At 46.3% G+C, this 144,179-nt stretch overlaps 3 protein-coding genes across 3 annotated transcripts in view; 2 read left to right on the top strand and 1 right to left on the bottom strand.

The window, feature by feature from the left end:
• Positions 1-24,822: 24,822 nt before the first annotated feature.
• Positions 24,823-118,515, top strand: LOC119436279 (E3 ubiquitin-protein ligase UHRF1). Its single transcript, XM_037703079.2, has 15 exons — positions 24,823-25,165; positions 25,854-25,991; positions 28,078-28,134; positions 30,635-30,897; positions 35,491-35,703; positions 36,258-36,379; positions 40,277-40,463; positions 49,055-49,286; positions 70,781-70,885; positions 85,241-85,347; positions 88,304-88,466; positions 91,490-91,627; positions 93,585-93,684; positions 107,256-107,524; positions 116,402-118,515. The coding sequence occupies exons 1-15, from the start codon at positions 25,013-25,015 to the stop codon at positions 116,546-116,548; spliced, it is 2,394 nt and encodes a 797-aa protein (XP_037559007.1). The 5' UTR covers positions 24,823-25,012; the 3' UTR covers positions 116,549-118,515.
• LOC125940470 (uncharacterized) lies at positions 77,520-80,432 on the top strand. Its single transcript, XM_049656701.1, has 2 exons — positions 77,520-78,282; positions 78,361-80,432. Exons 1-2 carry the CDS (start codon positions 77,982-77,984, stop codon positions 80,292-80,294), a joined length of 2,235 nt encoding a protein of 744 aa, XP_049512658.1. The 5' UTR covers positions 77,520-77,981; the 3' UTR covers positions 80,295-80,432.
• Positions 118,516-139,907: 21,392 nt separating the features above from the next.
• Positions 139,908-144,179, bottom strand: part of LOC119436278 (lysosomal aspartic protease) — a 24,249-nt gene continuing 19,977 nt past the window's right edge. The window contains exon 7 of the mRNA XM_037703078.2: positions 139,908-140,328. Within this exon, the coding sequence (XP_037559006.1) occupies positions 140,167-140,328 (162 nt within the window). The 3' untranslated portion in view covers positions 139,908-140,166. The remainder of the gene's footprint in view (positions 140,329-144,179) is intronic.

Genomic DNA, 144,179 nt, shown 5'->3' with positions numbered 1-144,179 from the left:
GATTAGAGCATCAGGCGGCTGTGATGAGGCAACCGGGTTCGAAACCAGTCATCGGGCCAACTTGGGTATGTGACATGCGGTATGTGCGACTCATGACTGTTTCACATCAACTTGTGTTACTGGGTGTGTGCCACTGCTTATCTGCCGCTCTTTGATGAACTTCTTGCAACCCAACCTGAATCACTGGGTATCGGATACTAGGTATGTCTCGCACTTCAATGAACCTCTTTGATGTCAATTTTTGGTCACATATGGGTACGTGCTACTGGGTATGTGCAGCTCTTCAATGAACCTCTTTAACACCACCTTGAGTCACTGCCACAAGGTATGTGCAGCTCTTCAAGAATCCTGTTTCACGTCAACTTGGGTCAGTGGGTATGCGTCACTGGGTATGTGCCTCTCTTCAATGACAATATATATATATATATTTCTTTGATGCTGGGCGGAGTCGAAGCCGAGTCATATATATTCCGACAATCTTGTCTGAATATACCATGTGTCGCAGCTAACGTTAGCCAAGCTGTTCACCGAAAAAGCTAACAAAAAACGTTAAAAGAAGACGGCGCAAGATACGATCTTAAGTGATCTTAAGACCTACAGTGCTCGTTCGTCAGAGGTGTGGCGACCGAACACGACAGGGCTTATCATCGTATCTTGCCCAGTGCATTTTAAATCTTTTTTTTTTTCGTTGAACAGTTTGGATACCGTTAGCTGAGACACCCTATACATTCACACACTCGCCACGCGGGGACTTCGTGTCCATAGGAAATACGGCGCAGCATGTCCGGCGCAGCGTGTCCATAGGAAATAGGGCGCCTCGATGTCAGCGCCGCCTCCCGCCGAAGCGTGGCATCGAGGAACCCTAATAGGGAAGCGCGAGAAATCAGCCCAGTGGCATAGACGCGTCGTACATGACGCGGTTCAATGGTTTGAGTACGGTGTGTCGATGCATTCTCTCAATGGTAATTGCATTAACGTCTACATTCATCGCGAGATGCGTTCTGCCGGATTTTCCGGCGTTCTAAAACCACCCTATTTTCGGTTCACGGGGACCGACATCTTGGGTCGTTTTACGAACAATTTACCAATTTTGTTCGCAGTGACGTCAACTGGCTCTGAAACACCGAACGCGGATGTATACACAATCATTTTTCGTACATACGAGTCGACCGTAGTGCCATGCAGTGGTTGTTATAAAACGCACGTGTTGATAGACCATGGTGGAGGCAGTTTATGTATAACAGTCTATATACATGGAGCACATGTGCAAAGCGACAAGGAGAAGATAAAAAAGTCGCAGTTTCGCCCGATAGGCGAAGCATCCATTGCGATAACAAATTATTAGACAGCTATGGGAAGTAAGGATAGTAGTTTTATTGGCCGTATAAACATGTAAACATTCCCTTACTATTTACTAAATTACCAAGCATGGCGTCACTCGCGCACAGGCAAACATACGCACACCTCATTCGATGAGCGCGGACACTCGCTGCAAAAACTAGGGCGTGAAGAAGCGCGGCAGCAGCAGCGACCTTCGTGCTGCCTCTCGGTTCAACGCAACTAAAAGCCGGTGCGTTGCGCGCGATGGAAGACTGCGCGCTTCCTTCCCTCCTTCCTCTCTTGCACGCCGAGATCGGGCCACCATGGTCGGCTCACCCTCGCACGCTTTCACTCGCACGCACAGCGTACGCGGCGCGCGGCTACGATGTTACCGCACTTGGACTTCATACGGAAGATCACGGCGACGGCGGAAATGCGCCTGGAGTGTCCATATAATTGCTATCGCAATAAAGACGCTCAATACGTGCAATAAAAAACGATCTGCCAGGAATCAATCCATTGCTGCGGAGTACTATATTGACAGTTTACTTATTCGAAAATCACCAGCTATTTGTCAATGAAACATTTCTAACCAAGCTGTCATGCAACTGTGTCACGCCTTCCTCTTAATTATCGCAAATAGCGAAGGCTCGCACGTGCAAGGCTTGTAATGATTCGACAGTTGCAAGCCTGTTTCATTCGTCTGGCAGGTGTAAAGACTGCGGCAGGTGGCGGGGCTTCATAAACGGCCCTCACAGCCCGCTCTACAAGATATCCCCTTCAGTCACGAAGTATGATGGGCTGACAATAAATGTGTCAAAGTTACATAACTTTATAACAGGACGCTGCAGACTGCACTGAACGAAACTCAAGGCTGTAAGAGATGCCCCCCTCACTCTCTTTAGGAGAGTAAAAAAGAAAATTAAAAAGAGAGAAAGAAAGACAGAAAGAACCGAAACATCCCATCTATGAAGCATGCTTCTTTAACTTGTGTGTCACTCTGAGAATGCGACATGCGCTCGTACAGATGCGTCTTTTTCTGGTCACATTGTCTTTCACTGTTAAGAGAATGACTTTTTCAAGACCTAGCGACAGAGAGCAACAAAAAATTAATGAGCCATTCCACTCTGTGAAGGTGGACGGCCAGCGAAGCTGTTTAGCGCACGACACAAAGGTGACACAAAATTTTGGAACAAAGGTACGAACATATTTATTGTCCTGATCAGTGGTCATCGTGACGATATGTACGCACACACATTCGCGTATCACCCCTGTTATTAAATATGCCAATCACGTAAGAGAATGAATGGCTCATACCCCCTTAAGCAATGGCTCATATATACCCCCGTAAGCGCGGCCTGTCCATTACGACGACAGAAGTGAAATTATACGCTGGAATGATGAGCGGTAACGGAGCGGGAGCAAGCTGTGGAAAAAGACGACGAACGCGTGAACAGTCGCACGAGCGCTTTCGCGCGGTTGCGCCGAGGGGCGCCAACGAGCCAGCTGTGGACGACGACGCTCGAGCCATTCCTGATAGTTTTTATTGCGATAGCAATTATATGGACACTCCAAAGCAGATTTCTGCAGTCGGCGTCGCCATCGCCGTCGCCGTCGCCGTGAGGTTCCGTATGACGTCAATGGAGATGAAATCGTCGCCGATGATAAGTGGTTCTTGAGGGAAAGGGAAAGGTTGGCGCTATCTTCTGCAGCCCTTGAGGGAGCACGGCTCAGCGCCAGTTTCGATAGGATAAGTGGTTCTTGAGGGAAAGGGAAAGGTTGGCGCTATCTTCTGCAGCCCTTGAGGGAGCACGGCTCAGCGCCAACGGGGAGGGGTAAGTGGGAGCGAAAGAAGGGATAGAGTGGAGTCGCCATGGCTGGGCGAAGCAAAACCGGCAGGCATAGGCGGCACGTATCAGGCCGAGATGAAAGGCCTTGGTGTGCTGCAGAGTCTGCAGGGGTGTTGTGCCAGGCTGGTCAGGCCCGGGGTGGGTGGGAGGCCGTGAGGCCTTCCCGCTTGTAGAAATGTCCTTAGAGGCGTGCGGAGAGCCCTGACGAGTCAAGGAACTCCATGACGCCTCGAAGTGCACAAAGGTGGTGTCGGCCGGGGAAGAGGAGATCTTCCTCCTTGCCAGAGGGGAGGCCCAGGCGGCGGAACTCCTGCAGGAGTGGGCCCCGCTGCTGGAGGTACGCCGGGCAGGCCAGCAGGAGATGTTCGATCGTCTCCGGCTCCCCGCAGGAGCTGCAGGCCGGGGACGTCGCTCGTCCCAATCGGTAGCTGCGTGCTGCCGTCCAGCTGCAGCCGATGCGGAGCCGGAGAAGGAGCGAGGTCTCCCTGCGAGCCAGGCCTCGCTGGGGGAGTGGTCGTGGGGGGCATCCCAGTGCCACCCGTTTGTCTGGGTGGTGGGTCGCCAGGTGTCGCCGCAGCCCCAGTCCAGTGAAGTCGCCCTCCGTCACGGCCCGACTGAGGGGCACAGTGGTGTGGTGGGCGTCCTTCGCCAGGGTGTCGGCTGCCTCGTTGCCCGGGATCCCTACGTGGGCGGGGATCCAGTGCAGGGACACCGGGTGGCCTGCGTCCTGCAGCGCTGTCAGCCGGGTAGACAGCAGTGCGACTCCAAGGCTGGCGCTTTCTGGCCTCTGCAGGCCGAGGAGGGCTGCCTTGGAGTCGCAGAGGATGGCCGCTGGTACCCCAGGAAGCTCCTCGGAGAGTAGGTCGACGGCCAGGTGGAGGCCTGCCACCTCCGCTGCAGTCGAGCTGGCGTGTCTGGGCAGTCGACACTGCCTGCTCTTCTGCAGGGCTGGTGCCGTGCAGGCCGCCGTGGCAGAGCCGGTGTCCGGTATCACCGAACCGTCGACGTACACCAGGAGGTGGTCTCCGAGGGTCTCGTCCAGGAGGCAGGCGGCCGTCTGCTGCAGGGCGCAAGCGGGCGAGCGCCTCTTCGAAATCCCGGGCAGCTCCGTGGCGATGGGGACAGGAGGCCTCTGCGGTGGGGGCAGCTGTACCGCATTCGGCGGTGGGTTGCCAACCACCTCCTCGTAGAGGCGGCACAGCTGACCCATCCTTGAGGAAGGCCGGGACTGGAGGCGACGCAGCAGGCCTCTGCCATCAGGAGCATGGTGGAGGCGGTCGACGTGCCTCAGCCCCTGCTGCAGGAAGAGGAGCGACAGGGGCCATGCTCCAGCCTCCGCAAGGGTAGCGGCAATCTGGGAGCTCCGGGGGACGCCCAGGCAGAGTCGGATGGCCGCCCGGTGCTGCAGCTACGCTGTATGTGCGAGTGAAAGGGGGCGAGGGACGCGCCCTTTCACGGGGAGTGAACGCACGGCGGAGAACAAACGCGCGTTCTGCGCCGTGCTCCCGTAAGGGCTGCAGAAGTCGGCGTCTCTTTCCTCCTCTACAATCACCATATATTTAGAACAAACGTGCCTTCTTCCGACGCTCGAAAGGCCGTTGGGGGGGGGGGGGGGGGGGGGGAAGGGAGGCGACGTTTAGCTGCGGCACCCAGTTCCTATTTATATCAGAGGCTCCGGCAACAGTCACCAACGCCGCACGCATTTTGTGCGAACGCGGGCAAAACGCCGACGGCGTCGACAATAGTTCTGCGTGTTGCCGGTGCTGCTGCATGTCCAAGTTTATACAGCTGATAAAGCTACTATCATTACTCCGTATAGCCCTCTACAAATTTGCTATCGCAATTGATGCTTCACCTTTAAGGTGAAACGCGACAACTTTTTTTTCCGCGCGGACGTCATGGCCTAGCCATAGACAGCTTCGCTGTAAAAGGGAAAGGCAGCTGGCGGGAAATCTGTGAAAACTTTATTGGACGGCATGGCAACAGAATTTTAGAACCGACTGCTTCCTTGTGAAGGCAATCACTCGTTTTACCGTCTTAGGTATACGGAGACGGTATATTCAGCGAACGAGGGCGTCAAGAACAGCCATTGAGGTTGCCCAGAAAGGTGACAAAACTCTGTGCTATTTCGCTGCTATTCGTTTATGACCGTGCCACCTGTAATGAAATTTCCATAGCTGCTTCTCCGCCTCATTACATCACGTGACAGCAAACATTGGTTTCCGCTATGCGGCGCCTTTACCCTGTCCAGAACACGCTACTCTCTCCCACTTCTCCTCCTTGACTGATATTCGTTTACGATCATTCCACCTGCAATGGAATTTCCATAGCTGCCTCCCCGCCTCGTTACATCACGGGATAAGTGAGCCCCCTGACAGCCAACACTGCTCTCAGCGCCATTACCTTCTCCAGATCACGTTGCTCTCTCCCGCCTCGCCTCCCTCGCTGTTATTCCGTTAAACCACTATGAAACTCTATGCAAGAGACAAATAAAGCTGTCACTTTAAACATTTACGTAGGAGGCGGCGGTCGCGATGGCCTTGACAAAAGAGGAGGTGGTATACGCCCTCGCAACGCAACCTTGATCATTTTTGCCCTCGGCTGCTTTGATATGGGAGGAGGCATGATTGTTGCTTGCGGGCAATGGGGATGCCCTCGATGCAGGGTGGTTAGCTCGCCTACTCACACCACATGCTTTACATTTATTTGCTTCGATTCCCACTGTTCCTTAACCAATTCTAAAGGTTGCTGCGGTACAGTTAACGCTTTCCTGAACAACCTTTACAACTCTTCGAGTAAACAAAATTTTCCGGCGGGAACCGAACACAACAGAACACCTATTATGTTACCGCTGCAAATGACGCAATCAAGGGTCATATTTTCTAACGATCCATTTCTTTTCGCGCTCCGTCATTGGCTGAGACGCCCCCGTTATCGCCGGGATTGGCCCCCCGAGCTGTGCTATTCTGGACATTGCCAATTTGGCATAATGGCGGCATTTTAAGCCAATCAGAGAGGCCTAGAGGGCTCCAACTGCCTATTTGATTGGCTCAAAATGCCCATACAAAACGTCTCAAACACACGGCTCACGTCGCGGTATTTGACAATGTCCAGAATAGCACCCCCCCCCCCCCCCCCCCGGAGCGACGGTAAGGATAGTAGTTTTATTGGCCGTATAAAGTTGTAAATATTCGCTTACTAACTACAAAATATTAGCGTAGCTTGCACTAGTGGCGCAAGGCTAAAGAAGCAGCGGAGCTGATCGGCACCTAGCTGGTCCTGGCCACACGCACAGTACTCATACAGGGCAGGTGCCTCTCACAAATAACTTCACTACCAACGTCCAGGTGCAGGAAATGATTAATAGCATAGCCCGAACGCTTAGGCAAGAGATGCGAACATTAGTAAACGAAATGGCAATCACTCTTCGACAGGAATTACACCAGTTAAAACCCAAGTTTCAACAAGATAGAGAGAGAGAGAAATTTATTTACAAGATAAAGAGCGCCTGAGCAACGAAATGCAACGGGACAAACAGGAACTCAAGGAGAATTTCACGCAAGATAGGCAGGAAATAAAGGAAGAAATCAAAACCACCCTGCAACAGATGTTCATTGAGCTAACCCAAGAGTTTAGACACCAAGTTCGCGACGAAGTTACTCATACGGTCGTTCACAACGCCACCCCAGATCAGATCACGTTCGCGGTGCCCAGGGTACCTTGTGCAGCGCCAGAACGTGGGCATTGCTTAGAAATCTCATCGACCCCAATCAAACTAAAGCAACGTACTGCAAAACCCTTCAAGAAATCTTGAGACAGACACCTGGGAATGATGCGGCCATAATACAACAGCTAAAATACGCCTATACATAGGTATAGGCCCCACACCAACTTGCATAGATTATCCGCATGCGGAGCCTTCGGAATTAGACAAAGGCATCACACAACATGAAGTTAGAGCGGCAATGCATCGAATAGTACGCAACATCGCCCCTGGAGCAGACGGAATACAGTACCGGCTTATTAAAAACCTCGACGACAAATCAATAAAGTTAGATTATTTTCAGTACGAAGTCAGTACGAAGTAAGAAGTTAGATTATTTTTAGTACCACTGGCTAGATGCCACGCTGCCGCAAGAATGGCGGCATGCCGATATTACAATGATGCCAAAACCAGGCAAGCAGCCCTCTCTAAACCAACTGAGACCCATCTCGCTCACATCGTGCATATGAAAGTTATTTGAAAACGTCGTCCTGGCTAAGCTTCAGCCGTACCTAGAAGAGCAAGCCTTATTGCCGCACACAATGTTCGGTTTTCGGCCGGGGCTATCCACTCAAGACGTACTACTGCAAAATAAGGAAGATATAATTGACCATATCAGCACCCAACCTTGCGTTATCAGCAGCCATCCTTGCGTTAGACCTGAAAGGCGCGTTTGATAACGTAGCTCATGACCTCATACTCACCAATCTAGCGGTAACCAATTGTGGCCGACGACTATACAATTATACGTCCGGGCGTTTCTTAAAAATCGCACTGTGACTATAGATATAGGAAATATACGTTCGGACTCCATCCCTCTTGCGGGAAAAGTCACGCCACAAGGGTCAGTGCTTTCCCCCGTGCTATTTAACATAGCTATGAGCAGACTACCGGGAATTAGACATGCGCTTTATGCTGATGATATCACCGTCTGGGCCACCAGTGGCTCAGATGGTGAAATACAGGACGCACTACAAGCAGCAGCGGATGTCACCCAGAAATATGCATGAGCAAGGGGACTTATGTGCGCAGCTCAAAAGTCAGAACTGCTTATAGTAAAAAAAAAAAAAAAAAAAAAAAAAAAAAAAAAAAAAAAAACTCCACAGGAAACATCACCTACCGCCTGACATCACGGTGACTATCGAGGGTGAACCTGTAAATAAGGTTAACAAATTACGCTTACTAGGACTCCACGTTCAAGCCAATGCGAAAGCGACATACCCTGACGCTACTGAATAAACAGATTAAGCAGGTAGTGCACATGATCCTACGGGCCACGGACCGCCGCCACGGCCTAAAAGAATCCGACGTCATGTGCATCATACACGCTTTAATCGTAAGCCGCATTACCTATCACGCAGCTTACCACCAACTCACCCAAAAACAAACAAACCAGCTAGAAACCCTCATACGAACAGCGGTGAAAACGGCGACAGGCCTTCCTATCTACACCTCAACAGCCAGACTATTACAGCTTGGTTTGCATGACACCATGGCCGAATTATTCGAAGCCCAGAAAGTCAGTCAGATCGAACGACTGAAACGTACATCGACAGGAAGGCACGTACTCAGACAATTACGTTACCCAACATCAGAGTTTGCCCCACGAGAGCCCCTGTCAATCGCACCAAACATTAAAGAAAACATTACAGTGGCCCCCATACCTCTGAATATGCACCCCGAACACCATAAAGGCAGGCGCGCTGCACGTGCGTTGGCACTGCACCGAGCATACGGCAACGACCTCGACACCTTCTATACAGACGCCGCGTGCTACCCCGACATTACAGCCAAAGTGGTAGCGGTGGCCGACTGGAGGGGCGAACCAGTAGTATCAGCCACAATACGCACTGACAACTGCACGGAAGCGGAAGAATGTGCTATATCCCTCGCCATCAGCGCTCAACTCCCAGATAAGATCATATATATTCTTACAGATTCCCAGCAAGCATGTCTAAACTATGCACAAGGACGGATTTCACCAATCGCTCATAAAATGCTACACAAGAAGCAAAATATTGCACTAGTTCACCTAGTCTGGACACCTGGGCATGCGTCTCTCCCTAGCAATGAGCGCGTTCATGAGACAGTCCGAGGCCTAACCCTCCAGGCACCGGTGGAATGCCAGTCCAACCCAGACAAGGTGGAAACGATACCGCTTACATACACGCATATACTACACCACAGACTATCCCGTAGAACATTACCTCCACCACACGTGAAGCTAAACCGTGCAGATGCAGCCGCCTGGCGCCAGCTCTAAACTAATACGTTCCCCAGCCTTGCTCTCCGCCATACTTTTTACCCTAGCCAGTACCCCGACAAATGTCCTTTCTGTGGTGGACATCCAGACCTCTACCATTCTACTTGGGAATTCTCCAAACCACCCGGCCTACCTAGAATACCCAACGCCTCCCCATCCCAGTGGGAAGCTGCTCTTTCCAGCACAGCCTTCGACGACCAGCGATACCTGATCGACCGGGCCAGCCGGATAGCAGCAGCAAATGGGGCCCTGGGGGGGGGGGGGGGGGGTAGTCTGTAAGAGTCTACCTAGTGGACTGTCCATTTCGGTGACCGCTGTGATTCGCTGCTGTTTGACGTGCAGGAAGGAGTTGTCTGGGAGTTGTCTGAGTATGCGTAAGCATTGTGCCACTTGCTCGTCTCCGCGCAGACCGGTGTCATTATGAATGTTATGAAACTTGATCCGACCATGTAGTGAAACGACAGCGCTGCGGCGACACGAACTGCTGCGGACGGCGGCGCAAGGTGAATTCATGAGGCAAGTAAACTATACTGCAGGTGGCGGCGCCAGGTGCGCTGATGACGTTCCGATCATTATAAGCCGGTATCGCTCTTTAGCGCCTTATCCATCCACGTCGAACCATTATCAACAGTGACAAGCCGTTCTCCGACGGTGGCACATGGCAAGGGCAAAAGGTCCCTGCCATGTCCCGGAGTTGTCTGGGATACGGATCACGCCCAGTAGCAGCTGTACAGCGCACATAAAAAATGCACATTTGCTACAAGCAATTTTAATAACTAAACATAGAATTGTACTTGGTGTTCAAGTCTACAGCATAAATGTACCGCTAGTTTAGGTAATATAGCAGGGTCCTTCAATACTTTTCTCCAAAAAGTATTGAAGGACCCTGGTAATAGTATTGTCGAGGTTATACTCAACGCAGTGCAATCACTATAAATTACTTGCAATATCCACAAGAAAAAAAGACAACAAATGGGGGTGACCCTGGAGAATTACAACCCCACTTCCAGCGAAGCTCTGTCTCTTGAACAGTTGCAATAAAACTTTCAGTTTCTTGTAATTATATAGCGTGTATTAAAATGTTACCCCTATACGTCTGTTCCGTTTGAAACCTGGCCCGCATGAAATGCTTTGGAGCACATCTTGTTGGGAACTTTTAAAAAGCCAGTAATTCGTCAACACGCATATTACTTCGCCATAGCATTTACCATGGTGTGCTCCCTCCCTCTCTCCCTGACGCCGCCCCCCCCCCCTCCCTGCCCACTCAATTTCCGCTAGATTTGATATCTTTTGAGTTCACAGTTTTCCCAGGCCAACGAGATAAATACTCTTTGTTCGCAAAACACATTCATAAAGTTCCGGATCAATTGCATCCGTAATTTCCTGCAAATGTCATAATTATAGTACACTGTCTTTGCAGTTTACCTACATATTGCCCATAACGCGTCCTTTGTTTTCGCCAAATAGAAACCAAATGGCTTGTTTAGTTCACCAAAGACATCGCTGAAACCAAGTCGGAACGTGTTATGACGCCTGAAGATAGCGAAGGAAAAACGACGGCTCAGTAATTATTTGCAACGCTTCTAATTGGACCAGGAACGCCAAAATTTTGTCGCACATTGCAGTTACCATGTCCGGGCCCCCTCCCCTTTCCACACGATATAAACCTGTTGTACCTACAGATATGTCGGGACACTGGGAGGCATAGCTGATAGCTGCCATATCACACGCTCTAACACTTGAATCAAAATATTTTTACAAAGGCTATGTTTGCAATCCAACCGCATTTAACTTTGCACAGAGAGTTTCCATAGCGTACCACCAATTTTCACTAAATTTTGTCTTGGTGGCTTTTATAGTTCTGCCAGGGCAGCGCGCTCAATTCTTCCCCGCTCTTTAGACACGCCTAGTCTAAACCAACAGTCTAGTCTAACATAACACGAAAGCCCCTATTGCCCATCTACTTTGAACTTCACCTACACACTGTATCGCCATGTGATAAGACATGCGCGGAAGTCTTCTGTATTTTAGTTACTCCGCGCAAGATACGCCCTTTCTCTTTTCTTGGCCACACGTGTTGGCCTGCCTATATAAACGATCCTCAAATAAAGGTGGCGTCTCTTTTCGCTCATCAGATGACGGCCTGTTTCTACACCACATGCAGCGCAACGATACATGGTGTCAGAAGTGCCAGGCGTGCCCGACGACGCCCTGATGTGAGTCAGGTTTTGGGAGCTACGGCACTGCAATGGATCTTCTGAAGCCTCCAGACCCTCTTCGTATCACAGGTGACGTCTCCAAAAACTGGCAGCTATTTAAACAAAAGCTAGAGCTCTACATTACCGTAGCGAAACCCCAAGACAAACCTCTGAGCGATGCTGCAAAGACGGCACTATACTGCTGACATTGGCCGGTGATGAAATTCTCGAAATCTTTAACAATTTCGTTTTTAAGGAAGATGAAAGTGGAGAAGATTACAAGACCGTCGTAGAGAAGTTTGACAACTACTGGAGCGCACAGACAAATGAAGTGTACGAGCGGTATGTGTTCCGGAAGAGAATGCAGGCAGCAGGGGAGACGTTCGAACACTTTGTACGCGACGTGAGGAAGCAGGCCCGGCAATGCAATTTCGAAGGGTTGGCCGACTCCATGATCCGGGATCAAATAGTAATTGGAATCTATAATGAGACTTTACGCACGAAGCTTCTCCAAGACAACCAGCTAACAATGGCTAAAGCGGAACAAATATGCAAGGCATTCGAAGCAGCAGCTCTCCAGAACGAAGCATGGGCTCAAAAAGAACAAATAGATCCGATGCAGATGACGCAAGAAAAAAGATGGCCTCAAGGAAAACCTAGGTGTTCCAAGTGCGGCAGGGTGCACAAGCCACGAAACTGTCCGGCCTATGGAAAAACGTGCAGAGTATGCCAGTCAAAGAACCACTTCGCAGCGTGCTGTCGAAAGGCAGCGCAAGTCAGTGAATTGAGGGACGATGAGGACGACTTCAGCATCTTGGATGTCTGTGTGGACTGCGTAGGAACCAAGCGTGACTAGATGGTCAAGGCGAACGTTGATGGTGAGCAAGTTTTTCTTAAAATTGACACGGGTTCACAAGCAAATCTACTGCCATTCTCTACAAGAACATCAAACCAAGATCGCTCCTCCGACAGAGCACTTCGACGCTAAGATCGTATAGCGGATCCACAATCAAGCATGTGAGCGTCATCAGTGAACAAGTGGTCATCGGGGGCCAAAGCTGCAAGCTGAATTTTTTCGTTGTCAAGAAGGGACATCAGGCGCTGCTTGGGCTGAACGCGACGGAACAGCTCGGATTGATTACCAGAAACGTGGATACTGTAACAAGCAGTTCTGAAAAACTTCTGCAGGAATACAGCGAGTTTTTTCAAGGTACAGGCTGCGTCCAACGCCAATACAAGATGGTGCTCAAGAAAGGCTCAGTTCCAGTTGTACAAGCAGCCCGGCGTGTACCCTTGACCCTGCGGGAACCACTGCGCAAGGAACTGAGGCGAATGGAAGAAGCCGGAATCATTGTCAAGGTCAACGAGCCGACTGACTGGGTGAGCCCTTTAGTAATCGTTAAGAAGACGGAAAACTAAGACTCTGCATGTATCCTAGAAGGATCAACGAATGCATAAAGAGAGAGCATTACGAGATGCCACGGCGCGAGGATATACACGCAGAATTGGCAGGCGCAAAAGTATTCAGCCGTCTCGATGCGAAAGCAGGGTTTCATCAAGTTCCGCTTGATGACAGCACATCAAGAATCTGTACATTTGCAACACCGTTCGGCAGATATCGATTTTTAAGGCTGCCGTTCGGTATCTCCTCTGCGTCCGAAGTTTTTCAAAAAACGTTGAACGAAATCTTCGAGTCCTTGCCGGGCATTCGTGTATACGTGGATGACATTTTGGTGTGGGGAACGTCAAGAGAGCAGCATGACAGGTGTTTAAAAAGCGCGCTTGAAGCCGCGAAACGAGCGGGATTAGCACTGAATGCAGAGAAGTGCAAACTGGGCGTCGAAGAAATTGAATTTTTAGGTGATGTGATCTCTGAAAAGGGAATAACGCCGAACCGCCAGCTTGTCAACTGCATAGCGGGCATACCGGCGCCAACCGACAAGCGTGGAGTGCAGCGATTGCTCGGCGTGGCCAACTATTTTTCCAAGTATATTCCTTCGTTAGCAGAAAAGACTCATGGTTTGCGCAGTTTAATCAAACATGACGCAATCTTTGAGTGGTCTCCCAGCCACGCAAAAGAATGGGCAGAAATATGCGAATGTCTAAGCAGGGGGCCAGTTCTGGCAATTTTCGACCCTCTAAAAGAAACAAAGGTGACGTCAGACGCGTCACTGGCTGGGCTGGGCTCGACCCTTCTAAAACTTCATGGCGATAGCTGGCATCATGTTGCGTACGCATCCAGAACGCTCTCTTCAGTAAAACAACGCTACTCTCAGATTGAAAAAGAAGCTTTGGCGGTGACGTTCGGATGTCAGAAATTTCATCTACGGCCACAAGATAACGTTGGAGACCGACTACCGTCCACTGATAGCCATCGCTAAAAAAAAAAAAAGCAATCGGAGAAATGCCGCCCAGACTTCAAAGGTTCTTCCTGCGGTTATTAAAATATGATTTCACAATGCAATACATTCCAGGAAAGCAGCTCATCCTGGCGGACATGCTTTCAAGAGCTTCAGTTCCCGACCCAGAAGGTGACGCCGCAAGTGAGGAAGACATCGAAATACACGCCGTGAGTATGCTAGCAGATTTTGTAACCGATGTCACGCTAAAGCGGCTCGAAAACGCAACGGATAAAGACCCATACCTGTGTGGAGTAAAGGAGTATATATGCCGGCGAAAGCATACAGGGAGAGTTGAAACCGTTTGCCAGCGAACTTTCTGTCAAAGGAGTTCTTCTAAAAGGCAGCAAAGTAATAATCCCTTCGCGCATGCGAAAGGAAATGCTAGAGCGCATTCATCAAGGCCACATGGGCCAGAACAAATGCAAAGCAAGAGCGAGAAGATGCGTGTTTTGGCCAGGCATTAATGGCGAAATAGCTGCTATGACTCAAAAGTGCGAGGTCTGCAGACGCCACGCATACAGCCAACCGGCAGAACCACTAATCATGAGATCACCACCCGAATACCCGTGGTATCGCGTTGGTATCGATCTATTCCACTATGGGGGGGGGGGGGGGGGGGGGGGCATCATATCTATCCGTGTATGACGCTCTGTCGAACTTTCCAGAAATTGCAGACGCTGGAGGACACGTCATTGGCAACGGTCATCTACACGCTGGAAGCCATATTTTCCAGATATGGAATCCCGGTAGAAGTGTGGAGCGACAATGGACCCCAGTTTGCAAGTCGAGAATTCCGCCTATTCGCGGACATGTACGACTTTAGACATGTGATACCGAGTCCGGAGTTCCCTCGTTCCAACGGCTTGGTGGAGAAGGGAGTTCAGGTGGTGAAACGAATTCTGAAGAAAACGAACGAAGCAGGCGAAGATTTCTGGCTGGGTCTCCTGAGTTGCATGTCGACGCCCCTGGAAGGTGGACGGTCACCGGGAGAATTGTTGCAAGGACGACAACTAAGGTCAACCTTGCCAGATTTCGCAAGGACGACAACTAAGGTCAACCTTGCCAGATTTCAGCGTCCAAGAGAAGGTGAAAGTGCAAAGCACATCCAGTTTGATTGGTCAAAAGGGCCGCTTCCACCCCTTGAAGAAGGTCAAGTCGTGAGGATCAAGAGGAAAGCTTGGTCGCAGAAAGCCCAACTTATTGGTCAGACGCACCCGAGATCGTACAACGTTTTAACCCAGGGGAACAAGCTTATTCGGCGGAACCGGCAGCATCTGTTACCCACAAAGGAAACTTTCAACCCCGATGTTCTTGGTGACCTCAGCGACGATTACGTTCGTCACTCCACGCCGGCTACACCAGTGAATCCCGGCGAGAACCCCACGCAGGACGTGCAAGTGACAGCGCAACCAATTGCAGGTGATAACCCAGCTCAGGTGACACCGCAAGCGTCCGCTCTTCTGCCTAGAAGATCGAGCAGGCAGAGACGCCCCCCCCCCCCCCCCCCCCCACGCGCCTACAGTACGACCAGAACATTAACCAAGTGCCTTGAATGTTGTTCGTATTATGCTTTCTTTTTTCTTTTTGTTCTGTTTTTTTTTTTTTTTTTTGTTCAGGAGAAGGTTGTATCGCCATGTGGTAAGACATGCGCGGAAGTCTTCTGTATTTTAGTTACTCCGCGCATTCTCTTTTCTTGGCTACACGTGTTGGCCTGCCTATATAAACGAGCCTCAAATAAAGGTGGCGTCCCTTTTCGCTCATCAGTTGACGGCCTGTTTACACACACCACCTGTTCTTACAGTCGCCAAACATAACGAAGCCACCTCCTTTAGTTCATTGAGGACACCAGGCAAACCTAATGTATCACGCATGAAATAGTAAAAAGAAGAAAGATGAGGGCTCAATAATTATTCGTAACGCTTCTAAATAAGCCAGAAACCTTAAAACTGCACGACACATTACACTTAAATGCTACTTATACTTATTTTATACTTATCAAATATCTGAAACCCAGAGTTGTCTTGGGACATTGGGAAGCCTAGCTAATAGCAGCAGCGTGATACCTTCGAACATTTGCTTACAATTCTTTTCAAAGCTGCATTTGAGAAACACGCATTTACCATCGCACATAAACTTTGCGTATTCTTCCCTCTATGTTCGCAAAATTTGAGTTCAGACGTAGTTGTAATTATGCCAGCACAGCCGTCTAAGTTTTACACCGATCGCAAAACAGACAAATAACGCTATGGACCACTTGTATACGTATTGTGTTGGAAAACCGACCCATTTGGAACATTGCCTACACAATACCCCTACCATGCCCCTAATTTTCAGCAGATATATAAACATGATGCCTTGTTTACCTCAGCGAGAACACCCAGAAACAAACTACGAATCTCGTATGATGCGCGGAAACAAGTGGAAAAACGACAGATTAGTATATTATCTGCAACACTTGCATTTAAAGCAGGAAAGTGAAAGTTTCTCAACGCATTGCCCTTAAACTTCAATTTTCAGGGAATTTCGACCATATCTCGTGCTGTTGCGTTAGGAGTCTGGGAAACATTTCGATTAGCGGCAGTATGACATCCTGGAACGCTTCAATTAGTAATTTTCTACAAAGGCACCAATGAACCAAGACACAAACATTTTTCACGCGTCACTCAGAACATTGCTTCGTACTTCGAATCAATAAAAACACCGTTCCCCGCATAGTTTACCGAGGGTACCGGGAGAAAACAACTAAATGATGTGTAAGACGTTTAAAATTGGGACAAAGCGGCTATTCAGTAATTTTTTTCCCAGAGCACACAAGCAACCTACACAGTGCAAACTTTCAGTACAGGTCACCAAAAAGTGGCCCTCACTTTTTCAAGATATGAAATATCTGCTGTACTTGCTCCTGCTGGGAACGCTCGACCAACGTCATTTTCACGAAAATATCTACGATAAGTCGTGATTGCAACAATGAAATTTGACAGGTATACCTGTGAAAGGTGTTATTTGATGTTTGGTGGAGATAAGATACTCGGACTGCAACGCTATATAGACTATCTCTGGGCAGAGATTAAGTCCCGTGTCGCAGAAAATCCGGCGTCGGCGTCGGTGTAAGCATCGGCATCTGGCGGAAATAATCATGCCGAACCACATCATTCCGAACCAGCCCGACCGGGGCGGCAACACTCCATTTGCTAGTAGATACAGCGTTTTACCGCTGGCGCCACGCTGCGCCGCTCGCGCGTATTGCGTTTCTAGGTGGTTCCGTTCACCGAGGGCGCTCGAACGCAATCATATGGTTCAATACGCGACCGGGCGGGCCCTTCGCGTGGCGCAAGGCGTTAGGGAACAAAAATTGAATTGCTCAAAGTAAAATCCGTCAGAAAAATTGTAAAGTACGACTTAACCACAACCTAGAGACTTGATAGCGTCGGATTGTAATTTGAATATACGAGAAAAAAGCCTGATAAGCAGCCAGGGACCTTTGAATGCTATCGCGTTCCACTCTTAAAGGCGAAGCTTAAGCGTCCTCCAATTCTGATGGTGTTTCGCTGTACTTTGGTTCTAGGCAACATTGAGGGGAATGTTGAAAACCAAGCCTTTGTAACTTTTGATCGAGCCCCATGTCGCAGAAAATACGGTGTCGGTGTCAACGGCGTCCAATAACGCTGTCGCGTTCCACTCTTAAAGGCGAAGCTTAAGCGTACTCCCAAGTTTTTATCCGGACCGCCCCCTCGCCCGCAGGTAAATATAGCAAGCTGATTGAGTTTTCAAATGCGGATATAGTGGTCCCTAAAAACTGGGCATGATGCAAGTAGCGCAAACTGACATTTGTTAGGGTCGACCTGCCCAGCGCCAAACCATCTCCGCAACGCGAGCGTGTGTTTTTCCGCCTTTTTCATTTTCCTGTGCTGCCCTCTGCCGCACGCCACCGGAAACGTTTTGGTAGGGTGCCGGGGCTTTCGCCGGTTGATTTGTGAACCTGCGCCCTTGTTGAGTGCGCATCGGTTGTGCATTTCGTGAATCGCGAATAATTATTAATGGCTTCTGCGGGGCAGCATGTCGTTCCTGGAAGCCATGTAGCCCTCACCAACTATATATATATATATATATATATATATATATATATATATATATATATATATATATAGGGTGAGCAGGCGTGATAGCGCTGTTTTGTTTATAGTGTGGCCTATAAAGGTACGCTGAGTACCCTCTGCCGTCGCGGCTGCTTTGGAGTTTGTTGTCGCTGATTCTTAGGCTTGCACCACGCTTTTCTTTAAATTCTGTTTGCTCATTCTTTAGACATTTTGCATAAATAAGAAGTTTTCGAGCCCGCAGCCTTCCGCGTCGGATTTAGCAGAGCGGTGCGCTTGTTTACATCGACATCTACAGCCACAGATCGTCGTTAGCGTGAAAAATTGGGAAAAGGTGCATCGCTGATATGAAAAAAAAAAAATGTCAAAACGTAGAATAAAACACACATACCTGCTCATATGAGCCGCGTTATTCCACCGTGAGACGAGTCAGTATGAGCGCCTGAGCTACTCAACGGCGACTGTAATCCAGTTACAAATATCTGGCTGTTAATTTATTACTGATTCTCGCTTTTCTTTAACTTCATCCTACTTAGTTTGCGCGTGTCATAAAGCATTATTAGAGAAAAATGTGCTCACATAAGCGCTCATTTAAAGACCGTGTTGTTCTCCCGCAAAAACTCGGATGCCATCGCTGACACCGTTGGTATATATAACTGAGCGAGGCGGCTGTTTATGCTGCTGTACCGAATGTACCGTCTCTTGTTTCGCGTTTGACGCAGAGATAAACAGTACATCTCAGCAATTAAGAAATGCGTGAGCATACCAACACGTACAAACCGACCCATCTACGTTGCGAATACGAGCGGCAGCCTACGGGAACGGTGACCTACAGATGTTGGCACAGCCGTTGGGCACAGCCGTTGGGCACAGCGCTGTGTCGCCGCTTGCAGATTATTGTGTACGCGGCCATCGACGCGCAGAGTAGTTTATTTCACATCACTAAAGCTAGAACTGGACTATAAAAGCAGTTTCCTTCATCCTAACTTGCTTACATTTCAGTACAGGTCCGCCGGTAGCGGGTGCGCGAACTCGACGGCGCCAGGCCTAACCTCCGCTGAACAGAATCAACATTGGCTCAAACTTATGTGCACGGATTAAGAGGGTCGAATCTTGTGCATTTCAACCTTTCAACTTCGTAGGCATGTTTTGACTCACTTTGAGCGCGATTATTTATATATACCAACGAAGGTGTTGCGGCTATCGCGTTATCGGTTCGACGGCCTATCGCGCGGATTTCGGTCGAACGATGGTATAGGCACGATGGTTTTATCGGTGTCGTCGACAAGAAAGCCCGTCGCACTACCAAAGCCAGTCTTACGCTATACGCACACTTTCAGTACTGCACTGACGTCGAGCTACCAGTGGAGTTTCAACGCGGTACACGGCACGAGTTGTCAGTAGCACGCGTCCGAGCGCTTTTTTTTTTTTTTACGTTTCCCTGAGATGGGGCCGCACGGCCGCGCGCGCGACCCTTCCAAAACGTTTCGCGACTAATCCGCCAGGGCAGGGCGCATGCGCCGTCGGGCCGTGAGAAAGGCGGATTCCACGCGTCGTCCGCTACAGCGCGTTCCCGCGAAGGTACAAAAGAATTCTCGCTGCAGAAGCACGGCATACGTAGTAACGAAAAGCATTACTCACGTGGCCACTCTATTAAGAAAGAAAATTTAGCTTCAGCTATATAGTTTTGTTGGACATTCCAGCGTGCAGCCGAAAGTGCCCGGCTTCCAATGTGTGTGTGTGTGTGTGTGTGTGTGTGTGTGTGTGTGTGTGTGTGTGTGTGTGTGTGTGTGTGTGTGTGTGTGTGTGTGTGTGTGTGTGTGTGTGTGTGTGTGTGTGTGTGTGTGTGTGTGTGTGTGTGTGTGTGTGTGTGTGTGTGTGTGTGTGTGTGTGTGTGTGTGTGTGTGTGTGTGTGTGTGTGTGTGTGTGTGTGTGTGTGTGTGTGTGTGTGTGTGTGTGTGTGTGTGTGTGTGTGTGTGTGTGTGTGTGTGTGTGTGTGTGTGTGTGTGTGTGTGTGTGTGTGTGTGTGTGTGTGTGTGTGTGTGTGTGTGTGTGTGTGTGTGTGTGTGTGTGTGTGTGTGTGTGTGTGTGTGTGTGTGTGTGTGTGTGTGTGTGTGTGTGTGTGTGTGTGTGTGTGTGTGTGTGTGTGTGTGTGTGTGTGTGTGTGTGTGTGGTGTGTGTGTGTGTGTGTGTGTGTGTGTGTGTGTGTGTGTGTGTGTGTGTGTGTGTGTGTGTGTGTGTGGTGTGTGTGTGTGTGTGTGTGTGTGTGTGTGTGTGTGTGTGTGTGTGTGTGTGTGTGTGTGTGTGTGTGTGTGTGTGTGTGTGTGTGTGTGTGTGTGTGTGTGGTGTGTGTGTGTGTGTGTGTGTGTGTGTGTGTGTGTGTGTGTGTGTGTGTGTGTGTGTGTGTGTGTGTGTGTGTGTGTGTGTGTGTGTGTGTGTGTGTGTGTGTGTGTGTGTGTGTGTGTGTGTGTGTGTGTGTGTGTGTGTGTGTGTGTGTGTGTGTGTGTGTGTGTGTGTGTGTGTGTGTGTGTGTGTGTGTGTGTGTGTGTGTGTGTGTGTGTGTGTGTGTGGGAGGGGATGGGGGAGGCACTTGCCCCTCCTGCCCCGCGGTAGGTATGCCTATGCGCCGGACATATCATTAGCGAAGGCGGTCGGCCAATGGCAGGAAGCACTTACGAAAGAAAAGCTTTGTGAATTCGGCCCCTCGTTCCGATCCTTTGTCGCGCCCTGCCATTGTTCGCCTTACGATCGACCCCGGCAAACGTCGCGGTCGTCACCAGCTTGCTACCAAGTGAATCCTCTGGAGCAATAAACATTGTACTTGTTATTCTACCGTGTGTTGTGGTGTTTTATGCTTGCCCTGATACTACCGAAGCCCAGCCGTACAAGGCGAGCAAAATGGAGTTGGCCGTCAAGCCTAAGCCTTACCCACAAAGGCGGCTTGAGAGAACCTGAGTCCACTAAGTTCAGATACGCGAGATCATTCCCCTCAAACAAATCCGTAAATACTATTAGAATTAAATTTGACGGCATATTTCTTTCCAATGCTAAACTCCTGCCAACTATATATCTTAGCGGATTATTACAAGATCATTTAGCGCAATTGAAGATCAATAATGTAATAACAACGGATGCATCCGTGTGTGAAGAGAAAGCGGGTGTAGGCATTTTTTCTGCGGCGCCATCCTGGTCGTATTCAAAGCGACTTCCTGATTTTACACCTATATTTCAAGCAGAATTATAAGCAATTACTTCAGCTCTTCGAAAATGTCCTGTAAATTCTTCGACAGCTGTAATAGTGACCGATTCGTTGTCAGTGTGCACAGCACTCACCTCATCCTCGGACAGTACAGTTTTGAATTAACTGGAAACATTCATCCCTTCGACCTTACATCTGGTGCGCTCGATATGGCCGGGTACCAGGTCACCGTGGTTTATTTTTAAATGAAATGACCGACACACTTTGCACGCATGTATATCCCTACATGGACCATGTCATGCATGTTCTGATCCTGACGTGAAGTGAAGGCGCGAAAACGACGACGGACGAAGAGAGAATACACGCACACAGGTATGTGTTCTCTCTTCGTCCGTTGTCGTTTTCGCGCCTTCACTTGAGATCATGCTTAACCAACACGCCCAACTATCCATCCTAACTTCTGCTTATATCACCGCGGCTAGATTTAGAAAACTACCTCTTTTAAAATACCCTAGCTGTAAAACAGACATTCCAAATAACAGACTTAAACCATTTGCTTGACCCTTTGGATAATGAGTGGTGTCCCACCCGTAAATTGGAAATTTCCCTCACAAAATTAGGATGCCGTATTCCACCCCTAAATTTTTATCTACACAGGTCTGGTCTGTCCCCTCTATGTCATTTCTACGAACCTGAAACCATTGATCATTTTTTATTAACCTGCCGCCGATTAGCCATCCAGAGAAAGAAATACTTCGAAATTCCATTCTGAAAATTAGGCATTGATAAACACTAAAAATTATAGTGTACTAGAATAGGGGTAGTGGGCTCAAATGATGGCTCCGCTTGAAGCCCTTGATGTCTCCTCCGAGAGATGGCGCTAAAGGCAAGTAACAGTAAAGCAAAATAGACTTTAAGCGGGTAGAAATAACCAAACAGAGGTTATCTGATTGGTGGATAAAATCAAGGCAGGGGTGAAATTTCACCCACCGCAAAGTACAAAATATGTTAATAGTCATGGCTAGGTGGCGTATGCCACCGCCCGGTTTAAATTGTTCAGCCTCATCCGATAGGCCTCATCCATCCATCCATCCAGCCAGCTACAAACATTCTCACCTGAAACGTTTTGCAGTCTTGCGCCTACGCTATGCGGGTCATTTCACTTCATAGCGTAAATCTAAATAAGTTCTTGCGATCTGTATTACCGGAAAGGCGTCAATTCGCATTTGTGCTATATATATATATATATATATATATATATATATATATATATATATATATATATATATATATATATATAAACTTTGCCATTGTGACTGCGACGGCTCGGGCGGCGTTATCGATGACCTCGCGAGTGCATGAATTTGGGCACTGGTTCGCCACCGCAGTGGGCAGCTTGCAGTAGTTTGTAGCAGTTACTGCGACGATAATGTGAGCGCGATGATTCGTTTTATATACACCTAGTACCAGTTATCACCGTGTAATCGTCCACTGCGGTCCACTAAGGCCAGCGTCGAGCTTGCGCCGCTCTCATTAGCAGTGGACCGTTGCCCAAGCTGACCGTACTTGGTCAAGTTGCGTACAGTTTCCTTGCGTCATAAATGCATATACACGACGTGTGGGTACACATCGCCGGAAAGAAAAATATGGCGCACATATTAATGAAAAATTACTTTCCTTAAAATATCGATCAAGCTTATTTATAATTGTATACAACAATTCCAGCAATGACTTCAGCGAGCAGGCGGCATTGTTCTTTGAACGCATAAAATTGATTTTATTTTCGAATGCACTTTCAAGTTCGACCATTTTATTAGGAACATCATTGAAACAAAAGCGATGTGCTATCATCGTCAAATGAAACGCGAACAGCGGAGCGCGTGGCCGAAGCATAACTGAAGGTATAGTGCGCACCGTCCAGTCATCACCATTGACAGGCGCGTGCATCCGGTTTGACCGCACTGCGAGGTTATGCTCCCCCTTTTCGTTTCTGTTCTGGTTATCTTTTAGTTCAAAGCAAGAAAAATATACTGGCGCAGTTATGATGATGGCGCGAACCATACCAAGCGCACCACTGTTCATGTTTCACTTGAAACCGATAGCACTTAGGTTTCGCCGCACTGTGCGATAATACTCACCCTATGCTGCGATATTTTAGTATCTGTATTCTTCGATTTCTATTTTCTCGCTTTGAACTAAAAGAGAACCAGACCAGGGGGAAACGAAAAGAGGCATCACCTCGTAGTGCGGTCAAACCGGATGTGCGCGCTTGTCAATGGTGAGGACAGGACGGCGCGCACTATGTCTTCAGTTATGCTTCGGCCACGCGCTCCTTTGTTCGCGTTTCATTTGACGCCGATAGTACAATATTGTTGCAGCAGTGAAAAATAAGCAAAATCAGCGCAACCGAAGAATACTCAAAGAACTGCACAGATTCCAAAAATATTACAAATCTCACTGTTAGTGCATGCAGGAAATATTTCTTTTTACAACAATAACAATGTTTACAAAATAAAACAAACCATTTTTTTTCTGACAGAGCACACACTAGATACAAAGCATTTTAAGAGCATGCCTAAGAATATGGAGTACGGCGAAATGAAAAAAAAAAAAAAAAAAAAAAGCATTTTTGCCGACGTGAACGAAGATTATGTAATGCGGCTCAAAGTGCAATTCGCACACGGCACACATGTTTGGTCAAGCTTCTTGTCTTCACGGTGTAAGTTCCTTCCCCACTATTGTATCCTTTCTTCGTCTAGTGGGACGCTGAAAAGAGACGCCTTCGGCGAGTCTTTCACTCGACCATAGCCTGTCCAGGCGACTAGGCATAGTACCTTAGCGCACCGTAGAACGAGCACAAAGGATGTCCGAGGACGTTGCAGAGACAAGTCGACGAACGTTGCACTTCACAAAAACAATCAAAACCAAGTCGATTCGCGTTCGTGGAATGGAATACCGTGCACCATCATCACACTCGTCGCCGTAGACATCAAAAAGGCACATGACAGCATACCGCCCTTACGGAAAGCTCGACAGGTGCAGTCACATTCGAGGTTAACCTGTGACAGGCATCTGCACATTATATTGAAAGAAGCTTAAGTACGGTAGGCATAGTAAGCTGAGTGAAACAGATGGAGCAGGTGGGTTAGGTTCTCGCACGCGGATATCTAAAGTCCAAAAAGCAGGCGTCTCCGGCGCCATGAGAAGGTCTCGACGCCATTCAAAATCAAGTGATGACAGAAAGCTATTGAACTTTGTCAATTAATTCTTACGTGTTGTGACATAGGCGCCACCAGAATCCACTGAATGAAGAGGGCCGGGCGGCTCTGCCGTATTTTTGTTTCACCATGACATGTATGCAGAGCAGAGAACACCCATGGAAATCGCAAGGCTGTGGACCACCAACACTTAGAAAACATCGGATGCAGCGGTCCAGGAACTTAAATTGCCCGAAGCATGTCCCTCTCGTCTACATTGGCATCCACCACGACGTTTAGTCGGTTTCGTTTCACCGTGATACGGTGACTATCCATCACATTCACGCCATCAACCACGCGCTGTCAGTTAAGTCAACGTTGGTTAAGTCGGCAGAAAACCTAGGGACTTTAGCCACTTTAGCTGCCAGCTGCCATAGAAAAAGCGAACCCTGAATTGATAAGCTCCAGCAGCCGTCTTGTATCCATCCGAAGCCAGCGCGCCAGCGCGCAGCTTTTCCCGCCAAATTGTTGAAACCTTCAAACGCAGCAGTCACTTTAGAAGCGATCGTGTGTTGTCAGCAGGTCAGCACGCGCTAGCTCAGCTCGTAGAAGATTGAGTTTTCCTCTTTCTTCGTCAAGCCACTCAAGACCACTGCCACTCAAGTAACTCAACGTGTAAATTGCCTGCTTACGAGACCTGAGCTCTCAGGAGCAGTATTTGCGACGATGTGGATCCAAGTGCGAACCATGGACGGCGCGAAGTCGGTGCGCATTGATGGCCTTTCGAAGATCACTAAGGTGGAAGATCTGCGGCTTCGTGTTCGCGATGAATTCGACGTCGAAACAGCGTTGCAGAGACTCTTCTATCGAGGCAAACAAGTAAGTATCCGCTGCAATTTGAACTGGGATCTGTGCGGCTTGCCCAATTGCTGTAGGCTTTGTCTTAAGAGGAGCCCCGCATAATTTGCACTTAGCATTTCGCTGCGTACGGACACTGCGTTGCCTGGAATTAGGGTGTGCCAATTAGCATTGCATCTGTATATTTTCGCTGGTATGCAAGGTGCTTTACAGCATTTTCTTCCCTAATAACAGACTAGATTGAGCAGGATGATTTTAGGCATAGTTGGAAAAAGTTCACGAACAAGTTTTTGTTTTTGTGGTGAAGGCTATTGATTTCTGAACATTTTGCTATGCGTGGCCACTTGTTCTGTTGTTATTGAAGTTTTTATATACGGGAAAGGTATTTCAGTGCAGCAGTTGCTGTGTATTGCATTTGAATGCACTGCATCTTAGACAGTAGTCAATAGTGCTTGGGGAAAGGTTACATTCAGATATTGTTTGGACGAAGCACAATTTTGTTCATCCCACAACTTTGCTCGCCTCTTCAATTGATGGGCCATTTTACAAAATAACATGGGACTTTAGTGTGTTAAAGAGATTTTTGTAGGTGGAGTACAGCATGTGTTTGCTTGTACGTTTAATCTTAATTATGTGCACAATTGTTGGTAGTAAGGTGACGTGTCATAAAGTTATGCTGCATTGCCATGATTGTTTACCTTTGTTTCAGCTGGAAGATGGCTATACTTTATTTGATTATGATGTTGGATTGAATGATATTATTCAGCTGCTAGTTAGGGTTGTTCCGCCAGATTCCACAAGCACATCTTCTGCAAGCTCTTCGACTTCACTCAAAGAGAATTCGAAGGTGAGTTGTGGTGTGATACCCAAACATTCCTAAGGCATCACATTATTAACTGAAAGCTTCCCTGTATTGTCTGCTTACGTCTAAAGACAATACAGGAAAGCTTTGGAAATATGCTTTCCTGTGACTTGTAAGTTACCAGTATAGATAAGAGTTGATGAAACTGAAAATCGCGGTCTCCTTGTGCAAGGCTGCCTTGTGTTCTGAAAGTCAGACATTATAGCAAAAGTCAGAAGTGGGGGCAACCAATGTCCTATGTTAGGATAGTTCCTGTGCCTGGAACAGTAATACTCTCCTTCATTTATGCACTATTTTAAATGTTCTGTTGGGCAACATGCCTCTCAGTTAATTGATTTCAACAGCATATGTTGTTCAATAAGGGACAGTGACTCATATTCTAAGGGGGAATTGTCTACTAATGTCAGAGTTACTGGCGGGGGGGGGGGGGGGGGGGGAAAGTTTTTTATATTTGTGATTGCATGGACTGGGTTTTATAACTTAGGACATAACATTTGGCTGATTGAAGAGATATTCTACCACCTATGATCAGTGCATGTTTGTGTTGTGTCCCTCTGCAGTGCTTTATTTTGTGGCTTGAAGCAAAATAGCTGTTCATTAGTTTCTGTGACGACTCTGGACGCTCACATTGGTTGTGCTAGAAAAGTTGGAAATGCTGCTGTAACGTGCTATTTGTTTTTATTATGCTAAAAGTAAAAGTGGCGAGCAAAAATTTTAATGTGCCCTGTGCAGCAGTGGCCGATGTGCTTATAATGACGGCAGCGTAGTTCGAAACTCTTAAGAATACAGTACTACTGGAGCAGTACTGTATTCTTCAAACTGGAAATGGTGGTCACGAGATATCACAAACCACTGATGTGAGCACCAGTAAGCCCAGTGCAGCGGACAAAGGCCACATCGTAGTTGTGTTGTAAGTAGTGCACAGGCTGTGAAAATGGCCCTTTCATCCTCCATACTTCTTTCTCTGCATGTCGGCTTTCAATGGCATAGCTATGATGTGTCCTTAGTGTCCGCTACTCTGGGATGACTGGTTTATGGTACCATGTGACCACCACCTTTAATTTATGTGCTGTAACCTGCCGTGGTGACTTAGCGCCTATGGCGTTGAGCTGCTCAGCATGGATCACGGGATCGAATCCCGGCCGCCGCGGCCACGTTTGGTGGGGGCGAAATGCAAAAATGCCCATGTACCATTCACTGGGTGCACATTAAAGAACCTCAAGCGGTCAAAATTAAACCAGAGTCTGCCCCACTACGACGTGCCTGATAATCAGATCAAGGTTTTGGCATGTAAAACCCCAGAATATAATTTTAATTTTATGTCATGTAATTTCATGCCTCAACCTGCAATACTCTAGGTGTGTATTGAACTGTTCACATGAAAATATCATGTACTGAGATTATTTTAGAGCTCTTGAGGCCTTGAAGCTTCATACTGTAATTACTAGGCCAACCACTATCGATTATAGGATGAGAAATGACAAATTTTATGTAGGGCCCAAATTTTTGTTTATTACTGTGATAAGGTAAACTGGAACATTATTTTGGCAGAATAGTGTGGATATATTCAGTGTGGTGGTGCCGTAGTTAACTGAACAGGCCAGCCTGGCAATGGTTCTGTGGCAGGGTGATTTGCGTGTTCTCTCCTGTGCTTCTTTTGCATGGCACTCATCTTTGACAGCCTCACTGCAGGCAATTGTCAAGCTGCCACAGCACAACCACTCTCAGTGATGAGATTTGTTTTCACTTTTGCTGGAGCCACTGCTTAGTCATGGTGCCTTGAGAAATCTGACTTAGTGATTGGGATCTAAGTGCATAGGGGCATATACAAAAGTGGAATATTATGCAAGAAGTGGGAAGAAGTGATGGGGATTTTGAGAAAGGAAAAGAGTTTGCACTCTGTATGCTCCCTGCTGTGAGTACAGGAGTAATATTTGGCTCTGATGTTCATGACAGTAAAGTCTAATGACTGAGCAGGTTTATTTACCATGTTCAGTTGTTTCTGGGTTCCTTATAGGCTTATTGGACTTTTGCTGCAATGATAAATGAATAACTCTGTGATGTTCTTTAGGAACCAAGCAAACCACCTGTTGGATCTCCATGCTCTGTGCAAAGCCTGTACTACAAGGTCAGTATATTTGTTCTTCAAGGAGCGAGGAAAGACCGCCAAGAATGAACAGTGTGAGCTTGTTCAACGTGTGGAATGTTGAAAAAAAAATTGTTTTTATTCTTTGCTATGTTTGTTAATGCAGTAACGTTGAAGGTTATGGCACGTGTGCGTCTAAGCACAAGACATGTTACCTGTTCTTGCTTTTAAGAAATGGCTCTTGCCACGTTCAAGATGTGTAATGATTAGAAGTATGGTAAACTGAGTGAGATCGTGTTCATGTTTAACGTTTCAGTGCAAAATTGCTTGGGGCGGTAGAGAGACCACACAACACGAGTGCTGAAAGGAGAGAGGACCATATGACACTGCACTGGTGTGGTCTTCCTTCCGTCCCTGTGTAATTTTGCACTGAAAAGTGCACATGCAGTGAGAAATAATGATTCTAATCTATATAATTATTTTCTGCTTGAGAGGTAATTTGTTATTTGCCTTGAGCCTTTACATAGTCGCATATAGGGGTGTAGGAAAGAGGGTGCAAGCTGTATCATTGTGCTGTTACCAAGTGTTGCATGTACACGGACAAGAAATTATAATGTAGAACACCCTTTTCAAGTAACAGCTTGAGGGCATGATCTTGCACCCCTACTTATCTGGTAGTGTAGTGAAAGGTGGCATAGAAATCACGCTAAGCATACAAGCAAAATCATGCTGATATTACACGTATTGGCGAAAGCAAGAGCAAAATAATGCATCTTGTTGAGCCTAAGATGTTTGTATTTCATTGTCCATGACTGTACACATGAGGAGTTATGTATGAATCATTGAAATTTTCTAAAGGCACTCCATGTTATTCAGTTTTGGAGTCAACTCTCAAGTGTCATTTATTTATTATTTTTTTTTTGTTTCACTAGTATTCAACAAGTGTACTTTGACCTCATAATTGAATTCTATATCTGTTCATTCAATAGAGCTGCAACGTAATTCTAATTCCATGCCATAAACATTTCTCTTGTTATTAAGCCTAGTGTGGCACCATTGCCTTATTTTATTCTGGTCTTCAATGGTCCCTAAGTTTAGCATTGCAAGCAGATGATCATCGTGAATATGGCAGCTTGTGTCTACAAAGTTTTACATTTATGTACACCACAAAAACAGCTGAACACACATTTGGTTTCACTTCTTTTAAATATTTTTCTTTATTAGCAGCATGCTCATTGAAAGGTGGAAGTAATTTTGTTTTTGATGTTTGTTTCACTGGCAATCACACTGGCTTGCCTGAATTCACAGAATGATGTAAAATTGATGCTCCAGTGCTGTTAATGGGGAAAATGTTTCCTGTAGATCATCATGGCAGATGTACTTCTGCTTCAGTACATTTTTTTTTTTTTGCCTTTGTGTAAAAGAAGAAAAAAAAAAAAAAAACACTGGCATGCACGTCTGCATATGAAAGTCATTGTGAGGAAGATAAACGTCTATGTAGTTCCATCAGAACAAAGTATAAGGGCCTTGATTTAGCTGTAAAGAGGAAGACTTGAAGGAAACACAGTTGATCCACAGTAAGACTGCACTGGGAATGTTATGACAATGTTCAGAAAGTATACAATAAATTTAGCCTGTAAACACAAAAGGCTGAGATTCTTCAAACACTGTAACTGGAGAGGCATAAGAAATGCTTCTGCGCTTATTACTGCTAAGCCTGCAGTAGTGGATGTTATAAGTCCCTAACCTAGTATGTTTGTGTGATTGACGATAAAGGTTCATGAAAGTGCATGAAAGCTGTCATCTTACATGAAAAAGGGGGACCAGAAAGCTAGTCTTACCGTTGTCCAATCCTACTCTGGTCTTCATGAGATGATCATAGCGTTGTCTCTGCTGCACGAATACTGGATTAAAGAATCTATTTTCTGGATAGAAGAAAAATTGCATTGAAATGTGTAAAATTTGCGGCATAATAGGTACCTGCCCTTGCTAAAAGCTTGCTACAGAAAGCAAGGCAGTTGCTTTATTGTGAAGGAGGTACACTAAAGGTACCTGCCGTGGTTGCTCAGTGGCTATGGTGTTGGGCTGCTGAGCAGGAGGTCGCGGGATCGAATCCCAGCCACGGCGGCCGCATTTCGATGGGGGCGAAATGCGAAAACACCCGTGTACTTAGATTTAGGTGCACGTTAAAGAACCCAGGTGGTCCAAATTTCCGAAGTCCCCCACTACGGCGTGCCTCATAATCAGATCGTGGTTTTGGCACGTAAAACCCCATAAAACGTTAACGGTACACTAGAGGGTGCAATGTTGAAATATCCATGGATAATTGACTGACACATTGTGTCATTGTGACTTATGAAAGAAAGGAAAGTGCATCTTGCAGTGTTTTTAACCAGAACACTAGAGTACGAACCTAAAAACTAATTATTTGTGGTTACTTTTTAAAAGTAGCTCATTGCTGCTGTGAAATGTTTTATTGCTATGCACCATGCACTTTCGTGATAGAAACACATCAACAATTTGCAATAATGTTAACATGCAGGTGGGTGATCTGGTGGATGCTCGGGATTTGACAAATGGAGCATGGTTTGAAGCCAAAGTTGTCAAGATTACCCAAGAAGGGTGCACATCTACATCCCCAGACTCGGGGGAACAAACTAATGTGGGGAATGGCTGTGAGAGAGAAAGCGTATCGGAGGCGTCAAAACCAAAAACAGCTGGGTTGCAGCCTTTGCCTGCTCCTTCCGCAGCTGATGAACCATCTATTGCAGATGATGGCTTACTTTACTACGTTCAGTATGATGAGTAAGTTTCTGTGTTTTTTGTGTTGCATGGTGGCTTTGGTGTGCAGGTTGCAGGCTTTATACGAGAAGACATTCTTTTCTTTATTGATGTGAAATTAATAGGAAAATTTACATCTTCCAATCAAGATGTGTAAAAGTTTGTCTGTGCTGTAAGATACAGTAATTAAAAGGCAACTAGGTGGTCACAGCTTTTGACAGAGTTAACATATTTCAGCCTTTTAAGATCATAGCCATATTCATTTAAAGTTCGCGAGGGAAAACATTCTCTTCTGATCGTGTGTGCAAGCATTTGAATTGTTATAGATGTATGGCATGTTACTTAGTAGATCAAGTTCTTGTATTGATGCACTGATGGCCACCAACTATGGTGCCATTCAAAAAATGTTTGTGTCTAGGTGGTATGGAACCCTGGGCTGTTTCATTACGAGAAGGGCACTGAACAAATTTGAGTCATAGTGACATAGGACACAGTGCGCACCAAAAGGAATTAGTGTATTGTGCAAAGTTTCTCCATGCTTTCTGCAGTGATGCCAGCAACCAGTGGTGTTGTGCTGCAGTAGGTGTAGTGGTAGTGGAACTTGCCATTGAGTGGGCATTGTCATTTACTGCAAAGAGCCACTGAAGCATGCTTTTTGCATGCCAGTGAGTGAATTTTAAGTAGAGCTGCACCGAGCCTAGCTGTCTTGACATTCTGGGCTGGTATTTTGTAACAATGCATTATGCGTTATTCTATACTAGTCTTATCATCCACCGCTCACTGATCCCATTGATAATGTGAGCGGACCGTCGCTCTGACCACTGACCAAGTGCGAAAAGCACGAAAAGGCATTAGCTTCGGAAAGGCATCGCTACAAAATACCGGCCCTGGGCTAGTGTGACATGGAATGGAAAATTTAAAAAAAATTCATCGACAATTATGATACTCCCTAATGCAAAATTTGAGCGCAGCTCTATAGTGTTTTCATTTTGCCACATATTGGCTGGCGCAGACGATCTGTCTCGTGCACCATATTGCAAATGGAGCAAGTGGCGCGACTGCCTCGTTAATCGGGAGGTCGCGAGAGGCAGCGCGTGGGTGCAATTCTCAGCAGCAACCACAGACAGACTTCTGCTCATGTAGCGCTTTGTTTCCCTATATGGTATCGGTGGATGCGCTTGCCACATGCCATTTGTAATCAGACGACGGTGCGCTACTCTGGCGCCATCTCGTAGCGGTCGTTGCTGCAGGGCCCGTGTTGCGGGGCACTTAGCTTTTCTTTTCACGTTTTTTCCATACCCTCCTCCTCTGCGCTTTCCTCTTCGTGCCGTCTTCGCTATTGCTGTCTTTCATCCCCCGCTATGCTCAGTGTTCGCTCGCTCATCCTTCGCTGTGCTCATTCGCTTGGTTACGACGAGGGACAATGCGAAACGCAGGAATGGTCGCCTAAGAGGTGTGCTATAAAAGCTTTCGCATAGGGGTGAGAATGGCAGAAACAGAAAAGCTGGTGGCTGCTGAACAGCGGGACCACAACCAACAAGACACACCTTACAAAGAGCAGTTAATGATGAGTAAATAGATTGCATAGAGTTCATTCCAGACTGAAAAAATATGGAAAACGGTACTTGTACGAAGATGCCCATACTTTTTATTACTGCGTGCTGCCCATCAGTCTTTTTCTAATGCGTTAGCTTTTGGCATTTCAAAGTGGAAAAAAGTGTGTGCGTGTGGGGGGGGGGGGAGTGTGGGAAGCCGGTCACGTGGTAGAGGTTGGTGTATATATATTTACATACCTATATATATATATATATATATATATATATATATAGTGCAACTGACGGTTGTCTGCTCCGGACCCCCATCAGTTGCACTTTGCTCCTCGAAATAGCAGGACGTGTGTCAAGTGAGCTCCGGAACAACTATTTGCAATCTAGTGAATGTGGTTTAAATCATGGATCTGGGACCTCAAAGAGGTGGGACCTAATGACTCATGCATTTCTCTCACCTTTACCACTAAATCGCCATTGATTCTTTTCTTTTTTTTTTTTCTTTTGGTGTTTGTCCTGTGATTTAAATATTTTTTAGTTGAGGCCAGGCTTCTCTCTTTAACATAGTCTGTTTTCAAACACAGTCTGTTTCATAATTTGGCTGCTAACACTAGTTAAATAGGAAATGAAAGCTAGCCAAATGAAAAGTTCCTAGAGCTTTTCTTGGCTTTATTAGTTTCTGAAAATTTTGTTGAAATTGTCAGAGCATGTGCTGAATGGGTGAATTTGTGCATTGCCATTGTCCACCTGAGGGCCAGGAAAGAAACTTTCACAATCTGCCAGAACTATGATTATGCAGCAGTGCACGAGTAGCAGAGGTATTGCCCTTTTAGACGTCTATTGCATAATATATTTACAGCACTTACAATTGTCATTTATAAGTTGGCTTTGTTATGTGGAGCTACTATATCCTCAAAAAGCATAGAGTCATGGTACATCTGCTGGACGCTGGGGCTAATCCTAAACTGCTTGAGCTGATTTGCACGATTGTTTGTCAACATAAAGGAGGGGATATACCCATAAATTTTGTGAGAAATCTGTGCTGAAACACTTTGGCTATGTTGGACCGTGTGCCATGCTGACACAGCATTGTGCACTATAGGAAAAAAAGAAATTTTATTGTGCTTTTACACCAAAGTTTATGTCTTTATTCTAAATGTCTAGCAGAATTTCACAAACTTTAAAAGGAATGATAGATTTTGATAAAGCTGGGCAGAACGATATATTTTAACATAGTGCATACTAGCCAGCTTGTATATCCTTTCAAAGGTAGTTGATAACTTCCTGCAAGATCAGCCTTTCAAAAAGTGCTTTTAGTGTCCTGAAGTGTGACATCTTCAATTATTGATTTCACAAAAGGCAAAAACATTCACCATTTCGTACATTTTTTTTTTCTCTGTTAGGCTACTTGAAGCATGTGACACCTTCAATTATTGATTTCACAAAAGGCAAAAACATTCACCGTTTTGTACAACAATTCTTTTTTCTCTGTTAGGCTACTTGAAGCATGTAAAGCTCTGTTAGGCTACTTGAAGCATGTAAAGCTTTCCAAACATTCATGGTGAGGACATGCCCATGCCATGCTTGCCATAATAAACAGCACACCTTTTATTCTGCTGTGTTCACTGTTAAAAAATTGCATCCTTGTGTTTGTTCTGTCTTTTTCCTTTAATCTTGATTTCACCCTGTTTCAGTTACATTACGATATATGTGACCAGTAGAAATTTCTTTGTGTTTAGCTTTTTATTAGACTTCAGTAAAACTTTATTTACTACAGTTGAGTTCCGTTAATTTGACCCTGATGGGACCGACGAAATTGATCTAATTATCCGGTGGGTTGAATTAACCAAGATGCAGAAAAAATTTCACAACACATTGCAGATTCATTTGGGAATATTTGCCAGAATCTAGCAAGCCCCTGAATCGAACGCCATCTCCACTTTCCATTTGTCCAAAGTAGAGAACTAATGTAAAGATAACATTAAAGCTCATAAACAAAGTAGAAATCTGATGTGCACCTGATTTTTACCAAGAAATATGGGCAAGTGTCTAATATGTGTTGCACAGTGGCAACTGGTTTCCCAAGTCAGTTTTGCTGCATGATATTTAAAGTAAGCTTTGCTGCAATACAGTTGTAGTATGCAGCAAAGCATACGTTGCTGCGAAGTTCCGGCCCAGTTTTCTTGGGAAAAAAAAGGCGCTCGTTAGAATCGGGTAAATAATGCAATGAGACATTGTGAGCAACTCTAATTGCTTGAAAAACTTCCTACCCGCCGTGGTGGCGCAGTGGCTTTTGGCGTTGGGCTGCTAAGCCCGAGGGCGCGGCCTCGAACCCCGGCGGCATTTCAGTGGAGTGAAGTACAAAAACACCTGTGTACCATGCATTTGGTGCACGTGAAACAACCCCAGGTGGTCAAAAATAATCTGGAGTCCTCCACTACGGCATGCCTCATAATCATATCCTGGTTTTGGCACGTAATACACAAGAGTTTAATTTAAAAAACTTCCTAGGGCAGGCTATAAATAGGTGTTTTCGACTGGAGATATTTTGACCTGTTTCAATGCATTCACTGTCCCCTAAGCTCTGCTGAGACAGAGGCTGCCAGTAAAGAGGTCGCTATTGGGTTCACCATAGGGGTCAGGCACATGCATGCTGAATGGACAAGTTCAAATTATTCATCAAAGGCTAATTTTAGGATCGAAATAATGAGAGTTTGGGTCCATAGAAGTGCATCGCTACTGGCCAGGACCTTCAGTCAGGATTGAATTAACCAGTCGAATTAACGGAAATCTACTGTATTAGGTTTCTTATCATTTAAAATAAACTTCCAGTGCTACATGTGCAGCCTCTAATAACTTTCTGAGAAACCAGTATTAGCGCATCAACTCTGCGACCTTTGTGAAGTTCAGCATTTGTGCGCAGTAGTGCACTAGCACAAGTCACTATAGAATGTGTCATATATTTAGGTACAAGTAGTGTTTGTGTTTTTACGTCAGTCATAGGTATAGCTATGAAGTATTGCAGCAGATATACACTAATGACTGTTATAAAATTTTTTTTTTTACACAGCTACGAAGATGAAGTGGTTGCACTAAATCTGAAATGTGTCCGCCCACGAGCCAGGAAGATTATCCCCTTTGAAGATGTGAGCATTGGTGATCGGCTCATGGTCAATTACAACGTCGAAGAGCCATCTGAATTGGGTTTTTGGTATGACTGCCTGGTGACTTCCAAGAAGTCGACTCGCACCCAGAAACAACTGTGGGCCACCATATTTATTGGGCGAGTGATGTCCTGTTTTTTAATTTTCCTTTTGTTGTCTTCTTATAAGTGCAAGTAGCCACAACAGGCTATCCATACATTTATTTAGCTGCTGGCAGTTACTTTTTACATAGGAGCATGATGTTTATAATCTTCCTTGCAGTGATTTGACACTGACTGAAGTGATCTGAACTGACATAAGTAGGAGGCACAAACAAGTTTTCATTTGTACTCTTTTGCTTGTGTTGTTCAAACCTTTTGTTCTTCATAATGTGTGTCAGTCACTATAGCACCTGCAGAAGGAGCAGATATTGAACAGATGTAGAACTGTGCTAGCCAGCAGTCTGTTTGCCATTTGTGTGTTTCAGTCGTGGCATGTTTTGTGTGGTCTGCTAAGTGAGGTTGAAGGGAGAGTGAAGAGCTTACCCAAGTGTGCTAAATTACACCAACACCATGACAGTAGCCACTAATACAACATGCAAGGTCATGTCTACAATTTGTTTCATGCTGGTGTATTTCTACCTATAGAAAACCTACAGGCTGCTTGTGTTGCTTATCTGCTCTCTGTTTTGCAGGGCATCAAAGACGCCTTTGGAAAATTGCCATCTCATGTTCTGTGATGAACTTTTTGCCATTGAGCGGCATCCAGCTGTCAATGCTGCAGACCGTCAAAATTTTGAGCAGTCCCATGCTAAACGTGAGTACCAAAATAGGGGGAAAAAAATAGAATTTCATTTTGGCCAAGACAAATGATGAGCACGTTAAACAGCTCATTAGTTTAGGCATGTTGCAGCATAATCCTGTCTATTCACTCTATTCCATACTGGGTTTACACAAGCATTTCATGACTAATTACTCAGCTCAGCATGGTCCTAATGGAAAAAGCAATTGTGTTGGTATTAGTACCAGAGTCCTTTGATACTTTTTTACTACAGGGAAATCTCATTGATACAATTCTGCATAATACGTTTTTCTGGATAATAAGTTTTTTTCTCTTTTCCTGATAATATGATTTGGTTGGATAATACGTCGGATAATACGATTTTTGGATGATACGCTTTATTTTCCGGTTCCCATGAAGATTGTATCAACGAGATTCCACTGTAGTCACAAAACTTCTCCGTCACGCTATGGGAGAGCTTCATACACTGCCAACAGTGACCGCATGATGGCGCCATTGCTTCAGAGGGGGCACGTGCAGCAGCTGGCCGGACTGTTTCTGTGATTTTTGTTGCGGCGTTACGCTCTCTTTCTGCCTTTTAGCATGTGCAGAGAAGCTCAAATGGTCCTGAGGAGCTTGAAGAAGAATGCCAAACACCTGTTGTGTGCAGCAGTATTGTTACAGCTACAGAAGGGCCAACGAAACGAGCTGCCAACCTATGTGAAATCAACTGTGGAGAGAAAACATCGCACAGACAATGCCATTACCACAGCACCTGTCCTTGTACATATACAGGGTGTCCCAGCTAAAAGTAGCCAACGTTTTAAAAACGACAGTGTGTGCTAGGAGGCTCAAAACAACTCAGTGTTGTTGAGGATGGCGTGTCCTAGTGTGCGGTATTTTTTTCGTTTTGCTAAGTCAATTAATTAGTATAAGCTAATTGCCTAACTTTTTCAATATTGGCTTCACCAAGAAAGTGCCAATACGAAAGTGGTAGATCGCATTTAAAAATGGCCGACTGAAGTGTTTGCAACTAAGTACCTTTGATGGAGCTTCTTGTAGTTGGCTTTAAAGAAAGCCCGCAAAATACAAAAACAAGCGCGTGATAGCGCCACTATTTCAGCAGACACCCTGTACATATATATATATATATATATACTGAGTGTCCCAGCTAACGTTAGCCAAGACAAAGTTAATTAAGGCAGAGTTAATCAAAGCATTCGAACCCACGACCTTTAATGGAATTTAACCCTCAAATTTACGAAGTAACAACTAACAATGCATTTTAATGAGAATGTCAAGTAATTTCTTGAGCATGCAGGCTTTCGCCTTCATCCTCTTTAGCTAGGCTTGTGCGAATAGTGCTTTTTTGGTTCAAAGAGAATAGTAATTCTTCTCGAATAATTTAGAAGCGAATACTTTCTGAATAGTAGCAAGTAAAGAAAAAAAAAAAAACGGTGGAGGGCTAAGGTCTGGGATTTATTCAAGGAAAGTAAACAACTTGATTATTTACGAAAATCTACAAATTTTCGTGCAAAAACACTAGCTGTTTCACATGCTGGGGTTTGAGGTGCTCTCTTCTGCAGCTTACAATGGCTCCTGCAGTGGAAAAAAGCCTTTCACTTCTTGTCTGGGGGGCTGGTATCGAACGATACCTACGGGCAGCTGCAACCAGGGTTGGGTAAAGGTGGCTGCCCTTGCTTTTCCACCACACATGGGAGTCTTCGGAACGGGAAAGAAGGGACCATGTTGATGAACTATCACAGTCTCTTCTGCTGCCGTTGTGAGTAGAGTGAACACCCATTGCTTTGCGGGTCGTTCAGCATAACAGACATCTTCAAGTACGCGGCAGCCTCATCCGAGATTGTACGGCTTGATTGATCATGTGCACGCGAACTGAAGTGTGTAAAAGCACTCCACACAGAGTCCCCTGATGGGTCTGCAGAGCAGGTGCTGTTCTCACTTGTTGCTGAACCATGTTGATGAACTGGCACAGTCTCTCCTGCTGCCGTTGTGAGTAGAGTGAACGCCCATTGCTTTGCGGGTCGTTCAGCATAACAGACATCTTTGTATCTAGGATCGACCAAAATTGCCAATGCAGGAAAGCGTGACATCAAGATATCAGGGAACCTCGTTTTGATGCTGTGCAAAAGGCTTGAGGCAAGCAATGCTGCCTCACCACCTTCGGAAACAAGTACAAGTTCAACTAGAACCACCTCGGTACACTGCAACAGGGGAATGACTTGTGACAGCGTGGGATATCTGTCCCCAGACAGTTCAGTTATGGCATGGTCAGGTGGCTTCAAGACTTGCACTGCTGCATTCATAAGCTTCCACTCACTTGCGTTCAAGTTTGGAACTGCATCAGATTCTGAAAGTTCTACAGTGATGACCGTACGGAACTTCACGAGCCTGGCCATCATGGCATGCTCACTGTTCCATCGCCTCGGAATGTCTTGTGTAACCTCGAGAGGGTCCAGCTGCATGTTTCTCTGAATTTCCTGAAGCCGTCCTCGGGCCTTGGCACTCCGTTTGTATGTAGCCACAATCGCTCTGGCTTTAGCACAGAGCTGCAAAAACCCTGACACTTCTCTTTTGGCATCACTGACACACAACTGAAGGGTGTGTCCGAAACACTGCACACTATTCCAGGACGACCCCGCTACTGCAGAAGTAAAGTTCCTTCCATTATCTGTAACGACGAAGATTGGCACAGTATCGTGGGCTGGAATTTCCCACTCCTCGATGACACCTGTGATAAATAGCTCCAGGTTTGCTGCAGTGTGAGAGTCTGTCATCTCCGTGCAAGCCAATGCATGCACGTGTTGCATGAAGTCACTGTCCATGATGTGACAAGTTACACAAACGTAGCTGTCATTTTCCCACGATGTCCAACCACCAGATGTGATTGAAAGCGACTCCACTCCGCTTGAAAAAATGTCCCCGAGCTTCTTTTTCACCTTCTCTTTGCTTGATGCGTAGAGGTCTGGAATAATGGCTCTCGAGAACGTCCGAGACGGCACGGCATAATCCGGCATAGCGAACTTCATCATGTCGAGGAAACCCGGTTCTTCGACAATGTTGTAGGGGTGCATACCACGAGCTACGAAGCGAGCTATCATTTTTGTCATGTTGGGCTTTTGGGGCCGACGCTTTCATTTTCGACTTCAAACTGTCGGCTATGGATGGCTGTTGACCACTTGCCTTGCTTGCCCCTTTGAGCTTGGATGGCCTTTCGCGTGCGTCCCACTTCTCTTGGTAGTCCTTGTGCAAGTCCGGGTGTCTCCTTAAATGCGTTGCTAGGGTTGTTGTCGTACTTGTCGGGGTCTTCAGGACTGCCTTGCATTTAAGACATGAAGCTTCGGTTCCCGGTGGAATCTTTACTAAAATGTTCTAAATCGGATTGCTGGCTGCATGCAAGTCCCCCATGGTGCTCTCTGGAGTGGTCCAAGGCTGCTGGGATTGATCAAATGCCGCCGCAGCAGAGACAGAGCCGCCCACTAAACGCAATTGACCACACCACCACGCCTACGAGATGGGTTTTTGTACGCCTTTGTTCTGAGTATAGTTCTGTTTTCCTGGCTTGGTTTGGATTGGATTGGGAAAAGTATTACTGAATCCAAAACCGAAACTTCCGAAAACGCCTTCTCCCTGGTGCGTGTGGTTATTCGTTCGAGCCGAATACTTCGAAATTGCCGAAGAACAAATTTCGAAGCGACTATCGAATAGCGCATTATTCGTTCAACTATTCGAAAATATCGAATATTCGCACAAGCCTATCTTTAGCATATGTTGAAGTGATTGTGAACTTTTTTTATGATTGTGATGCAAAGCTGGCAAGCCAGCAACAACAAGCACTGCCCAACTGATAAACATTTAATCTATAATTTAGTTCCAATAGTAGAATGCAGTTTATTGTGTTATGTGGTCCAGGTCGACGACAGCCTGAATGTACACACTGTGGGGATCTACCAGAGCGTCGCTGCCGCCACTGTGCTTGCTGTCGTTGTGGAAGTAAAAAGGAGCCTGAGCGGCAGTTGCTTTGTGATGAATGCGACCGGGCTTTTCACTTGGGCTGCCTGGAGCCGCCTTTAGAAAAACTGCCTGAGGAAGAGCACTGGTATGTAACCAGATCTACAGTTTGCTTCCACCACCTTTAGTCTAGGATTTTTATTTTTTTTTTCTGACTAATGTAAACCACATAAAGGTGTCAGTACAGTTGAGCCCAGTTGTAAAGACATCACTGTGTGATTATACTGTGGGATTGCTTCAAGAGAAAGCGAAGGATGAACGTTTATGTTGAAAAGGTATTGATATCAGAAATTTCATTATTCAGTGCGGACTGATAATTGCAGTTATTAGGCCATTCAGAGAAGGCAAATAATAATAATAATAATACTTTATTGCAAATAAAAATAAAGTATCAGTTATAAAATACTGGCAGCATAAGCCACATAGGGCTTGAAGGGCAGCGCTTGGCAGGCACCCAATATGTAAATGTTAACTGGAGCATTCTAAGAGAAAGGAAAACATGCATACACATATTATAAAAAATTCGAATATCCATCATTTACAGGCATTTTTATGGCATTTCGACACGTACCATCCAATAAAAAGCATACAGCTTGCACCTATGAAAGGTGAATTTGGAGTACAAAAACAATACTCTAAGATTTCAATAAACCCAGGTTTAGTCGACAACTTGGCAATTTGTTAGCAGTAACACAGCATAAGCACAATGTAGGCAACATATCACTGATGTTGAGAAGTACTCATCACTGAGACTTCTGGTGAAGATCCGTTGCCTCAAAGATGAAACGCGAGTGTTTGCAGTTGAAGGCACTCATAGTCAGTGGCAGTGACTCCCCATTTTCGACATCAGGCAGTTAAATGTAGTCAAGATAAGTCCTAGAAGTCATGTTCACCAATGCCCAACAGCCATAAAGTAGCCAGCAAATGTTTGAAGATAATAAAAGTGAACTGAAGCTTCAAACTGCTATTCTGTGGCTGGGCAGGTTATGTTAGTTTCATTATCACTTTTGTGCTGAAGCTTGTGCCTTAGTGGGCCATGCTTGCGAAGTAAGCAAAGAATGTAGCGTAAAAACAGCCGCGCGGCTTCATCTTGGGCACGTGAGTTGTGCTTGTGAGTGTTACAACAGCGTTCCGAGTCTACATATTGCCTGCTGTGCCATTGCCTGCTGTGCATAGTGTCATTGCCTGCTGGCAAACTCTGATGGTCACGGTGTGCTCTTCGTAATATAAGAGGTCTTTATAACTGGGATTGCTATTAGCTAGCTTAACCATATACGGCAAGCCTGCAGAAAGCTTTGCAGTGCCAATATCAGCCTGTTCAAGAAGTGTGTGAAAGCACATCTGGTGTCTTGTTGACTGTGCTTTTAATTCTCAAGAGTTTCCTACAAAAATTGCTAAAGGGAACTTTGGCACTAGTGTTGGTGGGAGCTGCGAGCATGGCGGTTCAGCCAGTATGAAAATGGTGGCTAGTGTGCATGGATTTGTCTAAACTTCATCGTCCTGGCTTCAAACGGCCTTGTGACTTTGCAAATTGATCATTTTGAACAAAATATTTCATTACAAATGCAGCAATTTGCAATGATTGTGCACTTATTGTCTGCTGTGTTTAGAAAAACGGATTCCTTCGAAATATAGGCCCATAAAGGCATATAAAGCGTAATCAATAAAACCACAATAATGTCTGAAGCCACTAGCACGATCAGACAAATCCATGTACAGTTTACTTCCGTAAATTCGACCCTGACAGGACTGATGAAACTGATCGAATTATCCGGTCAGTCGAATTAAACAAGATGCAGTAAAAACGTCAACTACACCGCTGATTGATTCATTTGGCAATATTTGCCTGATTTTAACACACCCTCGAATCAAACGCACGCCTGCTTTCTATGTGTCCCAAGTAGGAAACTAACGTAGAGTTAACTATAAAGCTCCTGAATAAAGTAGAAATCGGATGTGCACCCGAGTTCTTAGCAAGAAAAATGGGCAGGGGTCTAATTTGTGTTGCACAGTGGCGGCCGGTTTCTTAAAATCAGCTTAACCGCAATGCACTGTTATGCGGCAAAGCATGCGAACACGGTTTTTGGCTCATTTTCAGTGACAAAAAAAAAAAAAAAAAAAAAAAACGCTAGTTAGGATCGGGTGAATACTACGAAGTGTTAAGTAAGGTAAAGTGCAGTGACCATAGGTTAGTGAGGTCTAGGATTTCTCTCAATTTGGAGAGAGAAAGAGTGAAATTAGTCAAGAGGAAACAGGCCAACCTAGACGCAGTAAGGGTGAAAGCAGACCAATTTGGGCTGGTGCTCGCAAACAAATATGCAGCTTTAGAACAGGAAGATGAAGATAACATAGAGGTAATGAATGAGACCGTAACTAGGCTGATCTCAGAAGCAGCAATTGAAGGGTAAGGCACCAAGGCAACCAGTAGGGAAGCTCTCCCAAGAAACAAAGGACCTAATAAAGAAACGTCAAAACATGAAAGTGTCCAACTCAAAAGATCAGATAGAATTCGCTGAACTGTCGAAACTGATCAACAAGAAGAAAGTAAGGGATATTCGAAATTATAACGTCGGAAAGATTGAGGAAGCCGTAAAATATGGACGCAGCATGAAATCAGTAAGAAGAAAGCTTGGCATAGGACAAGGCAAGATGTATGCACTGAAAGATAAGCATGGTAATATCATCAGCAATTTAGATGACATAGTAAAAGCAGCGGAAGAATTCTATACTGACCTGTACAGTTCCCAAAACAGCCAAGCTACTTCCATTCGAAATAGGGATGAACCGGATACAGAAGCTCCTTCTATAACTAGCGATGAAGTTAGAAGGGCCTTGAAAGACATGACCAGGGGAAAAGTGGCTGGAGAAGATGGAATAACAGTAGATTTAATCAAAGATGGAGGAGATATCATGCTTGAAAAGCTTGCGGCCCTTTATACGCAATGCCTCACAACTTCAAGTGTACCAGAGAGCTGGAAGAATGCCAACATTATACTTATCCATAAGAAGGGAGACGTTAAAGAATTGAAGAATTACAGACCCATTAGCTTGCTTTCAGTATTATATAAAATATTCACCAAGATAATTTCCAATAGAATCAGGGCAACACTTGACTTCAGCCAACCAAGAGAACAGGCTGGTTTCAGGAAGGGATATTCTACGATGGATCATATCCATGTCATCAATCAGGTAATCGAGAAATCTGCGGAGTACAATCAACCTCTCTATATGGCTTTCATAGATTATGAAAAAGCATTTGATTCAGTAGAGATACCAGCAGTCATAGAGGTATTGCGTAATCAAGGAGTACAGGAGGCATACGTGAATATCTTAGCAAATATCTACAAGGATTCCACAGCTACCTTGGTTCTCCACAAGAAAAGTAGAAAGTTATCTATCAAGAAAGGGGTCAGGCAAGAAGACACAATCTCTCCAATGCTATTCACTGCATGCTTAGAAGAAGTAGGTATTCAAGCTCTTAGACTGGGAAGCCTTAGGAGTGAGGATCGACGGCGAATATCTCAGCAACCTTCGGTTTGCAGATGACATTGTCCTATTCAGCAACAGTGGAGATGAATTACATCAAATGATTGAGAATCTTAATCGAGAAAGTGTAAGAATTGGGTTGAAGATAAATATGCAGAAGACAAAGATAATGTTCAATAGCCTGGCAAGGGAACAAGAATTCATGATCGCCAGTCAGCCTCTAGAGTCTGTAAAGGAGTACGTTTATCTAGGTTAATTACTCACAGGGGACCCTGATCATGAGAAAGAAATTTACAGAAGAATAAAATTGGGTTGGAGTGCATACGGCAGGCATTGCCAAATCCTGACTGGAAGCTTACCACTGTCGTTGAAAAGAATAGTGTACAATCATTGCATTCTACCGGTGCTAACATATGGAGCAGAAACTTGGAGGTTAACAAAGAAGCTCGAGAACACGTTAAGGACCGCACAAAGAGTGATGGAACGAAAAATCTTAGGAGTAACGTTAAGAGACAGGAAGAGAGCGGTGTGGATCAGAGAACAAACGGGGATAGACAATATTCTAGTTGACATTAAGCGGAAGAAATGGAGCTGGACAGGCCATGTAATGCGTAGGATGGAAATCCGGTGGACCATTAGGGTTACAAAATGGATACCAAGAGAGGGGAAGCGCAGTCGAGGATGGCAGAAATCTAGGTGGGGTGATGAAGTTAGGAAATTCGCATGCGCAAGTTGGAATATGCTAGCGCAAGACAGGGGTAATTGGAGATCGCAGGGAGAGGCCTTCGTCCTGCAGTGGACGTAAATATAGGATGATGATGATGATGATGAAATACTGTAATTAGATAATGTGAGCTACCATTACTGCTTGAACATCATCCTAGGGCAGGCCGAAAATAGGCGTTTTCGATGAGAGGTTGATGTGTGTTCAGTGCAGTCACTGTCCCCTAAGCTATGCCAAGACGGACGCTGCCAGTAAAGGGGTCGCTATTTGGGCAACCATAGGGGTCAGGTGTGTGTGTGTGCTGACTGTTGAAGTTTGAATTATCCGGCGAAGGCCAACTTAAAAATTGAAATAAGTTCAAATAACGAAAGTTTGGCCTCGCAGAAATGTATAGGCACCAGTAGAGACTTTCGGTCGAGATCGAGTTAACCGAAAAATCTAATTAACAGAAGTCTTCTGTACTAATCATCATTCCCATGGGAACTGAATGATCGCAGTACCAGGGTTCTCTATAGTATTTTGGTAGGCAACGCTATGAATCCTTATAGTACTCTGTTTCATTCTTCGCAGGCAACGCTATGGTAGCTTTGCAAGTAGTGCGGTGGTGGAACTATCACTCCACGTGTTTTGCAGTGCAGTTTTTGATCTGCCACACTTTCTATGGACTATGCTTATTACAGTAGAACCCCGCTGTTATGTTCCGGGGTGCTGCGTTTTCCCGGCTGTTACATCGTTTTCGGCCGGTCCCGGCACAGCTCCCATAGAACCCAATGCATTGGTAACCCCGCTGTTACGTCGCAACTGTGGGACTGTTCCCGCATCATACGTTGCGAACTGCCACACCGCGCCGGCCCGAGCAGCCATTTTGACTTTTCATGTCGCTTGGCTTGGTTGCTTGACGATGGCATTGGCCGCCCAAAGTGCTGGGGGCGACATTTATTACGTATTTTCGGTTTCCGCCACCAAAAGTATGGCCTTTGATATCCGCTTTTGCTATCTAAAGATGATGTCTATGACGCGTTGCGGCCCTAAAATTGGTTTTGGCTCATAGATGTTCCGTATAAAGTCCAAGGGCGATAACGCCGTCGCCGCGCGCCGTATGCTTTCTTTCGCGCGCGAGACGCAGTCGTCGGCTCCCCTCGCAAGCTTTCACTCGCACATACAGCATACGTCGCCGCGCGGCCGTATGCTGAATGTGCGAGTGAAAGCGTGCGAGGGGAGCCGACGACCGCGTCTCGCGCGCGAAAGAAAAGCAGAGAGGAGGCGCGCCTCCTTCCACTGCGCTCGAGGCACCAGCGAGGGAGCGAGGGGGGGGGGGTAGCGGGCAGCGTTGTGCTCTGGCATCATACTTTGCGGCGACGCACGCGCGGTCCCGCGGGCCCTATCTTGAAAGCGATCTGCGTGGGGGTAGATTCTACGCAGTGTAGGTGCGTCGGCGGCTCGTGGCTTTGTGCGTGCTGCGTGTTCTCGGCACTCAGTTAGGGTTGAAGCGATAGACAACAGCACGAAGGTCACTTCGCTCGCTTCTGCAGCGGCGCTTAACTGCGCGTGTCCGCGCTCATCGAGTGTGATGTGTTCATGTTTGCCTGTGGGCGCTGACACCATGTTTGTTAATTAGTTAATAACCGAATGTTTACAAGTTTATACAGACGATAAACCTACTATTCTTACTTTGTATAGCTCATCGCAATCGATACTTCAGCTGTCGGGCGAAACTACTTTTTGTCGCACGTAAGAATTAAAATAATATTGTGTGCAGTTCAACACTACTCCCATTTCTCAATTTTTCCTGTTTCCTGGCTCTTGCGTTTCCCGGCTCTTCCGTTTTTTTTTTTTTTTTTTTTTTACGGTCCCGTGAAAAACGTAACAGCGGGGTTCTACTGTACAACTTGTTTATGTTAAGTTATGTGAACTTATGTATTATTTCTGTAACTTTGTGCTCCCAGTATACCGTGTATGATGTTTTGGTCGTAAGCGCAATTTCTGTGCTGTGGCCGCTGTTCGCAGAAACGTGTCATTGCGCTCGTTTAGCAGTGAGTATGTTCAGATCTGTGATGCCTTCTATGTAATAATTAGGTACATCATATTTTGTGACATAAAGATATGAGTCCTAATGTTACATCAAATTACATGGCGTGCACCTATATTTTTCTTTAATATACGATGAACTTTTTGGTTGCGAATGCAAGCAGTAAGAGAAGTCTCTCTAGCCCTTGTAGTGTTGCCCGCGATGCATGAAACAGAGTACAGTGGAATCTCGATGATACGAATCTCACGGGGTTACAAAAAATATTCGTATTAGCCGAAATTCGTATCATCGAAACACAATTAAAACTAGCTAAATTACGGGGGGATGAGAGCATAAGATCGCAAAAATCGCGAGAAAAATTTATTTTTGAAAACCACGCGTTTCGGTATCTTAAGACTTAAAGATTGACTCCAACCAAATAAGGAAATTTACTAGCCCGACTGTTTCGGAACCAATTCGGCTCCTTCTTCAGGGGGTATTCTTCGGAGGTGGCGGTGTGCCGCTTTTAAAAGGTCCGTCGTAACAAAGGAGAGGAAGGGGGAGAGAGCGTAAGGTGCGGAGACACTTGGCAGGGCACGCTCTCTCCCCCTTCCTCTCCTTTGTTACGACGGACCTTTTAAAAGCGGCACACCGCCACCTCCGAAGAATACCCCCTGAAGAAGGAGCCGAATTGGTTCCGAAACGTCGGGCTAGTAAATTTCCTTATTTGGTTGGAGTCAATCTCTAAGTCTTAATCAATTTTCCCAACCAGACAGGTAATTCTGTCGAAATGTTTAGCTTCAAGTTTCGGTATCTGCAACGCCTAATCTACGCTGTATCAAAATGGTTTGGCTGAAAACGCGCTAAAAGTGGCTGAAAAAGATTTATTCGTCAGTGGCGCTGGGCGAGAAAACAGCTTTAAATCGCGCAAAATTGCCGCAATTCATGGAGACATATCTCGTGCTTCCCGCCACCGAGCGCCGCCATCTTGGTATCGTTCGAAAGCTCAAAGTTTCGCCGTTCCGCTTCTCAATTCGTCGGTCGTCGCCATCTTGTAACAAACGCGCAAACTCAAAAGAAGCGCGGGTATGCGATAGGTAGTCACACGGACCCTCCGATGAAAGCGGCCTCCGATTGGCTGCCGTGCTGAAAGGCGTCTCTCCATTGGTTGCTCCTGTGGCAGGGGCAAGATGGCAACCGCAGTTGTCTGCTTCGTAAACCACACCGGCGTCTTCACTTGACACGCACAATTCGGATTACTGAGAGCTCCCAGGTTAGTAATGGATCGTCGCTCGTTGGAGAAAAAATTTCGGACTAAGCACGCCTTCGGAATACGGAAGCGCAAGCCTCCTACGGCAAGAAAAATACGGCGATTAGCGGGAAAAGCGAAGGAGCACCCGACTGAACGTGCCATGCTATCTTGCACCGTGCGACTCCGGCGGCGAAACCGACAATCGCCCTGTGCCATCGGCACCGATAACGCAGTCGACGGAAGACGCGCCAACGGAGGCTCCCGCGCCTCGGCGTACGGCCGCGCGAATCAGTCGAGATCGTATCTCGGTAGACATAGCTCGCTGCGACTAGGCAAAATGGCGCAAACACAAAGAACGCAGCCCGAAGCACAGCAGCCACTCCGTCCGATGGGCGGCCGCCTAAAAGGAGGAAAAGCACGAAAGCAAGAAAAGCGCCACCGCTTCAAATTCTTCGCGCCCAGTCGCGGCCTCCGCGCTGTCCGGCGCCGCGTCCGCGCCTCCGCACCAAAAGAGAAAGGGAGAAAGGGCGTGACTGTGCGCTGTTCTCTTTCCGGCCGTCGGTGGGGCGGCGTTTATTCGTATCAACCGACATGGGTAGAAAATCGATTCGTAACAACCGGACTCTAGCACGTTGCAAAGTAATGGGGCTTGGCCGGGACCACAGAAAAATTCGTATCATCCGGTCATTCGTATTAGCCGCGATCGTATCACCGAGATTCCACTGTATAGTCACCGTCTTTTGACCACGAAAGTTGACTGAACAGTCACTGCTAATACAGCTTTTCTTGATTGACTGCTCATGTTTGACCCTCCCTGGCCCTTGTGCCAAAAAAACCTGATGTATCATCATCATCCTGTTTATGTGTTCCTGAGTGTCCGTGAAGACATGAATGGATTGCGTTCAGTGCAAAGGCTGTTAAGTTCCTGGCAGTCATACAGCTTTACAGTGCAATTCACTCACCGCTTGTGTGTGTATCCTCTCTCGAGTCCAAGCATGTCTGATGTGTAGAGGCTTCATTATATAACAACAGTGGTTCAACATTGCTTTGCTGAATCAAGAAAAATAATGCATACTCTTTAGTGAAAACATTCTGTAAAATGGGAAAAAAATTTATGAAATTTTCTTGAGTTGAAGCTTGTTAAGTTGATATTTAACTGTTGTTATCTGTTGGCATTGCATGATGACTGGAGTTGTGCATGTTTCCCAGGTTCTGCCCAGACTGCAAGCATGATCCGACAGAGGTTGTTCAGCCTGGGGAAGCTTTGAAGGAGTCTCGGCGCAAGTCCCGGCTGCCCTCAATTGTTGGTGAAGGCAAACGTGACTGGGGCCGTGGCATGGCGTGCGTGGGACGTACGCGTGAGTGCACTTTGGTGCCAGCCAACCACTTTGGGGCCCTTCCCAACGTGCCTGTTGGTTCTTTGTGGAAATTCCGGCTTCAGGTGAGTTGTGTAACTGGCTTCCGATTAGTGCAGCTCAGAGCTACTTTGGTCACTTTTTTTTTTAAAGAAACACATTTTCTCATTTTCAAAATAAGTCAAACATCAAGCACAATTTCTTCCTTCATTTATGTTATTTTATGCTGGGAGTTTCATGTGACTTTTTTGAAGCTTTTATAGCATGGGCAGACGAGATTGCATATTGTTGTCAGTTGTATTAAGCAAGTAAACGTTTTCTTCTGCCAGCTATACCCCATTTTTATATGCGGCTGCTGTTTTCATTTGTTCCTCTTCATCCTACCACTTCTCACCCCATCCTCAGGTTCTTGTCGCAATCTTCCTCAGCTTTATCATGATAAAGGAGGAGGGTTAGCTTAATTCTAATGCAGTTTTTTGGACCTAGTTATCTTCTTCTAGATTGTGAAATAATCTGTGAAATCTGAAATAAATATCATAGACTTGTATACCTGGATCGTTGCATTTTGAAGCATATTTTCAATTAATGAAAGTTGTGTATTGACTCCAAGGAGGAAAAATGGTGTAGCGAGAAGCAGATTGCTTAATATTTCTCCACCTTATCATATTTACATAGTATTTGCATTTGACAGCAGTCGAAAGTGGATATCTGCTCACCGTGCTGCAAAATTGGGCAGAATGCCGGGTAGCAAGTACGATTGATCTGGGACTAATTTATCCCACGTAAAAAAAAGAGGCTTCCATTTTGTAGTACAGTCGAGTCCCGCTACAACGAAATTCACGGGACGCGCGAAAAATTTTGTTGTGGCGGAACTTCGTTGACGTGAAATTAATGTTAGGTATATACGTACGCCAAACGGCAAAGCAGCGAACGAAACCGAAACCATCGTCTGGGAAATCTTAGCGATGGCATGGGGGTATAGGTTGAGACGTACCGAAGGTGGTCAATAAAGTGTCAACTTCAACAGCGGCCGCACTTTGCGCCGCTGTTACAGCATTTTTCGTACATTGCAGCCGACGCCTAACCCAACGAGCGTGCCCGGCCGATCGCAAAACAATCATTTTGCGGTACATGCACCGCCGCAATGAAGCGGTTTGAATTATCACAATTTCACTGCATATTTATGACAGTCGGCAAGCTTGCGCTTACTGGAAGTTTTATTTCCAGAAGTCGGTCGGCCTGGATTTCTTACGCTTCACGGCAAGCAAAGGCATTACGCGAGTCAGTTAAGAGCCATCGCAGTGTCATTGTCGTGAGCTCAGGTAACTTTTCTGATGATGTTTAAAGGATCCATTACTTTCAAAGCAGACGCCGGAGTCAGTGTGTCTAGCGGATTGTCATTTTTCCCAGACGACGAGACGTTGGTATCATGTTGACAACAGCGGCCGCACGGGCACTGTATCTTGAAATCGATCTGCTATGTGCACAAAGTGCGCGCCCGCTCGGGCCTCATCTTCAAAGCGATCTGCGATGTGGGCAAAGTGCAACTAGTGCCGGTAGAGTCGTGTGCACTGTGCTTTCAACATTTAGTTCGTGTTGGAGCGAGAGACGGCACGGAGTTCGCTCGCTGCTATTGCCACGCCTCCTCACTCTAGTGTGTTGACACCGAGTTTCCGCGATCATTGAGCGAGATGTGTTCATAGTTACCTGTGCGCACGTGATACCGTGCTTAGTAAGCGAATGTTTACAAGTTTATACAGCCGATAAAACTACTATCCTTAGTTCCTATAGCTGTGTACTAATTTGCTATCGCAATCGATCCTTCGCCTTTCGAGCAAAACTGAGGCATTTTTTTATTGGCTCATCAAGGCTCCATTTTTTTAATGCGCAATAAATGCACTGCGTAGACTAACATAAATTATAGTGCGACATTATAATAGGAACCACAATACACTAGGTAGTGCGTCGGGGCTTCTATAGTTACTTGTCACTCGTACGTTCATTCGTACGTCATTCATTCATATTCGTCTTGAATTTGGTAAAAACTGTAAATCCAATCGGACTCAATTGGTTTCACTTTGACTCAATTGTAACCAGTTGGAACTAGGGATTTTCCAATCGGTTCCAATTGGGTCCAGTTCATTTGGCAACTCCAATAGGTTTATCCTGTGACCCAATCATAACCGGTTGGAAGTAAGGATTTTCCAATTGGTTCCTATTGGTCTCAGTCGATTCCTATTGGAAAAGCTAATTAGAGTCAATTGTTTTGACTGGGATGGGCTTCGGACCCACTGCGCATGTGCTACTTTCCATGTGGCGCCACTACCACCGCTAAAGATTGCGCTCCGCGCGAGCCACGTGTTTCCATCTTCACGCTTTCTTTGTGAATAATGAGTGACGCAATCGGTGGAAATGCTTCATCTGCCGCTGCTGCTAAATGAGCTGCTCGAGCAGAGGCTCAGCCCTGCCGCCGAGAGCATCCTGTCGTACAGAATCAAAATCTTTGCCATAGTATATCGCGAATTCAAAACACCTAAACAGCTGCGCTCAAAATTTGCATTAGGGAGTATCGTAATCATCAGGGAAATTTTCTTTTTTTCTTTTCAAGTATTTCACATTCCATTACCTTTTGGCACGGACACCCAATAGCCTGACTTCCTCATTATAACCGATAATGCTGCATGGGGGCAATGTAATAAGCGGGTTATTTCACCATAGGTGCAGCAGCTTCTCATTGTTATAATTGATATATTGTTAAAACTGGTATCGTTATAAGTGGTTTTGACTGTATATGGTAAATGACGGTGCCGCGAAGTGTCCGAATTATTATGCATGTCCGAAAAATCGCGTGTCTGAAAAATTGGTCGTTGACTGTATATCTAAAACTTGTTGCAGGAGCAGTGCACTCGGCGAAGACACTTTTGTAAGCTTTCACTGGGAATTTGTCCCCTTCTTCAGCCAGTTGAGGATAGCGTCTTCCGACTTTAGGGTCATGGACATTTCAAGGTCTGTGGTATCGTAAAACTAGTGTCGAAATCCTTTTTTCACCGATCGAGATTACTTTCAAGATACTACTACAGTGAAACCTCTTTACTACGAACACCACATTAACAAACTTTTCAGAAATCACCTGCTGACTTCTTATAGTTTCAATGTAAAGATATTTCAGTATTACGAACTTCAGAATACCGATCGTTATTCAGTTTCCATGTCATGTCAACAACGCCTCAATGCTACAAACTAATACAGTAAAAGCTCGATGATACGAATCTCACGGGGTCACGAAAGATATTCGTATTAGCCGAAATTCGTATCATCGAAACACAATTAAAACTACTGTCGAATCTCGATAATTCGAACTCGAAGGGGCCCGAAAATTTGTTCGAATTAAAAGGACGTATTTTTGAAGTATTCGTGCACCATAGCACGATGCACGAACGGTGCGAGTCGTGAAATATCGCGGCGCGCAAGCGCGGGCCACGAAACTGCCCACGCCGGCTAACGGTCGCTTCCCGATAACGACAGAAAACGAAGCTTCAGGGAGCGAGCGGGCGGCGCCGGCACACGGGTGCGCGCGGAGACCGTCGAAGGTGAGGGAGGAGGGCGGCAGGGAAGCGGATTTGGCCGCGTCAACTCCGCCGCTTCGGTGGCTCCCCTTGCCCTCCCTCTCAACTCCCTCGTAGCTCTCTCACCTTCGACTCCGTGCGCACATCTCCGTGCGCGCCCGCCGCCGTGCTGGCGCCAGCTTATTTTAGCCGCCCCCTGAAGTTTCGTTTTCTGCCGTTATCGGGAAGCGAGCGTTTGCGGGCGCGGCAGTTTCGTTGGCCCGACTGTGCCTCCGCCGCTGCTTCCCTCTGCGCTGCTGCCGCAGCGTGCAAGGTGACTAGAAAATAGAGGAGAAGGGTTCACTGCCATTTTATCCGCGTGGCTGAGACACGTCGGCACTAGTGTGTGCTAGAGTACGGTTGTCTAGAACACTCTAGTCGGCACGTACACGCTTGCTCCGATGCAATGCAGAAACGGCGACCTTGTAATTTGAGAGAGAAGGAAATTTCCGCCGCGGGTTCCTTCCCCCCCCCCCCTCCGCTCCTTCGCGCGCGGCATTGAGGGGTCTCTCCTGAGCTTTTGCTCTATGGCGGTGTCGGAGCAATGCCGGTCGGAGGCGCCGCCGCGTGATTTGGCGCGCTGCTAAGAGCATTGTCGGTGCGCGGTGTGCTCGAAATAAGCGTGTTCGAATTCGCATGCTTCGCGCTGACGTTGAACGAAAGCACGTTTTTCATGATAGTCTCGCTGTGCAACAATTGTGCTCAGTGTTGACGTTGCGAGGCCTAGCTCCTTAGCCAACTCCGTCCGCTTCCTCTTGGGATCCTCATCGACCTTTCGAAGAATGTCTAATTTCTCTTTAAAGGAGAGTGCTTTCCGCTTGTGAGACATAGCTCGCTGCGACTAGGCAAAATGGCGCAAACACGAAGAACGCGGCCCGAAGCGCAGCAGCCACTCCATCTGACGGCTCGCAGAAAAGGAGGAAAAGTACAAAAGCAGCAAAAGCGCCACCGCTTCAAACTCTTCGCGCCCAGTCGCGGAGTCCGCGCTGTCCGGCGCCGCGCCTCCGTACCAAAAGAGAAGGAGAGAAAGTGCGTGATAGCGCGCTGTTCTCTTTCGCGGCCATCGGTGGGGTGGCGTTTATTCGTATCAACCGACGCAGGCTGAAAATCGATTCGTAACAACCGTTCTCTAGCACGTTGCAAAGTAATGGGGCTCGGCCGGGACCACAGAAAAATTCGTATCATCCAGAAATTCGTATTAGCCGTGATCGTATCATCGAGCTTTTACTTATTCAGAAATCTGGGGATTCCTGGATTTTCATGTATCCTTCATGGCAGCCGAAACAGTAGGCTTGCAGACGACGAGGCGCAGAAAGTGGATGCCGCGGCGCATGGGTTCGGGAAACCTGAGATGGCACACAATAAAAAAAGAAATGTAGGAGATAATTTTGTTTTTTTTTTCTTATTTCTATTGCGAAGGAGACGACACATCAGGTTTTGCGAGCGCATGCTCCACCCAGAATAGTGTCACCTAGCAACAAAGGCGCGTCTCTTCCTTCTTTCGCCAGTCTTTCTGCGCACGTGCCTCCTTTGTGCTTCTTTCAGCGGCCGTACTAGCATGTGCGTGGAGAAATGTAACCTCCTTACTCGCGGGGATGCCACACGGTCGCTTTTGCACTTTCTGGACGTTGTCGTTTACGCGTGATTGCGCTTTGGAATAGTTTAGGTGTCCACCTCAATTGACACAATTGCGGTGTGCACGGCAAGGAATGTGAAAAATAAATCGACAACAAGAAACACAACTGACGTTTTCATGGATAGCTCAAATGGTGACAACTTATGAACTGATGGGTTGATGGACGGAATGGTTAATTTTGGGGCTTTCACTATAATAACAACCTTTCAGAATAACGAATAATTTACGGCTGTCTCCTGAAGTTTGTTATATCGAGATTTCATTGTATAGCTTTGCTCTCAAGTGAGAGGGTACTACCACCTATACCACTACTCATGCTTGTTACTTGCCACACAATGCAGGGAGCATGCATTGTCTACAACAAAAACACCAAATTGGCCGCTGATGCAAGGCACGCGTGGAATGGATAAATAAATACCTACAGTCGCCGACTGATAATTCGGAAACCAAGAATTCAGACATGCTTCATTATTCAGACAGCTCGGCGGTACCGCCACAAGCCTTGTAGACTTAATGTATACGGACAATGGAAATTTTGGACGCCTTATACAGTAGAACCCCGCTGTTACGTTTTTCACGGGACCGTAAAAAAAAAAAAAACAAAAAAAAAACGGAAGAGCCGGGAAACGCAAGAGCCAGGAAACAGGAAAAATTGGGAAATGGGAGTAGTGTTGAACTGCACACAATATTATTTTAATTCTTACGTGCGACAAAAAGGAGTTTCGCCCGACAGCTGAAGTATCGATTGCGATGAGCTATACAAAGTAAGAATAGTAGGTTTATCGTCTGTATAAACTTGTAAACATTCGGTTATTAACTAATTAACAAACATGGTGTCAGCGCCCACAGGCAAACATGAACACATCACACTCGATGAGCGCGGACACGCGCAGTTAAGCGCCGCTGCAGAAGCGAGCGAAGTGACCTTCGTGCTGTTGTCTATCGCTTCAACCCAAACTGAGCGCCGAGAACACGCAGCACGCACAAAGCCACGAGCCGCCGACGCACCTACACTGCGTAGAATCTACCCCCACGCAGATCGCTTTCAAGATACGGCCCGTGGGACCGCGCGCCGCCGCGCAGTATGATGCCAGAGCACAACGCTGCCCGCTATCCCTCCCCCCCCCCCCCTCGCTCGCTCCCTCCCTCGCTGGTGCCTCGAGCGCAACGGAAGGAGGCGCGCTTCCTTCCTGCTTTCCTTTCGCGCGCGAGACGCGGTCGTCGGCTCCCCTCGCACGCTTTCACTCGCACATTCAGCATACGGCCGCGCGGCTTCCCTCACACGCTTTCACTCGCACATACAGCAAACGGCGCGCGGCGACGTATGCTGTATGTGCGAGTGAAAGCGTGCGAGGGGAGCCGACGACTGCGTCTCGCGCGCGAAAGAAAGCATACGGCGCGCGGCGACGGCGTTATCGCCCTTGGACTTTATACGGAACATCTATGAGCCAAAACCAATTTTAGGGCCTCAACGCGTCATAGAAATCATCTTTAGATAGCAAAAGCGGATATCAAAGGCCATACTTTTACTGGCGGAAACCGAAAATACGTAATGAATGTCGCCCCCAGCACTTTGGGCGGCCAATGCCATCGTCAAGCAACCAAGCCAAGCGACATGAAAAGTCAAAATGGCCACTCGGGCCGGCGCGGGGTGGCACTTCGCAACGTATGATGCGGGAAGGGTCCCACAGTTGCGACGTAACAGCGGGGTTACCAATGCATTGGGTTCTATGGGAACTGTGCCGGGACCGGCCGAAAACGACGTAACAGCCGGGAAAACGCAGCACCCGGGAACGTAACAGCGGGGTTCTACTGTAGCATGTCGCGTGATAATTCGAACTCCGACAGCACAGCCGTGTGCTAATTTGGCCACCGAGTCGAGCATAACTAGCAATATTTTCGTTTCGATAAGTCGTCGGCCACTATTCAGGCTAAAGGCACACGTATGTGCATGTTGACAAACTTGGGCCATATATTAGGGAGATTTAGTATAGCGGAAAACAGCAAACGCAAAGATTTAGCGTTAGCATTGTGTGCTGCAAACTGCGCATGCGCAGAATGTAAACATAGCCAGAACTCTTGCGTACGTACGCTATTTCCGGAATATAGTGTTCAACGGTAACGCACGCAGGGGATTCCGTACATAGGGCAAGATGGCGGCGCCTGTTGAAGCGAGAGCCGTCCACTTCGGATCTATCGAGTCGTCGGCCTGCACTGTTTGGCTCATTCGTTTCCCACTAATGCTCGTGTTTGCTTTAGATTTGTGTGATGATGCTTCGACAGCGGCGTACAGGTGACGAATGGACGTTTTCGATATACGTTCTCGATTAGCGACGGAGTAGGCTTAATGGGAGGGTTTGCTCATGTTTGCTGTATCCGCCTCGAGATGGCGCCCAAGTGTATTTGCGTTAGCGTTAGCGTTTTGCTCCGTTCCGCTATTCTAAAACACTACCTTGTACCGCGCAGTGCAGCCTTTCTTTGTGTTAGCGTTGCGTCGCACACTAATGCTAATGTAAGCGTTTTCCGCTATACTAAAACTCCCTATTCTGGGACAATCACTTTCAAAGTTAATTTTGCGATATTTCGGGTTGTTAGCCACGGGCAGCAGCATTTCCACACTGTGATAAGACAGCATGCTTGGCAATGTGCCAAGATTGTCATCTCTTGCAGACTGGATCGAATGCGTCTTGCGCTAGTCACGCGAAGTGAAGGTATCCCTGAAAGAAACGATCTGAGAAAACGGCACACCTTTCTTGGCCACTTGTGAAATAAATGTACAGTCGAATCTCGATAATTCGAACTTGAAGGGGCCCGGAAATTTGTTCGAATTAAAAGAAGTTCGAATTAAAGAAAGGACGTATTTTTGAAGTATTCAAGCACCATAGCACGATGCACGAACGGTGAGAGTCGTGAAATATCGCGGTGCGCAACCGCCCACGCCGGCCAACGCTCGATTCCCGATTACGGCAGCAAACGAAACTTCAGGGAGCGGACGGCGCCGGATGGCGACGGGCGCACCCGCGCGGAGATCGTCGAAGGTGAGGGAGGAGGGCGGCAGGGAAGCGGATTTGGCCGCGGCAACTCTGCCGCTTCGGTGGCAGTGGCTTCGGTGGCTCCCCTCGCAGCTCCCTCCCCTTCGACTGTCTCCGTGCGCGCCCGCTGCCGGTACAGCCGGTCGGCGCAGATTAGCCCGCTCCCTAAAGTTTCGTTTTCTGCCGTTATCGGGAAGTGAGCGTTAGCCGGCGTGGGTGCCGGCGCCGCCGGTCCGGCTAGCTTAACCCGCTCCCTGAAGTTTCGTTGTCTGTTGCTATCGGGAAGCGAGCGTTTGCCGGCATGGGCAGTTTCGTTGGCCGGACTGGCCCTCCGCTGCTGCATTAAGGGGTCTCCCCTAAGCTTTTGCTCTATGGCGGTGTCGGAGCAATGCCGGTCGGAGGCGCCACCGCGTTATTTGGCGCGCTGCTGAGAGCATTGTCGGTCCACGGTATGTTCGAATTAACCGTCGCAAATGCTTTTGCGGTTGAATTACCGAGCGTTATCGCTTATTGAAATACACATAACTTTGACGGGACCACAGCGTCAGTTCGAATAAACCGGCAGCTCAAGTTAAGCGTGTTCGAATTAACGAGATTCGACTGTACTAATTTTCTGGCGAATACCATAATGTACTGGACTGTACCATACTGCGTAGAATGTGCTTGTGTGCAATAGGATGTGCTGATAGGTGTGCCCCCTAGTATCTCTGCTTGACACCGCACTCACCACGTTATGGCCTCTTAGATTTGGCCAATCTGGCGGCACATCTTGGAGGCCATCACCGGCTTGCCAGTGAAGATGCAGTTCTGCTTCGGCGGCCGCTCTCTGCCGTGCGGCACATGATTTGAAAGGTGCGTTCGCAAACAACTGTATGTAATTCAAGCATTTGCCCACTGGTGCCCACGGTAGTTTCGATTTATTCTCTCTGTCCTCGCGGGTGCTGTAAAATTTCATTACATTGAAATCGTGCAAAGACGGACTTCATTATTTTCAGGTTAAAAATGCATGGTGTTCTATGGGCATGAACTTATCAAAAGTTAAATATTTTGTTACTTTGAGAATTTCGTTATGTTGAAGCTCGTTGTATTGAGGTTTAATTGTATAATGAATTATCAGATATACTTGCGTAATGAATGCACTTTCCTTTTTTTCTGAAAAACAGAAGCAAAGGTGTGTAGATCATGCGGGATAAATATTATGGGAACTTTTCGAAAGCAAATATTGAAAAGTAAGATGGTAATGATTGTATAAATGCATTAGATAACTTAACTTTGCAGTAAATATACATGTCCACTATTTGCAAACTGTGACAGCATTTTTTATTGCACTTTACTCCGCATCGGAATCAGCAGACCTGTTGTCCAGGTCACTGGCTGCTTCTTCCACATCATGGTCCCACAACGGCTGCTCGCTGCTCTAAAGCGCATTTGCGATGCCAGCTTTTTTAAAGCTTTTTGCGATCACCTCAGCTGGCAGGTGAGTGCTACGCATCCAAAATCCAGGAACTCAACAGTTTGATGGACGGCCTTTTAACCTTGTCGGTCGGCGTCAGGGCATGCCCTTTTTGGACCATCCAGTCCAAAACAGTAGAACCCCTCCAGTACAGTAGAACCTCGTTGATACGATCCTGTTATGTACGATTTTCTGGCGCCAACATTCGCGATCGAGAACACAAAAAATGCACCAATTAAGTTACGCTTGTATTTAACTGGTTCATACGTTCCTGGAAAACACAATCTTTTGGCAACAATGCTCAGTAAATTGCCAAACTGCGATCATATGATACGTTTTCTGCCCGCTAGGTTATGGAAACAAGAAATTATCAGTAGCCACCTGCTGCAGTAGCTTCACCGCAATACATGCCTGGCCGCCTCATGTGAAAACGCCAGCGCACACTCAGTTTCTTATTTTGGTACCAGCAAATCTCCCGGGTTGTCGCACGCCGCATTTACAGCTATCGCCGCCAACCTTATTGCAATGAGCATCTTCACCTATCTTTTTCATAGCGCATATATGGTGCCATTGCAATTGTACTGCACGCTTTTATTAGGTGATAAGCCAAACGTGCTGCCATTCCCTGCTGTAGACTGTGATCGTATATTACGTTTCCCAGCCGCTAGATCCCATGTAAATAAGAAAAGGCTGAGGCATGCGCGATCAAGAACAGTAGTCGTCCACCACATCAGCCTCCCTGCAATACTCGTCCGCCCGTCTCACGTGAAAACGCCAGCGCACAATCAGTTTCTTATTCTCGTACCAGCAAATCTCCTCATGGGTCGTCGCACGCCGCGTTCACAGCTCTCGCTGCCAACCTCATTTTGATAAGCATCTTCACCTGTCTGTTTTACAGCGCGTGGGGCGTAGTGCCGTTGGAAGCGTACTGCACACTTATACAGTCGATCCCAGATATATCGAACTCTAAGGGAATCGCGAGATAGTTCTATATACTATCGATAATTTGAAATATGAAATATGACTCTCTGAAACTTATCTGAGATCTCCGCACGTCTCTGACAGTTTCCCAAGATTGTCAAAAGCTGGAACTTATCAATTTGCTTCTCCAAGACCTTGTCAACTGCACAAAAGTTGTTTATTTTTTGCTCATGAACGTTGCAAGCTGCTCGTGCTGCAAGATGGTCTTTTCAATGCTAACCCTATAAAAGCCAGCGTTGCCCAGACACAAGACCGTGGTGCGCCTCGCCCGCGTTGAAGTGCGTGTTGCATGTTTTTATTCAAGAAAAGGTAGAAATAGATGCACTGCGGAAGCAAACTAGCTAGGCACCATGCTGCCATCAGCACACTTGTACTGCGAATTGCATGTGAACGTGCCTAGCTGCGTGCTCGTTACAATATGCGCCATTTAAATGGTCGATCGTCATACATGGGCAACGAGCCATGCGGGCTGTTGTGCCATGTTTCGGAACCGACTTCCTTTTGGAACCAGTCATCCTCGCTTCTCCACTGTCCTAAAATGTTGCAGTTTCACCCGAAAGGTGAAGCATCGATTGTGATAGCAAATTAAGTAGACAGCTATACAAAGTAAGGATAGTAGTTTTATTGGCCGTATAAACTTGTAAACATTCGCTTACTAACTAAATTAACAAGCATGGTGTCGCGCGCACAAGCAAACATGAACACATCTCACTCGATAACCGCAGAAACTCGCTGTCAAAACGCTGGAGTGAGGAAGTGCAGCAGCAGCAGCGAGTGAATTTTTAATCTTCAACCGCAATCTTCATGCTACCTCTCGCTTCAACGTGAACTATATGGCGAGAACACAGCGCACGGCGAACTCTGTCCCTGTTGCAGATCGTTTTCAAGATAGGGCACGCGGCTCCGCGTCATATACAGCAGCCACTGAAGTAGAAGGCCCTCTCTCGCTCCCCCCTCTCGATGCCTGGCGTGCTACGAAAGACGGCGTGCTTCCTCCCCGCTTTGCTTCCTTGTGTGTGCGAGATTGAGCCACCATCGTCGGCTCACCCTCACACGCTTTCACTCGCACATACAGCATACGGCTCGCACTGATGATGTTGTCGCCCTTGGACTTTATATGGAACATCATGGCGACGGCAGAAATGCATCTGGAGTGTCCGTATAATTGCTATCGCAATAAAAGTCTGCGGGTTTCTTGCGTGCCACTCTGCACTCCGACGCCTCGCGACCGGTACGTACTCCCTTCGTTCTCAGCCCATCCCCTCCAGCCTCTGCATCGGTGGCTACTGACACTACACACATGATGTTAGTTTCGAAAAGGCCGTTCAGATTATCAGAACATTCCAGGCCGTTCCCACTGGCATGTAACTGCGTGCATGAATGAAATGCATCCAGTGTGGACCCGCGAATCGCACAGCAACGAGTCTTGCGTGCCATTGTCGCAATGGCTCTTTCCGCGAAGTGCAGATGTGGCGTGTGGTGGTTTTGGTAAATTCAAACTGATGTAAAGATCTGTCCAAGTGGAGGTTGGGGTCGGATTCATTTTGGCCGCTCGCCGAATCCTAAAATGCCGTTCACGGAAAGCTTTTGTTTGCAAAAGGACAAACCCAGCAGCGCAGCATCTCCAGTTCGGCATTCCATGTGCAGTGCCACTCAGTGGAAAGATTGAGTGTCATCCACGCTTTCTTGTGGAATGCATATCAGATTTGAAGGCTTTTCACATTCTTGAAGCAGAGTAGTGACCTGCTGCTCTTGCCAATAACGAATGGCTGCAGTTTGCATGAGTCATCCATATGCACAGCGAGCATATGGAATTAAATGTCGGCATTAAATATTTACGCCGATGCAATAAGTGATCGTGTATTGGTTAGGAGAAGCGCACTTGCAGGGGCGGGACACTGCGCTGTGTTCGATATATCGAATGTGTCGGTGAACGGGAGTTCGATGTACGCATAGTACATTGGTATAATTTTGCATGGGATTTTCAAGGGGATTTTACAACTGTTCGATATAGACAATAATTCGATATATCCGAGTTTGATATGTCCGGGATGAACTGTAGTAGGCGATAACCCAAATGTGCTGCCGTTCCCAATTGCAGGCACGAAATCGAGCTGGTGGGCGGTGATATATATATATATGTGAATGTCTCGTTTCGCTCCGGTGGCATCCAGCACCGCCCACCAGCTCGATTTCGTTTCGATTTCCTATTGTAAATAACTACGCAATAGGAAAACAACAAAACGCGTCTCGTGCCTCGTGCCGCAACGATTCGCGTAGTCCTTCGCATCATGTAGATGTCAATTACAGTTGAGTCTGTCAAATTTTTTAGTTACTTCGGGTTGTATGTTTTCCCGCTTAGTAAGTTTTTTTCTCACGTTTTTTCACAGAACGTATGAACGAGGTTCTACTGTACAAGCGTCGCACATTGTCCTTGAATGGCTTGTTGACACACACATCCAGGGCCTGCAGCACTGAAGTGAGCCCACCTGATATGATCGCGATCTCAGTTCGCAGCTCCTGTAGTATCTAGTGTACGTTTTCTTCCAGGTGGCCACAAAAGCTGTCAAGCACAAGGAGAGACGGGAGAAACAGGGCGCCAGGTCGCCGTCTCCAGACAGTCGGAACCCAATCAGTCATTAAATCAGCAGACATTCGACCTTTTCCTTGGGCTCTCACGTGTATGCCTGTTAGGAAGCTGACCTTTCGCTATAGTCTTTCTCTTGAAGATAATGTATGGCAGCAGCTTCCTGGCGATCTGCTGTTATCGCATCAGAGTGAAGCGCTGCTTTTATGCATCAGTTGTTTGACAAGCATGCTGTGTGTGCCGTTTTCCTCGACCGTTCTCCTCATTGGCATGTCCAAGTTTATCGCTGTCTGATCAGCATTTTCGACTTGTGAAGAGATAAACACCACTCCCCCGCTGCAGGCGTATCGCGAATCTGTGAAAAGCGAGGATCTTTTCCTATAAGCAAGGAGGCAGTTGTTGGCAACGGGATGTGTGCCTTTTCAAACACAGTCAGTTGTGCCGCATGACCCATGTGGTCCACCCTTTGCTCGCTTCAAAATCTGTGGACATGATGCCATGCTTTCTTGCCGTGGCTGCGCGTGCACCCTGATCATTTTTCCCAAATGGTGCAGCCTTCCTTCGCAGGTTCCTGACATATTCACACTTCTTCGACACAAGCAAACTTTCCAATCTTTGGCCCCCAAAAGGTGCGATGCGTTTGATTCGTAGCGAGGAGGTTGTCGTGCTGCTTCTGGTAGCACATCCGGACTTTGTCAACACCGAAATGCCTTAATTCTCATGCTTCTTTCTTAGAAATGGATATAATGGACTTACTTTAGTTTATAATGAAGGTTTACTGACTGTTGCACGCCTTTTTGGCCAAAATCTGGGGGCATGCAACTATGCTAGTAATGTCTAATGCAACAGGTCAAAGCTCCCGTGAGCTATCGGCTGGTCTGCCAAGTCGGTGGCCAAGCCTGCACTCTACCGCTGCTGCTGTGCTACTACCACGTTTTACCAACACAACATACTCCTGCATTATCAGTGTGCATTTGTGTGAATACTGTAGTGCATAAACATAAACATTGCATGAGAGAACACGTCACATTGCTTGACAATAAAGACACTTGTATGCATTGGATTTAGTTTTATATAGCATTTTATTGACCACTTCACGTTGATTACAACATGTGCATTGGATCGGCTTAGTAAACTTTTTAATTTTTTATAATCATCAATTTCGTTTTCCATTCTTTTGGCCTTCCTTATTCGCTTAGACAAACCTGCACCTCCATATTCACTGGTATTGGCCACTCGCTCTGACAAATGATAAGAATAGAAAATGAAATGCATTATTACAAAATACAGCCTCTGCTCTGTTCTTGGCAATTGCTTGGCTTATCAGTGTTTCTAAACATACCAGCAGAGTGCTGCAAACCTCCGACTTCATGCAACGCTTGTTGCTGCACGCAAATGTAAAGGAATGCTTTTGTTGCTTTTCAGCATCATCCGCTCACAAACAGCAATGAGCATTCTATGAAAGCAGAGGCCTGCAGCATTTTGAGGGCATGCTCACAAAACACAGTGAAATCTTGATAATTCAAAATCTCGTAATTCAAGTTGACGGATAATTCGAGCTGCTGTGTCGGTCCCAGCAATATCCTATGTATTTGAATAGGGAAAAACCCCTGCAAATTTTACTTGGGAGAACCGTGAAATGGTTATTTCTAACAAAATTTCTCGCTTCCATGGACCACTATTTTGGACAAACCCGAACCAAAGGTGAAGGTTTGATGTGTCACTAGCTACCGTAATGTCGTGTGCCATAAAAATGACAAGAAAATGCGCGCTGGGAGCAGAGACCAAATTTGAGCAAGCAGAGTGGCGCGCGCCCTCTTTCTGATCTGGCTTGAAAGGAGCAGGCAGGGGGGGAAAAGGAGTGGTGGGGGGGGGGGAGTAGAGGAGGCTTCTTAGGTAGCATGTAGTCGTGTGATGATGGAGAAAAGATACCGTATTTTCTAGCTTATAACCAGCACCCCCAGTTACAACCCAGTGAACCATTAATGTACCATAGATGTCCATAGAACATCATGTTTGAGACATTGCACACATCCTATAGATATCTATATTTCTCCAAACAACGTTACAAATACGTACCATGGATAATCTAAGTCCCATCCAGATCACGTTGCTCTAACGTTGAAAGGATGTCGCAGCTGGACATAAGTAACCTCTAATAGATGTTCTTTTTGGGGACGCAGGAGGTCCATAGAACATCTAGTGGATCTTTCCTGCCGACGCTATAATGAGCTGTATACCTGCGAGTACCACAGTAGATGTACTATTGAATGCAAATGAAATGCGAACAGCAGAGTGTGTGGCCAAAACGTAACTAAAAGCACAGTGTGTGGCGTCGGCCAGCAATGATTGTACACATACATGTGGTTTCGATGCGGAGTGCGGGGCTGCTTGTCCTAGTGCGTATTACGTCACCTGTATTTTGTTGGAAGCTTGTATTCTCACCCCGCCATTGCAGTGCCATTCCTATCTGTGATTACTTTTAAGGTGGCTAGCACTGTTGTTGCGCATCCAATGCAATACATTTTTCGTGCTATTCAAATTACGATTAGACACTGGCAGCTTTGATGGTGGTAACAAAAGCAAAGCAATGCACGTTAGCAAGCTGGGTGCATGCCAGCTATATCACGCTACAGATGTAGCGATGGTGCTAGTCACCATAACACTGTACTGCCAGGTGGGTATGGCACTGCCCGAGGAGAGATGAGAAAACAACTTTCAGACAAAATACAGGTGACGTTTATCGCAATAGGGCGAGCAGCGCTGCACTCTTCCTCGAGAACTACATCCCCACGCACGTGCACAACGACTGGCCGACGACATGCACAGTATACCTTTAGTTATGCTTCGGCCACACACTCCGCTATTCGCATTTAATTTGTCCTCGATGGTACATCTGCTGAGGCACACTAATGGCACAGTTACCCCCATTGTCGGCATGTAGCTGGTGACTTTGCTTGAAATGTTTTGTTAACGTGTAAACGTGTGAATGTGAAAATATAAACTGCAACACTTAAGGTGAAATCCTTAGATGGCTCAATGGTCGAAAAATCCGATGTCCAGCGTCGCAGCACCAAAATTCAATGGCACCAAAATTGGGGATTTAACCTTCGGCCTTTGGTGTTAATTAGGTCGAAGCGAATTAAGGCACAGTTCATTAAGATAGAGTTAATTGAGGCACTCTAACCCACGGCCTTTGTTGGGAGTCGGAACCACTTGGAGATATGGGCGAACTGGCCACATCTCCAAATTATCTCCAAGTTGGATTCCAATTGACATGGTGAAGGTAGAGTCGAACCGACTACTTTGGGTGTTCATTAGAGCGAAGTTACTTAAGGCAAGTTAATTACGGCAGAGTTAATTAAGACACTCTAACGCTCGAACTTTGGTGGAAGTCGAACCCACGACTTTTGGTGTTAATTAAGACAAAGTTAATTAAGATACAATTAAGGCACTCAAACCCTCAACCTTTGGTGGGAGTAGAGCCTGCAACCATTGGTGTTAATTATGACGAAGTTAATTAAGGCACAGGTAATTAAGGCACTCGAGTCCACAACTTTGGTAGGAGAAAACAATAGAAGTAACAACGCATGCGAATGACAAATAATTTAATTAATGCTTCGTGAGTGCGCAGGCTTCTGCCTTCATCCTCTTCAGTGTTCGCTAAAGTGACTGTCAACTTTTATATATAGTTCTAGCGCTCATCAAAATGCGAAAACTGTGCTAAGAAAACCGTAAATCCGCATTTTGATCATTATGCATCATTACAAATCCTGCAATGGATAAATGAAAAATAGTGAGTTCAGTAAGCACTAGGTAAAGCACACCAGTGAATCTCACAATGTCATACCAATGTTACTTTTTTATTTATACAACTGATAAAGCTTTATTACAAAAATGATCGGCCTCCAGCCACGCACATGTATGAAATTATTCATTACATGTTCTCGCTGTATACAAACAGGTTAAACGCGGATCTAAAAAAAAAGAACACGTAATCAAAAACAGATTCTTGAAAATTAAACTTTATTAAAAAACAAGTAACGAGTAGGCACAAAATGACTAGTAGGCACAGTTCCACAATTATAATTAAAAAGGATAAAACTGATTAGTAAGAGGTAGTATCACATACTAATTAATGACCAAAAGTGCATGGCCTGCTTGCCAGCACCTGCTTCTGGGGCCACCGGATTCAAGATAGAAAGCCAGTACTTTCTAGCTGCATTGAAAAATATATGGTAAAATAAATTCCATGCAAGCAGAATCCAGAGATTGAATGTTCATCTTGATAGGCAACTTGGTCAGGCAGCTTCTCAGATCACAAAAGTGCCAATAACATAATGCTGCCAGAGACTTAGAGATAGGCATTGCAAATGAGAAATATCCCTGACACTTGAAGAGGAACGCTGGAAACCAAGCGATACAAACATGTGCGAAAATTAACCATCAAAACATTGCCTCCAGAACATTCCCGTAAGCGCTCCGCAAGGCGAACAAACGTACCACAAATAGCAGTCAGAAGCACAGCTCTAAAATTCAGCACTCAACTGTACAGTTCTGCCTAGTATATACGTACTTGGGCCATGGTCAACCGCACAAAAGTCGAAAAGACACAAATAAAGCACACGCTGCTCGCGCCTGGAACATTGCTGCGCACTTGCATCGAGGCGCGTGTTGCTGAATTGATATCAGTGGCGATGCGAAGTCAAAGCTATTGCGAGTTCAAGCTTCTTTTTTTCTTTATAAACTGTCGTAATACATCAGCAAGTTAAAGGTTACGTATTTTCAACAATGTACTAATAGATATAACTGAAAAATAAAGCATCTTTGTATGGGAGAAAGAAAATGACGTAACCGAGACCGAAAGCATAGCGAAAAAATGGCGAAAGTATTGGCTTTTGCTCGCGGTGTCCAGCAGCAACGTTACTAGACCTCCAGCAGTGCGTGCAAAGGTCGTGCTAAATTGCAAAATAATTAATTTAATGCTTTTGCTCTCCTAGCTTCCCATTGTTAGGCATTAGAGACAATTTGCTTGTATTTCTGCGGCATAGTGCGTGCATCGACTCATAACGCACAATGTACGATCAATGCACGAGAGCTTTGAATGTGCAAGAGATGTCCAAATCATAAGGACATTCGACATCCTCTGGATGACCCTTGACTGCCACGTACTAGTCGAACATACTATAGATGTAAACTGGACGTCGTTAAATGTCTTGGATATTTGGCCTTTTGTGGTACATCCAATGGATATTTGTGGTTCACTGGGAACACCCTGGAAAGAAAAAAAACTATCTGCATGTATAGCTCACCGAAATAATGCCATACAACCACACTCAAATCATTGTAAAAACGATCTCCATTTGTGGATGCACGACTCATCCATGTCGTGTATTAGCCTGCGGCCCAGTTTCCGACCTCTTAGGCTGCCATCAAGCGCAGCTTATCGTGATCCGAGTATTGCTTCGCTGGCGCCCCATGTGTGATCCGGCAACGCCGCCAAAGCGCTAATTGGCAATCCGAAAAGACAATGGGCAACCACGAAAGAGGGGAGAAAGGAGCTTCAACACATGGGGTTGAGATGGGGATAGGGTTCTTTAGGAGATGATGAAACTTTGGATGGTGAACTTTTCCTTGAGGTGTGGCTTCACGGCAGTGCATCACGTGCTGCCGTAAAACCACGCTTGTCGAAACTTGCATCAGTTGGGCACTATATTTAGAGGCGCTCTCCTTAGTTCAAACTTAGTTTTATTCGAAGAAATTTCCAGTCCCCTTGAAGTTCGAATTACCAAGATTCTACTATGCTGATCAGACCTCTAAAGCGGCTACTTCTGCTTGCATGACAATGGTGTAGATGCATTAGAAAAAGTAGTCATCTTGCTGTCGAAGACATGGCACAAAATTATCTTTAGCGGTCCTTCAGTGGTGTGCTATGGGCATTTTCATTGGCTTCGGCTTACCTAGCAGTGATCACTGCAGCTTCGCCCCTCACCAATGATGGCAGGCAATGTTAGCTGTGAGGATTGGCAATAGTTATAACAAAGTAATTTCGGCTTCCTCTTCAACTTTGCTATAGTGAACATTTGTTGTGTTCACTAGCACTCTGATTAAGGTGACAGGTAGTAGGATGAGTGTACTATTCAAGGTTTTCACTATCTCCTGAAACACTTAAACTTGCTGTGTTGTGTGTGCATGTATAAAAGTTTCTGTGCTTGTGTATGTGTTCAAGTGCTCATGTTGAGAAAGAAGGAACTGTTCAAGCTGTTTGAACGGACAAAAAAAGGAGTACAAAAAATTCCTTCATGCATGATGTGTTGTGAATAATGTCCTATCGTATACTGTTTATGGGTATACAGTAGGACGTCGTTTATCTGAAGTCTAACTGCGAGAAGTATGCTTAAATTAAGATTTTATTGCGATAGCAATTATATGGACACTCCAGGTTCTTTTTGCTGTCGCCGTCGGAGTGATGTTCCGTATAAAGTCCAAGGACGACAACACTGTCACCGTGCGCCGTATGCTGTATGTGTGAGCGAAAGCATGCAAGGGTGAGCCGACGATCGTAGCTTAATATTACGCGCTCAAGGGAGAAAAGTGGGGAGGAAGCACATTGTCTTTCGTCGCGTGCATGGTGCCGGGGGAGGGGAGGAAGTAAAGAAAGAAAGAAAGAAAGGGGGAGGGGCATTGTACTTCGGCCGCGCGTAGGCTTTATCTTGAAACCCATCTGCTTTGGGGGCACACTCTAGGCGAGCCGACGGCTTGTAGCTTTGCGTGTACTGTGTTCTCGCCACTCAGTTTGCATTGAAGTGATAGACAGCACGAAGGTCACTTCGCTCGGTGCCGCTGCCGCGCTTCCTCGTGCCAGTGTTTTGACAGCGAGTGTCCGCGGTCATCGAGTGTGATGTGTTCATGTTTACCTGTGTGTGCTGACACCATGCTTGTTAATGGAGTTAGTACGTAAGCTAATGTTTGCGAGCTTACACAGCCGATAAGTTGACTATCCTTACTTTGTGTAGCTGTCTACTAATTTGCTATAGCAGTCGATGTTTCGCCTTTAGGGCAAAACTACAGCTTTTTTAAGCTGTTCAGAAAGTAGGGGTGTGCGAATATTCAACATTTCGAATGTGAATCGAGTATTATATATTAGGTATTCATATGGTGATTTAAAAACCATGTCCACTAGCAGCCAGTAAACTCAAACATTTTTTCAGCTTTAGCTGAAGTGTGCAATATTTACTTGAAATATAATTGTTAATCATGCATTTCACATTTTGCGATGTGTTGTAATGTGATGAAGTTTGGATGTTTTGAGTGTCCCGTCTGTGTATTGCCAGCAGTGCTAACAGCCCACAAATTCAGTTGAGAGCTGGTGATGATGCACCAGGTTTTCCCATTATGCCTTTCAGTTGCACAAGTAAAATTGCAACTGCTTGATAGCCGCAGGCCAGCATGAAATGTTTAATAAGACACTGTCACTGCTGCTAGCTGAGCAGCTGCACACATGTAATCTCTGACTCAATGTTTGTTGATAGCTGGCAGTGAGGCTGACAGTGTCAAAACTTGCCCCTGCAGTTTGTTGTTTATTCACCACAGGTTTTCCGAAAACAAAAACAATTGTGTGGTGTTCAAATTTTTGGTTGCCATTATACTTGTGGAGCACATGGCAGTGCAAATTAAAATAATCGAACAAGTCCGGAAAATTGGTCAGCTACAGTACCCTTATTTGCTCAAGTTCACTTTAATAGTATTGCTAGACTTTCACTTGGTTTGTAAACAAGTATTTCTTGTAAGCACTCGCTTTGCTTTTTGAAATCGAGGTAGTTTATAGAATTATGGAGTGACATTCTTCTGACTATTGGTGATTAATGTATGGTGGGCAGTCTGGGGGACGGCAGGAAGGGTGGAGGAACAGGTGCAACGGCCATGCCTCTTGTGCTGTGGAAGAAGCAGCAGGAGAACGAACAGAAGTACTATCAACAGGGTTTTTCATTCTTTGTACCTGTACTGTTTATCCTCTTCGCTAAATGTATTGTGACAAGGGAACGAGCAGCAAAGCAGCAAACGAGGCACCGGCGACGTACAGGTCACAAATGCCACTTTAATGCAACGTACAAGTTTATACAGCCGCATGTAGCAACAACTGTATCGGAGCAGCCAACAGCGCTGGTGCTGGCCATTCACTCTCAAAGAGATGATTATGATGTCTTTGTGTTGTAAACAACAATCCATTGAAAATTACTGTTTGTCATTCAGAAAGAACGACCATTCATTGGTTTTTGCCTGCAGGTGTCAGAATCTGGTTGCCATCGGCCACCTGTTGCAGGAATACATGGCAGGGAGTCAGATGGGGCTTACTCTATTGTTCTTTCAGGAGGCTATGAGGATGACCAGGTAACTTCTTTTATTGCATTCTTTATTCTTTTGTCTAGTCTTAGTGAAAGCTCTTATAAAGTAAAACCTCATATATTCAGATTTCACGGTTCCGGAAAAATGTCCGAATCAACCGAAGATTCAAATTATCAAATGTTTCAAGAAAACAAATAAATACTTCTACACCAACATGTTTTTATTTGCTGAAGGAGTCCACCCCCAACCCTCATTTCTATTTTGCACAAATTCGGCGGGGAAGCTTGAGTTCTCGTCGTCTTGCAACTGATAAGTGCTCGCATGCGGTGAGGGCCTCACGACTTCCCTGGCATTGTGGCAGCTATGCGAGATGCGCGTCTTCATCCAAAGTAGATGTGCTTTACTCTCGTGCGCACATCCCGATTATTTTATCACCACTGAGCGGGTCGTAAATGTCATTACTTTCATTACTGCTTCAGGTTGTGAGTAGGCTTGTACGAATATTCGATATTTTCGAATAGTTGAACGAATAATGCACTATTCGTTATTCGCTTCGATTCGAATTTTGTTATTTGGAAATTTCGAAGTATTCGGCTCGAACGAATAGCCAAACACAGCATGGAGAAGGCGTTTTCGGAAGTTTCGGTTTTGGATTCAATAATACTTTTCCCAATCCAAACCAAGCCAGGAAAACAGAACTATACTCAGAACAAAGGCGTACAAAACCGCATCTCATCGGCGTGGTGGTATGGTCGATTGCGTTTAGTGGGCGACTCTGTCTCTGCCGCGGCGGCATTTGATCAATCCCAGCCGCCTTGGATCACTCCAGAGAGCACCATGGGGGACTTGCATGCGGCCAGCAATCCAATTTGGAACTTTTTTGTAAAGATTCCGCCGGGAACCAAAGCTCGATGTCTTAAATGCAAGGCAGTCCTGAAGACCCCGACAAGTACAACAACCCTAGCAACGCATTTAAGGAGACACCCAGACTTGCACAAGGACTACCAAGAGAAGCGGAACGCACGCGAAAGGCCATCCAAGCTCAAGGGGGCAAGCAAGGCAAGTGTTTAACAGCCATCCATAGCCAACAGTTTCAAGCCGAAAATGAAAGCGTCGGCCCCAAAAGCCCAACAGATGACAGAAAGGATAGCTCGCTTCGTAGCTCGTGGTATGCACCCCTACAACATTGTCGAAGAACCGGGTTTCCTCAACATAGTGAAGTTCGCTATGCCGAATTATGCCGTGCCGTCTCGGACAACGTTCTCGAGAGCCATTATTCCGGACCTCTACGCATCAAGCAAAGAGAAGGTGCAAAATAGGCTCGGGGACATTTTTGCAAGCGGAGTGGAGTCACTTTCAATCGCAACTGATGGTTGGACATCGCGGGCAAATGACAGCTACGTTTGTGTAACTTATCACGTCATGGACAATGACTTCATGCAACACGTGCATGCATTGGCTTGCACGGAGATGACAGACTCTCACACTGCAGCAAACCTGGAGCTATTTATCACAGGTGTCATCGAGGAGTGGGAACTTCCAGCCCACGATACTGTGCCGATCTTCGTTGTTACAGATAATGGAAGGAACTTCTGCAGTAGCGGGGTCGTCCTGGAATAGTGTGCAGTGTTTCGGACACACCCTTCAGTTGTGTCAGTGATGCCAAAAGAGAAGTGTCAGGGTTTTTGCAGCTCTGTGCTAAAGCCAGAGCGATTGTGGCTACATACAAACGGAGTGCCAAGGCCGGCTTCAGGAAATTCAGAGAAACATGCAGCTAGACCCTCTCGAGGTTATACAAGACGTTCCGACAGCGATGGAACAGTGCCATGATGCCATGATGGCCAGGCTCGTGAAGCTCCGTACGGTCATCACGGTAGAACTTTTAGAATCTGACGCAGTTCCAAACTTGAACGCAAGTGAGTGGAAGCTTATGAATGCAGCATTGCAAGTCTTGAAGCCACTTGACCATGCCACAACTGAACTGTCTGGGGACAGATATCCCACGCTGTCACAAGTCATTTCCCTGTTGCAGTGTACCGAGGTTGTTCTAGCTGAACTTGTTTCCGAAGGTGGTGAGGCAGCATTGCTTGCCTCAAGCCTTTTGCATAGCATCAAAATGAGGTTCCCTGATATCTTGATGTCACGCTTTCCTGCATTGGCAATGTTGGTCGATCCTAGATACAAAAATGTCTGTTATGCTGAACGACCTGCAAAGCAATGGGCGTTCACTCTACTCACAACAGCAGCAGAAGAGACTGTGCCAGTTCATGAACATGGTACAGCACCTGCTCTGCAGACCCATCAGGGGACTCTGTGTGGAGTGCTTTTACACACTTCAGTAACTTGTCACGTCATGGACAGCGACTTCATGCAACACGTGCATGCATTGGCTTGCACGGAGATGACAGACTCTCACACTGCAGCAAACCTGGAGCTATTTATCACAGGTGTCATCGAGGAGTGGGAACTTCAAGCCCACGATGCTGTGCCGATCTTTGTCGTTACAGATAATGGAAGGAACTTTACTTCTGCAGTAGCGGGGTCGTCCTGGAACAGTGTGCAGTGTTTCGGACACACCCTTCAGTTGTGTGTCAGTGATGCCAAAAGAGAAGTGTCAGGGTTTTTGCAGCTCTGTGCTAAAGCCAGAGCGATTGTGGCTACATACAAACGGAGTGCCAAGGCCGGCTTCAGGAAATTCAGAGAAACATGCAGCTAGACCCTCTCGAGGTTATACAAGACGTTCCGACAGCGATAGAACAGTGCCATGATGGCCAGGCTCGTGAAGCTTCGTACGGTCATCACTGTAGAACTTTCAGAATCTGACGCAGTTCCAAACTTGAATGCAAGTGAGTGGAAGTTTATGAATGCAGCAGTGCAAGTCTTGAAGCCACTTGACCATGCCACAACTGAACTGTCTGGGGACAGATATCCCACGCTGTCACAAGTCATTTCCCTGTTGCAGTGTACCGAGGTGGTTCTAGCTGAACTTGTTTCCGAAAGGTGGTGAGGCAGCATTGCTTGCCTCAAGCCTTTTGCACAGCATCAAAACGAGGTTCCCTGATATCTTGATGTCACGCTTTCCTGCATTGGCAATGTTGGTCGATCCTAGATACAAAAATGTCTGTTATGCTGAACGACCTGCAAAGCAATGGGCGTTCACTCTACTCACAACAGCAGCAGAAGAGACTGTGCCAGTTCATGAACATGGTACAGCACCTGCTCTGCAGACCCATCAGGGGACTCTGTGTGGAGTGCTTTTACACACTTCAGTAACTTGTCACGTCATGGACAGCGACTTCATGCAACACGTGCATGCATTGGCTTGCACGGAGATGACAGACTCTCACACTGCAGCAAACCTGGAGCTATTTATCACAGGTGTCATCGAGGAGTGGGAACTTCAAGCCCACGATGCTGTGCCGATCTTTGTCGTTACAGATAATGGAAGGAACTTTACTTCTGCAGTAGCGGGGTCGTCCTGGAACAGTGTGCAGTGTTTCGGACACACCCTTCAGTTGTGTGTCAGTGATGCCAAAAGAGAAGTGTCAGGGTTTTTGCAGCTCTGTGCTAAAGCCAGAGCGATTGTGGCTACATACAAACGGAGTGCCAAGGCCGGCTTCAGGAAATTCAGAGAAACATGCAGCTAGACCCTCTCGAGGTTATACAAGACGTTCCGACAGCGATAGAACAGTGCCATGATGGCCAGGCTCGTGAAGCTTCGTACGGTCATCACTGTAGAACTTTCAGAATCTGACGCAGTTCCAAACTTGAATGCAAGTGAGTGGAAGTTTATGAATGCAGCAGTGCAAGTCTTGAAGCCACTTGACCATGCCACAACTGAACTGTCTGGGGACAGATATCCCACGCTGTCACAAGTCATTTCCCTGTTGCAGTGTACCGAGGTGGTTCTAGCTGAACTTGTTTCCGAAAGTGGTGAGGCAGCATTGCTTGCCTCAAGCCTTTTGCACAGCATCAAAACGAGGTTCCCTGATATCTTGATGTCACGCTTTCCTGCATTGGCAATGTTGGTCGATCCTAGATACAAAAATGTCTGTTATGCTGAACGACCTGCAAAGCAATGGGCGTTCACTCTACTCACAACGGCAGCAGAAGAGACTGTGCCAGTTCATAAATATGGTACAGCAACAAGTGAGAACAGCAGCTGCTCTGCAGACCCATCAGGGGACTCTGTGTGGAGTGCTTTTACACACTTCAGTTCGCGTGCACATCATCAGTCAAGCCGTACAATCTCGGATGAGGTCGCTGTGTACTTGAAGGCCCCCCTTCTTTCCCGGTCCGAAGACCCCCATGTGTGGTGGAAAAGCAAGGGCAGCCACCTTTACCCAACCCTGGTTGCAGCTGCCCGTAGGTATCCTTCGTTACCAGCCACCCAGACAAGAAGTGAAAGGCTTTTTTCCACTGCAGGAACCGTTGTAAGCTGCAGAAGGGAGCACCTGAAACCCCAGCATGTGGAACAGCTAGTGTTTTTGCACGAAAATTTGTAGATTTTCGTAAATAATCAAGTTGTTTACTTTCCTTGAATAAATCCCAGACCTTAGCCCTCTGCCGTTTTTTTTTTCTTTACTTGCTACTATTTGAAGTATTCACTTCGAAATTATTCGAGAAGAATTAATGTTATTGGGGGGGGAACCTCAAGGTCCGCCGGCTACCATGCTGTCTTGATGAAACAGAGACGGCATATCTTAAGCGCGTACACTTCTTTTAATGGAACAGTGAATATTGAAAAGAATGGTTTCATGCCCTCGAGCGAGCGGAGCTCATGAGGCGCAAAACGATGATGATGAACGATCGTCTGCTAGACATATGAAAGACGAAGTTCCAAAATCTTCCCGCGCCCAGCAGATGGCGTTATTCAATTTCCAATGGGTAGAGCAGTTGAACAGGGTGTCTGACTTCGGATCCGCCCGGCAAACGCAGTGAACAGGAGCGGACCTTTCCATCACGTCCGTTATGTAGTTCCAGTATTCTTGCCATCACGCAAACTTGCCGAGGACGTTTTTTGTCACCGATGAGAACTAAATTTCCTTCCTTCAGCAAGTCGGTGCGTTTCGCTTTGTTAATGGCAAAGTTGCTCAATTCACCTAGGTATTATTTTTGCCAGTGATCCCAAAATGTTTTCAGGTCTTCTTCTCGTTTTTCAACATTCTGTTCAGCTGACTTTCGTTGTTAGTATCTACCGATACTTCATAAGGTGGTAGAGATGTAATTCTTCGACCTACTAGGAAACTTGCTGGGCAAAGTGGGTAAGGCTCATCGACGTCATTATATACGAAGGTTAAAGGACGTGAATTCGGCATGGCCTCTACTTCGGTTAAAAGCGTAGTGAGCTCAGTATAGCCCACGAGTCTTCTTCCGAGCATTTTTTGCAAGCAGCTTTTCACAGAACGTACTAGTCTCTTGTAGAAACCTCCCCACCAAGGAGCACTTGGGCACAGAAACTTCCACTGAATTTCTGATGCTGCGAAAAATGAGATTATGTCTGGGTTTCTAATAGTTTTCCAAAACTTCCCCAATATTTTGGACGTCTTCACAAAAGTGCGGGCATTGTCGCTGTACATGATCTTGCATACTCCTCTTCGTGAAATAAATCTCCTGAATGCAAAGAGGAACTTATCGGCAGTCACGTCTTCGACCAACTCTAAATGTATGGCCCGAGTGACAGCGCAAGTAAATAGTGCAATAGCACGTCGATGACCACTTTCCTTGACGTGTAATGGTCCACCAAGAAAGGCTCTGCTTTAGTAAACCTGTCTTCTGGTAAAGGAGGTGTTTCTTGCTGTACTGGCTTTGCTTGCAGCCGCTGACATGCCAGGCATCGACGTATGGTTTTCTTGACTAGTTGTCTGGCCTGTGGAATCCAAAATCGTTCACAAATCTGAATCAGGGTATCTCGGACGCCGCCGTGTAGTACCTTCATATGGGCTTGTCGGATAGTCAGCGTTGTAAAGTGACTTTCTTTCGGCAATAGAATCAGATTTTGACTTCCGTAGTTCTCGTTTTTGCTATGAGCATGACCTTGTACACTGATTAATCTGTCCTTGTCGAAGAAAAGTCATAGATGCTTAATCTGGCTCAGCAAGTGAATGGGCTTGTTTTCCGAAAGACACTTCAGTTCGTCGCTGAAATGTGTCTTTTGCTCTACACGTATCAGGTAGAATTCAGCTTCTTCGTATATCTTAACACCCAAGCTATGACCCTTAACAGTTTAATACGAGAACTGAACTGCTCCGTGTCAATTATTCTCTCCAAGGGTGGTTCCGTGCTGACAGCATGAGTACATGTAATGTTGACACATTCCAGTGTTCCTGTTTGCGTGTCTTGACAAAAGTCTTCTGGCCACCTTAAAGGATCGTTCATCCATTTCGGTCCGTGCCACCACAGCTCTGTCTGCTGTAATCTGTCAGCTGTGAGTCCTCTCGTCAGTAAGTCTGCTGGATTTTCTTTGCCTGGACAGAAGTGCCAAAAGGAAGAATCTGTTAGCTTGTGGATTTCGGCCACTCGGTTTCTGACGAAACTCTTCCAAGTCGTCGGTTCTTTTCTAATTCAGCAGAACGTAATTTGCGAGTCAGACCAAATTGTTACTTCTTAAAGTCTAGGTCACAGTTCCTTAAAAGATAACGGTACATGCGAGCCATTAAGGGGAGACACGGCTCTTAGGAGCCGAAAATTTGCCCAAAAATCGAGTTTTCAGAATTGTAATTTTTGTGTTCCTACTACCATCCCGCACCTGCCTGCAACTTTTTATTAAAAAATACCAAGTATTTACGGCGTAACAGCAATTCAAAGATTCGTTGGCACACCCACAGACCTTTAAATTGTGGACAAATCGCACTTATTTCGGCTGCCTGTAACTCGCGAACGGCTCGCTCCACCGCGGCCATTTTGGTATCGTTGGAAAGCTTGTGCGTTTGGCTTCTTTTTATCACTCGGTAAGCAACCCTGTTGTCGCCGCCTTCACAAATAAAACGGAAAAAAAAAAGTGCCCATAGAAAGTCGTCATTGGCCAGTTGGGATCACGTGGCTAAGATGGCGTCACCTTATTGGCTTAGGGCACTGGATTGAAAAATCTGGCTGGTAGAGGCGCCATTTTGCCTTTGGTTGCGACCGCGCTACGACGAACATGCCTGGAGGACCGAAAAAGTTCCACACTGTGTATCAGTTCGGCCGAAAGCGAGCGAAAAATAAGAAACGCGCTAAGGGCACGACATCGCGGGACACTGCAACGGATCAGCAAGCGACCCTCGTCGCTAAGACACCCGACAACGGCGATGGAGGTGATAGCGGTTCGACATCGCGCGGCCCTGCAACCGATGCGCAAGTGACTCGTGGTGCTGGGGTATCCGACAACGGCAGTCCGCTAAATAAGGGCACAACCTCGCGCGGCTCTACAACGGGTCAGCAAGCAACTCGCGGCGACGCTGGTGATAGCGATCTGCAGAACGACGGCTTCCTACGCGCCGCCCCCGGTCGTGTGATAGTTGCGGCTCGTGGCGATGCAGGTGATAGCGATCTGCAGTATGACGGCATCCTTCGCGCCGACTCCGGCCGTGTGATAGTTGCGGCACGCGGCGACGCTGGTGATAGCGATCTACAGAACGACGGCTTCCTTGGCACCGACTCCGGCCGTGTGATAGTTGCGGCTCGCGGCGACGCTGGTGATACCGATCTGCAGAACGACGGCATCCTTCGCGCCGATACCGGCCGTGTGAGAGTTGACGCTAGAACTGTCACGAGCAGCGAAATAGCTCAAGTGAGTGCCCGTGATCAAGTCACGCTTGATAGACTCGAGTCGACGCCGGCAACAGCGCGAAAGACTGCTGTTTTCACTGATGCAAGTGACGCGTCATCGGCCTCAGCCGTGGACAATGCTGCTTTATACGCGATTGTTGACCTGAACCTTCTGAATGTGCTGCTCGCTGCCCTGCAGTGCAAGGTATGCGGAGGGTGTGCGAAACTAGTCACGGGCGACCGTGACTACGGCCTCGCCAAGAAACTGGTCGTGTTGTGCGAGAATTGTGGTGAAGTTGCGGCGCAATGGAATTCGCGCAGAGTTGATGGTGAAAAGACATGTAATCCATTTGAGATTAACATGTTAGCCACACGTGCAATGCTCAGCAGTGGAAATGGCCAAACAGCCATGAACGACATCTTCGCGTCGATGGGGCTTTCGCGCCGGGGGCTCCACAATAAAACGTTTCAGCGCCACCTGAAGAAGACGCTAGAGCCTGCTGCCACCCGAGCTGCCGCGACCGTTATGACTCGGTGCGCGAAAGAAGTCACTGAACTGTATGATGACATTTGTTTTGGACACAAAAAGAACATTGCCGTGTGCTACGACGGAACTTGGTTGACAAGGGGACATTCCTCACATATTGGTGTTGGAACTGTTGTGGAGCTCTTCACTGGATATGTGCTCGATTATCATGTGATGTCTAACTTTTGTTTGGGGTGCGAGAATGGTCCTAAGCCAGACAGTGAGGGCTATGACCTTTGGAAGTTGAGCCACCAGTGCCAGAAAAACACAAGCTGCAAGTCTGGCCAGATGGAAGTAGAAGCAGGCAAAATCTTGTTTGAGAGGTCGCTTCAGCGACATAACCTTCGTTATACCACCATGTTGTGTGACGGTGACAGCCGCACATACAATGCAATTAGAGAGGCAAAAGTTTACGGATACATTGAAGTAGAAAAAGAGGATTGCGTTAACCATGTCAGAAAACGCATGGGCACTGCACTCCGCAACTTATTACAGAAACACAAGGGTGAAGGCAAACGAAGCCTCGGTGGCAAGGGGAGATTGACAGCTGAGCTGGTCGACAGGTTGGCTATCTACTATGGCCGAGCCCTAAAATCGCATGTTGGTGATGTGGAAGCCATGAGCCGTGCAGTGATGGCAACTTTTTATCATGTGACTTCCACTGACAGTTGCCCAAACCACGCCCTGTGCCCGGCTGGTGAGCAGTCTTGGTGCCCCCACAATGCAGCAAAGGCCAAAGGGGAGCCAGAGCCTAGGCACAAGTATAATTTGCCTAGTGATGTGGCTGCAGCTCTTTTGCCAGTGTACCAGCGCTTGTCAGAAAAGAGCCTGCTGCAGAGGTGCCTGAGGGGAAGGACTCAGAATTCGAACGAGTCTCTGCACTCTGTAATCTGGAGCCTGCTAGCAAAAGAGCAGCACTGGTCTCTAGTTGCAGTACAGGCAGCTGTTGCAGAAGCTGTGCTACGTTTTAATGCCGGCAACGAGTATGCAGCTGCAGCAGTGCTAACACAGCTGGACATGAATATAACACCCACTGGGTCCAGCAGGGCAAAAGAAAAGGACTTGCGGCGTAGCACAAGTTCTTCCAAAAAAAGGGCAGCATCACTTGGCCTTGCTAAGGCAGTCAAAAAAAAGCACCACGACAGCATGCATCCTGACTACTCCCCTGGTTCATTTTGAGAGATATTGGTGGGGGTGTCTGTCAATAAACGCAAATATTTTTGTCCGTTTTCTCATAGCAGCATTTCTGATGGTGTCATGGTCTTGGAGCAACAATATCTCCAGTTGTACTTATCCTATCGCAGTAATTCTTTTTTTGTCTGAAAGGTAGTGAATTGGTGAGTGAAGTAGGCCTAAAATATGAATAAATATTAATACAGAAAATTTCTAAAAATAATAATTTTTCCTGGCAGTTGCATTAGCTTTTACTTTGAAAATTTTGACATGCTCTAATTTTGGTCCAAATTTGTGAAAAACATTATTTCTTGCCTGGTTGGACCCCTGTATCATCCCAGATCAATTTAGTGTTCAAGCATTTGCCGTAATCACCACAAACATGTCGTGAAATGTTTTTCCTCGTTTTCTCAAAACGACATTTTTGATGGTAGTGTAGTTTTGGAGTGACGATATCTCTGGTTCTACTTATCTTATCGCAATAATTCTTTTTTTGTCAGAAAGGTCGACAAACTGGTAATGAAGTGGGCCTAAAATATGAACAAATATCATTACAGAAATTTTGAAAAAGTTATAATTTCTCCAGGGTTTTACTAATGCCTTCTGCTTACAAAAGTGTGACATGCTGTAATTTCGGCATAAATCAGTTTAGAACATTCATTCTTGTAGCACTGCAACCTCTGATCATTCAACATCATTTTGATGTGCCAGTCTCCTTCATAACAGCCAGCATTGTAGAGAGAAGTTACCTCCAAATTAGTCCATACAAAAAAACATGAATTGCTTATATTTTGAAAAGTACTTGTTGCATGCAAAAACCAATTGCATATTTGAAATCAGCATGTCAAAATACTGAAGTGATGGAAGTTTGATCAAATTGTGGCCATAAATAAAAAATTGAAAAAAAAGTGGGGTGTCTCCCCTTAACTCAAGTTGAGCCAGTGTCATTGTTTTGAGTGGCGCAACTCTTGTCTTTGCGAACATGATTGTACTACAAGCGTTTCCGGCAGAATCAAACATGGATACATAAGCAAGTGCTCCGTATGCTGATTCGCTTGTGTCGAAAAAGATGTGTAGATTAGTTTCGAAAATCGGACTTTCCATTCCGGCGCCCAAAAATCTGGGGATGTTGAAGTCTTGAAGTTGAGATATTTCATGACTCCATTTTATCCATGCGTCCGCTAGATGGGATGGTAAAGGTTCATCCCATTGGAGATTGGCTCTCCAAAGGTCTTGCAAAAATATCTTTGCTCTCACAACAAAAGGAGACAACAGACCTAAGGGGTCATAAAATCTTGCCACTGCTTGCAGAGCGAAACACTTGGTCGCTTCATGCTGTAAAATAGAGTGCAAGATGTTCACTGGACGGAAGAAGAAACTGTCATTGTGATTGAATCTTTAAAATTGGCAGTCACAGTAGGATCATTGCGTTTCCACTTCCTTATGTTCATAGAAACATCTCTGAATATGTTAATTATTTCTTCATGCATCCTAATGGCATCTTCTGTTGTGTCAGCTCCAATCAGAAGGTCGTCCATGTACATCGATTTCTGAAGCAGTAAAGCTTTCCTTTTGTAGTTACCCTCGGCGCACCAAAAATGATGTTGCAACGTGGTCATCAAAAGAAAAGAACTTGAAGTGGCTCCAATTGGCACTCTGGTCATCCTCCAGATTTCTTGTTCTGGTAAAGGTTGGTTTGTCCGAGGAGGCTCTGTAAACCAGAGGAATCTCAGTGAATCTCTGTCCTCCTCATGCTGGCCAATTTGAAGGAAGGCCTTTTCAACATCTGCTGTCATAGCTACCTTGTATCGCCGGAAACGCAAAAGTAATGCGGCTACATCTGGGTTTAAGCTCGGCCCGGATTCCAAATTTGTTTTCAATGACTTAGCTCGTAAAAGAATCTCCCGTAACATGGAACAGTACGTTGAAGGACTCGTTTGAAGAGCTTTGAGGCTCCTTACATGCACCTGTACTTGGTCATAGAGATCTCGAAGTTGTGTGATGTCCGAAGACGGGGGGGGGGGGGGACGAGATAGGTCTCAAATTTAAAATGCTTCGAGGGTGCTCTTGAACAATTATACTTTCATCTCCGAAGCGTTCATGCGAGGATGTGTCGAAAACGATGCAAATCTTTGTTGTAGTCCGGTCTTCCTTGATCACCGCTCGATGCGGCATGTAGTAAATTCGAAATTTGCTCGTGGAACTTGAATAGGAAACTCTTTCTGCTGATCCTTCTTCCAGATATCCACGAATGGTCTTGTCGTACCTTTCCAATAGGCTGCGGTCCTTGCTGAGTTTGCGCATCAAATTGCCAAGACATTTAGTGGCCACAGAGAAATTGTCTGCCAAGTCCACCGTTTTCTTCCAAAGAAGTCGAACTTGATAACGACCGTCCCTTTTAGTTATATTTTTCTTGAACTCTTGTAGCGTCAGTACACTATCAAGCAGGCTTTCCTCATCAGCACTGACACCTAGACTTTCCAGGTCCCAAAATCGCGAGAGAACCTCTGAGACAGTGTCCTCTTCTATGCAGGTTCGGAGCACAATGACGCTGGAACAGTGAACAATGCTGCCTGGGAAAGGAAGTGGCCCTTGCATAGTCCATCCTAATTTAGTGTGCACAGCTTTTAGATCCTTCCGTTTCTTCCACACGGTTTTCACGTCGCCAGTCACAAGTTGCCAGTAGTAGTCTGAACCTATAAGTATATCTACAGAATTTCCATTATCTCCACCTAAAGAGAGGGCTCGTGTATCCATTCCAGTTTCTTCCATATTCTTTAGAACTTCTTCATCTGGAATGGGAATGTGCTCGCTACAGATGTCTTCCACTTCTAAGGCTTCGATTTCAATAGGTTTATCTGTCTTTTCTGGGAAAACGATCACGCGAACTCTTCTCATTGTTTTCTGAGTCTTCCGTCCCCCGAAAACTTCTACATTCACCGTTTCCTCTTCCAGAAACTGACAGCCGAGTGGGCGTGATGCATCTATGGTAATAAAGCTGCGCTGGCTTTCGCCGTCGAAGAGAATCCTGCAACGCTTTGAAGTTGCCGTGCCTGCCACTCTCGCCGTCAAGCACTGCAATAATATAACGGGGCTCGCTTGTTGAGAAAGAAGGCTAACTGCTCTCGCAGAAGCCTCATTCTCTTCCTTCTTGAAGTCAGGGTTACACATCGAAGTGACTTGACGTCGAGAACATCGATCACATCTTCGTCTTCCTCTACAGCCCCTTGCCATATGACCTTGTTTTAGACATCGAAAACATTGTCCGGCCTTGGTGAGAATCTGCTTCTTGTATGTCAGGTTCACTTCTTTGTTGTCGCAGACTTCAAACACTATGCCTAGATGATTTACAAAACAGGCACAGGTCAGGCTTTTCCAACAAATTTTGTAGATCCGCTGTTGACACGTTGCGATGCTGAACAGTTCGCGATGTCTCTCCATTTTTCTGGACGACTTCTGGCGTTTTCGCAGACGTATATGTTGTCACAGCTTCTCGGCACTGAAGTTGATGATCGAAGTACTCCAGAAGACTTAGTAAATCTTTCTTTGCTTTCGTCATCCGGTGCTCTGAGTCAACTTCGGCTTCGTTCGTTGATACCGCTGTGAATGCTTTCGTCTGCTTGTAAAGCTCATGAAATTTAAGCACTAAGTCTGGCGGTAAGACTCGTAAAAGAATCTCCCGTAACATGGAACAGTACGTTGAAGGGCTCGTTTCAAAAGCTTTGAGGCTCCTTATATACACCTGTACTTGGTCATAGAAATCTTGAAGTTGCGTGATGTTCGAAGACGGAGGACGAGATGGGTCTCAAATCTAAAAGGCTTCGAAGGTGCTCTTGAACGATTATACTTTCATCTCCGAAGCGTTTCTTGAGAATATCTATGGCGTCCTGATAGCACTTCTCAGTTGCCTGGAGTCCAGATATGGCCGAAGCAGCTGCTCCACTGAGTAGGGTGCTCAGGTAATTCAACTTGTCAGCAGTGCTGAGCTCTTCCTTATGGTGCACTGCCGTCGAAAACTGTGTCCAAAAACGGCGCCATTGAAATTCATCAATTCCAACTGCGGCAGTCTAGACTTGACGCCGACTGAAGCTGGGCTGCTCATCTGGCGCGAAGCTTGGGACTTACGGCTGTTTTGAAGCTCGAAACGGAGTTTTGATGTCATTGTAACAACCTTGTCTCCATATTTGCTCGCGTCTAACGTCTCACTCTCGATTAGATCGTCAGGCGTCTCGTTTAAAATGCTCTCATCTGTTTTCGCTATCTGCAGGTAGAGTCCGTTAATCCGGTCATGTAAAACGCTGACCTGTGATGTTGCTGGCTCTTGCTGTTCTCGTAGAATGCCTTCCACTTGTTTGAGGATGTCGTCCAATTGCGAGCATAGGCACTTGTGTCGTCGGAGTAGCCATTCCATGAGTCAGTTGGCAGCCGGGAACTCTTCGCCAAATGCACAGGTTTTGCAGCGTGATACCGTGAATCGATGAGGTTGGCGTCGTTCAGAAGATCCCAGGTTTCGGCACCATGTTATTGGACCTCAAGGTCAGCCGGCTACCCTTGATGAAACAGAGACGGCACATCTTAAGCGCGTACACTTTTAATGGAACAGCGAATATAGAAAAGAATGGTTTCATGCCCTCGAGCGAGCGGAGCTCGTGAGGCGCAAAACGATGATGATGAACGATCGTCTGCTAGACGTATGAAAGACGCAGTTCCAACAATTACTATTCGCTTCGAACCAAAAAAGCACTATTCGCACAAGCCTAGTTGTGAGGCATTACCGTGGCATCTACAGTTGTATGTGCAGTGCCTGGTGATGTACTTGTAGATGAACGCTGAACATGCCATTTTTATAATGCTTTTCGGTAATTGTACAAAGGGGAGCTGTTGTGGTTGCTGTAATTTGTACAGTATACAGTGGTGTGTATTGTAATTGGGCTTTCTGTATTGTTCCGCAGGACGATGGTGAGCAGTTCTTATACACAGGCAGTGGTGGCCGTGACCTGTCTGGAAACAAACGCACTGCAGAGCAGTCTTGTGACCAAAAGTTGACTCGCATGAACATGTAAGCTTCCTCTCAGACACTATTTTCTATAGCAGAGGTGTTTTTCAGCTTTGTTCCCCACGAAGTCCTGTCGAAAGCTGTATTGGAACTTGTCGTCACTGGCACATGGTTGAGTCTGTCATGGAGCTTCATTGAAGCAAACACCACAATAGGCTGCCTCCGCTGTGTACCAGTTTTGCTGCCATTGCTGTGGTGGGCCTTAGCGAAATTTTGCCAATGATTTACAATTTGGATATCTTCTTGAATCTTTCCTGCCTTATGCCTCTTTATTGCTTTCTTCTCACTTATGCAGGGGTGGGACTCCTGCGCCAATTGTGCCATTTTAATACAAACGCAGATTCCTATGCCAAACACAGAAAATTGACCGAAATTGCGCCACGTTGCGCCAGAACCGCTTCGGCATGTGTGCTCCGGCAGTGGCCGTGAACAGCGAGGTGATTCATTCCCCGAAAAAGAACGTGTAAGCGCGAAAAAGGTCGCACTTATAACACTGGACTTTTCGGCGGATCCGGCAAGTGGCCGGCACGCGTGCAGCTACTCCCGGCTGTTGCCACTGCTGTCGGAGCGGCCAGGGCAGCTCTATTTAGAGTGTACTAGACTACGGTTGAGTGGGCCGAGGGGCACTCCCTAGCTGAGGGCGCTGTGAGCGAACTAGATTTTAGGGAGGTGCGTGCTGCAGCGGCTTCAGTGGACGGGCGTCTCTGTCCCCAGAGCCAGTATACCGTAAAAATATTCCAATCTATTTTTATGCCCTTGTGGGCCAGGCCCGAGTCATTTTAACATTTCGCGAAGGATTAATGGCAGATTTTGAATAAAAAGTCGCAGTTTCGCCTAAAAGGCGAAGCTTCGATTGCGACAGCACATTAGTCGACAGCTGTGCGAAGTAAGTATAGTTTTATCACCCATGTAAACTTGCAATCATTCGCTTACTAACTAAATTAACAAGCATGGTGTCACGCGCGCACAAGCAAACATGAACACATCTCACTCGATGACCGCGGAAATTCGCTGTCATAATGCTTGAGTGAGGAAGCGTGGCAGCAGCAGCGAGCGAATTGACCTTCATGCTGCCTCTTGCTTCAACGCGAATTAAGGGGCGAAAACACAGCACGCACAAAGCTATGAGCGCTCGCACTCTGTCCCCATCGCAAATCGTTTTCAAGATAGGGCTCGCGCCATACGCGACAACGGTCGGAGAATGCCCCCCCCCCCCCCCCTCCCTCTCCTCCCCCCACGGTGCCTTGCGCGCAGCTGAAGACGGCGCGCTTCCTCCTCGCTTTCCTTCCTTGCGTGCACGAGATTTAGAAGCCATCGTCGGCTCACGCTCACAGTCTTTCACTCGCTCATACAGCATACGGCACGCGGCGACGATGTTATTGCCTCTGGACTTTATAGGAACATCACGACGACGACAGAAATGCGACTGGGGTGTCCATATAAAATAAAGACAGATTGGAATAGTTTTGCGTTATACCAGCCCAGGGCTGATTGCGGCTTCTGGGTATGCGGTGACAAATGGTGACCCAGAAATTATGTTAGCGCGTCGATTGGACAGCATAGTGAGGGCATTTTCCACTATCATAACCGTCGGCGCGAGAATATATAGTTTGATTGTAGTTCCACCTATATTTTCGGCTGTATAGGAAAACATGTGCCGTGCCACCGCTCGACTCACTCTTCCATATTCTAGTACGCTGTAGCTACAAAGCGTGCTTCTACTGCGCGCTTTGTGCTGCTTTATTCTCTATTTCATCGCGGTTTCGAAGTGCGCTGCCATACTACAATATTCCACCAAAATTCAGATTGGCCTGCTACAAACTGCTTCAAGATTAAATTTTATCCGCTCCAAAATGAAATTTAGTCTCCTCCAAGCTGCTCCAAAATGCAATTTTGTCTTGTCCAAACTGCTAAAAAAATTGCTCCATTATGACTTTGGGCGGTCCCACCTCTGTACATGCGACTTTGCCGCGACCAACAGAGCAGTTTGAATTATCCATCCATTCGAATGAGAAGATTTAGAATTATCGAGATTTCACTTTACTTGTCCTCAAAGCACCTTTTAGGGGGTTGAGAAGTTGCAGAATTAAGGTGACATACAAAGAATGCTTTAGAATTAAAATCTGAGCAAGTTGGCACATGGTCATCTTGTGGTGTGTATAGTGCTCACCAGAAACGAGGACAACAAATAAAAAATGCGTCTCTTCAGTGCATGTCTTCTCTGTTGGCCTCGTTTCTGGTGAGCACTGCATGAACCACAAGAATGAATTCTTCTTATGATTTTTTTATTGTTATGAATTCTTATTATCATTGTACCCAACAAAGTAAATCTAAAAATTTAGCGCCAATATCAGAATGTAAATAATGCATGCATATAATCGGCATGCGATATAACAAAGGAATTTTCATGACAAATATGATTTTGTTATAACGAGGTTTGACTGTACTAACTGTATATTACAATTATTAACATATTTCACAAAAATACTTTTTTTTTTCCTCTTTTGCTGATCTTTGTGACCAAAAGGTTTTTGAAACAGTTGCTGCATTTCTTTGCTAAGCAGTGTTTGTATTCCTTTGTTGTGCTTACTGTTTATTATTGAGTGCTGTGGAAAGTTACGTTGCTTCCTGTAATTCATAGTGTTTATTTGACAAGTATTTATTAATGAGTTGAATGACTGTATTGATTTATGTTTGTTTTGGGGATATTTATATTTATGTGTTGTGGAATTGTATTATGGCCACCTGTAACAGCAAATTGTATGTGGCCTTCCTGCAGCGATCGCTGATAAGACTGGCAGTATTTTTAATATCTGAATGCATTTTGTGTTGTTTGTAACAATATTTTGATAAATCATGAATTTGAAGTAATGAGACAGTGTTGTGAGGATTAACTATAAATTAAACTTCATTATGTTTACATTCAGTGGAATCAAGGAGAATGTTGTTTGTGTCCTAGGTCTCTTGCACGAAACTGTGCAGCACCAATAAATGCTAAAGATGGTGCTGAAGCAAAGGACTGGCGAGAAGGCAAGCCTGTGCGAGTGATCAGGAGCTTTAAAGGCCGAAAGCATTCCAAGTATTGTCCTGAAGATGGTTACCGCTATGATGGAATATACAAGGTGAGTCATTAACTGTTTGTTATGGAACATGAGTTTGCTATTTCGGGAGTAAAACTGGTCTTTTGGTAAGTGGGCAGGCAGAGGGAACTACCATTGCATTAGAGTAGGGGTGTGCGAATATTTGAAAATTTTCGAACACCCTCGGATATTATGTTTTTAATATTCATATTCGATTCGAAAACTAGGTAGGTATTAGAAAATTTTCAAATATTTGGTTTGATATGAATCTTCAAAACAAATCGAATATATTGATACCTATGTGGGAGCAAACACGATTTTTAGCGTTTGTTTCTGTCTAATCTAAGAATGTGTCTGATTTTGTGCTAGGTTTTACAATTTCATGCTGCTAGTGAAATTTTGACTGTAAAGTGCGCTCAGCCGCTGAACACAAAAGCTGTGCGGGAAAGCCAGTCTCTCAGTAGCAAAGGGCACGGATTTGCGGACAGCGAGGATGCACTTAGAGCCCAACGAAAGGAGATGGGTGCGACTGCACAACAGAATCTAACCACAATAAGAATGCTCATTTCAGAGTAGTACAGGTCCTATGGGTTGCTACTCAGCAGCAATGCCCCAATCCTGAGGTTATTGTGCGACAGGAAAATGTGATGAGTGACGGCAGGCACAAGGTCAAATGCCTCAGAGTTTATGGGCATTTGATGATATATTATAAGACGCAGTTTGGTAAGAACAGACAGCGAGTTAGAATTACTCAATTTCCCAAGTTAACATGAGTCAAGTACACAATATTTTAGTATAACGGCTTACTAGTCAAATTTTTCACTGTTGACAATGGAATTGCAATGTCCCAACATCTTAAAAATAACCAAACTTGCTAATAAATGCATGTGCATATTGTTATTTAATATTCCATTCAATATTCAAAGCTAAGTATTCGTATTTGATTTGTATTAAAAAATGTTGATATTTGCACACCCCTGCACGAGGGCTTTCGTAGGGCTTAGAAATAACAAATTTTGAATCTTCCTCCTTTTGTTTTTGCACTTGTTAAAATTGAATTTATTGTAGCAACGAGTGTATCTAGCACTGGTACATGTACTGCAATCATTTACGTGCTAATGAAACATGCAGAGTAAAAGTGCAATAGTACTATTAGTGACACTTGTCATTGCAGCGAGACCTCTTAAATGCTTTTTGACACTTCACTTTCAAGAAGATATTACAGGGAGAAGAAAGGTTACATTTACAGGCTGTTTACAATTGACGTTTTGCAAAATAGTTGTGCGCATGCGCGAAAAAACAGCTCGCTAGGCGCGCCCTCTACTTGGATGGAAAACAAACCGCTTCCCGCCGGCCGGGCAGGCTTGAATACTAAGAGGCGACTGATGTGGCTGCGTTTTCAGCAATGCCAACTCATTGTGTTGCTTACGGCTGCACGAATTACTGTTATGGCAAAAATAAGGTTAGCTTTTTTTGATTTCCGAGCAAGAATAAGGTGGCCAGGAGAGCAGCATGGATTGCGGCTATCAGACGCCTGAATCCCGACAGTTCGGCATGGGAACCGAAAGAACACTCGCGCACTTGCAGCGCGCATTTCATCGCAAGTTTCTTTCTTGTTTTTTTTTTTTTTTTTTTCATTTTATTCTCGTTAACACCTTTTGTCATAGATGACAACGTCCTTCTTCCATCCTAGGCCGGCCGTCAAACTTCGTGAAGCACCCTGATTACGTTCCGACGGTCTTCACGTACATGCGTACTCCTGGCGACGCTGCTGTGCGACGACACGGCCGCTGGTTGAAACGGCAGCAGATCGAGTTTAAGTGCGCTGTTCACCTAGTTTGTTGTTGTTGCACATGTACACAGAACTCGCGGGTTCGCGCGCAGTTTTCCGTGATGCTTTTCATGGGTGCGCACAGCAACAGCAGATGATTTGTGCGCGAGGCACGACGCTTACTCAAACTGAGTGACATGGCCAGTAATACCGCTATCACATGGGCTCTTTCAATCGCGATCAACGCCGATCCGTATGGGATTTTTTGATCGCGATCAACAGTGGTCGCCGTTACGCATTTGAAACTAATACGGATTGAGTTTGACGCTAACGTCAGCCAAATCGCGATCTCAGCCAGATCACAATGCGCAGATCACGTTCGTCTTGATCCCGATTAAAGCCTGACCGTGTAGCAGCAGCTAATACTGATCAAACCTAATCCGGATCGGTGTTGATCGCAACTAAAAGTGCCCCTGGGACATCGGTATGACACAAGCATCTTTTTTTTTTTTTTTTTTTTTTTGGAACTCATTCGCGTCGTGTGAAGCTTTGACGTAAACGCCGCTCTTCATAGATGGTGAGCATGCCGCTCGAACCAGCCCAAAGCGCGAATCGCCTGTTTCCAAGTTCATCATCGCATTGCGATTGTAGTCCTTCAAGTACCTTCAAGTACCTCGCATTGCGCTTCAAGTCCTTCAAGTACCTTCAAGGCCCAGCCCCGATGCGCCTGGCGAACGTTGTGCGTGCTGGAATGCAGGTATCGCCAAACGTCGTCGATTGTCACTTTGCACTGCGAAAAATCGCCTGTCCATCCAATCTCCGAAAAGGAGAACGGGATTGTATCTTCCTCGATCATCGGCAAAGGCGTGCAACAAGAAGCACCACTTTAAATCGACCAGGAAAAAAAAAAAAAAAAAGCGCCAGCGAACAATGGCTTCCGCAAGGCAGCACGGCAGCTCAGGCACTGTTTTCCATCCAAATATGTTTCGGCCGCTGCTCGGTAGAGGGCGCGCACTATTTTGAAAAAGGTCAATTGAGGGCTGCATGTATGAATTAGTCTGCAACACTGTCTTCTGCCGTGTTAGTGCTTACTTTCTCTGCGCACTGTGACAGTATGATTTCATGCTTAATAATTTGTTACCCTGGCATTTGCCACAATGGAACACAGCATCTTTACCTTGTACGCCCATAGCTGTAATGGGTGTATCGGTCCACTATTGGGCCTTTTGCTTCATCCTTGGCACAAGCCATTGTTGCACTTAATGGTTTTACATGTATAATTCTATGGTTTTAGCTGGTGAAGTACTGGCCTGAAAAGGGGAAGTCTGGTTTCCTGGTCTGGCGCTACTTGCTTCGAAGAGATGACAAGAGTCCTGCTCCTTGGACGGCAGCTGGCAAGCTAGCTGCTGAGAAACTAGGTCTTTGCATGCAGGTTAGTTTCAAAACGTATTTGTAGAAAAAAGCAGGTTGCTTCCCAAACGTAATTCCCCTCAGTACTTGAAATTTCTGGCTACAGACTGAGTGCTGTCAGATCGGATTGTTATTGTTCCAGCAATTGCCCAATGTTTTGATTTTTCATTATTGATAGTAGTTTGAACTGTCAACTGCCAAATATACTTACATTAATATAAAACATTACATTAAAAAATGCAACCTATTAATCAGTTTCTGACATTGTCATTCAAAAGTATAGTCACAGTGATATTTTGGAAGTCAACTAAAAGACTGTATAGCTGAGACTCGATGTTATACTTTTTAAATGTGTGAACAGGCTAGATGAAGGAACAATTTGTGTCTGTGTTTAAAATGTGCAGCTTCTGAGGCAATGTAATACTGTTAAGGCTGTAGTCACTTTTTAGTAAAATAATCAACAGCTGGTGCTTATGCATTGTGCTTCCTGATTCATACAGACCTATAGATGCTGTCATAGGATTAAACATAATGCTTGAATTCATAGGGATGTTTGCTTGTAAAATGTAATTATGCATGTTCCTTTCTGCCTGCCTTCCTGTGACATAATTTGCATGGTTCTGCTGCTGAATTGTGGACACCTCATAGAAATTGTCACAGAAACTTGTTTATATTATTACAGCGAAGCTGTATGTGCAGGGGTGGGACTCCTGTGCCAATTGCGCCATTTTTATACAAATGCAAATTCCCGCGCCAAACTGCGCGAAACGCAGACAATTGACCGACATTGCACCACGCTGTGCCAGAACGGCTTCGGCATGTGTGCTCCGGCAGTGGCCTCGTACAATGAGCTCATTCGTTCTCCGAAAAAGAGTGCAGCCATTCACATTCTGCACACTGCACAACAGCACCTCCCGTACAGTTTCTCATAATGTTTGCGCTTATAACACTGGACTTTTCGACGCTTCCAGCAAGTGGCCGGCGCGTGCTCCAAAATGCAATTTTGTCTTGTCCAAACTGCTCGAAAAAGTGCTCCAGTATGACTTTGGGCAGTCCCACCTCTGTACATGCGACTTTCCCGCGACCAACAGAGCAGTTCGAATTATCCGTCCATTCGAATGAAAAGATTTAGATTGTTCAACAACTGCAGGTTATTGTCACTGCTATAACGTAAAACTATGCCATTCTGTTTTTATGCCTACATGGACGAGGCCTAAGCCATTTAGATTGTTCAACAACTCCAGGTTGTTGTCGCTGCTATAACGTAAAACTATTCCATTCTGTTTTTATGCCTACATGGATGAGGCCTAAGCCATTTTGGCCTATCACGAAGGGATACTGGCGGATTTGGAATAAAATGTTGCAGCTTCGCCCAAAAGGCGAAGCATCGATTGCGATAGCAAATTAGTAGTCAGCTATACGAAGTAAGGATAGTAGTTTTATCGGCTGTATAAATTTGTATACATTCACTTACTAACTAAATTAACAAGCATGGTGTCACACGCGCACAAGCAAACATGAACACATCTCACTCGATGACTGCACACACTTGCTGTCAAAATGCTGGAGTGAGAAAGCATGGCAGCAGCAGCGAGCGAATTGACCTTCGTGCTGTTTCTCGCTTCAACGCGAACTAAGCGGCAATGGCGGGCGAATGCTGCTAACCACGCCGCCGAGCAAACTTGAGACATCGAACGCAAGCGACAACGGTGGACTGCGGGCATACTGTCAGTGACGTCGTTCTCTCCGCTGCAGCCCAACGTGTTTGTAACCTCATTAAGAAACACAAAGATGTAACCTAGTAATTGAGGAATACTTTCTTGAACCGTCGGGATTAATCCACTGATAAACACCAGGGCCGCACGTTTCAGCTTCACTGGTTAACCATCTGTACGGAGTGCTTGGGCGGTGATTTTTACTCTTGTGTGTCTGCATCTTTCTACTCTCATTCATTTTAAATGTTTCTGCTTTACCTATAGTATCCTGAAGGCTACCTGGAGTCTCAAGATGGTGATGCTAACAATTCTGGCGCAGAAAATGATGCCACAGCTGCTAAAGGAAAGGGCAAACGGTCAAGAGGTAATTTTCTTTTTGAAAACATGGGCAAAGGTGTGAAGATACAGCCTCAATATAAACCAAATGGTAGTTTCATTGAATTAACAGCTAAATTAGTGGTCAAGTTTTTGTCTGCTTTTAAAGATTATGCTCCATTTAGATTGTAAACCTACTTTTTTCTCTCATGTCCACAGCCTGTTGGTAGTGTGAGCTGAAGTAAAACTTCTCTGTGTCACTTCCAGTTAAATTGTAGTGCCCGGAGATGTACCTAAGAAAGAATGCAATGATATAGGAAAGGGATAGTTGTGATAAGTACTAAACCCATCAAGTGTACGCAAGGTTGAATAACTGCTGGACTCGGTGCACAAGATTCAGATCGCTAATGCGAAACATATCCTCCTCCAATGCATTGTGGGCGTCTTTATTGACCTGGCAGTGTCGACAATGTTAGCTGGGTTGTGGCAAGTGGCAGTATGTGCCGTATTTACTCGATTCTAATGCGCCCTTGATTTAACGTGCACTCGTTTTCCGTGGCCAAAAGAGAGGGAAAACAAAATTCTTTACAGTACCGTGCACCTCATGCTTTCATACAGAAATACAGTAAAACCTCGATAATTCGAAGGTCGCTGGACCGCGAAAATTCTTCGAATTAAGCGGATTTTCGAATTAACCGAAATGAATAAAAAAAAAAAAGAAAACAAGCAAGAACTTGCCGCAAAAAGAAATCACCTTTATTTTCCATGTCCGAGAAAAATTACTCAAAGTAATCACCGATGCGGGATTACTTGGCGCGCTGGTTCGCCGCCCCTAGTGCCATGCTCTGCAGCTGGCTCAAAAAACGTAGCATACAAATATCACCCGCACTGCACTCAACAAAGTTGCGGACGATGTTCACGGAATCGATAGTTGCCGCGAAAGCGGGCGTGGTGGTGCTTGACTCCAAAAATTTGGACTTGCTGGATATTCCGGACTTCAAAAATGCACCATCAGGGTTCTCATTGAGTTCATGCATTTTCGCACCCAATTTTTCGGACGAATTGAGACCCCAAAGTTCGATTTTGCGGACTAAATCGCTCTTTCCTAGCCGCGTTACCCAATCTTGGAGGCCGCCATGTTGGATTTTGCACTGGCTTGAATTCCAGTGACTCGCTGTATAGCCTCCAAGATCAGAACGCGCGCTATCAATAGAGAGCTCGCGCAATCCTCCAGTCTCGGAGGCCATGACATCGTTGTAACCATTATTGTGGGACTTTTTTTTTTTTTTATTGCGACAGCAATTATATGGACACTTCAAGCGGATTTTCGCCGTCGGCGTCGCCGCCCTGAGGATCCATACAAAGTCCAAGGGCGATAAGATCATCGCCGCGCGCCCGCCGTATGTGCGAGTGACAGCGCGCGGGGGACGCGCGCTTTCATGGAGAGCGAACGCACGGCGGAGGCGACTTCCTCCCTCGGGCGACTTCTACTCTTCTAACAACTGCGTACTTAGCGCCGGAACGGTTTCTCGCGCGCAGCGTATCTTGAAAGCGATCTCCAGACGGCTCTGACCTTTCGTATGGGCTGTGCTCTCGCCGCTCGCAGCGATAGACCGCACGAACCTTCGCTCGCTGTGGGCTGCGGCGGCCGCGCTCGCTCGTGCGCGCTGACACCACGCGTGTTATTTCAGTGAGTTTTTTTGTTTTTTTCTCTCAAGTTTCGGTTGCTATTTTGAACGTGGCGTGTACACCGAGCAGGTGTCTCGGAGACCCATGTCTCAGTGATCGGCGCTACCTCCTGTACCTTCGCGAGAGCTAAGCGGTGCGAAGCTCGTTTCTTGGATCTCCATGGCGAACTCCGTTGGCGGAGATCGCCAACGCGGTGGCGTTCGTGTCGACTGTACACGGAGACGACGTCGTTGCTGCGCAAATCTAAGCAAGTCGATCCTCTCCAAGCGTAGTATGAGGCAGGGCATTATTAAAGATTTTTTTTAAAGCCGCACTAATGACTTTTTTTTTTCGGCCGAACGAGTTTTCCGGACTATTTTTCAGTCCCCACGAGCTCGGAAAATCGGTTGGCGACTGTACGGAGCGCCCTAACCTAACCGCCGCACGTTGCTACTAGCCGGAAACTTCGAATTATCCGAATAGAGCCGCGCGGGCCATTCAAATTATCCGGTAGAATTTGCATTGAGAATGACGGGACCGCTCAAATTCTTCCAATTAACCGAAATTTCGAATTAACCGAGTTTGAATTATCGAGGTTTTACTGTACATGTATCGCTCAAGATTTACTCTTAATACACTAAAGTTGCAATGAACAAAAAAGTCCCAGTTTCGCCCGAAAAGCGAAGCATCGATTGCGACAGCAAATTAGCAGACAGCTATACGAAGTAAGGATAGTAGTTTTATCGGCCGTATAAACTTGTAAACATTCGCTGTTTAACTAGTAAATTGGTAGACTAATGCCTAAGCACACGTACTACAGTCGAGTCCCGCTACAACGAAATTCACGGGACACACGAAAAATTTCGTTGTGGCGGAACTTCGTTGACGCGAATTGGTATGTATATAGCGTATTTTCGCGATACTAAGCATCCCCCCCCCCCCCCGCCCCTCTATTTTCGCGAAAAAAATTGGGGGGAAAGTTTTCATGCGAATCTAAGCACCCGCCTATTTGTTAAGAAGAGCGCGTAGCCAAGGCCGCCTCGTGACGCCCGCGAGCCGCGCGTAGCCGGAGCCGTCGCACTCCCGAGGTGGCACGGCGTCCGCAGCGCGATCTTGCCGCACAGTAGGACTGCAGAGCCGCGCGGACTCGTCACGCTCGCGCGCCGCGCGTAGCCGGAGCTGAGCGTCACGGAGATCTTTCGAATCTAAGCACCCCCCCTCACTTTGAGCATCGCATCACGAAAAAAAGGGGGTGCTTAGAATCGAGTAAATACGGTACGTACGCCAAACGGCAAAGCCGCGAACGAAACCGAAACCATCGTCAGGGAAATCTTCGCGATGGCGGTGGGGGGCAAAGGTTGAGAGGTACCGAAGGCAGTCGATAAAGTGTCAACTTCACGAGAGAATGCATTTTGCGCCGCTGTTACAGCATTTTTCGTACATTGCGGCTGACGCCTAATCCATCGCGCGTGCCCGGCTGGTCGCGAAACACTCGATCATTTTGCGGCACACGCACCTTCGCAATGAAGCGGTTTGAATTATCGCAATTTCACTGCATATTTATGACAAAGTCGGCAAGCTTGGCAAGCTTGCGCTTACCGGAAGTTTTATTTCCCGAAGTCGGTCAGCCTGGATTTCTTACGCTTCACGGCAAGCAAAGGCGTTACGCGAGTCTCGGAGTCCGTTAAAAGAGCCATCGCATTGTCGTGGGTACGGATAACTTTTCTGATGAGGCGAAAATGAACCATTGCTTTCAAAGCAGTCGCCGGAGTCGGTGTGTCTAGCGGATAGTCATTTTCCCCAAACGACGAGACGTTAGCATCTTGTTGACAACAGCGGCTGCGGCGCGGCCGCTATCTTGAAAGCAATTTGCGACGTGCACAAAGTGAGCGCCCGCGCGGCAGTGATGTTCCGTGCAGGGAATTTTCCCTTTTTCAGAGAATTTTGAGCCGTCATTTTGGACAAAAGGGAAAAAGGGAATCTTCGCAATATTGCAGGGAATTTCTGGAATGGTGAAATTCCTCTATCATGTCCAAAACATAGCGACACGATGCTCTTTCGGATTCTGCAATTGTTTGCGGCGCATTCAGCAGGCAAAAGATTGCTATTGAGATTGCTTTGAGATTCGTTATTGTTACTTATATTTCTGGTTTACTTTGCGCGTTTGATTCGGAACCCACATTACCCCAACGTATTCACAGCACATGGGCTCAGAGATTGCTACGTGACATCGTAGTGGAAGACTTTATTGTTTCGTTATGAATGGGCAACAAGCCACAAGCATCAAATCCAAAGAATAATCAAAAGAGGAGCGGCAATCGGGAGTTTATTTGAACGTTTTCCTTGCGTCAGTTGTTTTTTCATAAACTATGGGCACCGATGACAGCATGGATGACGTCTCCGGACCAGCAAATCCTAAACAGGCAAAGCAAACGAAAAAAAGTTTGTGAAGGTGTTTCGCTCGGAGTGGCTCAGCCTGCCGGAATTTAAGGATGGCTTGTAGAGCACACCACTACCGAGGCGAAGTGCAAAGCCTGCGGCGTGACAATCAAGTGCGGTAAGAGCGATCTTCTGAAGCATGCTAAAACCGCGAAACACCTGGCAGCAATAAGATCGATAAATTGCACACTGCATCAGCGATTTGTTTCGTGCGAATCGCTGATGTGAGGTCGCGTGACGCGCCGTCCGGCCCTATAAATCCCTCGGAGTATTAGAAGCCAATCGCGAAGGCCATGCTTTTGTGTTGTGCAGGCGCCTGAAAGAATTGCAAGAGCCGTAAAACGTCACTCACTCACTCACTCACTCACTCACTCACTCACTCACTCACTCACTCACTCACTCACACACACACACACACACACACACACACACACACACACACACACACACACATATAATTCGTTAGTGCAGGGAAAAATCCGGGGATTTTCTTAGACATATGCAGGGAAAAATGCCCGAAATAGGGAATTTTTTTGTCTCGGAAAGGGAATTTTTAGGCGTAGTACGGAACATCACTGCCGCGCGGGCCTCATCTTCAAAGCGATCTGCGATGGGGGCAAAGTGCAACTAGTGCCGGTCGAGTCGTGTGCGCTGTGCTTTCGACGTTTAGTGAAGCGAGTGATGGCACGGAGGTCGCTGTTATTGCCGCGTCTCACTCCAGCGTGTTGACACGGAGTTTCCGCGGTCATCGAGCGAGATCTGTTCATGGTTATCTGTGTGCGTGTGACACCGTGCCCGGTAATCTAGTTAGCGAATGTTTACAAGAAAACTACTATCTTTAGTTCGTATAGCTGTCTACTAACTTGCTATCGCAACCGATGCTTCGCCTTGCGGGCGAAACTGCGAGATTTTTCCTTTTGCTTTCTGCCTCGGCGATCGTATGTGCCTTCTCCTCGAGAGAGAGAAGTTTACGCTTCTTCGTTAGCGTAGCCATTTCACCCGGACACACACCACAGAAAACGGCAGCGATTGTGGTGATCCCCTGCAGTGTCGCGCAGGCGCGTGGTGATCACGCGTGGCTATGGATTGCAGTGGCTTAAACCGGAACTTTGAATTTGATTTCGTTCGCGAAAACCTCGTTCAAGCGGACATACGATCGTCACAGCTTTGGAAGGGCCTTCTAATTTGACTACTCGGCAGTTTCAATTTCAATTCAGTCACAGTTTCGTTCTCGAAAAGTTCGTTGAAGCGGAAATACCGAATAAAACGCCTTCGTTATGAAGGGACTTTTTTTGTATTACTTTCTATGGGCAGCTGACGCGGAATCCGAAAATCTTCGTTGTGGCGGAAATTTCGTTGTAGCGGCATTCGTTGTAGGGGGATTCGACTGTACAGCAAGTGGCCGAAGCTACGGGAGCTAGGCTCGAAGTACTAGTTCACTGTACTCGAAGTGCGTAGGAGGTGGCCATATTGAAATGCCAATGGCGATATGGTAGCGCAAATTTAGGGTCGTACTCGATTCTAACGCGCAGCAATTTTTAGACCAGTTTTGTTGGAAAAAAAGTGTGCGTTAGATTAGAGTAAATACGGTATACTCTTTAGTACAGAGCTTGTAAGTACTAAGGAAGCGGGGCGATTATCTTAAATGTACATACTAAGCAGTATGTACCAAAGACCTTGAAAGTTGTGGCGAGTTTCAAATTTAATTCGAGAAACCGGCTTACGGCAAGCATATCAGCAAATTCATCACAAATTTAGGAAAGTTGGCTCACTGCAACTTTGTGACATTTTGCGACTGAATGCTTTGCGACCATATTGAATGCATGCATTTATGGCATCCGTGACATACTACAGTGGGGGCATGTTGCGTACTTACTTTCTGGGTCACATGTTCTCCTTTTATTTAGGTCCAACAGTTGCCCCAGCTTGTGTACTTGTTGTGTTGACTTATCACAATGGTTAAGAAGCAATTTTTTCTTGCTTTCATGCTGTTTATGTTCTGGCAATATTACTTGTACTGTACGTGAAGTAATCCTTGAAATGTTAGCCTGCATTGGCACAAATAAGAATTTTTCTTTCTTTTTGCTGCCAGCAGCAGTTAAAAGCTTGGAAATGGGCTGATCTTTTTCATTTGTTTAGTTGCCACGCTTTGGTTCAGGCACTGTACAATGTAATGTTAGAGGTAAAAACAAAAGAAAAGGAAATGGATACTTTGGCATCGTAATTTGCTGTGTAAAGCAGTGTTATGATGGTGACAACAGTAGCAGTGGCAGCGGTGACATGACAGTGATGATAGTAAGATGACAGTACAACACTAATGAAGATGCCAGAATGATAACACTATAGCTTTATTGACTGGCGTCTAAAATAGTGATATGTCTTTGTGAGAGAAATGCTGGGAATAACTGCTGTGCTGTGCTGATTTTTTCTGCAAAATGCAGGAGAACCATGCCTCACTTGACCATGAATTGGCAAATATTAGGAATTCTGATTGTGCTAATTCTTAGGCTACCTTCAAATTTTGCAGATATCATCAGTTCTATAGCTCTTTCTATGCCTCTCTTGGCCTGCCTACCCATAAAAGCGGTTTAAAATGTGCGCTTTGAGCATTACACTACGCCATGACGTTCAAACTTGGGTAGTTAGGCTATTACTGCTTTGCACAGGAAAATATATCCAAAAAGGGGCGCGATCTTGTACGCGATCCAAAATGGAACGGAGGCGTTCCGTTCCATCGAGCCGCACACGATTGGTCAATTTGAACGTCGCGGTTGAAATTGACCAATCGTGTGCGGCTCGATGGAACGGAACGCCTCCGTTCCATTTTGGAACGCGTACAAGATCGCGCCCCAGGTATACCTGGAATTGAACAAGGGTCATGCATTTTCAAGCCTAGAATTCCAACCACTGCATCATGGCTTTGTGCAAGCAAACAGTTAATACTTGTATGGGGTGCTGACAAACACAGATTGTTTACTTTCGGGGTCATCTCATGCACCATATCACAGTGTTGATCAAGGTGCAGTACCTAAAACATTTGTGCACATGCATTGTGATATATTGTCACGAGCCTCATGAAGGTTTAATAACCGGGTTCGTAGAGCAGCTGGCTCAAGCAGGGAAGGGATGTGCGGTCTTTTTTGTTCTCATGGGCTCGACCCACTCTTGCCCTCGACCCACTACCTACAGGTGGCAATATCCCCCCTTCCAAACAAAAGCATCGCCTCGATGCTAAAAAAAAATAGGCGTAGAAGACAAACAAGAAGGCAGGCAAAGCGAAAGTACACACAAAAAAAGTAAACGTCACGCCGACACAGTAAATGAAAAGTAGAAACAAAGAAGGGAATGAGAGAAAAAAAAAAGTTACGGACGCGCAATGTACGGCTTCATGCACACAACATGAACTACGTCTGAGCTCGGTTGTCTTTGTGTCCTACTCCGTGTCTGCGATGTCGTGTCCGGAACAATTCGTAGTTTACGTCACTGACGCGCTGGAGCACTTCATACGGACTGAAATACCGGCTCAGCAGCTTGTCACAGAGGCCACGACGGCGAACGGGGGTCCACACCCAAACTTGGTCCCCTTGGTTGTAGGACATGTCCCTGTGGCGGATGTTGTAGCGTCGTGCGTCTGCCTGCTGCTGCTGGCCGATATGCAGCCGCGCGAGCTGCCGAGCTGCCGAGCTTCCTCAGCACGCTCTGAAAATTCCTCGGCGTCAGTTGTCAAGTGGTCAGCGTCTTGACACGGCAGCATAGCGTCCAGCATCGTCTGGACTTCGCGACCGTAGAGAAGGGGAAAGGGCGTGAAGCGCGTCGTCTCTTGCACGGCGGTGTTATATGCGAAGGTCACGTAAGGCAAGATCCGATCCCATGTTTTGTGTTGGACGCTGATGTACATTGCGAGCATGTCTGTGACCGTCTTATTCAGTCGCTCGGTAAGTCCGTTGGTCTGCGGATGGTACGCGGTCGCCTTGCGATGCCTGGTGTTGCTTAATTCAAAAACTTTGTCCATAAGCTGCACAGTGAATGCTGTCCCTCTGTCTGTTATTACAGTGGAGGGAGCACCTTGACGCAAGACGATGTGGCGCATGAAGAATTGCGCTACCTCTGAGGCCGTGGCTCGTGGGATCGCCTGCGTTTCAGCATAGCGTGTTAAATAATCAGTTGCGACGATCACCCATTTGTTGCCGTCGGCACACAGAGGAAACGGTCCGAGAATGTCCATGCCGACTTGGTCGAAAGGCGTATGAGGTGCTTCAATTGGCTGAAGTAAGCCAGCCGGTTTAACGGATGGTGTCTTGCGGCGCTGGCATTCACGACAGCCTTTAACGTACTGTTTGACGCTTGCCGAAAGCCCGGGCCAATAGTACATTTCGCTTACTCTTGTTCGTGAAAAGCCTAAATGACCAGATGTCGGTTCGCCATTGCAAGCGAAGAGGACGTCGTCGCGCGTGTCCCTTGGAACCACCAGGAGGTAAGCACGGCTGGTCGAACAAGCATTCTTCTTATACAGCATGTTGTCTCGCAGACAGAAGGACGTCAGCAAGCGAGACAGATGGCGTGGTATGGTTGTGTTGTGGCCCTCTAAATGATCGATGATCGGTCGAATCTCAGTGTCGTCACGCTGCCGTCTGCTCAAGTCCGACGAACTAATGGCACCCAGGAAGCCGTCATCAGGATATCCTCTGTTTCCTGACTGGCAGGATCAATGGGTATGCGGGACAGCGTGTCAGCATCTTCATGCTTACGGTTAGACTTAAACGATGGTGATGTCAAATTCCTGTAGCCGCAAGCTCCACCGTGCCAGTCGTCCTGAAGGGTCGCGCATGCTTGCCAACCAACAGAGGACATGGTGGTCTGTCACTACTTTGAAGGGACGACCATAGAGATAGGGGCGAAACTTGATGATCGCCCACACGACTGCGAGGCACTCTTTCTCCGTAGTCTAATAATTCGCCTCGGCACGGGACAGGGAGCGGTTGGCATACGCTATAACTCTTTCCACTCCATCTTGAAGCTGGACGAGCACTGCGCCAAGGCCAATGCTACTGGCGTCGGTAGGCACCTCAGTATCAGCATCATCGTCAAAATGTGCAAGAACGGGTGCTGACTGCAGGCGCTGTCGTAATTAAGCAAAAGCTGCCTGTTGCTCATTATTCCACATAAATGGCGTATCGTCCCTTGTAAGGCGAGTCAGGGGTTCCGCTATCTTCGAGAAGCCTTTAATAAACCGGCGATAGTAGGCGCATAAACCCAGGAAGCGCCGGACGGCCTTATCGGCAGGAGCTGGAAACACGGCCACAGCGGCAAGCTTGTCTGGATCGGGTCGGACCCCTTTGGCACTTACTACATGCCCGAGGAACTTGAGCTCTTCATAACCAAAGTGGCACTTTTCGGGCTTAAGTGTGAGATCTGCCGATCAGATGGCTTCTAGCACACTCCGTAGGCGGTGAAGATGCTGCTCGAACGTTTCAGAGAAGATGACCACATCATCCATGTACACAAGACAGGCCTGCCACTTCAGTCCAGTAAGGACAGTGTCCATCATTCGCTGGAATGTAGCCGGGGCTGAACACAAGCCAAAAGGAAGCACTCGAAATTCATAGAGCCCATCTGGAGTCACAAAGGCTGTTTTCTCGCGGTCGCGTTCGTCTACCTCGATTTGCCAGTACCCGCTTTTTAAATCAAGAGAAGAAAAATAGTGGGCACGCCGTAGTCTATCCAACGAGTCGTCGATACGCGGCAGCGGGTACACGTCCTTTTTAGTCACATTGTTGAGCTTGTGGTAGTCGACACAGAAGCGTAGTGTTCCGTCTTTCTTTTTGACAAGAACGACCGGAGACGACCACGGGCTGTTGGAAGGTTCGATGATGCTATCGTCAAGCATCTCCCGGACTTGCGTACGTATGGCTTCGCGTTCTTTTGCCGACACGCAGTAAGGCTGCTGGTGTATCGGGCGTGCGTCTTCGTACGTGATGAAAGTCTGGCGTACCTTAGAAGAATGTGCGAAGCAGATCCTGAATTCAAGCAAGAGCTTGCGCAGTGCTGTCTGGCTATCGGTGGACAGTTCAGAATTGATGTCGAGATGGCTCAGAAACGCGTCTGCTGTCTCCACTACTTCTGATGTGAAACAGTTGTTAACGTTTGCTACTGCGTCTGCAAACGCTAACGAAGTGCCGCAGAACTGGTGTCTGTGCTCGTAGCTAAAGTTGGTAACAAGCAATTGCGAATGACCAGCACGAATCTGTATAACACTTCGAGCCACACAAACACCTTGCTTCAGTAGTTGTTCCAAGTTACTTTCGGCCACCGCTTTGCCATCGTGTAAGCCATAGCATGTGACGTCGACGAGGACACTGGCTTGTGGAGGAAGCGTTACACTGTCTGCAGAAACACGAAGTACGTCGTCGTGCCATTGGCCGTCTTGCACGTCGATTGCTCGTTCGGCAGAGAAAGTGATACGATGCTCTTGCAGATCGATAATCGTGCCGTACTCCTGCAGGAACTCAACCCCAAGAATAATGTTGCGGGAGCATTCGCGTAAGACAAGGCAGCTCGCTACGAATGTAGATCCTTGAATCTCAACTCTAGTCATGCAGGCGCCCAGTGGAGTAACGACGTGGCCGCCAGCCGTCCGGATCTGCGAATTATGCCAGGGCAGGATCACTTTCTTCAGCTGCGTTGCTATTTTCCTGCTTAGTATCGTGTAGTCTGTGCCGGTGTCTACTAAAGCACTAACGGCATAACCATCAATAGTCACTGGCATATCGAGCGAAAGCTGGTCGTCCGTTGGAGGTCTTCAGCGCTTCGACCGTCAGCGACCTCGCCCCCAAAGATCGATCAGTTAGTTTTCCCAGCGGTGACTGGTTGACCGCTCGGGAGAATAGCGCTGGGGCGGAGGTGAAAATCGTCTCGGAGACAGCGATCGCGACTGCCGCGTGGCAGGCAGTGGCAAGCACTGCTGAGAGAGGTAGTCCTGAATCTCCCAGGGTCGCTGGCCGTATCGGGGCGGCGGCGAGTATGCGGAAAAGCCGCGAATCCCAAGGTGCCGGTATGGGCACTGGCGGTACAAGTGGTCAGCTTCACCGCAGTGGAAGCACAGAGGCCGATGATCGGGTGTGCGCCAAACATCCAACTTCCGAGGGGGCGGGCGTCTGTCAGTGAACCGCTTGCTCCGAACGATGGACAAATGGAGCGGCATGAACAACCGGCGGCGGTGTATACCCAGCGTCGTAGTACGATATCAGCTGCGCCGACTGAACCGACACCGTAGGAGGAGCACAAACGAACAGCGGCGGAGAGGGAGCAGGGCGCTTCAGGGCTTCCGCGTAGGTTGCACGGGGATATTCAGGAGGTACTGCCGCAGCGTTAGCAGGAGGCAAGGTGTCACGGAGCGCCTGGTGCACTTCGTCCTTGATAATGCTCGCTATGGAGCTTACCGTAGGGTGCGGTGTTACGGCGGCCTTTTGCAACTCTTCACGCACTACAGAGCGGATGAGTTCTCGCAGACAGTCACCGTTGCTTCCTATGGCCGTGAAAATGTCAGCAGCAGACATGCTGTTCGCTTGCCGCTCTTAGAGGTTCGAGCAATGCAGAAGCACCTTTTCCATGGTCACGGCCTCGGACAAGAACTCTGTGACCGTCTTCGGAGGGCTCCGTACTTGGCCAGCGAAGAGTTGCTCCTTGACCCCGCTTCTTCTCCTCCGTCATTCTTGGATCCGCTCGTCGGAAGAGGCGCGTCATGTCTTCGACGCAACTGGACACGGGCCTGAATCGCACGTTCTGCTCGTTCGTGGCGATGAGCACTGGTGTATGTCTCCAAAAGCTGACGACAAAACTCGCGCCACGACGTCAGTTGCTCCTCGCGGTTCTGAAACCACGTACGCGCACCATCCTCCAGGTAGAAGTAGACGTGTCTGAGTTTTTCCATGTCATTCCATTCGTTTATGGAGGCCATGCGCTCGAAGTCGACCATCCAGTCTTCGAACTCTGTGCCGTGAAAGTCTTTGGGATCCATGGGCTCTCAAGTGTGTACCGGTTCGACATCGTGCTTCCCGTACCGGTTGGGGTGGTTTGAAGGGAAGCGCTGGTCATACCGGTTGATGTGGTGGGAACTGTAGCGTCGATGACTTCTGGGGACAGTCCCCTGATCCTGCGGCTGGCCCGATGCACGGGAGTGTCGACAGGCACTGAATTCATAGCGCGGATCCTTGGAGGGGTCTGCAACATCCGTGAGGACGCTTACCCTGCACCTCCACCAGTTTTTCACGAGCCTCGAGAAGTAGTCGTGAAGGTTTAATAACCCGTAGAGCAGCTGGCTCTTGCAAAACGCGACCGTTGAGGCTGGCTTGAGCAGGGAAGGAGCGCGCGGTCTTTGTTCTCCTGGGCTCGACCCACTCTTGCCCTCGACCCACTACCTACAGGTGGCAATATACTCTTTTCTTTCTTCCGCCAGTGTTTGTTTCGTGCTGCACATGCTTTCTGTGAGATTAGTGGGTACGTGCATAAGTGCACAAAAATGCATCATGACTAGGAGCTCACTAAAGAGCACCTTGTGGATTGCTAGCAAACTACACGTGTCTTGCAAGTTCTGCTTGCCAATGGATGGTGCTGCAGACAGTACACATTGCACCTGCTACTGCATGGAGGCTGCATGCATTCTTCAGATTTCAGGGGAGCCTCTTAGAGTTGTCTACGGGCTTCCAAGTGGCCACTGCAGCAAAGCCTTCCCCCACCATCCACTATCTTGGTGCTAGGAGAGCTTTACTCTCAAATAGTGGCCTCCCTGTGGACCTTGTGGAGAAGGTGTGATGCATGTTCGAATGTCGCAACCATAAGTCAATGGTGGCTTCGCACACTAAGTTCATCATTAGCTCTGGCATAATCTTGACATCGACTGAAATCGTACCATAGCACAGTAATAACTGTTCTAGGCACCCACCACTGTAGAGACATTTCTTGGTGGTGAGCTGGTCAAGAAATGTTTCTAACTTCAAATGAATAAAGGAAGAATGTTATGTAGCAACTACATGTCAATATTGTACACAATGTAGTAGTCCTTTATGTTTGGTGCTTCATATGTAATGCACTGCTGGCTGGGCCAAATAATATTTGTTGCTGCTGCTACCAGTTTGCTGTGATCCTTAATTACTGGGGTGGAGTTCTCAAATGATCACTTATGAGGATACTATCACTTTCAAGAGATTTCTTGTGACTTGGCACTGAATGCATTGGCGTTTATGACCAACACTGTTCCCGCACAGTGCCTGGATGCTGACATGTCTAGATGCTGAGTCACGCGAAATTTCATATAAGAGATCATTCAAGAATACTGCTTCTGTACTGCAGCATTAGCCGATGGAATGCACTGCATTTTAGCTGTTAAAACTAATCTGAAGGAACAGTTAGGGATGCATTATATAGGCTGTCAAAACATATTGTTACACTTCATGAATTTTGCTTCGAGAAAATGTGTAGATTGTATGTCCATCGGAAATATCTTGGAACTTGCAGCAAGCTCTGGTGAAGATGCAGCTACTACTCCAAAGAAGCGACAAGCCAGCAGTGGCCAGCATAGAAGTTCCTGGGCACTGGAAGCATCAGTGCGCAAGACAATAGAAGCAGATAAATGTAACAAGCGGCTCTGGAGTGAATGCTTGGCTGTGACATCAATGGGCCGAGTAGCTTTCCTGGATCGTGTTCAGACAGTGTTTACATGTGTGTGCTGCCAAGAACTGGTCTGCCATCCTGTGACAACACCCTGCAACCACAACCTGTGCCAGGTAGGCATCAGTCTCTTTATGGATGTCTACACTGGCTGGCTCTGTTTTCTGGTCACTGCAAACGTTTTCTCAAAACTCTTTGTTATGTTTGTGAGATGTGTTCATGTTGGCATAAGGGGATTTTTCAGCAGAGCAGTAGCTCGGTATTATTTAGCATTGGCAACAAAAAGAAATAATTTTATTGAGATACTTCTTAAGACAGAGGAGCAATGAACAGGACTAGTTATCAATCTTGGCAATATATTGAATATAACAATGAGCAGCTGATGCACCGTCAACTTTTGAATGTAAAATAAACCGCTTCACAAATGTTCATGTGTATGCCAAAAAAGGTCCATGTGTGATATCTTGGGACATCCATGGTAGGATATCTGAAATATGTCCATCTGCGATATTTTTGGGAGGTTTGCGGTAGGATATCTAAAATTGGACATTTGAATAATTGGATAGCATTTAAATAATTTGCCCCTTTTCTCAGACATGTCTGTTAATGATCACGTAATTCCTCCGCATGATCATATTCCTCCGTATTTGCATCACATTCACTCAGTGGATGCATCACCATCTTTAATCTACTGTACTTATCCTTTGTTTCAGTGACACAGGTACACACACTACGCAGTGCAGTGACTTGATGTCCTGAGGCCACATAGTGGAGGGCTCCGGGTAAACCCAAAGTCCTCCACTGTTGCATCCCGCATAGCCTCTGTGGTGTTTTGTGATGTTAAACCACGGCCGCTCGAAACGCACGAGGTGTGGCCTGCCATGTCGCGTGGCGAAGTATGGGCGGAGCAGTGAAACGAAAGTTCACATTTACCGCCGCTTTTTTAGAAGGGGTGCCACTGCTACGTGTCTGCTCTCCCTCTGGGAAGGCGCCGCAGGAGAGATTTTGCGTCTCGCTTGCCCGCCTTTTGTCCGCACACGTCGTAGTATAAAAGTGTCGAGGTCCTTGTGTTGCATGTGGTACTGTGCCACGCAACTGTTGCGTGCCGCTGTGCGCTACTAATGCAAGAAAAGATCCATTAATTTGGCACCATGAGTTGCCGTGCGATGTAGAACGCCGTAAAGCATGGCTGCAAAACATTTCGCGACCGGAGCCAAGTGGCAAAGGAAGCATTTGGGAGCCGAGCGACAGGTTTTTAATTGGTGTGTTTGCTTCACTTCACCGACGGCCACACCGAGGAACTGTGTAAGATGTTTCTAAGCAACTACATACAGGGTGTTCCAGCGAATACTTTCAAAAATTATTAAAGGTTGCCTGTGGCAGATAGCACATTCCTATTTCATGAGCTGGTCTACTCGAAGAGGCGGACATTACTTGCACAAAAAATTGAAATGCATAATCAACTAATTAACAAAAATTAACTAATTAAGTTAACGAATTACCTTATGGCCCATATTGCGTCTCGCTTGCCCGCCTTTTGTCCGCACACGTCGTAGTATAAAAGTGTCGAGGTCCTTGTGTTGCATGTGGTACTGTGCCACGCAACTGTTGCGTGCCGCTGTGCGCTACTAATGCAAGAAAAGATCCATTAATTTGGCACCATGAGTTGCCGTGCGATGTAGAACGCCGTAAAGCATGGCTGCAAAACATTTCGCGACCGGAGCCAAGTGGCAAAGGAAGCATTTGGGAGCCGAGCGACAGGTTTTTAATTGGTGTGTTTGCTTCACTTCACCGACGGCCACACCGAGGAACTGTGTAAGATGTTTCTAAGCAACTACATACAGGGTGTTCCAGCGAATACTTTCAAAAATTATTAAAGGTTGCCTGTGGCAGATAGCACATTCCTATTTCATGAGCTGGTCTACTCGAAGAGGCGGACATTACTTGCACAAAAAATTGAAATGCATAATCAACTAATTAACAAAAATTAACTAATTAAGTTAACGAATTACCTTATGGCCCATATTGCAATTTACAAATTGTAGCCGTGGAGTTCGCAAGGCGGATCCATTTGGAACGAATTCTCAGGATGACACCAGTTTTGAGATATTAATTCCCGAACGTTGATGAGAAATTTATTGCCGTTGCAGTTTGAAATGCATAATCGACTAATTAAAAAAAATTAACTAATTAAGTTAACAAATTACCTTGCGGCCCATATTGCAATTTAGAAATTGTAGCCGTGGAGTTTGCAAGGCGGATTCATTTGGAACGAATTCTCAGGATGACACCAGTTTCGAGATATTCAATCCCGAACGTTGATGAGAAATTTATTGGCGTTCCAATTACTTTCTTTAAAAAACGTCATTTTATGCATTGAAGCACAGAAGGTCGCTACTGGTGAACAGGGCCGGGGACCTGAATGCAACTGTGGAGCGGTTAAAGCTCGCCTGCAAGCTTTGTCACGGAACGTTGTACGATTTTAAAGCTGTTGAACAAGGCGCTTTTTCGTGGCTTCACATCGTGCAAATAAAGAAAGTAAAAGTTGACACAGCCTCCCTCAATGTTTTTTCTTTTTTCACCATTGCAATTGCTGTATTCACGATAAATAACGTTTTTGCACTGCATCGTCCTTGCATAAATATGCTACACATCGGCAATGTGACTGAATGTACGATCCGTTATGAACTTACTTACCCAATTTTTCTAGAAAGGTGAAGCTAAAGAAATCTAGCAGAAAATAGTTATCCAAACCTGTGTCATGAGCCCACCTCTAGCCTCAATAAAATGTAAACTCAAAGCGCGGCTGCTGTGCGAAGCATGCTTACACAGCCAAAGGAACGCTCACGCCCGCACGGGCCGGTCCCTCAGGAGTATCGCGGAGAACTAGGTGCCTCACACCGGTTTTGGGCGACGTGGCAGGCCGCACCTTGTGCGTTTCATCGAGCAGCCGTGGTTCAACCTGGTCAATAAATCATCATACGCACATATACTTTTGGCCTCTTTCCATCTCAGCATGGCCAGACAAAGACCTCACATAATATACTGTATGCAGTGATTCCACTCTTGCGCCAAAGTGCGCCAAATGGGATTTACCGCGCCAACCTGATACAATCGATGAAAATTGCGCCTAACTGCACCAAACAGTCTCGGATTTGACCGCATCTATCGCCGACAATTGCACCACCGGGAAATTAAAACGTGCAACGTGTTGATAGGGCAAGCCTTAGTTGCAACCTTAGTTGCGAACAGGGAACAAACAGCACTAGCACGTGCGCCCCGATTAAGCCACAGCGCCAACCTTGCAAGGCGGCTCGACGGCAAAGTGTGGTTTCTGCTGAGGCTCATGGCTTCAAGGTCAATTGGCGATTCATCGGCGGACGTTATCTACTCTGGAAATGTAGCTAGTGCAGTAGAACCCCGCTGATACGTTTTTCATAAGACCATTAAAAAAAAAAATCCGGAAGAGCCGGGAAACGCACGAGCCAAGAAACAGGAAAAATTGACAAATGAGAGTAGTGTTGAACTGCACACAATATTATTTTAATTCTTACGTGTGAAAAAAAAGTAGTAGTTTCGCCCGAAAGCCGAAGCATCGATTGCGATTGCAAATTAGTAGGCAGCTGTACAAAGTAAGTACATAGTATGGTAGTTTCATTGTCCGTATAAACTTGTAAAGATTCGCTTATTTACTATATTAACAAGCATGGTATCAGCGCGCACAGGCAGACATGAACATATCACACTCGATGAGCACAGACACGCGCTGTCAAACGCTGGCGTGAGGATGAGCCGCAGCAGCAACGCACGAAGTGACCTTCCTACTGGTGTCTATTGCTTCCACGCAAACTGAGCGCCGGGAAAACGCAGCATCAGGGAACGTAACAGCGGGATTCTACTGTAGCTTGTTTGAAGCGCAGCATGACATGTGATTATAATAACTGCACGCCGCCAATGACACGTGTCCATTTCTGTTTCTAGATTTCTGTTTCTGTTTCTAGGAAAACTAGCAATATATGAAACGATATCAATTTGTGTGTGTGTTTGTCGTATGCACAGAAGAGCATCTTTTCTCCATAACATCTGCAATGGATGGAAATGTTTACCAAGGTTCTCGTAAGAACGTATGAATTATTCAGGTTCTTGAATGTAAATTGCAACTGGCTTTTTCAAAATACTTCAGGATGGTGAAAAATCAGCTGTTCCGAAATGCCAAATTGCCTGCTCCAAAGTGCTCCAAAATGAAATTTCTGATGCTCAAAAAATTGCTCCAAATCAGAAGTCCGCAGTAGCACCACTGTGTATGTAGAAGCAGCCCTACCTTAAAATGCAGTGAAATGTAAGAAAAATTTTATCCTGCGGTACAGCATTCAGCTCATCCTTGAACCACACATGGTCATAAACTGTACACGCACAACTTGGTTATCCACAAGGTCTATGGCTCCTGGAACTCCTCATTGCCAAAGTACAGCCTGCAAGGTTTGTTCATGTCTTCTGGACTACCTTTCAATGTCTTCTTCCATTATCTTTGCTGCATCCATGCTGTGATGGTGAAAATATATATTTGTCTGCTGCTGTTCGAGGGTTGTCCAAGCAGTTTTCGGCCTCAACCAGAAGTGGCTCGTGTAACTAATCAAGTGTTACTTTTTAACATATTTCCCTAGATCGTCCATACACGTGGCCCCTCAGAGGAAAATTGTGAAGTTTGGCCCTCTAAAAAGGAAGTCATGGCTTAAATGATGTCATTGACACCGGAAAAGTGAACCCTAGAGAGAGCCGCCACTGTTATGCAGTGGCTATGGCATTCTGCAGCTGAGCACGAGGTTGCAAGTTTGATGGGGGTGAAATGCAAGAACGCTCATGTACTTAGATATAAGCGCACGTTAAAAAACGGCTGACGGTCAAAATTATTCTGGAGCCCTCAACTATGGCATCTCTCATAGCACCAGTGTTGCCTAGGGATGTTAAACACCATAAATTAATGAATCAACCAACTGGACCCCAGGGAGTTCCACCTTCATCTTGTGGAAAACATGAAAGTCTGACTGCACAACATCCGGCAAGTACGGCTGCTGTTGAAGCGCAGAAAATCCACTGGAATGGATGGCAGTCGTTACCACAACTGCGCAGTGCGAAGGAGCGTTGTCTTGATGGAGAATGATTCCTTCTTGAAGTATGTCGAGTTGTTTAGCCTTGATGGTGTCCCGCAGGGGATGAATCGGGGCCAGCATGGTATTCTCCAGTGATGGTCCGCCCCTACTGCAGAAAATGCATAAGCAACAGGCTCTCAGAATCCCAGGAGACAGCAGACAGCAATTTTTCTGCTGATGGAACAATGCGGGCTTCTTTGGCACTGGAGAAGAAGGTTGTTTCCATTGCTTTGACTGCAACTTTCAGGACAAAAGTGGCACACCTACGTTTCATCAACGGTCACATCCTAGATAACGCAAAGGCATCCTCAGTAAGTCTGTGGGATGTCGGCATCAGGACATTCGTACATCCTAACGATGTCCTGCACTAATCCTAAAAGGCTCCTGATCAGGTTCATTTGTCCGTCCCAAGTAGATACTGCTGAGAAAATACCACGTACATAATTGGAAAAGCATTTCAGGATGATGTGAGGACGCATTCCAAGGCGCTACTGTTTGACACTGTAATTAGAGGGCAATTCATTATTTACAAATTGGGTTAATATATATGCATGACGCAGCTTGGATATGAGAACCCATATTGTAGGGCTCCGTTTTGATACTTGTTTTGAAGTTATGAGTCGAGTGAAACTCATATTTGATACGAGTTTCACGTGCTCTGAATTTTCAGAAATTTTGCGTGTTTTTTGCCATGATTAAAAAGCAGTGTGGTACCAAATGAATGACCTCAGGTGCAGCACCACCTATGCACTTACAATAGCATAGCCTTTGAGATCTGCTTTTGTTCAAGAGAACCGCGGGTTGAAGGCGCGCTTTGGACACCATGGCCAATAACATAATAATAATATGCTCTACAAACAATTATGATTAATATTATTATTAAAAAAAATAATGTTTGCAGTGTGAGATTTGTATTTCGTTTCTTGTTATACTCAATTTCGTTCGGACAAGCATGAAGCTCCCAAATAATCACACCTGGGAGCAACGTCCCGAGAAATATCCTGCTGAGGATGTTGCTCAGATATATGTCATGTTAGGTTCGCAATAAGTGCAGCAGTAGATGTGTTTGAAATTCATCGTGGGCATGGTGCTGTGGACGTCCTCAGTACGTCCCATAAAAATCTATGACGTTCAGATCTTTCCGGGACATCCACGGGATTTTTTGTGTTGTCTGGGATCCAGTGCATTGAAGTTTACAGAATCTACCCTGAACAGCTAGCTTCTGGTTGCCTCTGGACGTTGTGCACCACATGTGCTTTTGCAACTCGTTAGTGAGCAATCTTGGGACCCAGCTTGCAGAAACCTTGTGCATATAAATTTTTTTGCAAGGCTGCACTGTACTGTGATTTTCAATACTGTTGTCAGCTTCACGATTGTTCAGTTGTTCAGCCGGTGATCTCGCATCGCATGGTCTCGCGCATGGGTAATGTTTTATTGCACGCTGACTGACAGCGTCTTCTTTACTGTGCTTAGGAGGTAGCAATCTCTCGTAACACCTCGACTATGTCCTGATGGATACTGGCCTGAGTTAACCCTTTCAGGGACAACTCAATCACTACACATGCTTTCAAAATCTCCTTTTTGGTTTGGTGGCAATGTGTGCACTGCGCATGGGCGAGTTTTTGTGGAGCAACTCTTGAAAAGCACGTCTACCATAGAAAAAGTTCTGGACTCTGTGTGTAAACATTTTTTGTGTTAGGCCTAGGTCTTATGGGACAGCTCTCATAATTGACACTCGATCCTACTCCTGCTGTTGACATTGTGGGATATTGAAATCGGCTTTGGTGCAAGTCTATGAAGTTCCAGCCGGTTGCAGGCAGAGTTTGCTTACAAGTGCTTAGAGTCTGTGGAATTGTTGACTTCCCTGTCAAAAAAAAAAAAAAAAAAACACAATTGACTCCAATTGGGACATCTCAAATTGGTACCAATTGAAAAATTTCCATTTGTAAATTAGTACATAATTGGACCAACTGGAACGTGACCAATTGGTTTTCGTTGGAGTGACCAATTGTACCCAATGGGTACCAATTGGTTGGAATGACTGAGTAATACCAATACACATACATATCTACCCCACAAAGCAAACCTAAATAGGATTCCAGCTGTCAGAAACAGGTTTGCTATAGCCTTAGTACTGCATGCATACATAGCTGTAACTCATTCGTTTCTTTGAATGAGTTCATAGACTGGAAGCATGATTTCCCAGTTGGTTACATTCTAGTTTATTCCTATTGGTAGTCCAATTAGGCTCATTTGGGAATGTAAGGTGGGCTAGCTGGTTCAAACTGACAAGTGAAATCGGACTCAATTGGTTGCATCCCTGACTCAACCGTAACCAATTGGAAGTAATGATTTCCCAAATGGGCCTAGTTGATTCCAATTTGCAAGTCCAATTGGACTCAATTGGTTTCACTGACTCAATCGTAACCAGTTGGAACTAGGGATTTTACAATTGGTTCTAATTGGGTCCAGTTCATTCCCATTGGCAACTCCACTTAGTCTCTCCTCTGACCCAATCGTAACCAGTTGGAAGTAAGGATTTTCTAATTGGCTCCTATTGGTTCCAGTTGATGCTTATGGGAAAAGCCAATTGGAGTCAATCGTCTTTTTTTTTTTTTTTGGTTGCACTAACCTGAGAGCGTATTGTTCAGCGTTGCTTCTGCCTGAATAATAATTGCTTGTTGCATTTGTGTGGAAGACAGCTATCAGTGGAGTACTTCGATTTAGCCAACATAAGGTTTGTGGAGAGTGGTGAGTGTGTGCTGGTAGCCACAGAAGCAGTAAACCCTTGCCTTTTCCCATACAATCGCACGGTGCGTTCATCTAAAGGATAGAGTGGTTGCATGCAGTGAAGCATTCAGGAAAGGCCCTATGCTAGGCAGGCTTGATCCCCAGTGAAAAGAGGGTGTGGCTAGTGTAACCTCATTTTTGTTCTCAATCTTGGCATACTGTCACTTGTATAGTTCCTTTATTCTGAAAGAAAGGTTTATGTTCAAATTGAGTAAGTACACTAGACTGTACATGATGCCTTCAAGGCATGCTACTTGCTTAGGCTACCATGTTCACACCAAGAGTGGTGAGAAAAAGAATTGATTGATTCTGGGGTTTTACGTGCCAAAACCAGTTCTGATTATGAGGCACGCCGTAGTGGAGGGCTCCGGATTAATTTCGACCACCTGAGAAAAAGAATAACACATAATCATGCTGCATAGGTCATCAAACTTGCCTGTTTTAATATGACAATAAAACATTGTTAGTGTTCCACCCGCTGTGGTTGCTTAGTGGCTATGGTGTTGGGCTGCTAAGCACGAGGTTGCTGGATCGAATCCCGGCCTCGGCGGCCGCATTTCGATGGGGGCGAAATGCGAAAACACCCGCGTACTTAAATTTAGGTGCGCGTTAAAGAACCCCAGGTGGTCAAAATTTTCCCGAGTCCCCCACTATGGCGTGCCTCATAATCAGATTGTTAGTGTTCCAAGATGCCTGACTTGTGCATCAAGTGGCTGTCACCGTGATCTCGTGCAATTATCTAAATGTGCAATTCTTTGCTTATGTGTAATGCCATGAGACCATTTGGGTTGTGCTAAAATCTATAAGGTCAAGAAAGTTTTAAGAAAAGGAAAGTTGCCATCTTTTTGGGGTTTCCTTTGTGCTACATTTAGGTTATATACCTCATAGACGTTCTCTTTTATGATGTCTTAAGAATTATGAATATATTTATATTTTTATAGCTAGATTTTGAAGCTGCAAAGATTGACATTGGTGCTTTCTTTAGCCATGGAAACACTGTGCTCTCACTCTAACTATGGTGCGGGTTTTCTGTGTGTATTTACAACCTTGCAGAGCTGTCTACAGAGATCCTTCAAGGCTGAGGTGTTCAGCTGCCCAACATGCCGCCAGGAACTGGGTAACACCTACACTCTTCTGGTCAACAGGTCCCTGCAGAAAACACTGCAGGCACTTTTCCCAGGATATGAGAATGGACGATGAGTGGGCCTAGAGCAGGGGTGTACTTCTGCTGCCTGCATTATATCGCTGACCTATGCCAAGGCCGGTGGTATCTTATGGTAATATTTACTGCAGTGACGTGCATTTACTGTAAAGCAACACAATGACCCAAGAAGAAAGACATCTTTAGTGTAGCATGAAATTAGTGCCATCTTTCAATGTGATGGCAAGACCAGCTTGCTGTTTTTCACTGACTTTTAGCTGGTGTTTTTTGCTTGGTTTTGTGAATGTTAAGATCTTGCTTCTGGCAGAGATAGTGTTTTATTGTCCCCTTGTTCTGTATACAAATTTGTTGTTAACATGGTGCAAGACATGTTTTGTTTCAGTATGTTTTGACTTTGGATGCCTGTTTTATACTCAGTGAATGTTTGCTTGCCAATGCCCTTTTGCCTCGGTTTGTGTTTTTGATGTATGGCAAAGTCAGAAAGTCACTAAATTTGTTTTATTAGCTTTTCTATAACAAGAAATTCAGTGCAATTAAGAAAAGCTACTGAAAAGCGTGAATTCTGTGTTTGTGAAGTTCAATGTTGACATTTAATGGTGTTTGGCCTCATACTTAATTAACTAGCACGAATGAAATGGTGCACGAATGAATGAAGTGGTGCTTGCATTTTATCTATACTGAAGTATCTATGAGTACAAATTGGTGAACAATGTGTTAGGATAGCCACATGTGTACGTATATGTGAATGGACTGCTCTGTGGGATTAATTCTTGTACTTTTTATTTTTCCATACTGCACAGTTTTGCATTTCGAGCACTGTAAAAGTGATGACATGCATTCATCTTGTTTCATGCTGATAAAAGATGCTATACTAATAATCCCACCCTCATCACCAGTTGCAAACGCAGACCGACGCAGTGGGGGGTGAACTGCTTTATTCAAAGAGATGCGCTGCTTATATAGCTCTCGGACGATTATGTCACTATGATTAATCTTTTATCACGATGGAACACATTTTAACACTACTTATAATCTGGGGAAATGCTAAGTTTGCCTTTCCATTTCTGTTTTGTGACATGGCATCACAAGTAGCAAGCAGGGTTGCACTGTAGCAAGAAACTTATAGCTCTTGTGTTTTTAATTTTGTGCAAGCTTTTGTGTTTTTAATTTTGTGGAAATATTTACAATTGAGCTTGACTTTTTAACCATAAATAAAGCTTTTACATTACATGTCATGCTGAATTACCAGAAACAACCAAAAATAAGTTCAGATAGCATATAACCAGATGGTTGCTTTCTGTAATTCATCAGTATCGGCTGTTTATTATGAAATTGTGCTGTAGTAAATGAAAGAAGGGCTGCCGATTCATGGTGATGCACAACGCCTAATCAGTTATGAATTTTTTTTATCCTCCAACAGAAGCAAAGGCACTTTTAGTGTATGCAACAAGATATGCAACAGCAGTTGCATAATTTTGTCATTGGTGTTGAACCAAGGATTTTGTCGTTGCTTTAGTGGAACATTTAACTAGATAGACTGAAGGCTTCAGCTAAGCAGTGTTTGCCGTGCTAATTCTGCAAGATGAATCCATGTCGTTACAAAGCCTAGTTTGTGAATCAAGTAAATGCAAGTGGCATCTTTGCATTGTTTTAGTTGTTGCAGTTTAAGCTGCTTATGGTTTGTGTAACAGTAGACTCTTTTGCATTTTTTATATGCTTAGGTACACCATAAAATGACTGAGATAAAACTAAACATAGTGTTTGACAATGGGCTGCACTTTGGTTGCCGCAATATCGACCACAAAATGCCTGGCTGCGTGAAAAATAAATTCTTTGCACTTTTTTGTCATCAAGTTTTGGTTCTGGCTCCTGGTTGCAAAAAATGTGTTGCAGTGTGGCACATGAAGAAATTGCAGTTCATGACAAGTGACTCAAAGCTGCTTCATTGTCATCGTGTCTTTGGTGCACAAGTATATGCAGGTTATGGATACTACATATTTAGGGCCCTTCATTTTCGTGTTCTTGCTGGTGTGTGTTATAAATTATGGGGGGGGGGGGGGGGTAAAAATCACATTTATACAGTCAATATTTAAGAGGAAATTAGCACTTTTCTTAGAGGCCGCTCCGTAGCACTGGTGTGCTGAGGCAATTTTACCAAGTAACAACCAGTGAACAGGACAGGCCGCCACTGGAAACTGAACATGGCAGCGTTCAACACGCACACCCTATCGAGTGAGGCTAGCTTAGCAGGGCTATTTGAGGAATTATCAGGCATTGCCTGGGATATTATTGGCCTTAGTGAGGTTAGAAGAACTGGTGAGGCTTATACAGTGCTGACTAACTGCCACGTCCTCTGCTACAGAGGTCTTCCAAATGATAGAGAATTCGGGGTAGGATTTCTAGTCCATAAGAACATAGCAGACAACATTGATAAATTCTACTGCATTAATGAGAGGGTAGCAGTCGTAATAAAGATGAATAGGAGGTATAGAATGAAGGTAGTACAAGCCTACGCCCCAACCTCCAGTCACGATGATGAAGAAATAGAACAGTTATAAAGATGTTGAATTAGCTATGAGACAGGTGCAAACTCTCGGTATACTGTAGTCATGGGTGACTTCAATGCAAAAGTGGGGAAAAAGCAGGCTGGTGAGCAAGCAATTGGCAACTACAGCATCGATTCTAGCAACACTAGAGGAGAGATGGTAGAATTCGTGGAAAGGGGGGGGGGGGGGGAGAATAGGGCTCGAAATAATGAATACCTTCTTCAGGAAGTGGACCTGGAAAAGCCCTAATGGAGAAACAAGGAATGAAATCTATTTCATGCTCTCTGCCGATCCCAGCATAGTGCAGGATGTAGAAGTGTTAGGAAGGGTAAAGTGCAGTGACCATAGGTTAGTGAGGTCTAGGATTTCTCTCAATTTGAAGAGAAAGTAAAATTAGTCAGGAAGAAACAGGCCAACCTAGAGGCAGTAAGGGTAAAAGCAGACCAATTCAGGCTGGTGCTCGCAAACAAATATGCAGCTTTAGAACAGGAAGATGAAGACAACATAGAGGTAATGAATAAAACCGTAACTAAGCTGATCTCGGAATCAGCAGTTCAAGTGGGAGGTAAGGCACCAAAGCAATCAGTAGGCAAGCTCTCCCAAGTAACAAAGAACCTAATAAAGAAACGACAAAGCATGAAAGTGTCAAACTCAAGAGATCGGTTAGAATTTGCTGAGCTTTCAAAGCTGATCTTGTTCAACAAGAAGAAAGTAAGGGATATTCGAAATTATAACGTGGAAAAGATTGAGGAAGCAATCAAATATGGATGCAGCATGAAATCGGAGCTTAGCATAGGACAAGGCAAGATGTATGCACTGAAAGATAAGCAGGGTAATATCAGCAATTTCAATGACATAGTAAAAGCAGCAGAAGAATTCTATACTGACCTGCACAGCACCCAGAGCAGCCAAGCTAATTTCATTCGAAGTATGAACAGGATACAGAGGCTCCTTTTATAACCAGCAATGAAGTTAGAAGGGCCTTGCAAAACATGAACAGGGGAAAAGCTGCTGGAGAAGATGGAATAACAGTCGATTTAATCAAAGATGGAAGAGATATGCTTGAAAAGATTTGGCCCTTTATACGAAATGCCTCACGACTTCAAGTGAACCAGAAAGCTAGAACGCCAACATTATACTAATCCATAAGAAGGGAGACAAAGAATTGATTTATAGACCCATTAGCTTGCTTTCAGTATTGTATAAAATATTCACCAAGATAATTTCCGATAGAATCAGGGCAACACTTGACTTCTGCCAACCGAGAGAACAGGCTGGCTTCAGGAAGGGATATTCTACGATGGATCATATCCATGTCATCAATCGGGTAATCGAGAAATCTGCAGAGCACAATCAACCTCTCTATATGGCTTTCATCGATTATGAAAAGGCATTTGACTCAATAGAGATACCAGTAGTCATAGAGGCATTACGTAATCAAGGAGTACAGGAGGCATACGTGAATACCTTGGCAAACATCTACAAAGATTCCACAGCTACCTTAGTTCTCCACAAGTAGAAAGCTACCTATCAAGAAAGGGGTCAGGCAAGGAGGCACAATCTCTCCAATGCTATTCATTGCATGCTTAGAAAAAGTATTAAAGCTCTTAGACTGCGAAGGCTTAGGAGTGAGGATCAGCAGCAAATATCTTAGCAACCTCCGGTTTGCAGATAACATTGTCCTATTGTCGGATCTCGAGGGCGTGTGGGTGTTAAGAGGGATGAGGTTAAGAGATGCATGGCAACACAGCGCACACGATTTAATAGGAGCGAACCCAAAAAGCAAAAATCCCAGCTAAAATGTAACTGTAAATAATAAACAAAGTATAACATATACAAACAGTTCTAACACATAACCAAAAATAGCAGCTAATTAAGCTGTCCCTTTAGCCAGTGCTAATTATTCCTACACTCCTCAGTCTGACAACTCTAGCCTATCAGGCTGCGTCCCTGCTTAAGTGGGATGGATACCCAGTAAAAAAAAAAAAAATTGACTCCAATTTGCTTTTCCAATAGGAATCAACTGGGACCAATAAGAACCAATTGGAAAATGCTTACTTCCAACCGGTTACGATTGGATCAGAGGAGAAACCAATTGCAGTTGCCAATTGAAATGAACTGGACCCAATTGGAACCGACTGGAAAATCCTTAGTTCCAAGTGGTTACGACTGACTCAAAGTGAAACCATTTAAGTCTGATTGGACTTGCCAATTGGAATCAACTAGGCCCACTTGGGAAATCCTTACCTCCAATTGGTTGCGATTGAGTCAGGGATGACCAATCGAGTCTAATTGGACTTGCCAGTTTGAACCACCTAGGCCCAGCTTAAATTCCAAACAGAGTCTAATTGGGCTACCAATAGGTATAAACTGGCTAGAACGAAACCAACTAGGAAATCATACTTTCAGTTTATGAACCCATTCAAGGAAACTAGAATGAGTTGTAGCTATATACACATGGAGTACTCTGACAGCTGGAATCCTATTTAGGTTTGCTTTGTGGGGGATATATGTGTATTGGTATTGCCCACTGGTGCAATTCGCCATTCCAAACAATGGGTTTCAAACCAATTGGCACCCATTGGGTACAATTGGTCACTCCAACAAAAACGAATTGGTCACGTTCCAGTTGGTTCAATTGGTCCAGTTATGTACTAATTTACGATTGGAAATTTTCCAATTGGTACCACTTGGACATTTCCCAATTGGAGTCAATTGCTTTTTTTTTTTTTTTTTTTTTTTGACTGGGTATTCTCGCGTCGTTGACGCTGACTCACGAGTATCTTCGTCCAAGTCGCGTAGCGTCTCTTTCGGAGTCGTTGCTCCCGACGATCTTGACGATGTCGCCTTGGTGGACGCCTGTTTATCCCGGTCGCTGTTGCTGACGTGGCAGAGAGGCCCGACGGGTTAGCCCTAACGACGTTTTCGGCCGCTCCTTCACTTCGCTTCCTTTCTCAAGTGCCGACGTCGCGTCTCGGGGATTATCGAACGCGCTGGTCCGCTGAAAAAGGGGGATCCTCTCTGGGGGAATGCCCAGCCCTGCCGTGTGATGCTGCAGCTGGTCCGAGGAGCCTCGCTCGAACGTCTCCGAGGTCGACGGCCGCACCCTGGACTGCCAGCGTTACGGACTCGACCAACCTCCAAGTCTCCCGTCGCCAGTGCGTTGCTGACGATGCGACCTTCCTGGCCCAGAACCACGTCGACAATCCCAGCTCAGCCTCGCTTCTGCCTCGACCGCACCTCGGGTCACGCGCGCCTCGAGCGCTCGTGCCGTTCGGAACGCTCCGAGCACATAGTCGTCTTCTTTTCTTGGGCCGCGTGCCTCTTACTCATGACACCTATTCAGCAACAATGGGAACGAATTACAACAAGTTATTTGAGGACCTTAACCGAGAAAGTGTAAGAGTGGGGTTGAAGATCGATGAATATGCAAAAGACAAAGATAATGTTTAATAGCCTGGCAAGGGAACAAGAATTCATGAAGGATCGCCAGTAAGCTTCTAGAGGCTTTAAAGGAGTGTTTGTCTAGCCATTCAAAAAAAGTAGCGCCAACCACTTCCCTCCTCCTCCGTTCCACTGTCGCGCTCGGCGCGGCTAAAGTCCCTATATATATATATATTGCTTTCTTTAGCCATGCCCTCGCTGTACCCATTAATAGTTGTAATTTCTCGTCATAAAAACAAAAAAAATTTGTTAAACTGAATGTTATCATGAAGAATCAAGATAAAAGACACACGTAGTAAACCAATTTACTTGGTATTAATTGTACTTTTTTGCAATTGTTTCGAGCGTTTATGAAGTATTTTGGTCACAGTTATGCAAATCGCTTGAAAAACAACGAAGGCTACGTGAGATGTTATCGTAGCGCCTGCACAGAAATCCGGTTCTGCCATTCACCGTGCGTTTGAATCCAAGAGTAATGGTTGACGCCAGTAACTAACTGTGCCATGAGGCTCTATTATGGACCCGCATTACCGTACCTAGCGTTACTAGAAAGAGGTAATCTAGTAACGTTGACCGTACCCGCATTAGGGTGGCTAGAAATGGCTAGAAGGGTGGCGCACATGGCGGCTGCGCGGCCACCATTATCCGCCATCTTGGCTGTCTCATTGGCTGTCCAGAGGTCACGTGTTTTGAAATTTGTGCCGGGAAACGGCGGTTTGGCAAAATGCAATTTTGCGTTTTCGTCACAATGACGAAACGTGACGTGAAGCAGCGCATTTTATCGACTAATACTTTTTTGTGGTCCTTGGCACCTCTATTGCGACTTTAGCGCTTTAAAAAGACTCGTCTCTTCATTAAAGATCATAATTCCTGATTTCTCTGTGCTAAACTTAAGGCCTAGATTTCTCGCTGCATTCCCACAGATGTTCGCAACTATCTGCAAATCTTTTTTATTGTCCACTTGTAGCACAATGTCTTCTGCGTACATCAGTCCAGGGACCTTCTGTTGCACCATTTGTCCATTACGCATGTACAGGGGTGCAACAGCTGCGCCAATTGCGCCATTTTGATACAATTTCGTATTTTTGCGCCGAGCTGCGCCAAAACCGCGATATACGTTGAAATTGCGCCACGCTGCGCCAAAACGACCGACCGGCCGCGAAATTTCTCGGTTACGCTAGTTTTAGCGGGAAATAAAGGCCGCGTTGGCAACTTGCAGCTTGACACGCCATTACAGTACCAATAGCGCAGACGAGATCCAAACTGGAGTGCCCAGACAAGACGTTGGCATGTTTGGTGGTGGGCGCCGAAGAATATTTTCGCTGCTGGTTGCAGTACGGCGTGTTGTATATGCAGTAAAATCTGGCGGAGACGCGGAGTGCGCGTTGCTTGCAGTAACGAAAGCAGTTCGCCATTGCCGGTTGACTCAACAACATCCTCGCCGTATCTGCACGCGGTCACGAGCGGAGCGGGTACGAATACTCCACGGCAGGGGTTCTCAAGCATGTTCATTCCGGGGAACCCTGCTAAGCTTCATGAATCGTCAAGGAACCCCTCCCCCCGCCCCGAATTAACCGATCCAAAATGTCCTAAATAAACTAATGTCGAATTATCGAGAGTATGAAGAAAGTAATAAATGAATGCTTACTACGTCAACACGCTTTTATTTACTGAATGCATCAGCACATCTTGTTTCCATTTTGCACAAAAGCAGTGAGGAAGCTGAAATTCTTGTCATCTCATGACTGATTAAGGGCTAGCAGCGGCGAAGGCCTCGCAACATCCTTCGCAGCGCGGCCGCGGCGCGCGTTTCATCTGCAGACACGCTTTGCACCACCGCGCGCACATCCGGTTACTTTTTCGCTAGTGAGCTGGTCGCCAACAAATGGTCCGTCCATCGCGATGTAGCCGGTGCTCTTAATCTTTGACATGTTTGCACTGAGTCAAAGCGCAACTACTGCTTGCCGCAACCGCGGCCGTTATCGACGCGATCATAGACGCGACCTTGCGGTTCAGAAGGCAGGCGGCCGACGCACTCACCAAGTCAAAACGAAACTACCATTTGCTGCAACAGGTATGGACGAATCCGCAGTCGCTATCGACGCGATCATGGATGGCGACTACGCAGTTATGAAGGCACGCAGCCGACGCGCGCACCGAGTCAAAACGAAACTACTGTTTGCCGCAACCGCTGCGGACGAAACTGGTGGCTATCGACGCGATCACAGATGGCGACTACGCACTTATGGAAGCACGCGGCTAGCCGCCAACGCGGTGTTACGCGCGGCGATTAACGCAACAATAAGGGCTTTGAGGGCGCAAATAAGCACAAAGCATTCCGGCGTTGCTGTCAGTCACGTAACGCGTACGACCGTAGCGATGCGGACTGCGCCGCTTCGTTTTTGGACGCTAGCGCCGTTTTTGCTCTTTCGCGGCGCGCATTTGTGGTGTTCCGCGCATTTATTTTTTTATTCCTCCGACGTATACGTCAGTGCGCACGCTATCGGCACCTACCCTATCTACAAACGGGAGAAATGCGCATGTTGGTAAGTTACGGCCTCCGAGATTCAAGTGTGAAAGCTTAAGCGCGCTGCCCGTTTTCGAAGGTTGGGTGTCTACAAGCTGCTTGCGCAGTTCACGCAAGCGCTGTGATGTGCTTTTTGACACTCGGGCATGGGTAGTGGAAGTTCTGTGGATTGAGCACACCTCTTGTTCGCCGTTTTAGCCACTTAATTGGCGAGCGCGGGACCACGGAAAATTTATCAGTGGCTCGCAGGACCCCGAGTATAGGGGCCTGCGGAACCCACTTTGAGAACCCATGCTCCACGGGAAACTCGCTTGTACGGTACAGCAAGCGACCCAGCACTGACGGCGTGAGCTTTGTAGGCGACGCAATGCACAAAACTAGCAAGGGTTCGGTCGCTGCATGTTTCGACTACCGCCGGAACGTCGCGACATATCGCCAGAAAAAAAATACCGAAAGGGAACCACTCGGGAAGAAATGCATGTGCACTTTCCACGTGTTTGGCGGGAAAAGTTGCGTGCAGTGCACTGCTGGGGCGCGATCGAGGTCGTTGTTCGGAGCGCGCGTTCAATTTCGCCGGGCTTGGCCTAGGTCAACCGTGCACTGGCAAAACTGAACGCGCGCTGCGAACAACGATCTCCGATCGCGCCCCTGCCCTCACCTACGCTGCTAATGTGAATTACCGTATATACTTGCGTAATGAACGCACTTTTCTTCCCCAGAAATCCAATGCAAAGTTGGGGGGTGCGTTTATTATGTGGGGTTAATTTTATGGCGTTTTATGAGCAAGCGTTCTTTGTGAAACTGCTCCAAATTTGGGATTTAGTGCTCCAAAACAGTGTTCCACCCCCCCCCCCCCCTAACCTGCTCCAAATTTGGATTTTCCTGCTCCAAAAGCAAGATTTTCCTGCTCCAAAAATTGCTCCAAATCCTATTTTGGCTATTGCACCACTGCATGTAAGATAAATCAAAACCTAATTCGCTGTTTTCCAGTCGTCTTTATCTATACCCTTGACGTAAAGCATGAACAACAATGGCGACAGAGGGCATCCTTGCTTCAATCCTTGGTGAATTCCCACCATTTCATTTCCTTTTCGACCTTCCCCGACCTTCCCCATATCACTTGTACTTGGTTGTCTCTATATATCTCCCTCAGCAGCTCCACGAAATCGTCATCTATGTCTTCGTATTGAAGAATGTCCCACAACAATTCCCTGTCTACGTTGTCATAAGCTCCTTTAATATCTAGAAATGCTATCCATAAAGGTCTTTTCTGAGCTACTGAAATCTCTATGCACTGAGTTAGTACAAACATATTATCCTCTAAGCGTCTCCCTGGCCTGAACCCATTCTGTAGTTCCCCCAATACATCGTTTTTCTCCACCCACTTCGACAGTTCTAATTTTATGGCTTGCATTGCCATTCTATATATATCACCGACGTTACTGTAACTGGCCTGTACGAGCTCGTTCTATCCCAATCTCCCTTGCCTCTGTAGATGAGATTCATCTTGCTTTCACGCCATCCAACGGGAATTTTCTTTGTTCTAATCACTTCTTCTATGACATTAGTGAGCAGTGCCTTGCTTTTTGGACCGAGGTTTTTGATTAGCTGTATTGGGATTTCATCGAGTCCTGCTGCCGTGTTGTTAGGGATATTTTCTGCTGCCTTTTTCCAACAAAAGCTTTCTATGCTAAATTTTGATCTCTCTGGCCTCTCTGCTGTTGCTGGATCTGTTGTCTGAGCTACGCTTTTTCTCGTGCCGAAGCCCTAATAACTTCTGTGATGTACTGCAGCGCATCGTCTCCTTCGTAGATGTTACAGTCTTCATCCCTTATAGCCGTTTGCGAGTTTTTAGTTGGAGCTCCGAGTGCTTTTATATGGTTCCAGAATCTTTTTGGAGTGCCTTTGTCTCTTTTGTGAATGTTATGCACGCAACGTTCACTTGCGCATTTAATTTGGCAACCGATGGATGGATGGATGGATGAGGCTGAACCCTTTAAATCGGGCGGTGGCATACGCCACCTAGCCATGGCTATTAACATAATTTGTACTTTGTGGTGGGTGAAATTTCGCCCCTGCCTTAATTTTATCCACCAATCAGATAACCTCTGTTTGGTTATTTCTACCCGCTTAAAGTCTATTTTGCCTTCACTGTCCCTAAACCCCAATGCTTTGAAAAAATCAGCCCCGTTGCCTTGCACTGTAGGGTTAAGCCCCTTACAGAAAAGTATGAGGTGTTCAGCCGTTTCCTCTTCTTCTCCACACGCACAGCACAACGTGTCTATACCTTGGTACTTGACTCGGTACATCTTAGTCCGCAATACTCCCGTCCTGGCTTCAAACAACAAAGAGCTTCCCCTAGAATTATCGTAGATATTTTCTTTGGCAATTTCTTGCTTGAAAGTTCGGTATGTGCCCAGTGCTGATTTCGTCTGCATCCCTGTTTTCCACAGACCCCTCTCTGTTTCCTTAACCTTTTTCTTAACCGCTGTTTCCTGGTTTGCACCCCTCCTGCAGTCCAAATATTTGATTGACAGTTTTCTGGTCAGCTTCCTCCATTTTGTATCAACATTCCTCATGTACAAATAACTGAAAACTCTCCTTGCCCACCGCTTTTCTGCCATCTCTCTCAATCGCTCCTCAAATTCTATCTTGCTGCTGGCTTCCCTGCCCTCGAATGACGTCCATCCCATGTCACCCTGTACCCCCTAATTTGGTGTATTTCCGTGTGCTCCCAGAGCCAGTCTACCTACCCCTCGCTGCTTAACTTCCAACCTTGCTCGAACCTCTGATCTCATGCACAGGACCGCATTGCCGAAAGTCAAACTAGGGACCATCACCCCTTTCCAAATCCCTCTCACCACTTCGTACCTATTGTAATTCCACAGTGCCCTATTTTTCATCACAGCTGCATTTCTGCTACCTTTAGCCGTCACATATTTTTCATGTTCCGTTAGGTACTCAGCCCCATTGTTTATCCACACTCCAAGATATTTGTACTTATCCACCACCTCCAGCGTAACCTCCTGTATCCTATGCTCGCTGCCCTGATTATCATTAAAAGTCATGACTGCCGATTTTTCTTTACTAAACTTCAAACCTAAGCTATCTCCCTCTTTACCACAGATGTCCATTAATCTCTGCAAGTCTTCCTTGCTGTCAGCCATAAGTACAATGTCATCTGCATACATCAGTCCTGGTAATGACTGTTTAATCCATTCTCCCTTGCTTGAAATAGGAAAGGTTGAAGCCAAGTCCGCTCCTCTCTAATTTTTTCTCTAATCCTTGTAAATACAGCATGAACAACAGAGGTGACAGAGGGCACCCCTGCCTAAGCCCCTGCTGTATCTCTATAGGCCCAGATACCTTGTTTTCCCATTTTATAAGCACCCTGTTACTTTTATAGATATCTTTTAAAAGATTTCTTACTCCATCTTCCACCTCTAGAGTGCCCAGTATGTCCCACAAATCCTTTTGGATTACACTGTCATAGGCTCCCTTGATATCCAGAAAGGCAAGCCATAGGGGCCTGTGTTCCTTTTCTGCTATTTCAATACACTGTGTCAATGAGAACAGATTATCTTCTAACCTTCTTTGTTTTCGGAACCCATTTTGTAGTTCCCCCAGCACCTCCTCGCTCTCCACCCATGCCTGCAGTCTGTCCTTTATAATCTGCATCACCACCCTGTAAACCACTGACGTCACTGTTATGGGACGGTAGTTGTTTATGTCGGCTTTGTCCCCCTTTCCCTTATATATCATGCTCATCCTGCTCAGTCTCCACCCGTCAGGGGCTTTACCGTCCATTATCATTTTGCTCACTGCCTCTCTTAATGCTTTCTTAGATTTTGGGCCCAATGTCTTTATCAACATAATTGGGATGCCATCAGGACCTGTCGACGTGCTACTAGGAACCCTCTTCTCTGCCCTTTCCCACTCGCTTTGTGCCAGTGGAGCCACTGCACTGACTAGTCCATCCTCACCTGATTGAGCACATGCTATGTTTCGTTCTTTAAATTTTTCTGTCATCATTGTTCTTATATGTTCCATTGCCTCATCTCCCTCTAGTCGAACACCTTGAGCTGTAACTATAAACCTCTGCTCTAGGCTACTCTTATTACTCAAGGAGTTGAGATGTTTCCAAAATTTCTTCGCTGCTTTTCTATCCTTTTTGTTTACTTCTGACAACCATTGGCTCCCCTTTCTTCTGATCTTTTCATTGATCAAATTGGATGCTTCCCTTCTACAGTTTAAGAAGTTGTTCCATTTTCTGCCTACATCAGCTTCTGGTTCACCCCTCTGCTTTGAATATCTGTGTTCCCTGGATGCTTCCTGGCGTTTCTCTATGGCCTTCTTAACCTCCTCATCCCACCAGCTCTTGGGTTTACGTCTTCTGTTTCCTTTTGTCCTGACTCGTACCTTAGTAAGCTCGAGCTCAAATAGTCCTGTTAAATTTGCATATGTCCATTCTGTTTTTGTATCCTCTGAAATTACTTCCTCAATTTGCTGGGTTGCTATTTCAAGCTGCTTTTCCGAGTAAAATATCCCACCTGGTTGTTCATCTTGCCTCCTACCTACTTTCATTTCCCTTCTAAAACTCACCTTAATACGTTTGTGATCACTACCTAGACTTCTGGAGCCATATTCATCTATGCTCATTACATTTAGCCTATCGTGCATCCTATGTGACATTAGTGCATAATCTATCGTCGACTGCAGGCTCCCTACCTCCCATGTTATGTGCCCTTCACACTTCTCAGTACTGTTGCATACAACTAAGTCATGCATTTCACACATATCCAGCATCATGTTGCCTGTTGAGTCTGTGTACCCGTCCATGTCTTCTATGTGTGCGTTCATATCTCCTAGTATAATAATCTCGCACCCTTCTCCTAGCTCATTAATGTCACCTGATATGCATTCCAGCATTTTTTTGTTTTCCTCTTTGGCATTTGCTCCTGTCCACAGGTATACAAAGCCAAGGAGTGTCTGCTCTCCTGCAACTTTCCCTTTTAGCCATAAATGCTCCTTGCATTCCTGTTTGACCCTTTGCCAGTTCATACTTTTATGAATGAATGCACCAATTCCACCCCCTTTTCTGCTGCCCTCTGTTCTATTGCAATATTCCCATGCATAGTCAGGATTACAGGGAGGTTGCTCCATGTCCCTAAGATGTGTCTCCACAAACCCGTATACCATCAGCTTTTCTTGCCTTAGTTGCTCGTCTATCTCCTCCCACTTCAGCCTATTCCTGCCACCTTGCATGTTAATGTAACCTATGTCAGAATGACCTTGCCCCTGGTGCTTACGTCTATTTCTTCTACCGATTCTACGTTTCTTGAATCTTGGAGCCTCTCTGGGTCCGTCTTCGTCTACACTGGTGGTCTTAGGGCTCTGGGTCCCCCCAAAAAAGCCGTAGCTTGGCGCCCTATCCTACTACCTACGCTCCCGCCCGTGGCACCACTGTAGTGAATGCCATCCTGTGCAAAAGGCTGGGAGCCAGACTCGTACACTTCCCGGTTTACGTCCATTACACCGTACCCAAGTGGTCTGCTCAGACCCGTAATGACCCGGTTAGCCTCAAGCACCCTCCATTCCATCGCGCTAGCCTGGCCTCGGACATGTGGGATTGTGTATATGGTCACATGCACTTTCGCAGAGGTTTCTCTGAGTTTACGCAACCCAACCTCTAACTGTCCGTTTAGGTTCTGGCTCCTTCCCTTCGAGATATGTCAGCGCCACCTGTCGGTGAAGTCGAGAGATAGGCGCGACGATGGCATATGGCCTCTGAGATCGCAACATCTCGCAGGCCAACTAAACCTGTAATAAACGTGCGCTGTGTATACTAAAACTGTCTAATATAGCGACACAATGCATTGCCACCATCGAAACGAGTTATGAGGCGTGTACTGCAGCAGAACTCCTCTCCTTAATAACACTCGGCGCCATCAAGTGGCGCCGTGTGTCCGACATTCATGGCGCGCCGGTGCGTGCGAACGCCGAGAAACGCGTCATGCGGCAACAGGGCGCTTCTTTGTAGGCAAGCTGCGCCTTCTAGTGGCACTGCCGAGAAGTCCGAGCATAGCCTCTGAGACGAGAAGCGTCGCGTGCGAACGCTGAGAATAGTTCCCTCGCTTGCCGCACGCACAGTGGCACATACACAGTGACCCAAGTTGGCGAGAGGTTCATTGAAGAGCGGCACATACACAGTGCATTCATGGCGCATCTCGCTAAAGCGTTTCCGGGAAAGACGTTCATTCAAAAGCGGCACCTACTCAGTGCGTTTGTGACGCAGCCTACTAAAGCGTCGGGGAGCTGTTCTTGAAGAACGAGTGTGGCGGGGGTTCGACTCCGCCCAGCATAGGGTAAATTTAAATTATATTTTTCGTCATTGTAGAGCGGCACACTCCCAGTGGCACATATCTAGTAACCCAAGTTGGCGTCAAAGAGGTTCATCGAAGAGCGGCACACACCTACTGCACATACCCAGGGACCCAATTAAAGTTGGCATCCAATAGGCTCATTGGAGACCAGCACACACCGAGTGGCAAGTACCCAGTGCTCCAAGTCGGCGTGAAAGAGTTTCATTGACGAGCGGTATATACATAACCAGTCCCGCATCTACAGTGACCCATGTCGGCAGGAAAGAGGTTCGTTGAAGAGAAGCACGTGTATGTACACATTGCCACATACTGAGCGGCTTAAGTTGGTCCGACGGTTGGTTTCGAACCCTCCTCCCTCTCAGCACAGGAACCCGATGCTCTAACCATTCGACCATGGACTAATACAGTGACACAGGTTGGTGGGAAGACGGTTAAATACAAATTCAGATAGATAAATAGCTCCCAGAATGTGCGTGAAGTACCCTAAGAATGATATCGCGTTCTTTATTTTTGGGGACAAAATGAGAAAGTACTTTCTAATTTTGTCCCCATTGTGGCCCGATTCTTGGCCTATCTCCCGTTTTGGGTAGTGCCATATTATTTAGGGCGACAGAGCTCGCTCTCGCATGATAATTAGCAGGTGCGAGAGCACGCGCAGGTTTCCATCAGGCCCAAGACGCCGGAATTAAACGGGCGAATAATAGACAACCTTAACATTTCTTTCTTCGCGATGTACTTTTCTGTGCATACACATGCAACCACCATTAATCCTCTACAAACATCACACATAGGGTCAGTCCTCGTGACATCGCTGCTTCGACGCCTTACAGTGAGCATCCGCACGAACGTTTGTAGGCATTAGTATAACACTTATACCTATAGCCTTGGAATGAACTGTGAAGTCCTTCGTGTACAAACGGTCATACGTTTTTGAACACCAATCTTTGAGAGCAAAAAAAAAAAAAAAAAAAGCATTCTGGCTCGGATTTAAAAAAAGTAACTGAAATTACAGTTGCGCCCGCAACGCGAAGCAGTGACACGAAGTATGATGCGCAGAAAGCGTTAAGAATGCTTCGTGCGGTGTATGTTGGAGTGGACATTTTCAGGTGTGAACCTCATTTCGAGAAGTAAAAGAAGTGGAAAAACTTGGTTTTTTTTCCTCCTCTTACCTATCCGCACTTAGCAACTGGCCTCTATACTAGAGCAAGCCTTTTGCTTGTTACTGCTAGATTCGTTCGGCTTTTCGCGCATTTATATACTTCGGCTACCCCGTTAACGGGCCTCACGCTATCTTTGAAGAAAACGAGATGAGGTCAGCGCGATCCAGTAAATATGGGAAGTCGAGCATTAGAAGAAGACTAATGAAGGCGACGACAAAGCAGACGCGCTCGATCATTGTTATTACATGTAGAAGAAGAAAATTTCATTTAGGACCGCCTCCGCAACTAGAAAGCCGACGTGCTAGAACACAAAGGCGCAGACGTCAGTTCTATTCAGAAACGTGACGAATTACATGTGAATAATTACTTGTAATCAATTATATGTCTTGTAATTTTTGTAATTCAACTATTACTTCTCGAACTTGGTAACAGTCACTGTAATTCTATTACATTTTCGGTAACCAATTACCTGTAAAGAGTTAATTTATTGATGCGAAATCATCAAATGGCCGATTGAGCGAAAAGCCCGGCGACTGTAGGAGCGAAACGGCGCCTAAATTCTCAATGGCTGCGACGCCACGTCGCGAGCGCGCCTCGACGGAGCAGAGCTGGCGAATCGGAACACCTGCTTCCGCGCCAGCGCGCCAGATGTTGCGCGAGGGGAGACGGCACCGCTGCGACGCCACGTCACCCCTCGACGGAGCAGATACGGCCCAGCGAGACGGGTTGTCGTCGGCGAGGCAGTCGCGTGATGCGCACGTGCGGGTGCCGCCGTTTCGCTCTCGGAAGCCGGCGCACGGTCCGTATCCCTTCTCTCCGTCACCCCCACTGGGCTTAGTTGCTGTGCGTGCCTGCCGGCCTTGTTGGTTGCTGCTGCTTCCTCGGTATCTCGTCGCGCAGGACGTCGGTGGCATGCGGTTCTGGCGGAATGTTTTAAAGTGAAGCTTTCTTTGCGAACCCTCTCGGATTTCCCTGACCGCGATTGCTGAGTGCTGCTGCTGTCCTGTCGAATAGCTCACCCTTAAAATAAGTCAATTACGTGCCCGATGGTCAAATCGAACCTCAGTCCCCCCGCACAGCAGCCCGATGCTCTAACCTATATAAGCCACAATCACACGCATACATATATCGGGCCAACGCCCACTAGCTCTTTGATATGATTGTCGCGTGTTTCACATTGCGTAGCACGGGTGCGTGAGGACACATGTGCGCGCACCAGTTTTCCTTACGCCAGAGACACAGGAATGAAATGGGCAATTTTTCTAGCATTTGATTAACCCCTTCACGAAAGCTTCACTTCACATAGATTCCAAGATGTGCCTTAGATCTGCATAATTTTTGTTCTAGAGACTGAACAGGATAAGGCCATGTGAGTCTCCGGTCCAGTATACTATACTCCTAAGACGCGATAACGCCGATGAGCTAACACTATAGTTGAACGGGCTGTTGTTGAAGAACAATATGAAAACTTTCAGGCCTCTTTAGAGTAAATGATAGTATATGATCGCTATCGTGGGACAATGAAAGATAACACGTTTTGTAAGAAATTGGCTCACACGATTTAATCCGTTTTGTAGCGTTTTTTGTACACCTCAAAAAGACGGGCCAGATGTCCATATGCGTATATCATCTGCTTATACGGAGCACCTGATGTTCTGTGGAAGGTGATATGGAATCTGTACCATGATTACATTGAAGAGCGTACGGCTTTATACGCTGCCCTGTGGCACTCTTTGACTAACAACAAGTTCTGGCGTCTGACCAGCATCTGTGACCGAGAAAATTAGTCCATTCTTCAGGAAGTAAACGATCTAAAGAACTACGTTTTCCATAAATTCCTGCAAAGTCATAAGTTCTAAAACATGGATACGCCTCCCAGTATCATATGCTCCTTTGACATCAAGGAATATAGCGACACTGATGTTTCCCCGTGCTCTGTGGCCCCTCCACAGCTGGGACAAAATCCAAAACATGTTCCATTGTGCATCGTCTTCTTCTTGAGCCGGCTACACTTTCTGGCAATAGATTATTCCTGTCTTGCCACGACTAAATTCGTTGGTTAATAATTTTTTTTTCGTTACTTTTGAGACACAACAGGTCAAGCTTACCGATCGAAAAGACTTCAATCTCATCGAGCTCATGCCTGAGGCCCTATAGCATAAAACTATTCCAACCTGTTTTTATTCCAATCTCTTGACGTCAAATTTGCGTAACCGCCGACGCAAGCATCGGGCGGTGACCTGCAGCGTTGTTAAAGGAGGCCAATGAAACATCGATGTAAGGCCTCGCTTACATCGATTCCCACAGTGCGTGGGATCCGCATAATCTTTAAGTGAGTTTTTTTTAATGAATAGTTCCAAAGGTGTATCCCAAAAGAAGAAAAAAAAAAAAAACTTTACAGAGATCCAATAGCGATGTTGTTCCCGCCACCAAATTACCGCACAAAATAATCACGTTAGTTTGCTTTCAAAGCGAATAGCATCGCCTATCTTTGACAGGTTTTTCTTATCTAATTGGCTGACCAGAGGCAAGGAGCACGCAGAATTGGAGAGGGTCTCGGTGGGGCCGAGCTAGCGCAGTGAAAGTAGATAACCGGATGAGGAGGGCAGTGCTGGCGTCGGCGATTGGCCCACTTCCCCTTGCTTAGCTTGCGGTTTATGGTAAAAAATCGCGGCGGCGTGCAACGGAAAGGTAAAAATACCGCTAAAACGGATCCTCAGAGAAACGATGGCAGAGTGTTGGCGTGTACGTGCCAAAAGGGTTCGACAACGTCATCTGCCACACAAAAACGCTTTATTAATTATACGCAAATAAATCCATTCTCTCCGGCAGCTCCGAGCAGCCATTGTCAGAGCGATCGGCAGGCAGCCACCATCTTTTCATTTCGGTACGGGGCAGTCTCCGGCTATTCAGAAAACAGAAATCCAGTTTTGTTCGCCATATAAATGCATTTTTAATGCGTACAGGTCACTTTGACGTGTGAGCTTTCGCGGTTTTGTGACGCCGCGTTACAGAAAGGAGAAGTGGCCACCGCATACAAACTTTTGACCAATGGCGGAGGGCTTATGGTGAAGAATGCGTAGAACTGGAAATGAATGTTTATATTTTGTTCGGTCTCGTCACTCATAATGAATGTGTATACGTGATATCAAATGAAAAGTTTTTGCGGCTTTCCTGACTTCGTGTGACAGACAAGCGAAATGGGAGTGGCCTGAGAAAATTTTGACCAATCGTGGAGTGCTGACTGCAGAAATGGAATAGAACAGTTGAGAACAGCTTTAGGTTATAGCGCCCCTGATTTCAGCAACGACGCTACCTTGGACACCTCTCAACATTCCGGGACCTTTTATTCTTGCCAACTTTTGCTGTGCTCCACTGTGTCAGATCGTACACCTAACGTTTTCACCACGTATTTACAACATTCATATATGTCTTCAAGTTGGGAATCTATGAGAAGAGATAATCTTTTCGGGCCGGTTCGTGCAGGCCGGGCGGCGCTTAGTGCGTGCGTGCGTGCGTGTGTGCGTGTGTGTGTGTGTGTGTGTGTGTGGTGGTGGTGTGTGTGTGTGTGTGTGTGTGTGTGTGTGTGTGTGTGTGTGTGTGTGGTGTGTGTGTGTGTGTGTGTGTGTGTGTGTGCGTGTGTGTGTGTGTGTGTGTGTGTGTGTGTGTGTGTGTGTGTGTGTGTGTGTGTGTGTGCGTGTTTGCAACCATGTCTTCGGGGGTGTATGCGCGAAATATATTTCTCGGTTCTTTTTAAAGCGAAGCTTTCTTTGCCTCTTACTTTTCTGCTGCTGCCGCCCTCTTGAGCTCCCCGGGCGTCGCCACAATACCCTCTCGACTGCTATAATTATTCGTGACTGCCCGCAAAACATTGTAGAAACTGCAGCGCTTATCCTTGTACTAACGTGCAACACTCCATAGGGGAGATATATAGAATGGTAGAGAGTAGGTAGGGCGAGGAGGCAGATAATGGGTAGAATCAATGTTATAAGTGGTGTTGCATGGTAGAACCGACGCAGTCACGAAACGAAAGAATAACAGCCTTGCCACTCTTCGCTCGCAGCTCGCATACATGACGGGGGAGGGGAAAGGCGACGTAAGAAGGCAAGGAAACGCTACTACTAGACATAACAGCAGTTGCGGACAAGCTGGATAAATTTATATTCAAGGTACGGCTACGGTACGTTTCTGCTATTTCGGAAAATTAAACACCGTGCAAATTTGTCAAGCAGACAACTGACTTAAGGCATGCGGACGGGAAGCTGCATTAAAGTACCGCAGCGTCTCGACGACACTACGAAAGCGGCTGCCCATGAAATCAACACTTCTGTACCCGCCGCGGTAGTTTTGTGGCAATGACGTTGCTCAAGGTCATGGGCTCGAATCGATCCCGACCGCGGCAGCCGCATTTCTACGGGTGCTAAATGCAAAAGCGCCAGAAGACTCAGATTTAGGTGCACGTTAAATAATCACAGATTATCAAAATTAAACTGAGTCCCCCTCTGCCGCGTGCGTCATAATCAGATTGTGGGCTTCGCACGTAAAGTTCTATAATTAAAAAAGTTTAATAAAGATGCGTTGCACCACGTGATGCAATGACAGTGCTAACCTTCTCACAGGCTATGAACAATGGTGCACAACAACGCCTCAAGGAAGCACGTTTTACTGTGTGTTCTGTGTGTTACGTAAACAAACACAAATGGTCCACGCAAGTAACGTTTAACATCAACTCACTATGCTAGTATTTCACTAAACGCTGATGAACTTAAGCATTCACCATAAACATCACCGCCAATTATCATCAATCCACGCAAAAAAATGTCACAGTTTCGCCCTAAGGGCGAAGCAATGAATGCGATAGCAACACAGCAATGTCATACGAAGTAAGGTGAGCGGCTTTGGTAGCAATATGAATTGTAGTAAACATGAGCTGATTAAGTAAGCAGGTGTGCTGCGGCGTAAGTAGACCGACATGAAGAGAGACTCGATGACCACGAGAAGGCGCGTGTGAAACGGTGGTGTTGATGAGAAGCGCTTCCCGTGGGCAGCGCGTGCGAAGGGACACACCTGTAGCGCTGCACTGCCGATCCGGGCAGCATTGCGTGTGTAGCGTGCGTTGGAAAATGTGGCCCGACTATTACGAACTGAATGAACAAGCGTGGTGTGAGCGCGCACAAACACGAAGAGATCACACTGAATGACAGCAGACAACGACTGTCAAAACGCTGGCAGCAAGCATACGCCGCAGCGGGCGAAGGTACGTGCGGTCTATCGCTTCAACGGAAACTGAGCGGCAAATGCACGGCAAGGTCAGAGCCGTGTGGAGATAAGAGACGGTGCGAGCGAGCGACGAGCGCGGTTGTTGGCAGAGAAGTGCGCCCCCCCCCCCCCCCCTTGCTCCCTCCGGCGCTGGCTTCCTGCTTCCTTGCTTGCGCGTGGGAGATTGAGTGCGTTCGCTCTCCGCGATAGCGCGCGTCCCCGCACGCTTCCTCTCGGGCATACGGCGCGCGGCGAAGATTTTATCTATAGGGAACCTCACGGCGACGGCGACGACGACGGCGACGACGACGCGACGACGACGCCGACGGCAGAAATCCGGTTCAAGTGTCCATATAATTGCTATTGCAATAAAAGCACAGGAAGCCTCGCTTACATCGATCGGGCTCCGCATAATCTTTAAGTGAGTTTTTTTTTTTAATGAATAGTTCCGAAGGTGTATCGCAAAAAAAAAAAAGAACAAAAAAAACTTTACAGAGATTTAGTAGCGATGTTTGTTCCCGCCACCAAATTACCGCACAAAATAATTCGGCCTGTCAGGACGGTATGTACTGGCTCGTGTGCATATATCCACGCTCTCCATCTACAAAAACGTTCTTTTTGAAAATTAAATTCTGAAACCCTGTCTGTCAGACCTTGGCTACGTTCCCGAAACAATTGATGCACCCGAAACAATTATTAATTTATGAGCTGCAGAGATGCCATTTTATTTTGGGATGTGCTTTAACAAGCTCTTCAAAAAGACTGATCTAAATCCTTATTACGTGCGATTTTGGTACCAACTACCGCATTTTCTTGACTATAGTCCGCAGACGCCAATTTGGGTCTAAAATAACAAGCTTTCTTTGGGTAGTCCGCATCCGCTGTACAGTCCGCACGGATGAACCAGTATACAGAAGTTAAGCAAACATTTGATTTAGTTGTGACGACGTACCCTTTTCTATGTTACTAGTCATAGGAATGAATAGCCTGTAGTAGACAAGCATATTGGAGCGAAATGCCAAACCTATAATTTCCTCAGCCACTCATTTCATTCAAATGATCATCCAACTGAAAGATCTATAAAAACATTGAATTTCGTCCAAATTGGTGTTCTGTATTGGAAAGGCGTTTATTACCACCATTTTAGTGTTTCTTGTGAAGATCGAACGTTGCCGGAGCACGAAGTTTCAAGAATGATTACGAACTTTATGGGGCTCTGTATATGTCTGCGTCGCCGTACAAGTGGAAGAGACTGATTAGCGCATTTATACGTATGTTTATGTTTCCCGCAAAGAGCAATTTGCGCCTGAAATAAATATTATGAAAAAAGAAAGAGTGCCTGAGAGGTAGAGTTTTGGACTGCCAGTCTGTTGGTCGTAAGTTCGAATCCTGGCGGCACTATGAGAACTTTAATTTTTTTTTCTTTGTAATTTTCTCCCAAAAGATTTTGGGATGACATTGACGACACCGACGGACATCATAATGAGTATGTGGGTGAGCCCATAACAGCTGTCGCTGTAAAAAAAATAATTGAACGCTCGACATAATTTGCGGATTATTTGTTCTGGCGACAGCAGTGACGCAGTCGCCAACTTGGTCTCGTAATCTGTCATCAGGGTTTGTCCTCGTAACCGGCTCCCTCGCAATCTTGAGACGGCACACTTGCGTGAGCATGGAAACGAATGACAGTGCTTGTAATGCCAGTACTAAAACGGTGCGTGAATGTTGCTGGAGGATAAGTGCTCATAGATAATTGCATGAATGGAAATATTAACATTTGCGGGAAGTCGGTGTATCGATGAGTAGAGTGCTGACACGCTCAGACAAGCGTCGGGGCAGAAGGGGCCACGTGCGAGAGACGGCGCGGCCACCAGCGTAATTTATTCACGAGCCGTTTCTTTCTTGCTTCTTAACCTGACCGCATGGGTTATAGGATGGGAGGGTGGAGCGGATGAGAGGAGGAAGACAAAGGTGTAACTCTGCGAAGCTCGTTATGCAAGCAACATTTCACTTCACACCACAGTCTTCGCTTTGTGTGTTCATTAGGCAAAATAATACCATCGCCCTTTGACAAAACATTTCGTATGAAATGATTGCTGCTTTATTTGACCAGATGTAAATCGTGAAGTTTGCTCGCAAAGAATTTCTAGACCATGATGTACAGTTACTGGACTGCGATGGGCTCTGCATCGGAAGGTGCTTACAAGCTTTGTAGACAGGTAGGTGCCGAAGCCGTGATCGGACACACAGTCGGATAAAACAAATCTCTCGAAACTGTCTCTGCGAACTTCCATGGGGAGGAATGACATCGAGCGTTCGGTTTCGAGCTCGGCGACGCTAGCGGGACTCGGCGAATCCGACGCGGTCGTTGCCCCTGTCGAAGATGGTGTAGTAGCGGCCGATGAAGACGTCGCCCAGGATCCACAGGGGTCCCATTGGAGCTGGGACGTCCAGGCCGATGAATCCGCTCAGGCAGAGGGGTATGCCCGCCTGGCTCACCTGCGCGAGAGACCGTTCGTTAGGGGGCGAACGTTAGCGGCGGACGCATGGTCAGCAAAGGTACCCTTCTGTGACACTTGTGACAGAAATCAACGAATAATATATAAGCGAAGTCACTGTCTCGAATGCTGATCGTCCAAACATTAACTAACATTCTTCCACTTTCTTTGATGGGATTTCATTAAAACGCAATACATTTTTTTGAGGGGAAAGGATATAATCACTTAGTACGCAAAGACCGTGTTCACAGAAAGCTCTTACGCTAGAATTGTTCGTGAGTGCATATTCCAGCCAATCATGATGCTGGATCAGACTTGTACGTAAAGAATTACTTGTAATCAATTCCATTTTGTTTTGTAATTTTGTAATTCAACGATTACATTGTTTACTTGGTAACGCTCACTGTAATTCAATTATTTTTTTTCAGTAACCAATGACATGTGACCAGTTACTTGACGAGACAAGCTGTAACAAAAATACACAACTTAGAGAACCTGAATTTGACAAAACTACAACAGGACACCCAAGATCGAGTCAAGCAGCAGCCTCGCAAATGCGTAGGTTCAGACTGCCAAACCCGGGGGCTGAGTATTTGTTTCCTCATTTTAAAGCTCCACCAGATGTTGGCCGACGAATTGAACAGGTGCTGGTATGTCTCGATAGCGAAGGCCACAGTAGGTGTCGTAGCCAGAAAAACACATCCGGACGATTTTTTTCGGCTCTTCATTGGCGCAACCCGGAGCGTCTTCTCCAAACCCCGGCCACAGTGAAGCGCTGCCCTTCAAAGAGGAACCAGATGCTGAGTAACCACAATCTTGTCCGCATGATCTGTATACGTTATACCACCGCCATGACCCCAGCACGCACATCGAGCTAACTGGCTAAAATCCCAGTCTTTCCCTCTTTTTACTCCTCGAACAAGTTTTCAGTGTCGCTGCTTACGTTTCATAAAAGAAAAGACGGACCATGATCGACGAATTTTTTAAAAAGCAATTGTTAGTGCCGATCACGCATGAAAGGCTGCAAAGGAAGCATTGGAAGTGCCAGGCCAGCTCGTTCTGTTCACTGTATACATGCAATGCTAATAAACGTTCAGAGAAATGTAACGTCGAAGTAATCGATTACTATTGTGCAATTCCTCAATTGCTTTCTTGGGGCAGCAATTGGTGACTGTAATATAATACATTTTTGAATGAAGTAGTAATTGCAATCGGTTACTTTTTTTTCTGAAACGTGTACAAGTCTGTGCTGGACATGTCATCATGGAAGGCAAGCCGGTCGACGGAAAAGACAACTTACGAGCGAAAAGCTTTCTGAATTTAGCCCCAGAAGACTATGAATATATTGAGGGACAACTAAACAAAATATGGTCTGAAAATGGGACAGTAGTGAAGCCTCAATCACATTTGATATCAATTCGAAACGATGCGAATTGTTTTCGAGTTCAGGCCAAAATGGCGTTAGAGGTCAGGTGTTAGGGATGATGCTAATGCTGTTGTAGCCTCGACGGATGATATACGAATGAGGCGAGACATTAGGGGCTCAACTCTAGTAAGCCCCTTGTGCTCACCGCTCTCAGACATGGTTCAAAAACGTGATTATTAAACGAAAAAATTATGCGTGGCTCTGCTATCGCGAACACCAGAGACCAGCGGAGCTGGGGAAAGCCTAGTAAAGTAGTGGCAAACCACACACTCAGTCTAACTTTTGCTGGGCTTCCCCCATCTCCGCTGGTCTCTGGTGTTTGCGATAGCAGAGACACGCATAATTTTTCTACTGCGAGAAAGAGGACCGCCGAAGCGAGCGCCCATTAAGCACCGTTAGTCCCAAGTCGTTGCATGTTACGAAAGTTCCTGATCTCCTCTGTTTCCTAGCGCTCAGGATTTCTTCGCGATGTTCTGCGTAGTATCGCGATAAATTCAACCGGCCACGTTCACGAGCCTCCGGATCTGCATTTCTTCGCCTACGCGAACTCTCGGCTTCCCTCAATCTAAACTCGGGATGTTCTTTTCGGCGACGCTTGGTTTCAGCTTCCCTAGCTCGTGCTTCAGTCTTTCGGAAGCGACGAGTGTCCAGTTCTCTGGTCGAAACCTGCCGAGCCGCCGCCAGATCCATCGGCTGCAGTCACGGACACCGGGCGCGTTTGGCGCGAACGCGGAGAAACGCTGTCAGCGTCGGCAGCAGCTCTACGCGTCCCACTACCACCTGCCTCACTCCACCTCTCCACCTCGCATCCACTATGCTGCGCGATGCTAGTTTTATACCCTGCTTTCACTCTCTCTCAGCTCTCTCTCCCCCTGCTCGGCGAAGCTGCGGGCGACGGAATGATCATTATAGCGAGGTTCTAACAGCTCCGCTGCAAAAGTATTCATAGGAATCTGCGTGATGAAAATTGTGAAAAACCGCAACCGAAGCGACAGCTCGGTGGACACCACCAACATAAGGTTGGGATTAGTGCATCTCGCGCTGAAAACAAACTTTACCTGGGCTGGCTGGGGTTCACTTGAAGATACGTTGAACAACGCAATATAATCGACCACAAAGAAAGTGCGCACGCCACCACATCTTTTGAGTCGTGCGCCTTCTCTTTGTTTATATTTCTCGTGCGTCATGCTGGGCTCTTTACTACTAAAAATGCGTAAAGATATGATTTTTGAAAAGCGATGCATCGGCGATGGCGAGAAAGTATGCTCTTGCAGAAAGGAAACGCACTCAAACCCAACCAATCCACCAGCATGCCTTCCTTCATTCGGTCGACACCGTTCTGAGATCTAAACTTCCGCGCCAACTTCCCCGGCAGCAAGAAACCCTATATCATCGTCTCCGCCTGAACGCTCCATTTACAAACAGTTATTTGTGCCAACATAGAGAATCTACTAATCCATATTGTTATAAATGTGGTGTGATAGAAACGGCTCAGAATATCCTGCTAGAATGCCCAGCCTATATAGAGATGAAATAATCTTTTATGAAAGCCAAATCGACAAAATTAGTCTGGCACCACTGCCGCTGAGAAGCATACTAATACCTAATATGATAGCGGAAGGCTTTGAACTTGTTTGCTTATATTTAGGACATTGGCTTGCTTGAAAAGCTTTAGGAAAATCTCTTTTTTTCATTCTTTTTTTCTCTCTCACCTATCGCATCCCTTTACCCCTCCCCCGGTACAGGGTAGCTAACCGGAGATAATCTCATTAACCTCCCAGTCTTTCCTTTGCCTTTCTCTCTCTCTCTCTCTTTATCTATCTATCTTTAGGAAATGCTATACATACGCATTAGAATGACCGAACTTCATTTTCACATTGCCTTCGTTTTGAATGTAACACATCGGATATCATTTTACATGCAAATACTTAAGGAAAAGGAAAGAAAATGACTTCAGAAAAGCTTTCGTAATACCGTATTCACACAAGATCTCGCACCGAATCAAAAAAGATAGACGAAAGGCACGGGGCCATAGTATTGTTTCCCGCGCTTCGCAAGCTCGCTTATGCAGTGCCGTAAATGATAACCAGCACCACAAAGAGGCGTTTGTACAATGTACTGAGAAAGTTATCTACAGAATCTCCCCTTACACGTCATAGAGAGTACATCGGTCAAACCGGACGATGCATTAATGAGCGGCTTCGCGAACATAAATATGCTTGTGGACAATTACAGGGAGCAGTGCACCTTGCGGCTCATTGCAAGAGATGCAGGTGCGCACCACTCTTCGATGAAACTGTGTTGATAGTACGTGGGGGTGATAAAGACGTTAGATACATTAAGGAAGCACTTTCTGTAATCGCGGGTAAAGAAAAGTGTATACGCAAGTAGGCCGTCTGTCCAGCTAACTCAAGCTGAAATCGAGT

Source organism: Dermacentor silvarum, chromosome 1 (assembly GCF_013339745.2).
Source record: "Dermacentor silvarum isolate Dsil-2018 chromosome 1, BIME_Dsil_1.4, whole genome shotgun sequence".
Classification (NCBI taxonomy): Eukaryota; Metazoa; Arthropoda; class Arachnida; order Ixodida; family Ixodidae; genus Dermacentor; species Dermacentor silvarum.
The sequence above is the reverse complement of the archived record's forward strand: the minus strand, read 5'-3'. Positions and strand labels throughout refer to the sequence as shown.

What these genes read in the sequence shown, in the direction of transcription:
- LOC119436279 (XM_037703079.2), top strand. Translation starts at nt 25,013, where the DNA reads ATGTGGATCCAAGTGCGAACCATGGACGGCGCGAAGTCGGTGCGCATT. An exon ending in CACTCAAAGAGAATTCGAAG is followed by an intron (nt 25,992 to 28,077) that starts GTGAGTTGTGGT and finishes GATGTTCTTTAG; the next exon opens with GAACCAAGCAAACCACCTGT. An exon ending in GCTATGATGGAATATACAAG is followed by an intron (nt 88,467 to 91,489) that starts GTGAGTCATTAA and finishes CTATGGTTTTAG; the next exon opens with CTGGTGAAGTACTGGCCTGA.
- LOC125940470 (XM_049656701.1), top strand. Translation starts at nt 77,982, where the DNA reads ATGCCTGGAGGACCGAAAAAGTTCCACACTGTGTATCAGTTCGGCCGA. An exon ending in AGCAACTCGCGGCGACGCTG is followed by an intron (nt 78,283 to 78,360) that starts GTGATAGCGATC and finishes GTGGCGATGCAG; the next exon opens with GTGATAGCGATCTGCAGTAT.